Source organism: Macaca thibetana, chromosome 8 (genome assembly GCF_024542745.1).
Source record: "Macaca thibetana thibetana isolate TM-01 chromosome 8, ASM2454274v1, whole genome shotgun sequence".
Lineage (NCBI taxonomy): Eukaryota > Metazoa > Chordata > Mammalia > Primates > Cercopithecidae > Macaca > Macaca thibetana.
This window is the reverse complement of record NC_065585.1, coordinates 65,052,764-65,196,942: the sequence shown is the minus strand read 5'-3', so window position 1 is coordinate 65,196,942 and position 144,179 is coordinate 65,052,764. Positions and strand designations below refer to the sequence as shown.

Here is a 144,179-nt window from a genome sequence, read left to right as displayed (position 1 = left end):
CTAAATGTACAGTAAATTATTGTTGACTGTAGTCACCCTATGGTGCTATCAAATACTAGATCTTATTCATTCTGTCCAACTATATTTTTATATCCATTAGCCATTTCCACCATCCCCACCCCTTTCCACCCTTCCCTGACTCTGGTAACATCCTTCTAACTCTAGTCTCAATGAGTTCAATTGTTTTCATGTTTAGGTCCCACAAATGAGTGAGAATATGCAAAGTTTGTCTTTCTGTGCCTGTTATTTCACTTAACATAATGTCCTCCATTTCCATCCATGTCATTACAAATGACAGGATCTCATTCTTTTTCATGACTGAATAGTGCTCCATTGTGTATATGTACCACATTTTCTTTATCCATTTATCTGTTGATGGACACTTAGGTTGTTTCCTCATCTTGGCTATTGTGAACAGTGCAGCAACAAACGTGGGAGTGCAGAATACCTCAACATAGGGATTTCATTTCCTTTGGATAAATATCCAGGAGTGGAATTGCTGGTTGGGCTCTTTCTGTTTCTAAGCAACTTCTTGCCCACAGGTAATACTTAGCTACTCTCAGAATGAGAAAAGTAAGTGAAATTTTTTTTCTACCCCAGGTCTTCAAGACCCATTTGTCTCAAATCCCTCCATTCTTTGGCTGGGCCAAACCAAAAGGCAGAGAATCATAGGCAGCCTTACCCAGTTCCCCCCAGTTTGAAGCTATGTCAACTCTGCTCAGAAAGGGGCAAATGTTTGTGACTCAAAGAGCTCTTTCCAGAGTAATTTTAGCATTTATTAGTCATTGTGTGCTCTAGAATACACGAGTGTCTCTAAGGACCTCCTGCTTCCTGCAGCCGCTGCTTTAACCTCCACCCCACCTTGGTGAGGTTCATGCTGCTCGGGAAGAATGCTCTCTAACCCAACAATTGACTATATCTCAAGCACAATAAGTTGATCTTTAAAAAAAAAAATAGGGCTGAAAGTCAAACCTTGTACAATAATTCAGACATTTTATAGTGTTGTTCTGATTACATACAATTCCCACAAGAAGGGAAGTACCTTTAAAATAAGGACTATTCAATACTAGTACAGGATTTCCTCTTGTTGTTGATAATTTCCTCCCAACAGAAGACACAACGCAGTCCAAAGCAAATTCAAAGGAGTTATCCAGAGACAACGCGGCATCTACGTTCTGCAGGGAACATTGTTCAATCTAATTGATGTTTTCCTTGCAAAGCAATAGAGTGAGTAGGACTATTTTTATCCAGAACAGAATAGGTTCCCCCTAAACTTTTGATTCCCCCACCCCCAATAGTCAGAATCACAGCTTGTGCCTTTCCAAAGTCAAAGTTTCCATGAAATAAGTCATAAACAATAGGACAACTTAAATGCCAAACTATGTTCTCACTCAGCAGGCAAACCATTACTAGCTATCACGTTTTGAATTGTGGAAATTCTGGAGCAATCATTACATTTTCAATGGATTCTATCTTATCAGCAGGGATGGTACATAGAAAAGAATTCTCAGCTTTCATGAAGTTAAAATAAGTTCCTCTTTGCTAGAACGGTGATGCAATATTCACTAATCAGTATAAGTTACCTGTACAGGCGGATGATTTTCAGTTATATATGACTGAGTTCTCCAAGCGGACAATAAACCTTGACTCTTATATATACAACGGCAGTTAATCAGTAAGCACGTTTTGGCAGAACATTTTTTCAATTTCCTCCTTTCAGTCAGAGAGGCACAATTCAACCTTTACAATTTGGCCTGCTTTTCTGGACATAAACTAAGGTTGCCCTTGGTCCAATTGCTTAAACATACCCAATGAAGAAGGTGGTTTCTACTTCAGAATGAATTGGGCAAAAGCTACGATTATGCAAAATAAAAATGCCTAGAAGGGAGAAAATGTAACAAATTCATAATAGGAAACATCTAAGAGCTCAGCTATCACATGGATTTTTTAGAATTTTAACATGAGAACTCCTTAAAGTGGAAGGATAGCCCAGAGCTTCCACCAGTCAGCATAGGCCACAGCTCAGTTATAGGCATTCAGTAAACGTTTCGAATGAATGGATGTATGATCACATTAGTTTTTATAGTAATATTATATGTTTTCCAGGTCATACCAGCAGTCTGGTGGTGAAAATAAATTGGCAATAAGAGGAACAAAACACTATTTCTTTGGCTTCATTTGCTCCCACTACCATGTAAATAGCAGTTAAGAAGGTGGGCTCAAGATTGAGACATACAGGTTAGAATTCCAGCTCCAGTACTTACTAGGTGTGTGCTAGTTCTAGGCAACTTACTTGCTTTCTCTGGTTTCCTCATTTGTAGACCAGCTACAGTAACAGAACCTACCTCATTGTTCAGGGAAGGTTAAAGGAGATGAGGGATACAGCGAGCTAATCTAATGCCTGCCCCGTGGCAATCATATACTGTTATGAACGATTACATTATGATATGGTATAGATTATTAAACTATCATCATCACGATGTTGTTGTGCCAGTTGTGGTCGTTACTCTCAAGCCTGATTTTTCTGGGTCAGTTTCTTTTAGTGGCCCAGGGATGGCTCACATGTTCCTCTAGCCTCAAGATGATGTTTTTCTTCTCTCCTGCTTAGCAGCTGCTACCGAGCTGCTTGTGTCACCTCAAAGCTCCAGAGACCACAGGGGTGTCTTGTCCTCCCTGAATCCTTTCCAGATCCTCTGTGCTCAGAAGACTCCATTCTCGGGATCTAGGCTATTCCATTCTCCACCCAGCTCTGAGAGTGACCTGTGGAGAAAATACCTTTCCTCTCAGATCACATTAGGTTGTGGTTCAGCCTGGGGTTTGCAGCGCCATACGGTCCTAGTAAAATGCCTTTTAAATTTTCTGGGCCTTCTTTGTTGGAGGCCCTGGCATGCATCCCTGGGGACCGAGCTGGAAGAGAATCGAAACAACAGGCACTGGTTGTATTCTAAACAACGCCTCGTTTTCCAAGGCTGCTTGTCCTTGTTTTTCTCAGTTCCCTCTCCTCTTGAGTGCTTTCCGGAAGGTGCCTGAGTCCTTTCCATAAATCGGCTACTTCCCCTGCCTGCATGCTTGGGCAGAGCCAGCTGGGGTTATCTGACTGAGGTCTCTTGTCCCCACCCGACCCTGCAGCAGAAATGAAGAGCAATTCCTCAAGCCGGAAATTTTGGGTTAACGTATTATTAAAATACTAAGTGATAAAATGCCAAAAAGCTAGCCGAGATCCCTGCACAAGATTTAGAGGGTTTTAGCAGGTGAAAGATCCAAGCCTCCATCCATTACTACCTTTATCCAAGGGGACCTCTCCCCCAAATTCACCCGAGTTCCCCACGTAACAGTTCTTCAAACTTCTCATTCCCCAACTTTTTGTCCCGGGGTACCTTGTCAGATGGGACTTCCAGCCTTGACTACATACTGTGTATATGTCATTATAATTCCTGCACCCTAAGAATGGAAGGGATTTTTCAGTAAAAAAAAAGCTTTTTGTGGAAGTTTGAACAAAGCCCACTCAGGATAGATCCAGGTTTTCTAGGCCTTGAAATTTGGGGGTCCATATAAAATGCAGAAAAATGATTTTTTTCTTGATTTTTTTTTTTTTTTTTTTTTTAAGCCTCGCTCTGTTGCCAGGTTGGAGTGCAGTGGCTCGACCTCAGCTCACTGCAATATCCCCCTCCCGGGTTCAAGTGATTCCTCTGCCTCACCCTGCCAAGTAGCTGGGACTACAGGCACACACCACCACGCCCGGCTAATTTTTTGTATTTTAGTAGAAACAGGGTTTCACCATGTTAGCCAGGATGGTGTCAATCTCCTGACCTCGTGATGCACCTGCCTCAGCCTCCCAAAGTTCTGGGATTAGAGACATGAGCCACCATTTTATTTTAAGTTCCGGGATACATGTACAGGATGTGCAGGTTTGTTACATAGGTAAACATGTGCCATGGTGGTGTGTTTGCTGCACCTATCAACCCATCACCTATGTATTAAGCCCCATATACTTTAGCTGTTTATCCTGATGCTTTTCTCCCCCAAACTGCCAAGAAGAAGTAATTTATTTTTACAAATTGTACAAAAATATATGACCAGTGGGCACATTGCCAGGGCCCTCCCAGGCTTCAGAAGGGGTCTGTGCAAGTGGGGGGCCCTGGAGCCCCACTGTACACCTGCTTCTGATTTTACCTGTGTTCCTGATGGCCACATTCCCCTGATGCATTACATACTTGCAGCAAGCACAGTGTAAATACAAACAGAAATGACTCAGAACTTCAGCTGATTGTTTTAAAGCTGCAGATAGCCTGTAACTAGCGGGGAAATGCACCACTTAAGCTTCATTAACCCTGATGACAGTATGGGAGGCTGACCACAAACACACAAAGGTAAAATGTGTCCTTTAAACTTGATTTAGCCCAATGTTCTTAATTGTCTGGTAGTCTGGGGCTTTTCTTTGTGTTTGTTAGTTTTAAATTTAGTTTCTTTGCTGTTACATATGGTGAGAAACGACCTTTTTTATCTTGTTGCGTTGAGCATTTTTGGAGGTTCCCCCCACCCTGGAGGGGAGGAGTTGAGTATTGTTTTGTTTTGTTTTGTTTTGTTTTGTTCCTAAACTCCACAAATAATAGAAGAAATAATATTGTTTGTATTGGGTGCACCTGCTTCCCTAAACCAGAGTGAGGTGTTTTGTGTGTGTGTGTGTGTGTGTGTGTTTTCTCTCCTCCCCCACTCTCCTTTTATCTTGGCTGCCTGAGCTTTGTTGTTTGGTGGGAATTTAAGTGGCTCCTGCTTTCTTAGGGAACTTCCTATCCCAGGGAATTCAGAAATTCTCCCCAGGGGCCCCCAGAAACGGTATTGTTTTATTGCCTCCACCCCACCCCCTTTCCACATAAACCACATAAACATGCACCCAAAAACACGAGATGTTTTTAAAGGAGTAAAAGAAATGTAATCTTGCAAAGGTTTCCTGGGAATATGTGCATTTATGAGTGTGCATTTGTGATTGGAGGTGCTTTGACACCCATATGTGCATGTTACTTCAGGAGAAATGGAAGTTTGTGTGGTTTTCTGTAAGCATTTTCTTTAGTCTTGAATACAACAAAAGTAAATGCTATAATTTCTTCTCTTGCTCCTTTTGCTTTTCTCCAACTTACAAGACAGCCCCAGGTGATCAGCTCCTTGACCCTCCTTCTTTGACCCACACCCATCTTCCCCCAGAGTGAGGCCCTAGGCCCTGGTTTGGGGTCACTGGACAGAACCCACCATAAAGCCCACCACAGAGACTGCGCTGGGTGCATAATGCAGGGAGAAAGGCGGTCAGCCCGTCCAGCCCCATTTAGTGAGTCTGGGTAGCCAGATTCATGCCCTGCTTCATCTTTGTGACCGCAGCTTGTGGGACAGAGCCTCACACAAAGGACATGCTCAACAAATATTTGTAGCAGGAATGTTGAATGATGTGACTTTGAGCAAGTCACTTTGTGGCTCTGCCTCTGATTTTCTTCCCAATAAATGAAACAGATGATCTCCTGAATTCTTTCTAACACTACCATGATTGCTGTGTCCAAAATGGGTTTTCATTTACCTCTTTATGTCGATTATCAGTAGAAACATGTAACAAGTAGAAATATGTAACAGGCACAGTCGTTCACGCCTGTAATCCCAGCACTTTGGGAGGCGGAGACAGAAGGATCACTTGAGTCCAGGAGTTCAAGACCAGTCTGGACAACAAAGGGAGATCCTGTCTCTAAAAGAAAAAAAAAAGAAGAAGAAGGAAAAGAAGGAGGGAGATGGGGAGGAGGAGGAGAAGGAGATGAGGAGGAGAAGAGGAAGAAGAGAAAAGAAGAAGGAGCAGAAGAAGAAGAAGGAGGAGGAGGAAGAGGGGAATAGTATCTTAAACAAGATGAAATTCCTTCTCATGCAAAGGAAGTCCAAAGGCAGGCTATTTTGGGGGGCTCCAAAGTGTCATCGGGGACATGGGAGGCCACCTTTCAGCAATGCCATCCTCAGGCCATGATAGATGCAATCTACCATGCCAGCCACAGTGTTCTCCTAGATTAGCAGAAAAAGCAAGCCTGGGAAGATAAGCAGGTCCCCTTTGCAGCTGAGCTCAATTAAGTGCTGTCCTAGAAGTCCTACTTAATATGTTGCTTATATCTCATTGACCGGAATTTAGTCACTTGGCCAGACCTACCTGCAGGAAAGTATACATATTCTTTTAACTGGGCATATTGCCCCAAATAAAAGCCACGGTCCTTTTACTAAGGAAGAAAAGGAGAAAAGATATTGGTGTCAAATAGCAATCTTGCCGCACTTGTTCATCATTGTTTGGCATGGTTTGCAATTTGAGGCAACTGTTCTAGCACTTTCCCCTCCTTTGCAATCTTAAATAAAGGTTTCTCAAATCCTGATGGCATTCACACTAGTCCCTGCAAAAATGAGAGAAGAAGAAATACAAAGATAATGCAGTGTATTTAAAATGCTAACCTTACAATTTATGGCTTGAAGAACTGCTCTTTGTAATAATAATATCATTTTCTCTCTCTCTCGTGAAAATTTACTTTTTTGTAAAATTATGTTCATGGCAGGTTGCACTTTATTAATTTCCCTACTTTAAAAAATAAGGCTGTAAACTCTACATCAATAGAGTCACCTGAAAAAAATAAATAAATAAAATTAAATTAAAAACCTAGTCCTTTAATTCAAAAGTCTAGGAGCATCACCTTGGATCATTTCCTTAGTTCTCTTCCCACCTTTCATCTCCTGAGAAAGGAAGGTTGAGGAGGGGAGACTTTAAAATCTTTTGGTAGGCGTGTCTGCGCCCAATCAATAATAACAGAGAAATAGAAAACAGAGGTGTGGTTAATTTAGGAAGAAAATATATCTTCTTAGCTCTTGATATCAAGGGAACAACTTAAAGAGTGGTATCTTCAAGATACCAGAAATGAGGGTCAGATTCCTGAACTCTGCCTGCCTACATTCAAATACTGCCCCAGAATGTATCCGCTGAGGGATCTTGAACAAGTGACTTAATGTCTTTAAGCCTAATGTTTAAAATCTATAAAATGGGACTAATAATAGAATATCTCTTAAAAGATTAGTGGATTAAATTAGAAAATATATATAAAGAGCTTTTCTATATACATATAGAAAATATATATAAAGAGTCATGCTGCCTGACACATAGAATCTAGTAAATAATATCACCAATTATAGGATTTGATTCAGCTAGAATAACTAAAAAGCCAAAATGATTCAATGGCTTAAACACATAAATGTTTCTTTTTCTCTTGTGCAATAAAACGCCAGAGGCAATCAGTCCAGACCAGAGCAGTGCTGGGGACGTCAGATATCCAGATATTTCTCTCTCGGCTCCACCATCCTTAGCTCATTGCCTCATGATCCAGCGTAGTTCTGGAGCTTCAGTCAACACACGCACATGCAAGAAGCAGAAAGGGCATTAAAGCGCCCCTCTGCCTCCAATTTCAAAAACCCTGCACAGCACTTCTGATGACAGCTAACCAGGTAGAATTTTGTTCCATAATCATACCTAAAATGAAGCGGAGGTTTCAAAGACAGGGTGCATTGCTGCCCTGTATAAAATATTGAGATTCTCTCACTTAAAAAGGAGAGAATGAGCATTATAGTAGGCATACAATGATCTTTGCTACAGATGTCATTGTTGTTGATATTGTTATTATTACAGAATATGGGACTCTAGAAAAGGAGAGCAGATCAGAGCCAAAGAGTCTGAAGGTCACCAATGTAGCAGGTGACAATTAAAATTATGTAAGCAATAAGTCCTAGTGATATATTATGCAACATGATGCCTATGGTTAACAAAAATTTTCTAAGAGGGTAGAATTTATGTTAGGTGTTCTTGTCATAAAATAAAGAGGGCAGGAGACAACATTTGGAGGTAACAGCTATGTTTTTGGCAAGGAAGGGAAGAAGAAAGAGAAGAAATGAAAAGAGTACAAAATACTTATCAGTAAATAGATTTCATCGACTTTGGAGGTCTTACAAACCCCAAGTCCTCAGAAAATTAATTTTTCAGTCTAGTGATAAAACAAAGCATACACACTTGAAGTGGTTGATTAGCCAAGTCACACATCCCTGTTTCCAGCTAATTGACTGTATTAGTCTGTTCTCACACTGCTAATGAAGACATACCTGAGACTGGATAATTATAAAGGAAAGATGTTTAATTGACTCACAGTTCCACATGGCTAGAGAGACCTCACAATCATGATGGAAGGCAAGGGGTAGCAAGTTACATCCTACATGGTGGCAGGGAAGAGAGAATTTGTGCAGGGGAGCTCCTCTTTGTAAATCCATCAGATCTCGTGAGACTTACTCACTATCACAAGAACAGCCTGGGAAAGACCCGCCCCATGATTCAATTAGCTCCCACCGGGTCCCTCCCATGACACGTGGGAATTGTGAGAGGTACAATTCAAGATGAGATTTGGGTGGGGACACAGCCAAACCATATCAGTGACCAAGAGAATTATCTGGAACATAAGGGAGACAAGAACACAAAACAGAGAGAAGTTACTGGGCTGGAGGAGACAAGAAACGAGGTAAGGCTTCTAGGCTGGACTTTGCAGAACCCAGGCAGCTGCAAAATTATTAGGCATTGGACTAATCCCATATGACTCTTTCTTTAGCCATTTTACTAGTTAACCAAGCTCTCATTCTAATGGCCTTTCTCTCCAGCAAGTGCTCAGTTGCACACAGCCAGCTTCACCCCTGTGTTTCCTTCACAGCTATGAACCACCCTTCCCTGGGAAGATGTCTAGAAATGCCTAGAGATGGGCAAGAGGGCAGTGTCCCAGCTGACTGAGTCGGTGACCAGATTTCATTGTCTTTGGAAAGGAGTCAAGCTCCAACTCCACAGAAAAATAACAGGGAGGTCAACTCAGAGGAAATAACAGTGAAAATCAGTGAGGACCAGAGTTTATCTCCTACCCATTCCCTTTAATTGCTGGACAGAATCTGCTGCTTTTAATATAAGCTTCCTGGGGAAAGAAGGAAAGGGCCAAAGGCTCTGCTTGGCTGTACTCAGGATCAGCATGAAAGCAAACCTCATTTTCAGCAACCGGCTTCTCCCTGGTCGCACGAACACTTTGTTCGACACTACTCTCCTTTCATTTTCCTAAAGCAGCAGTTGCCAACCTTGGCTGCACATTAAAAAATCACCTGGGAGATTTTTAACAATACTGATGCCACTTCCAGAGCTTTATATTTAATGGGCCTGCTGTGTGAACTGGCCCTCGAGATTATCCAAATTTCCCTAGGTGATTCTAATATGCAGCCAGTTGAGAGCTACTGTCCTGAAGCATTGTTAACAGGACATTTTTGTATATTTAGGGTTACAACGGTATAATTATGACAGAAGGTGAAAAACAACTTCAAAATCAATTTTAAATATTTGTGTCCTTAAAAAAATCCCTCTGGGCATAGTGGCTCACACCTATAATCCCAGCAGTTTGGGAGGCCAAGATGGGACGATCACTTGAGCCCAGGAGTTCAAGACCAGCCTGGGCAACATAATGAGACCTCTGTCGCTAAAACAATTTAAAAATGATAATATAAATAAATAAATAGAAATCCTGTAGTCTGTCCTCTCCTTTGAGAAAGTCTTCCTAAAGAGAGATTAACAGCAGCTGCAGCTTAATTTTGTCCCCATAGGCTGCTCTCCTCCCCTCAAGGTCATTTTCCTCCCCTCTCTGTCCTCCTGCCCCCATCTCTGGCGTTTCTAGTATATAGAATTCTGTCATAATATGGTAAGTGATGCCCCAAAAACTGCAGGAGCAAATTATTGTGAGGTCAATGAAATGACCCACATGAGCCTCTGTAGTTGGCCAGCCAGGAACCTGAAAAGCATTCCATCTGGTGGTAGTTTAACTGTCCAGCTAAAACATCAATAGGAACATTCTGGATGCTCTGGCCTGCTAGGAATTCCAGTACTACAGCAGGGATTCCAGGGTCTCTGGGTCGGTGGTAACCCTTCCTTCCACCAGCTCTGGAGAGAGTGGACAGGAGAGCACAGGGAACCCTCTGCCTCCCAATATCCCACAATGAGGAGCCTCCATTCCCTGACCTTTTGTCCGTGCTCCAGTTCCCTACTCCCCTACTTCCCTACCCACCACTTTACCCCACCCACTTGCAGAAGAGAGTTTTTGGTAAGCCTAAGCAAAACTGAGAGGCAAGCCTGCATACCTTAAACACATTATCCCTATTTAACTTCACAAAAACTCCATGAAGAAGGCTCTGTTCGGATCCTATTTCTCAAAATACTTAAGTTTATTGAGGCTTAAAAAACTTAAGTAACGTGTCCAGTGTTTTAGCTGGTAACCTGGAATTAAACCAAATTTAATCCCAGACACTTCTTCATAATAAAAGGGTTTCAGGCTTATGGCCATCTAGATCAGGGACACTAAAGCTTTTGGATGGCATATTCCATAGGGCAATTTGGAGAAACTATATCTACATTGTAAGAACCATTTGACAAAATGTAATATTCACTCATGATAAAAAAAAAAAAACCTCTCAACAAAAAAGTATAGAAGGAACTTAACATAATATAGACAATATATGAAAAGCCCACATCTAACATCATAATCAATGAGGAAAGACTGATAAATTTTCCACTAGGATGTGGTATAAGGATACCCACTCTTCCCACTTTTGTTTTCTTTTTTTTCATTCACACAAATGTTCATAGCAGCTTTGGTGGTAATAGCCAAAAATTAGAAGCAATGCAAATGTCCATCAATATGTGGCATATTAATACAATGACATTACTCAGCAATAAAAAGGAACAAACTACTTGTATACTCAAGAGGATGAATGAATCTCAAAACCAAAGAAGCTAGATGTTGTGTGTGTGTGTACACATGCATCAGATGATAGTTCTATTTATATGAAATTCTAGAACAGACAAAACTTACACTATCATGACAAAGTGAAAGCTGATGAAGTCAGTGGCTGTCTGGGGCTAAAGGTGGGAAAGTGTTGCTGCGAAAAGTCATGAGGAAACTGCTTGGGGGTGATGCAAATATTCTAGATCTGGACTGTGATAGCAGTTATTTTTCTGGGTGTAGGGATTTGTCAGAACTCATTGATACGTATATTTTAAATGGGTGTAATTTATTGTATGGAAATTATACTCAATAAAATTTATTTGAAAGAAGAAACAATAAATAGATCTTATAAACAATAAGATCAGCCGGCGCAGTGGCTCACGCCTGCAATCCCAGCACTTTGGGAGGCCGAGGCAGGTGGATTGCCTAAGGTCCGGAGTTCGAGACCAGCCTGGCCCAACATGGTGAAACCCCATCTCTACTAAAAATACAAAAATTAGCCAAGCATGATAGCTGGCGCCTGTAATCCCATCTACTCAGGAGGCTGAGGCAGGAGAATTGCTTGAACCTGGGAGGCAGAGGTTGCAGTGAGCCAAGATCATGCCATTGCACTCCAGCCTGGACAACAAGAGCTAAACTCCATCTCAAAATAAATAAATAAATAAATAAGATATATTTTCCATACTGAAGTAAACTAATGTGTTTCTTGTATTTCTTTTAAAAATACTTTTTATCATGTTATTCTACACTAGTCTTGGCTGAGGTTTTTTTTTAAATTAGTATTTTGCATTACATAGCACAGGGCTATGAGAAAAGTAGGATGTTCTCCTGAATGATATTAATTTATTGGCATTAAAGAGATCCTTTTTCTTATGATTCTTTTTATGTGGGGCATTGTTTTTTGTTTTTTGGTTTTAGACAGGGTCTCACTCAATCACGCAGGCTGGAGTGCAGTAGCTCAATCTCCTTCACTTCAGCCTCAGCCCCTTGGCCTCAAGCGATCCTCCCACCTCAGCTTCCCAAGTAGGTGGGACTACAGGTGTGCACCACCACGCCCAGCTAATTTTTGTATTTTTTGTAGAGATGGGGTTTGCTATATTGCCCAGGCTGGTCTCAAACTTCTAGACTCAAGTGATCCTCCCACCTTGGCCTCCCAAAGCGCTGGGATTACAGGCATGAGCAGGAGGATCACTTTAATGCCAGGAGTTCAAGGCTAGCCTGAGCAGCATAGTGAGACCCTAGTCTCTACAAAATAATGACAATAAAAATAAAGCCTGCAACAAAGCTTAAGTCCTCAGACTTTATTGGGAAAGTCAATGCCAGGGTTGCAAACGTGAAGGAAAAATAAATATGTCCTTGAAGGAAAAAAGGTGGCACATTGCCCAGAAGGCCATAGTTTCAGAAGAAAGCGTTACATATTGTTCACAGTCAATAAGGAGGTCTTCCAAGCAGATCATAAGAAACGTTTGCTACTCAACACAGTATGACGTAGATGGAAATGAATGGAATTTATCTGCCGGTTCTTTCCATTTTCCTGACTCTCATTACTCTAAGTGTGTCTGTGGAGCATTAAACTCCCATATTTTGAGTTGTGTTATTAGGTGCTGGGAAAGCCCTGTCTCAATTCCCACGGCACAATACTTTATGAGTCTAGACATGACAAGAAGAACTACAGCCATTGTGAGTCCCATCAAGTCAGGCTTGGGCCCCTGAGCTGCTGAAGTTCCTTTGGTACTTTCACCACTTCTATTCAACATAGTACTAAAAGAATGAACTAGAGCAATGAGGCATGAAAAAGAAATTAAAGACATCCACATTGGAAAGGAAGAAGTAAAATTATCTCTTTGCGGAAGATGCGATCATATATGTAGAAAACCCTGAAGATTCAACCAAAAAACTGTTAGAACTAATAAATTCAGTGAAGTTGCAGGATACAAAATCAACATAAAAAAAATACACAAAATTGTGTTTATATACACAAACAATGAGCTATCCAAAAAGGTAATTAAGAAAGCAATCTTGTTTACAATAGCAACCAAAACAAGTAAAAAGTAAAATGCTTATGAATAAACTTAACTAAAGAAGTAAAAGACCTGCACACTGAAAATTAAAATCAATTGATGAGGAAATTAAAGAAGATACAGATAAATGGAAAGACATTGCATGTTCCCATGGATTAGAAGAATTAATTTTTGGCTAAGCATGGTGGCACACACCTGTAATCCCAGCACTTTGGGAGGCGAAGGCAGGCGAATGGCTCAAGTCCCAGAGTTCAAGACCAACCTGGGCAACATGGTGACTCCCCATCTCTACGAAAAATACAAAAATTAGCCAGGCATGGGGACATGTGTCTGTAGTCCCAGCTACTCAGGAAGCTGAGGTGGGAGGATTGCTTGAGACTAGGAGATCAAGGCTGCAGTGAGTCAAAATTGTGCCACTGCACTCCAGCCTAGGTGACAGTGTGAGACCCTCTCTCCAAACAAAAATGAAAAAATAATATTGTTAAAATGTCCATATTACCCAAAGTGATCTACAGATTCAGTGTAATCTCTATCAAAATCCCAATGGCATTCTTTACAGAAAAAACAATCCTAAAATTCATATGGAACCACCAAAGATTACAAATAGCTAAAACAATCTTGAGCAAGAAGAACAAAGCTAGAGACATCAGATTTCCTGATTTCAAAATATATTACAAAAGTACAGTAGTTAAAACAGGATGGTACTAGCAAAAAAAGAAGACAGAAGAAGAAGAAGCAGGAGGAGCAGGAGGGAGAAGAAGAAGAAGAAGAAGAAGAAGAAGAAGAAGAAGAAGAAGAAGAAGAAGAAGAAGAAGAAGCAGCAGCAGCAGCAGCAGAAGCAGCAGCAGAAGGAGAAGAAAAAGGAGAAGAAGAAGAAAAAAAGAGAAGAAGAAGCATCAGCTGCCAGACATATAAACAAATGGAACATATAGAGTACAGGAATATAGAGTCCAGGAATAAATCCATGCATCTCCAGCCAACTATTCTTCATCATGGCTGCCAAGAACACACAATGGAGAAAGAATAGTCTCTTCAACAAATTATAGTGAGAAAACTGGATATCCACATGCACAAGAATGAAATTGGGCTCTTATTTCACACCATCCACAGAAATAAACTCAAAATGGATCAAAAAGTTATGTGTGAAACCTGAAATTATAAAGTTCTAGAAAAAACATAGGGGAAAAGCTTCTTGACACTGGTGTGGGCAATGATTTAATATGACACCAAAGTGCAGGCAACAAAAGCAAAAATAGTCAAGTTGGATTGAATCAAACTAAAAAACCTTCTGCTCAGCAAAGGAAACAATCAAAACAATGAAGGAGCCACCTACTAAATGGGAGAAAGTATTTGCAAACTATACATCTGACAAGGAGTTAATACTCAAAATACATAAGGAACTCAAGCAACTCTGTAGCAAGAAAACAACCTGGTTTTAAAATGACCAAAGGTCTTGAAAAGACATTTCTCAAAAGAAGACATACAAATGGCTGACAGGTATATGGAAAAAAAGCTCATTATCACCAATCATCAGGGAAATATAAATTAAAACTATAATGTGTTAGCTCCTCACACCTGTTAAGATGGATATTATAAAATATACAAAAAATAACAAATGTTGGTGAGGTTGTGAAGAAAACAGAACCCTTGCACAATGTTGGTAGGGATATAAATTAGTACAGCCATTATGGAGAACAATACAGAGGTTCCTCAAAAAATTAAAAATAAAAACTACCATACCATCCAACAATCTCACTACCAGGTATATATCCAAAGGAAATAAAATCAGAATCTCAAAGAGATGTCTGCAATCCATGTTCACTGCAACATTACTCACAATAGCCAAGATATGGAATCAACCTAAGTGTTCATCAATGGCTGAATGGATTATATAAATATACATATATATATATGAATATTGTTCAGCCTTTTTAAAAAAAGAAGATTTTGTCATTTGCAACACATGAATGAATCTGCAGGACATCATGCTAAGTGAAATACACCAAACACAGACAGACAAACACTGAATGATCTCACTTATATGTGGAATCTAAAATAGTCTAACTTACAGAAACAGAGTAGGATAGTGGTTTTCAGGGATTGAGGAAGTGGGAGAAATGGGGAGATATTGATCAATGGGTACAAAGTTTCAGTTATGCAGGATGAATAAGTTTTGGAGATCTAATGCACAGCATCATGGCTGTAGTTAATAATACTCCATTATATGTTTGAAATTCACTAAGGGCAGATTTTAAGTGTTCTCAGCACACACACACACACACACACGCACAAAGGTAACCATGTGAGGTGACGGACATGTTTATTTGGTTGATAGTGATAATCATTTCACAATGTATACATACATTGAAAACATCAAGTTATATACCTTAAATATATACAGTTTCTGTTTGTCAGTTATACCCTGATAAAGCTAAAAATAAAACAAAATAAAATTGACATTTAAAATATTTTCCAAAGTTTAAATAGTGGCCAAAAATGCAATTTTTAGGGTTTAATGTTGACATCTAATAAAATGTTAAAGGCATCCAGTGAAAACTAAATATCATAATGATTTGATAACAGCCATTATTCTTTTTGAAAGTACAAACACAGGTTCCTCTTGAAATGTTACATCATTTTCTTCTCTTTGAATTCCTACTGCCATTTCATGTTCCTACTAAGTTTTATCCTATTAACACATTTTTATGCTTGAAAATATTTTCTTGATCACAAATTATAGTTCTCTCTGATACAGATTTGTATATAAATTCAATTTTTTAGTTTTTATTTCTTGAGACCATAAAGTTCTAGTGATTGATGGAAGGAAGGAAAGGAAGGAAGGAAAGAAGGAAGGAAGGAAGGAAGGAAGGAAGGAAGGAAGGAAGGAAGGAAGGAAGGAAGGAAGGAAGGAAGGAAGGAAGGTTGGTTCTGGATTGAGTTATTACAACTATTACTATACAATTAATAAAATAATATTTTGATAACTTTATTATTGAGAGTAAAATGTTATTGAGTGTGCATCTCTTCTTATTAAAGTGAATAGGCTCCCTCTCAAGTAGTTCATGTATAAATAAATAAATATTTCCAATAGTCATGTTTAGGTGATCCATAATCAAAATTATTAGTAATGTTCTAGTAGCTGACAGTTTAGGATGATCTTCATTTTGACAAAGGCAAGGAATTGGAAACTACCTAATTTTCAGAAATATTTGTTACATAGTCACTAGTCAGTTTCTTTCTCAATTTCTGGGAAATATGTTAAAAAAATTTTTTTACCAAGTCTTATTAAAGGAACTCTTAGTTATACCGCTTTCTCTTCTACCTAGAAGACCTAAAGAATGAGTGTTGAGATTAACTGAAAAGAATTGCTTCAGTTTACCTACATAGAAGGAGAAAAAATAATTCATTTAGGCATTCATAATTCTTTTTTTTTTCACTTTAATTTTTATTTTAAGTTCTGGGGTACATGTGCAGGATGCACAGGTTTGTTACATAGGTAAACGTGTGCCATGGTGGTTTGCTGCACCTATCAACCCATCACATAGGTAAGACCTGCATGCATTAGCTATTTTTCCTTATGCTCTTCCTCCCGCAATGCCACACCCAACAGACCCCAGTGTGTGTTGTTCCCCTCTGGCATTCGCATTTCTGACTCAGGCTGTCTTTGCTTTGTTCTTACTGACTCTAGAGAAGGATAGAGTCTTGGACATTTTGAAAATACAAGAGATGAAGTTATTAAATGATCATCGCTATCATTCCCACCACCCCCTCTTCGATATTTCTAAATTTAGAACATTTGAATACCTTGTTTTCTAACCCATGTTTCATCCATAACAAGAATATGTGTAAAACGGGCATAAACAGGAAGCCAATGGTGAGATTATAGTTTCTCAATGATCATTAAGGAAGATTTTCCTGAAACCAAGTTTTAGAATTGTCCCTTTGGCATCCTGTAAGTTTCTGAGTCTGCAGATTTGGGATGGGGGAAGGGTATGGCTTCCCACCACTTTTATAATTAAGGGGAAAGGTTGCTTGCAAGCATAGCAGTGGGGAGGCTGAACTGGCAAGTCAAGAACTGCATACATGTGGTAATTCAACATCTGGAGATTGATACCTTTAAAACATCTGTATCCGTGTATACATCACCCTTGGAAAGCCTTAGTTAGAAACTCTAGTGAAGCCCATTCACAACATTCAGGGTGGACCAAACTCTGCTTCAATATCCTGTATCTCAGGGAACTCATCTTCTCGCCAAGAAGTTTGTTTCACTTTCAGGCTACTGTAATCATTGGAAAATATCACAGGAGCCTCTTACCAAGTGAAAAATCAATCAAATGATAAGTTAAATTTGAGTGTTAAATTTTTTTAAAGTGTGGACTTCATATTTGCCATTAAATTCTAGCTTTGCTTCATAACTGTTGGAAGATTTTGGATGAGTGTCATCATCTTGCATAATCTCAGTTTATTCATCTGTAAACAGAAATGATAACACCGACCTTTCAGAGTAACCATTCTTAAAGATTACAGATGATGTGTGAAAAGCCCCCAGCACAATGCGGGGCGTGATGCAAACACTAAATAAAGAATTATTGTCACTTAACTAATTCCTGAGCCTTCTAACTGTCCCATCATGCAGCTCACATTTCTAGTACTGTTCCAGAAAATGGTAAAACGCTTAGTCAAACGCCTCACAGCAATGCAGATACACTATTCTGCAGTATCCTCCGATAGTCCAGCACAGTAAGCCTTCTCCAAAGGAATGGAGTTTGTAAGGCATGGCTTATTCTTTGTGAACTCTTGTTAGCTGCTGGTTTTCATAACTTTTATTTATTATTTATTTGTTTGTTTGTTTTTGAGATAGGGTTTTGCTCTGTCACCCAGGCTGGAGTACAGTGGCGTGGTCATAACTCACTGCAGCCTTGAACCCTTGGGCTCAAGGGATCCTCCTGTTTCGGCCTCCACAGTAACTGGGACTACAGGTGCATGCCACCATATCCAGCTACTAGTTTTTTTGTTTTTTGTTTTTTGTTGTGGGGGTTGGTAGAGACAGGGTCTCACTATGTTGCCCAGGCTAATCTGAAACTCCTGAGCTCAAGCGATCCTGCCACCTTGGCGTCCCAAAGTATTTGGATTACAGGCATAAGCCATCATGCCTGGGCATCACTTTTTTTTTAATACATGCTCCAGGTGACCATGTTTATAGTTCATCTTAAAACTTTGCCCTGTATTAACATTAAACTCATTGGTTAATAGTATAAAAAATTCATTTTCTCTTTCAAAAATTCATTCTTCCATTCATTCCAAATTCATTCCTTTCATGTTTCACTATTCCCCAAAATTATCAACACGGATATGACAATCCTGTGCACAAGCTTCTTCCATTTGCTTGGGTGTCATTTATTGGACTAAACATGCACTTCTCCACTGAGTGAGGAATAAGAAATAGTGGGACTTTTGAGGGTTGTTTTATTTTTACAATAATTGCTTTCAACCATATTCTGACAAATCTCCCTTTGCTTTCTCTTAATCATGCCTTGGACAGACCAAAGAATTTCCTTGTCATTTTCCACAAACAAAAATTCAGTCTATTTAAAAATGTCAATCTCCTTTCTCATTTAAAACTTTCCCCATCCTGTCATCAGCTAAAATGTGGGAGGAGGACTTGGGGGTCGGGGGCAGTGGGAAGGGACATTGTCTACCCTTCAGCTCCTCTTCCTCCTCCTCCAGCACCTTGGAGGGTCTGGGTGGGGATTCAAGTTCCAGGCCAGTTCTGAGTCTAGTATTCCTCCACTCCTTCCCTTCCCAATGTTAACTACACTGGCATTGAGGACGGGAGAAGAGAGAAGAGGGAAGGAAACATCTTCCCACATAAGTTGGGGGAGGCTGCCAGGAACCCGCGTTCTCACTTTGGCTCTGTTTTTCATCTGCTGCGGGAGGCCTCTGCTGATGTGATGCTTTCGAAGTGGGTGATGTGCGTGGTATTTTAGGGGAGATGTTCAGTTTCATCCTAATCCCCTGCATTTCCAAGAACCACACCCTGTGAAGAGAAGGAGGTAGCTGTTTCCCTTCAGCTCTGACAGCAGCTCAAGCTTCAAATCCACTTTCTATAAATCCTGGAGCCTCATGCAGCCACTGCAATCCCTCATAAAACTTTCAACTCACCTACTCCGTGCAGGCAGGGGAGAAGCTAGGCCACTCCTCATCATGACCATGATCTCCTTTCTCATCCCTTTCCCCATCTTCTTATGTGAGCTGGGATGAGGTTCAGCTATGGGGGCTATTGTTGAACATGGAAAGGATAGTTTAGGCTCCTATTAAAAAACCCTGTCAGAAATATTGGGTCCCAAGTGGATTTGGGTTCCTTAGAATGTGAGGTACTTACCGCTTCTGTGCACTCAGCTTATTACCGGACAACAGAAAAAGCTGTACTCAGAATCCTGTTAGAAACCCATGGCTGCTTGATGGCCAGAACCACAGTCAGAATTACAGGCCCCTCCCCATCTCAACCCCACGGGTCTCTGCCCTGTGTGAGGATGTGGGTCTCCACCTGAGAACCTCTGGCCTCTGTTTTCATAAGACCCTCTCTTTACGTAGGGAAACGAATAATTTTCTAGTCGCCCTTCAGCCTCCAACTTACCACAAACTTCATGTTAGTTTCTTTAATTTCTTCACGTTTAGTCTAAACGCTTCATCTGTGTTGCTGTCCTATAAACCCTGAGTGGTATGTACTCTGTTATTGTAATAGAACTTCTGTCTTCTCTCCATTTTTATGAATACAGTTCACTGGGTGCGATGGCTCACGCCTGTAATTCCAGCACTTTGGGAGGCTGAGGCAGGTGGATCACCTGAGGTCAGGAGTTCAAGACTAGCCTGGCCAACATGACAAAACCCTGTCTCTACTAAAAATACAAAAATTAGCTGAGCGTGGTGGCACATGCCTGTAATCCCAGCTACTCAGGAAGCTGGAGCAGGAGAATTGTTTGAATCTGGGAGGCGGAAGTTCCAGTGAGCTGAGATTGTGCCATTGCACTCCAGCCTGGGCAACAGAACAACTGTCTCAAAAAATAAAATTAAATAAATAAAATAAAATAAAATAAATAAAAATACAGTTGCTGTGCTCCCCCACCCCCATCTCAAAGGTTGTACTAAAATGGGGGAAGATCAAAAACACTGAGACACCCTAACTGGAGAGAAGGTGGAAGTGAAGATAAGTTGAAAGCCTGTGTCGTCAGAGAGTGGGGGCTTTTGTAGGGAATATAAGAAAGGTGGTTGGATGCAGTGGCTCACGCCTGTAATTCTAGCACTTTGGGAGGCTGAGGCAGGCGGATTGCCTGAGCTCAGGGGTTCAAGACCACTCTGGGCAACACAGTGAAACCTCGTCTCTACTAAAAATACAAAAATTAGCCAGGCATGGTGGTGGGTGCCTGTGGTCCCAGCTACTCAGAAGGCTGAGGCAGGAGAATTGCTTGAACCCGGGAGGCAGAGAGCGAGACTCCACCTCCAAAAAAAAGAAAAAAAAAAGAAAGGTGACCAATATCCCTACATTCCCACTAGGCACACAGTGGGAATAAATAAGTAAATAAAGAAAGAAAGAAGGAAATAGACTTGAAGAATGATGTTTGAGTTTGCTTTTTTTTAAAGCAGAATTTTGGCTGGGCATGGTGGCTCACACCTGTAATCCCAACACTTTAGGAAGCCAAGGTGGGAGGATCGCTCGAGTCCAGAAGTTTGAGACTAGCCTGGGCAGCGTACCAAAACCCTGTCTCTATCTAAAAATAAAAATAAATAAAATTAAAATAAACAAATAAAAGCAGAATTTTATAATAGCGCAGAGGAAGTACTGAAGTGAAACATAAAATTACCTTCCCTGGGAGTACTGAAGGTGGGGCTGGAGGATAAAGATCTGGGATCTCTTTTGCTCTACTTTTTATATATATATATATATAACAGAGTTTCGCTCAGGCTGGAGTGCAATGGTGCAATCTTGGCTCACCACAACATCCGCCTCCCAGGTTCAAGCAATTCTCCAGTCAGCCTCCCGAGTAGCTGGGATTATAGGCATGTGCTACCACACTTGGCTAATTTTGTTTTTTTGTTTGTTTGCTTTGTTTTGTTGTTTTACTAGAGATGGATTTCTCCATGTTGGTCAGGCTGATCTCAAACTCCCGGCCTCAGCTGATCCACCGCCTCTGCCTCCCAAAAGTGCTGGGATTACAGGCAAGAGCCACCGTGCCCGGCTGCTCTGCTTCTTAATGGAGACTGAGGGGGTGGGTAGGATTCATTCACTCATTCAACAAATACTTACTGAGAGCCTCTAATGTGCTAGACAATTTTAAGTGACAGAACTGTAGAAGTGAACAAACCAGGCAAAAACAGACAATAAACAAATAGTCAATGAAATATTTATTCGGTCAGATCATGCTGGGTACGGTGGAGATAAACAAAAGAAGAAAGGCAGGTGGGAGAGGCGAATGTGGGGATGAGAGAGTGAGAGTGGGATGATTGCTTCAAATAGAGTTGTAAGGAAAGACCTGGTGGGAAGGTGACCTTTGAGCAGAGCCCCAAGTAGAGTAGAGATTACAGATAGGTTAGCAGACCACTGGGGGAAAAGCATTCCAGGCAGAGGGAATGGCCAGTGCAAAGGCCTGGATATGTAAACATGTAGAGCACGTTCCCACAACAGCAGAGAGCAAGTGTGGCTGGAGCAGTGAGGAGGGGTGAGAGGTAGGAAATGAGGTCAAAGAGGATGACCAAAGTCTCAGATATGTCATTCTTTAATTTTATGATTCAGTGCTGCATTTATGGAATATTCCTAAGCACCAGATACAAAACCATGCTTGGGGGAGGTATTTTAAAAAAACAAACAAAACTAAAAGTAGCTACAGAAACTGTTTAGGTATCAACTCTATCAGAGGTAACCGCTAGTCTCTTTGTGGCTAAAATATAACGTTTTCAAGTCTCTTCTGCTACATCAAGCCACAGATAACCTACCAACAATCTATGATTAAGAGTTTTCCAATTTACGCATGGTCTTTTAACTTGACAGTAACAAAAAATATCACCATAGGAGTAAATTCAATGGGAAATGTTACAGCCAAACTATAAAGAAGTATAATGTGGCAGGGGGTAAACGCAAAATCCAGAAACCTGTCTGTGTTCCTCAGACCCATTTCTTAGGGACATTTGTTTACCGTGAATTTTGCTGGGATTTACAGGCTCGGGGGAACAGTTCTGTGGCAAGTGCCTGTCAATACCTACAGACAGCTCAAAAAGAAAGGCCTGGGTTTCTTTTTCCTTGGCTTTCTTCTCGCCTCTCCCCACCCCCACCCCAGAGCAGAACACTGAAGGATCTGAGAGAAAAGCCCTGCAGCTCATCAAGATCAAGGCAGGCATTATATTTCAAGTTGAAGTTCAAAACAGCTTGCTTTTTGCTGAGACGTCTTACTTCCTGAAATCAGATGGCGCCTTTTAGTGCTTCAGTGTGCTGAGTCACAAATGAACTACACACTCGCTCTTTCATTTCAGGCTGCCAGGCTGAGAACTCGTCTTCTTCCTTGGTAAAGGGAACGCAAGGACCCAGTCGAGAACACCTTTGGAAGAGGTTTCTGTGAAGCAGAAACCTTTCTCCTTGCTTTATTTTACCTTGAGGAAATTGCACAACCCAGAAGTAATTTTTTTAAAAACTCTGTACATAATCTTTACATGGTATCACCTACAGCTGCCTGATGACTACAGTGTTGATTTTATTTTAGCTTATGTTTACCCATTTGTTGTAGCGTATTCAAACATGGATGACAAAGATATTAGAAAATTCTAGCCCTCCAGAGAGTCATTCAGTTTAGAGCCCTGGAAGCTGAGAAATAGTTGTTGCCCATGGTTCAGTCTTGCTGGAAGACAGGTTTTGGTGAATTAATGACCCACCAATAAAAATTGGACAATTTCACATAAAAAATTCAAATTTGGAGACGCCCTTGGAAACTTGAGAGATCTGCTAACGCTGGACTAAAATTTCTGCATAAGAACAATTGGCGAGACCCTTCAGCCAGACTTGGAGACAGAATGGGTGCTAGGAACATGTGATGTCCTCCCTGGGTCATCACTCACCTGATACCACTGCATTCCTCCCCGGTAGTGCCTGTCCCTGTCACATGCACCTGGGACCCTCACCCAGTCCAGCCACTTTATTTGACAGATGAGGAAAGTGGGGTTCAGAGAATCATAATGACTTATCCAGTGTCACCCAATTAGATAAAAGTAGGAGCCAAGATTCTGGTCCCCTTTCCAAGATGCTCTCATTCCCTGGGACTCCAGTTGTGAATGAAATTGGGCCACATTTGAAGCAGTATCTCAGATGATATTAGCTCTGAAGTGATTTTAATTATAAATCATCACTAGAAACTAATGAAGGCATCAAAGCTATGATACTGGTATAGATGGGAAGGACTGGGGAAAAGTATAACTAGGAGATAAAACATTTCCTGAGGGATTTCAAATTTAAGTAATCTATATTTAAAATATCATGATTTTTGTGAGTCACAGAGTAGAGCAATGAAAACCTGGATAAAAATCACATCCTAATTTAACTAGACTGAATAAATTGGAAACAATTATTTCTTGGATTTTTAGAGGCTTTTTTACATACAAGAATTCTGCCCATCTATCTACTTCATCATATTAATTCACGGTAATACATTACATGAAAATAAATCAGTAATTATTGAGGCCCTTCAAGATTCTTTATAACCAATTATTTATTTTCCTTATAAGGTAAACTTATGCATTCTCTGAAAAAATTTTGTTTACACTGATAGATGCATTATAAATGTACATATAATACAAAAAATATGCTGGCCCTGATAACCCTGGTGTTATTTTTTCCTTGTTGCATCAATTCCAAATAGAAATGTCAGTTTTCCTAGATTAATTTTTCTATACGCTATTGGTACGTAGTCATACTCCATCCTGCTTCCTAGGAAGCTCACACTCCACCTGCACCATCCTCAGATACTTTTCACCTTGAAAGGGCTTGAAAAGAAACCAGAATATTTCCATGGAAAAGTATGTGATCTGGAAATGATCTGCCAGGCCTCCCGCTAAAAGAAAAAAGTACTAACCAGATATAGCTATCATTGATGAGACAAGTGGAACATGCTACATGTTTTACAGTCCCACAGCTCTTTCAGCATAGCCAGCAAACAAGAGGCTTCACTTCTTACCACATTAGCAGCCATCTAAACCTATGTAACAGTAAGAGATAGTCGAAGTACAATGCTGTTCAGTAATGCTGTAATGTCATTGGAAATTGCGGTTGCTAAAATTAAACTGACACTTGGCAGAAATTAGCATAACACTTTCCATCACAGCCTTATGACAGAAAGAGTGTCTGCGTGGCACAGGCAATGCTGAGAGCAGAGCTGTGCATCACCAGAGGGATCAACGTCTGAGGCCATGCAGAGAAAGCTTTGAAGGGATTGGAAACCCACAATCACAAAAATGCCACAGTCTCCCATCCCTTCACAGGGACACAGAAGTCGATGCTCAAATTCAAAGTCCAAACTTCTCTTTGCCTTTTGACTGTGTTTTTTCACCAGATGGGAGGAGGAGCTCCATGTTTGGGCAAAGAAAAGGAAGGCTTTATTTCATCATCTGCCAGCATGAGTTTTCTCCTTCTCCTCCCCACCGCCCTCAGGATCAAGGCGAACTCCTTAGGAACACTCCTTAATTGGCAGAGGGCTACTTTTAAGGCAATGGGAAGACACTCCCCTCCCCTGGGGCCCTGAATATGTCCTCCATGCTGGCAGTGTTTTGTTCTAACCTAAAGCATATGTCAGCTTCCTCACTACACAGCTCAGGAGTCCAGTGCAACTAAAGAGTTAAATTCCTTGGAAATAAGACCAGTGAAGACTCCTGGAGCTGTGCAGGTGCAGAATGACAGCCTGACACTGCTCATCAGACCACAGATTCCCAAGACCCTGCACAGGGTCTCAGGGATAGCAACATTTGGGTCTTCTTGTTTTGCCATTTAAAAAAATAAATAAAAGAAAGAAATTTCCATCCTCTCGCATAGAAATGAGCACGCAGTAGGTACTCTGAGTAAATATTTGTCAAATAGTCAACACGGTTTTACAATATTTCACCCAGGCTCCTTTCCACCCCTGTAAGTCTCAGTCTGATTTCAGCTTTCCTAATCCACAGATGGCCAGTTTAGGGCCAGATCATCTGACGTAAGAGCAAAAGGGCTATGTCCCCTTGTGGGAGGCAGGGCAAAGCTCTGCATTGTAATGAAGTCACCTTATTCAATGGCACGAATTCACAGTTTAGAAGTCCAAGAATAATGAAACTGGTAAACATACAAACCAATCAGGCAAAATGAAAACCAAGGAAATTTTATCTTTTCTTAGCCAAGAGGGGGAAAGGCCAAGGTATGTAAGACATACACCACAGAATACTTTGTTCTTTCTTTTTTATTTAGTCACGACACATCAGTACAACAGAGGTCAAACCCAGTTCAGTGGAGGTCGTTTAACTACACCTGCTAAAAGAATAAACCTGAAAAATGATATTTTATAGTCCAAATCAAATTAAATAAATCAAAGAGAAGGAGGCAGGAAAGCTCTTTTAAATACCTTGGCAACCACAGTTCCATGCACCAAAAGGAAAACTCACATAAAAATTTCCAGTTAAAAGAAAACATGGCAGTTCCAGGAAAATTAGGTTATGCATTTAACAGGTTCCACTGTACTACTCAATTGACCACTTGCACACCATGATCACTTATCCATGTTAACATTTGTGAATTTGAGATCCGTGTGATTAAAAATTCATTGCATTGCTGGGGCTGGTAAATGCAGGCGTATTCTATTCAATTACCTTCAGTTTCCTTTCCACCAACACTCCAAATGAGACCTAACCTATCAGCGGCTCTCTCCTAACTAAATCAGAACTGCCAGTCCTGGCAGACACCAGCAGCTGGTCAGATGGATTCAGGGCCACGAATAGTTTGTACATTCACCTTTCTGCTATAGGAAGCAGAGAATTTACTAGTCTTCTTTCTTGGATAAAGCTGATCATCTGATTTGTCAACGCTTTGTTCAGAAATATAAAATTCAATATAGTTCCCCTCCCCCCAAAAGAATATTATTTATACAACACCTTAATCTGTCAAAATATTAACAAACAGAATCATGTTAACATTAAGCATAGTGGTTTGGAAAATTAATTCTAAAAACAGACCATAACTATACAAGGAGAAAAACAGACCAAAAATACTAAATGTTAAGATTCCCCAAATTTTGGGGCAAAAACGGAATCATTCTGGTTTACAAAGTAAATTAGGCACAGTACAAACCTATCACAAAGTGTTGGCTTATACTCACTATTTCAATTTAATGTCTTGAACAAAATTTAACAACTAGTTTTTAAAAACTGCTAATACATGACATGATGAAAAAAACATTAAAAAAGAAAAAAGTAAACCAACAAACCTTCAGTCTTTAAAAAAAATTTATCTGAAAGTGTACCTTTTTCCTTTTTACTTTTACTGACGACTTTAAGGTGATGTTGGCAACAGTCCAGCCCAGCTGGGATTTTAAACTTTCCCCTCCCTCATTCTACATCAGTTCTTTAAAAAGCTCCAATCTCCGTCCCCCAAGGTCTATAGGGCTTGCCAAGGTTTGCAGCCTGCGTGGGTGCTGAAGGGCTCAATGCATTGGGAGACAGTAAGTGGAAGGAGCCGAAAGAGAAGGGGAAGGCCGACAGGGAGGCCACTGAGGAGAGCAGAGGCGGCGACAGTTTGGAGGCGGAGGTGACCACAGGGAGCACCGGTCCGAGGCTGCCGCTAGGGGGCGCTCGCAAAGCAGGCGCCTCCGGATGTGCTGAGCCCAGCCTGCCCTGGTGGTGCGGTTCCGTGGGTGAGGCCGTGGTGGCCGCGTTGCCGTGGCCGTTCTGGGGCAGTAACAGCGGGTGAGCGATGTGCGGGTGATGTCCAAAGGCAGTCCCCCAGGGAATGTGTCCGAGGCCCGCGTGGGCGCCGCTCGCGGCTTCCCGCTGGGAGGCGTAGTTGTTGAGATGTGAGACCAGTCGAACTCGAAGCGGGTCAGAGGCATCTAGTCCTTCAATGATGCTCAGATAACGGGCAACTTCTGCCAGGCATTCCCGAAATCCCAAACTCCGATAGTCCATAGCAAGGGCGTGCGCATCAAAGTAGCCTAAGGAAAAGAACAAAAGAAAATTCTCAGGGCTTTGCCCGATTCCCGCATTTCTTCAGTCCCAGAGACAGCCCTTCCTGGCAGATACCTGCATCCCTTAAAACACGACAGTCAAGGGTTCTTCCGAAAGTCTAAATATTTTGGAGTCGACCAAAATCTTTGCATTAATCAACATAAGCAGAATGTGTTTGCTAATGCAAGTTCAAAGCCCAATTAGAAGCTGCAGAGCAGAAATTGGAATTATACCCTACCAGCAGATGAAACTATGCTCATTCCTTTCATGTTTTCCCTCAACAACAACAAAAAATACATCAAGGACAGAGAAACCACAGAGCAGTGAAATTCATTAGACACACAGATGTAAGTTATCATCGTGGAGCTTTTAGGCACTTGGACCTCAGTAAAGCATTTTCCTGCTGGAGACAGACACACAGACCTTGGTCTCCTGTTAGGTTTCCTCTACTTAACCGCAATACATTTCTTTCCTCAAGAGGCATGTGGCAGCGCATTTTTTTTTAAATCCCATATACCAAAATAAGACCACATATTGTTTTTAAATGCTTTTTCTCAAAATAGCAATGGACAAATGTGAGAGCTACCTGATCTGAATCAGGGCTGTCACAACTTCTGAAGACCTCACAAGTAATAGGTATTTTCCAAAAGATGCACTAGTTCAATCTGCAGAGAGTTGGGGTGGTGAATTCACTGGAGAAGATTCTATGTGCATTTGAAAATGTACTGACAGGGAACTGCACACACCACACACTGTTGTCTCCCCACCCCCAAAGAAAAATCAGGCAGCTACTGCACCAATCCTGGCCTTCAGTCGCTGCTCACTCTATGCCAACCACTCAGAGCCCCCACTAGGTCTAGGAGATGTACCTTTCCCTCCTGCCGTATGCAGCATTTTCAGGTGATCCACGGTCATCTGCAGGATCTCGGCTTTTTCTAGCTTAGCAGATCCCTAAAGATGAGAATGGCAAAAAGATTGATTTGGCACAAGTTCCTTTGGGGAACAACTTAAAATATGCAAACATACATACAAAGATATATGCTTTGTAAAGCGTAAAGTATGGACTAAAGAAAAATCAGTTGTCTTCACAAAATACGCTGGCATCTGTACGAATTCATCTAGGCACAAGCAACACAGCTATTTTCCAAGGCGGATGAGATTAATGGAGGGAAGATTCAGAAGGTGCGGACAGCGACGCTGAGAGCTTTACCTACTTGCTCCATTACCTGCTTCTCAAAAGCACTGGGTACCAGCCTTCTCAGCTCAGACAAACTGTTATTGATCCGGTCTCGTCGGCGCTTCTCAATTATCTGCAGAAGGCAAGCAAAACAAAGAAAGGTATTACCATTACGACTGTAAATTTCAAATACAAAAAAAGGTGGTTATTTCCGTTAATTAATAACAAAAATAAAACGAGATTGTAAAGAGACTCACTCCTCTCCGTCTTTTTCTGGCCAAAATCTGGGAAGACGTAGTTGGGGACATGGAACCTAGAGCTGAACTCAAGTTTCTGAAAAGAGAAAAAGCACAAACAAAAACTGAAATCGCCGTTAAACGAGGAGAGGTGACCTGAGAGGTCGCCCCCCACACCCTCCCCGCACTCAGACTTTTTTGCCACTTGGGCTGGAAGGCACCCAGGGGTTCCCTGGCCGCGGGCTGCCGGCAGCCCGCGACGCGCGGAGGTCAGCGCAGAGCACCGGCGCGCCAAGGGTCCCCGCCCGCTGTCACCGCGGCGGGCCTGCACTCGCCTCCCGCTCTGGCTCCGCTCCGCCGCCGCCAGCTCACCCATTCTCGTCCGCACTCTCCTTCTCCACCTCGATGGTCTCGTCCAGCTCGCTGTCCGAGGAGCTGTACTCGGGGTGAGCTCGCTTCATGCTGGCTGCCCGGAGGATCCAGGGGGGGGTCGGCGCGGCAGGCAGGGAGGAGTTAACTACAGCGGCACGTCTCCGCGCTCGGCTGCTCGCGTTCAGCACACACTGATCCCGCTCACGCTTTGCCTCTGGTTAAAACTCAACCATCCTTTCCCACGCTGAGCCCCTTCCCAGGGCCCTGGGGAGGGCGGGGGAGCGGAGAAGGCGGGCGAGGGGGCGGAGAGGCGGGGCGGCAGCTCCAGGGCAACAGCCGCCCCCCAGCCAATCCGGTTTCTTCGCCGCTGACTGGCAGCCGCTCCGGGGAGGGGCGGGAGCGAGGCCGAGGGCGCGAGCGGACCGCGCCCCCGCCCTCCGCGCCCTCCCCTGCCCGGCGGCGGTGCGTCGGCTCCGCGGGGGCTCTGCCCGGCCTGCACTCAGGGGAAGGAGGAGGTGCGGGAGGCCGGGCCGGGACACAAGCCCGCCGGCGGCCGCGGCCCCTCCCCGCCCCGCGCGCCCCGCGCGCCCCGATTGGCCTGGCCGCGCGCCAGGGCCGCGCCTGCAGCGCCTCCGGTGAGCCGCACGCGCCGCGGGCCGTGGGAAAGTGCCGGCGCCGCGGCCGCCAGCCAATCCGGGCGGCCGGCGACGGCGACGGCGGCGGCCGCGCTGGCGGCGGCGGCGGCGCTGGGCGTCCGCATGAATGGAGAAGAATGGGCAGGCGGGGAGCCGGGCCGCGCGAGGGCGCGCCGGCGGGGGCTGGGCGGCTGCGGGCCGGGCCCCCAGTGTGAACCTGTAATCGGAGCCTGGGCGCCGGCCGGCCTCGGAAGCCGCCGCCTAGCGCCACCGTAAATCTCGCCCGCGTGGCCGCCAGTTCCCGGCGGCTGGAGGCGCGCGCTGTTGGCGGGGCTGTGCCGGGTGCACCTGGCCAGGCCGCGCGCCTGCGGCTTCGCGGATCCCGCGGGGAAAGGGGCGCCGGGCGCGTCCACAGTGGCCACCAGTCCAGGGGCGGTCACATGGAGGAGCAAGCTGTGGGCTCAGGGAACGCTCTTTTTGGATTTCTGGGACCGAGGCCGCACATGCAGCCAGACTCGTTTCCGCAGGGGCTTCCCAGCCGCGGGATGGAATGAATACCCCTGTGCATCTCATTTCCGGGGAAGTGGAGCACTTGTTTTCTCGGCTGACTTGGGGGGGAAAAAAAACCAACGGTCCCTGGGGATAATCATTATGCTGGGGTTTTTTGTTGTCTCTGCACACCTCCCCCCCCCCACCCCCCGGCTTTGGCGGCCAGATCCTCTCAGCGGGCGACAGGGTGGCGGTGCTGGCGTTTGCGTCTGAGGCCGGCCTTGCTGAGGGAATGCACGTCTCTGGCCCCAGACACACACCTCTGGCTTCGGTGGCTTGACGTGGCGTGTACTGGCTGCTACGTGAAGTCGCCCCCGAGTCCACCAAGAAGACAGATTTTTTTTAAATACAGTTGTAAATCTCGAAACTGATTTCTGATTCCAGAAACAGAATGGTTGTTTTAAATTTGAAAATCCGGTCTTCTGTCCCTTACAAACGTGCAGAGCAATTCGCATTCGTCTCAGATCCACTCTGGATATTGTAGTCCTGTCTGTGAGGGAAAGCTTAGTACCTACCGGTGAGGATAACAAAAGGCTTTTCTCTTTGCAAAATGCTTCCTGGTTTCTAGACTTCCTTATTGATCTCAATGCCATCTTTCTTTCTTTCTTTTCTTTTTTTTTCTTTCTTCTCTCTCTCTCTCCCCCCCCCCCCCCCCCCCCCCCCCCCCCTCTCTCTCTCTCTCTCTCTCTCTTTCTTTCTCTTTTTCTCTGTTCCTTTTTCTGAGATAGAGTCTCGCTCTGTCTCCCAGGCTGGAGTGCAGTGCTGCGATCTCGGCTCACTGCAAGCGATTCAAGCGATTCTCCTGCCTCAGCCTCCCCAGAAGCTGGGATTACAGACGCGGGCCAGCATGCTCAGCTAATTGTTTTTGGTAATTTTAGTAGAGACGAAGTTTCACCATGTTGGCCAGACTGGTCTCAAACTCCTGACCACAGGTGATCCGCCTGCCTTGGCCTCCGAAAGTACTGGGATTACAGGCGTGAGCCACCGCACCCGGCCTCAATGCCATCTTAACACACCCTGGATGCCAAGCACTCTGAATGGCCGGCCTGGGCCTAATCCATAGTTCCCCTCTGGGTACCCCCACCCCTCCACCCCTCCACACACACTGGAAATACAACCTCCTGGCTCCCACTGAAGCTTATACTACTTCACATCACCTCCAGCCCTCAGCCCTTCCATGCAGCCCCTCTGCTTCCCTGTCTAGGCTGGGCCCTTCCATCAGCCATCCTGGGTTTGTTGTTGCTGGCACCCCAGACCTCTGGCTTCCTGAAACTCCACCACATGCTGCCTGTCAGTTGTCAGTCCAAGGTCAATCCCACCACCCGGCTTTCTCTCTGGAAGTGCAAATTTTAAGGCTCCTTCCTGGCCCTCCCAGTCTTCAGTCCAGGGCATCCATCACTGCTCCCTGCCTCTTCCCTCCCAGAACCTGATGGTTCAGGCATAGGAAACCACCCCACCTGCTCTCCTCTGCCTTCCAGAAGTCCCTCTGACCTTCAATTTATTTCCCCAAAGGGACAGGCCACCCTTCCCCAGAACCAGTGTGTCTACTTCCCCTCTGGCTCTGAATTTTCCCTGCCTCTGGCACCTACAGTGAGTCAGCCTTTCCTGCTTTGGCCCATTTCTGCTGCTGTGGAGAGGCATAGACAAGCTGCAGATGTTGAGTGAGATGAGACCAGGTGGGGTTAGGGATGCTTAACTCTACACTGGCATCCAAATGAAATATTGCTCACATGTTCATGATTACTTTTCTGTCAAAAAGGAGGTTCTCTATGGCCAGGCGCAGTGGCTCACACCTGTAATCCTAACACTTTGAGAGCCCAGGCAGGAGGATTGCTTGAGTCCAGGAGCTCCAGATCAGCCTGGGCAACATAGCAAGACCCCTATTTCTTAAAAAAGAAAATTAAAAATTACCCAGGCATGGCATGCACCTATAGTCCTAACTTCTTAGGGAGCTGAGGTGGGAGTTTTGCGTGAGGCCAGGAGTGCCAGGCCAGACTGGCAAGATCCCCATCTCTAGAAAAAATTTAAAAATTAACCGGGCATGGTGGCCAGTGTCCTAGTTACTCTGGAGGCTGAGGCTTGAGCCCAGGAGGTTGAAGCTACAATGAGCTATGATCATGCCACAGCACTCCAGCCTGGGTAACAAAAGGAGACTGTCTCTAAAAAAATTAAAAATGAGGTTGTCCTGCTTCTTAACTTTGACTCTGATTTTTCAATGCTTCCAATAAATACGTATTCTTCTATGTGCCATGTGCTGTGCTAGGGCCTGAAAATACAAAGGTGACCCAAAAGTCATCCAGCCTGCACTCCTAGAACTCACATCCTAGGGAGAAGACAGAGAATACACAATAAAATAGTTATGGATGCTCCAATGCTTGGAAGCACTCCTTGGTAAGGAAAAACAAGGGGGTGAGGATTCTTTATGAGGTCTGGGAAGGCCTGTTCTGTGTTTGGAAGGGACTTAAGATCAAGAAGAGGTGAACTAGGTGGTTCAGTAATAACCAGGAAGGAAGGGGTGGAGACCCCTCCCATGAGTGGTAGGATCAGAGGAGAGAGTTACACTGAGGGCACCAGGCCCCATTTTCTCCCATCTGCTATGTAGAGGGGATTTACCCCTGGAGGCTTTGAGCAAAGAACGACTTTTAACGTCTTTGCTACCCTGAATGCAAGGTACCTCCTGCAAATTGACCCATTCTGAAGCTTACATGGGACTGCCCAGGCCTGGCCCCTCAAGAAAAGGACCTTTTTACCATTTGAGGGTGGGGAAGTGGGCAAGTGTTGCCTTTTATAATTCATCTGTCCTGAAGAATCACCCTTTTTTATTTCACTCAAAGGCCCATTTTCTTGCCTGGTTTGTAGAGTCTGGGTTCAGTTACTTAACTTACCACTCTGCAGGCTGCTTTTATCTGCATTCCCTTGCCAAAGAGATACTCCAGATGTCCTGGAAGAGAGAGACACTACTCCAGATTTAGGAATTCACTCGCAAGGCCAGGCCCAGGTGGAGGCCTCCCCAGAGGAAAAGTGGTAGAACCTCCAGGAAGAAACAGCTCATCCTCAAACTCCAGCTGCAGCGTTTCTCTGTGAACGAGGCTTAGGGTGGTCAGCTTGTTGGAAGGGGTGCAAGCAGTAGCTGTGTGTGAGACTGCCCTGGAGGAAACGCCATATTGTCAATTATTCATTCATGAGAGCTTTGGCCACTTTGGAGGTCCCTACTTGGATACCCTTCATGAGGCCCTGTCTCTGTCAGTTTGCTGGCGGGTGCAGGTGATCTCAGTTGAACAGGCATGGGCCATGGTGCTCAGGAGGACCAAAGGCTACACCTGCAGCTCTGAGAAAGAAGGGGCTGCCTCTCTCTCTAACCTCTTAGTCTAATTGCTGTATCCATTCTGAGGCAAAGGTCTTTGTCAAAACAGCTTTAGGTAAAGCCAGCCAGTGGCTAGCTGAAACCTTTAGGGCTTGCTTGCTTATGTACTTGCTTGACAAACTTGTATAAAGCCCCTAGTCTGTTCTGGGCACTGAGCCAGGCCTAGAGCAATCAGGCTGAAAAGCCACAATCTCTATCAAGCTGCTCACAAGTTCTTAGCTACATGACATTTAAGCCTCAATAATCTTATCTGTAAAATGGTGATATTGGCTGGGCACAGTGGCTCACGCCTGTAATCCCAGTACTTTGGGAGGCCGAGGTGGTTGAATCACGAGGTCAGGAGTTCAAGACCAGCCTGACCAATATGGTGAAATTTAGTAGATATTTTTATCTACTAAAAATACAAAAATTAGCCGGGCATGGTGGCGCACACCTGTAATCTCAGCTACTCGGGAGGCTGAGGTAGGGGAGTTGCTTGAACCTGGGAGGCGGAGGTTGCAGTGAGCCAAGATCACACCACTGCACTCCAGCCTGGGCAACAGAGCGAGACTCCATCTCACACACACACAAAAAATGGTGATATCAATAATAGTTACTTTCCAGTGTCACAAATTAAATATGACCAATTATATGAAGCACTTTACAACAATACTTGGCCACTAGTTAGCACCCAATAAACAACATCTGTTATTATTGACTTTTAATATACCTGCTCTGCACATGAGCATATAAACTCTGAGCACTAAGTTACTTCTATGTTTTCTTCTGATACTCTTTGTTATACATCTAATGAGGTTGAAAGGCAGTATAAATAATTATGTACCAATTGGATATGTTAAAAGAGTCTCTAGAAAGTAATATCCTTTTAACATCAGGAGAAGGAAACAGTGCTTCTTGTTAAGAGCACTAGATTATTTTGAGTAATATAAGCATCTGCTATTCATTATTAGTGAAAGTTGTGCTTTTTGAATCTAAGAAACATCTCCTGAGCGTGTAGTGCTATAAATACATGTATAAGTGAGGAGTGTACTCATGGTGTTTAGAGGTGGCTCCTTCATGAGAACACAAGGAATTTTGACTAAGTGCCAGTTTTCCTTTGTTCCTGATGCTTGCTGCTTTCTCTAGATGCAGCATCTCAAATACCAGATTGCTTTGTGGCATGTCATGCTATGCAAAACTGCACTTCCACTATTAGCTTTCCTAATTGAGGTCAGATGTGAGGTGCCTTGGTGTTTGCCTTGAAGGAATTGTTTAATTGGAACCCTAACAGGCAGTGGTATGGTACAGTGGAAAAAGGGATTTCAAGTCACCTGCCTGGGTTCAAGTCACTCTTTATTAGCTGTGTGACCTTGAGCTTGTCACCACACCTTTACCCTCTGAACCTCAGTTTCCTCATCTATAAAATAATAGCTCAGCGTTCATTTTACTTTTCAAAAGACAAAATGAGACAAAGCATTTTTTTCAAGTGCCAAACAAATGTTATGCCTTATGCTTTTAAGTTATGGCGATGATGATGATGATAAGAATACGGGATGCTTCTTCCTGAGCCTTGCTGGACCATCAAGCTTGGAACTCCTGGCCTTCTCCCCTGAGCCTTCCTGAGCCTCTTGTGCCCACCAGTAAATTCCTTCACAATGAGCAACTCCATCTTTTAAAAAAAAAATATATATATATATATATATATATATATATTTAAAATACCAACATACATTTCACAGAACATTAATTTCTCAAGATGCTTTGTAAATAAAAGAATCTGTTTCCAAATACATCTGGAAAACTACCTGTAAGATCTCAGTGCACATTACAGCATGAAAAGCTCAGAGACATTCTTAGTAAAGAAGCCTTATTTACATTTGTCTAACCCAGCACTTCCCAAACTCGCCACTTACAGCATCTTTTTTTTTTTTTCATATAATGTGCTAATATTCCATTGAAATGGCATATCAAGGAACACACTTTGGGAAGTTGTCATAGTATAAGGGTGGATGCATTTTGTGTTTGGTTAAAGACGACTGACCCACAAACATTTAATCACAAGTGAAAACCAACTTAATACAAATTATTACTAAGTCAAGTGCTGAAATATAACTTTTGCTGAGTAATTTCTCATCACCCATTCCCCTCCCATCCCCTAACCCTTCTGAGTCTCCTATGTCTATCATTCCACACTCTGTGTCCATGTGTGCACATTATTTAGCTCCCACTTGTAAGTGAGAGCAAGCATCTGACTTTCTATTTCTGAAAGTTCTTTGCTGATTAATCAAAGAGACCAATTACTTAAAAGTAATTTGTAATACCTTTTAAATACTTGTAATAACAAACACCTTCATAGCACTTCATGGCACCATATACCAGGAACGGTTTTAAGAACTTTACATATAACTGATTGAATTCTCACAGCAACCCAGGAAAAGGGAGGTATTATTTTCTCCAGTTTTAGAAAAGGAAACCTACGCAAAAGGAAGTAAGAGATTTGCCCAAAGTTGTATCTGAATCTCTGCCGTTGGTTTGATTCCATGACACCCTCTTTTCCTCAAAGAATAATTTACAGTGTATTCTTTTCTCAGTTAAAATGATACAAACATTAACATACAGCATACTTTTCTCAATTAAACTAATTAAAATAGTAATTTGCAGAATATTTTCATACTCTAAATAATTTAACTAGTTTTTATTTTTACACGTCCAAGACAGCTCTAGATATACATGAGATAAATCTTACGGTGTCACAAAAGCAAGCTGGGGAATATCACTCTCTGGACCTTGTACCAAGTTGCATTTAGTGGAAGTAAAGGCTTATTTCCTAGGTAGTCTGGATGCTGAGATAATACTGCAACAGTTGGGGTATACGACTTCTTTGGATTTGGTTTTCAAGTATTTCATAATTTACTACTTTTTATGTTCTTAGATATTTATTATAAATAAATCCAAAATGATTTTAAATTATTAAAGTTTAAAGTATATGCCTTTGGCACCACTAGAAAAAAAAAAAAAAAAAAGCAACTTCAAAGTAGAGCAGGAAGTTCCATGTGAGCCCCAAACTGGAATTCACAGAACCTACGTCTTTGAAACTAGAGGGCTGTTAATCCACTAAGTGATCTGTTCGCCTGAACTGATACACACTGGAGCTTTGGTTTTAAGTTGAAAAGGTTTTGTTGTTGTTGTTGTTAATATTTTTACCTTTTGATTCAGGAGCACAGGGCAGAAAGGAGGGAGAAAAGAATTGAGGGAACAGATTTTTTTCCCTTTTCTTTAAAGTGTATAAATTTAAGGGGGACAACTGCAATTCTGTTCCATGGCTATATTGTGTGGTGGTGAAGTCTTGACTTTTAGTGTATCCATCACTCAAGTAATGTACATTGTACCCAGTAAGTAGTTTCTCATCACCCATCCCCCTTCCGTTCCCCTACTCTTCTGAGCCTCCTATGTCTATCATTCCACACCCTTTGTCCATGTGTACACATTATTTAGCTCCCATTTATAAGTGAGAACAAGCATCTGACTTTCTGTTTCTGAGTTGTTTCACTTAAAGAGAATGGCCTCCAGTTCCATCCTTATTGCTGCAAAAGACATTATTTCATTTTTTATGGATGAATAGTATTTCACTCTGTATATATACCACATTTTTTAATTCAATCATCCATTGATGGACACTTAGGTTGATTCCATATTTTTGCTATTGTAAATAGTGCTGTGATAAATATATGTGTGCAGGTATCCTTTTGATATAATGATTTCTTTTCCTGAATATATACCTAATAGTGGGATTGCTGGATCAAATGGTCGTTACTTTTTAGTTCTTTGCGCAACCTCCATAGAGTTTTCCATAGTTGTACTAACTTACATTCCCACCAACAGCATATGAGTTCTCTTTTCTTTATATCCTCACCAACATCTGTTATTTTTTGACTTTTTAATAATAGCCATTCTGACTAGTGTAAGATGATATCTCATTGTGGCTTCAATTTGCATTTCTTTGATCATTAGTTATGTTGAGCATTATTTCATATGCCTGTTGTGCATTTGGATGTCTTCTTTGAAAAATGTTTATTCATGTCCCTTGCCTGCTTTTGAATAGTGTTATTTGTTTCTTCTTGTTGTTGTTGTTGAGTTCCATGTAAATTCTGGATATTAGTTCCTTGTTGGACGCATAGTTTGCAAATATTTTATCTTGAGAGGATAGATTTTTGAGTCACATTAGAGAAAAGGCTTAGGACCAAAAGCCAAAGGAGTTATTTATATGGGAGATAATTCTAGTAAAAAATAGCAATAATAATAATGTTACATCAGCGCCCAGGTGACAGTATGCTGCAGAGAACTGGGACAGGTTAATTCTGTGCCACCACCCCATGCCCCCCACACACATGTGCATACACACTGCCAAATGGCACTCTGAGGGTACATGGTGATGACTGGGACTTAGCTACAGAGGCAGTGCACAGGCCGTCAAGTTGAAGATGTCATTGACAAACAGCATTGAACATCAATGAGGCATTACCCAGGCGGGGCTGAAAACTTAGAAAGGGGCCAAAGTCCTATAGTCTGGCAGGAAGGGTTAAGAATCATTGGAATTTAGGCATTAATGTGACCTCATTTGTAGTCAAAGGCTAGTGGGGCCAGGTAACATTCTAGTTACAAGACATGAAAGAAGTGAAACATGTTTAGATATCATTCCTGAATTGTGTTACCCCAAAATTAATGTGTTGAAGCACTAACCCCCAATGTAATAGCATTTGGAGTTGGGGCCTTTGGGAGATAATTAGGTTTAGATGAGGCCATGAGGCTGGGGTCTTTACAGTGGGACTAGTGCCCTTATAAGAAGAGACACCAGAGAGTTAATTCATTCTCTTCCAGTGCCATCTTTCCGTCCCTCTCCCTCTGTCTTCCTTTCCCTCTCTCTCTCCCTCTCTGCCCCATGTGAGGACACAGTGAGAAGGCAGCCATCTGCAAGCTAGAAGGAGAGCCCTCACCAGAACCTGGCCATGCTGGAACCTTCATCTTGGACCTCCAGCCTCCAGACCTATGAGAAAATAAATTTCTATTGTTTCAACCACACAGTCTATAGCATTTTGTTATGGCAGCCTGAGCTAAGACAATTCCTACTTCAAAACTTGTATAAAATCTTAATGTGTCTTTGTAAGTAGGCATTTTTGTTATAGCTAAGTGTTCTGGTTCCCAGCTTTTAGAATGTATTCTATTTTACTTGCCAGTAACTGAAGGAGCAAAATAAAAAATACAAATTTTTGCCACTTAAAAAGCCCTATTTTTAGAGCAATATATATATTTCTATTTTTCAATGACTTTTCTTTTTCAAATCCATTATAGATGATAAGTTAAAGAAATAAGACAAGTTTCTTTCCAAGTAAATGACAAAGAGCTTGGTATTTCTGGTGAGTATCTCCATTTAAGAGAAGCTTGCATTTTCAGTCTGTAATTTTCTTTCCTGTTCTTGTGCCTTTTGAGCTTCTTGTCAAATGACAGTGAAAGGAAGGGGTGGTTTGTCTCTGCTGGAAATTCCCACTGTGAAAAACCGGCCCTACCGACCCTATCACCAATGCCCAATACAAATAAGCCTAGGACCCCTTTAGGCTTTCAACCCATCTACCTCTCAAGCCAGATCCCCAGAGTTCATTGTTCCTGGGGTTTCCTTTCACCAGCCTTGCAACTGTCCCTCTGTGAACAACTTTCCCAAGTGCAACGGGCTGCATGCTCATCCTCCCTCAGAGTACACGCTGAAGACCACAATTCACTTCCTTGAATCTCAGTAGACTGTGTGCTTGAATCACCTTTTCTTTTACCCCCTAAAAACACTATAAAAATACTTCCATAATTTAGCTGTTTGGGTTTTATGTTTGTAACACCGTATTTAGTAATTATAACACATAGTATATAGAATAAAAGTAATGTATGTTTCCACTGAGGAAAGAAAGTAATAGAGACAGAAAGATGAGTTGGTAGAATTTTTCAAATACATGCCATAATCTCTCTCTCTTTTTTTGGGAGCTGGGATGGGGGAGAGGGTTTCCCTCTGTTGCCCAGGCCACACTGCAATAGTGCAATCATAGCTCACTATAACCTCAAACTGCTGGGCTCAAGTGATCCTCCCACCTCAGCCTCCAGAGTAGCTAGGACGACAGGTACATGTCACCATGCCCAGCCAATATTTTTAAATTTTTGTGAAGCAGTGATCTTTCCATGTGGCCCAGGCAGGTCAAACTCTTGGTCTCAAGTGATCCACCAGCCTCAGCCTGTAATTCCAAAATGCTGGAATTACAGGTATGAGCCACCACACCTGGCCTAATTTTTAAAAAGCAAGATATATTCCGTTTTGAAGACAGCTCGATATGTCTTTGCTTATATGTGCCATCACATGTTATTGTCTCAGTCCATGCTCATTAGCACAATAATATTTAAAGTGCCTTTGAAAAGATTTATCAAAACTACTGAACCTTCAAGCATAGTTTTCTGAGAATTCACAGCTCTGAGTTAAAAGTTTTTGTTCTCTGTAAAATATATGTAAAATAATTTTGATACCCAGTTTTAAGAGTTGGTTTAATATTTTTTGGTGTTAAAAAAGCTGAAAATGTTAATAGGTATTCCTTACATTGGTCACTAACCAAAATTTTACTCTGCTATCAGTTCATGTTAAACTTTTTTAGTACTTAATTCAAACCACTTTTGTTTCTTCTAAAATTTTTTGTTTAAAACACAAAGACTTATCTTACTGTCCTGGTACTATTTATTGCCCATTTGCAACACTTTCTGAGCTTGTTTTTATTTTCCTTGACATTTGACTAGAATTGATTTAATTTCACGTGTACACACAAAAACACATGATCTTGCTTTATGGTTGCTAATGTTTTAAACACGGGCAATATATTGGAGACTGTAAATACTCTGCCTTCTTGAATTAGACACTCTTGGGCCCACATGTATACACATATCACAAACCTTAGAGAACACTGAACAAGAGTACATTATAGTATCATCTTCTTCAGCATTTTCTCTCTGATTCTCCATCTTGATCTCCAGGAATAATTTTTATATTGCTTCTTTCATGTGTTTACTCATGGAATCTGGTCTCTGGGGCCCACATTTTTTAGTGCAAGACAGAGAGTAAGAATATGTTCATAGGCTGGGCATGGTGGCTCATGCCTGTAATCCCAGCACTTTGGGAGGCCGAGGCGGGCAGATCACAAGGTCAGGAGTTCGAGACCAGCCTGGCCAATATGGTGAAATCCCGTCTCTACTTAAAAATATATATATATAAAAGTTAGCTGGGCCTGGTGGCGTGTACCTGTAGTCCCAGCTACTCAGGAGGCTGAAGCAGGAGAATCGCTTGAACCCAGGAGGTGGAGGTTGCAGTGAGCCAAGATTGCGCCACTGCACTCCAGCCTGGGTGACAGAGTGAGACTCCATCTTAAAAAAAAGAATATGTTCACAGATGATGACTGAAGAAAGAATTGTGCAGGATTAGACACTTCAGTACAATGGACCAAGAGCACTTTGTTGACATTTTTCCCATTACCTTTATTTATAGCATTCATGGAGTTCAGAGAGAAAGCAGGAGAGGGTTGTGGTAGTCTGTGCCATATACTTGAGGAGAAGGGAGCCTCATAAGAAAACAGGGCAGGAGTGGGATGGCCCGCTGGAAAGTGATTATGAAGCCCATGAGGACAAAGAATGTGAAATGGAATAAGACAATCTAGTTAGGTTTATAAACAGAAGGAAGAGACTTTGAACGTTCATCATACATAGTTGAGGTGATATAAAAAGAATACCCACATAGAGGGAAAAAGTCCTGGAGTTGGGAATCTGCTAGGAATGAACCTGGATTAAGCCTATGGCTTCAGGAATGGAAAGAATAAGGGAAAAGAATTATGAAAACATACTGAGCAATACTTGGCATATTATTGGATGGAGAAAATACTGCCCTGATAGGTAGTGAGTCAAAAATCATTCCCAGTTTTCTTGCTCTAAAACTGGTTCTCAACTTGTAGCAGCCATCAGAATCACCTGGAGGAGGAGACGCTGCTGCTGGTGGTGGCCCAGAGACCACACATTGAGAATCACTGCTCTAGAAAACCATCTGTCTTTGCTGATGGAGAAACCTGGCTCTAATAGAAAGCAACTGAGGAGGAAAGGAGTTACTTGGCTTCAAGGCTATCCATCAAAAGATCATGATGAGTTATACAGTATTCAGCTATGTATCTCTGAATTCAGCCAAGCTCTTTTACATAAGAACTTTGCAATTTCCTAATTAATTCAGGATATATGTTAAATTCCTAAATTGAGCGATATGAATTTTTAGGTGGTTTTGTTGTTGATGGTAATGGGTTGATGTTTAAGACAGTTGCTGCTTATCTTGAGAAACCATGAACTCTCAAAATGTTTCCCAAGGGAAGGGCTCCAGAGAGAAGAAAGGAAGCCATTATTTCCCCTATGTCAAAATGAAATGCTTAGACCTCTGAAACCTAAATAAATGAACAAATAAAAGACAAAAGCATAGATGAGATCAGCCTTCAAATCTACAAAGGCAAAATAATCAAAACTAAGGTGTAAATTACAATGGTGATAAGAGAATTTAAGAATATAGAAAAATTATTTTAACAGAGAAACTGTGTTCCTCCAGGGCCTGTAGTTCAAAATTTTGTAATGCACAATGATCCACCCCCAAAAATTGAATATATATTCAGACCCTAGAACTGCAATATTTAAACCAGTGGTTCTCAACTATTAGTGAGCATTAGAATTACTTGAAGAGTTTAATAATAAACACAGATTTGGGGGTCTCCCTCCCCCTTAGAGTGTGTGAATCAGATCTGGGTGGACTCAGGAATTTGCAGTTCACACAATTCCCAGATGATGCTGATGCTGGATATTTGGGACCATACTTTAGGAATTGCGGTTTTTGCTCTATGATTCACAACTTGGTCACATACTAGAATTATCTGGGGAGCTTGCTTTTTAAACTTCAATTCATAGGCCACACCTCAAAACAATTAAAATTATAATCTCTTGGGGTGTGAACCCAGGCATCAGTAGTTTTTGAAGTTCTCAAGTGTCTCCCATGTGCAGCCAAAGTGGAGAATTTCTACTTATATTAGTAGTTGTCAAATTTCAGCACACATTACCTGAAAGACTATTAAAACATAGATTCCGGGGCCCGTCTCATGGAGTTTCTGATTCTGTAAGTCTGGGTTGGGCCCAAGAATTTGCATTTCAACCAAGTTCCCAGATGATGCAGTCAGTCCTGGGATCATACTTGGAGAACCACTGGTAAGACCAACTTCAACCCTGGCTGTATTTGGAATCTACTGGAGAGCTGGCAAAAAAAAAAAAAAAATACGAAAGTTGGCTCCATTCTCAAAAACAAAAGAAAACCAGATTGGGATATAATTAGTTTGGGTTGGGGTCTGGCATAAATATGTTTTTAAAACTTCCCAGGTGAGTCTAATATGCAGCCGAGACCTGGAATCACTGCAAAACCAAGCAAGGTTTTGCAGTAAATGTATCACCTGTCATGTTTGCTTGTCATCTGAATTTAAAATGACCTATTCTAACCAGAATATATTTCAACTGCTATATGCAGTATCTTTATTGAAAAAATATACTACATTGAAATAAATGTAAGATCACGATGTTCATTTCTGAATTTAAGAAACAGGGCCAGGCACAGTGGCTCACGTCTGTAATCCCAGCTACTCAGGAGGCTGAGGAAGGAGGATCGCTTTAGTCCAAGGATTCAAGGTTATGGTGAGCTATGATTGTACCACTGCACTCCAGCCTGGGCAACAGAGCAAGACCTATCTCAGAAAGGAAAGGAAGGGAAAGGGAAGGAAAGGAAAAGGCTAGGTTAAGCCAGGAGGGGATTCTGCCCACCCCTTCTATTGCTATAAATGCAACATACTGTCTGAATTTTTTTAATGTTACATGGTAACCCACCGCTTTGGTGATCTGCAGCCAATCATGTAAACAGAAACATTATAACTGTTATTATAAAAGCAGTTTCCTTTAAATGAGAAATTACACTTATATCTAAATAAACTTGAAATCTGATCAAACACCCTGGCCCCAAGAAAATAACTCTGGGTTTGGACAACACAACCTAGAGTAACGTTTTACTGCCACTTGATGTTTCTGAATATACAGGGTCATTTTAAATCACATAATATGGAAATAACTTGTCTGCTACGGACAGTAAAAGCTGAGATTTGGGAATGGAGTTGGGGTGTGGATGGGGAGAGCACCAAAAGGAGTAGTCTTTTAACTGGGGCTTATTCGGACAGCTCCATGATACCAGTTAGATACATATTTGTAAATAGTTACTTTCTACTTCAATTTTCACAGAAAATAGTGATACTATTGTGTTTTGGCAGCTGATTTAATAAGTTACCATTCACCACCCTGCTAGAATATACTATGCAAGGTCCATTTCTTGTGCCTCAGAAATTTAGCACTGGAAAAGAGCTTAGAGCTCATTGAATCTCCTAATTTTATAGTTTAGGACTGACTTTACACCCACTAGAGTGGCTATAACCAAAAAGACAAACAATAGCAAATATGGGTGGGAAGCTGGAGAAAAACTAAAACCTCACAGTTGGGAATTTATTGCCAATTTGGAGCAGTTTGGCAGTTTCCTTAGAAGTTAAACATAAATTTACCATCAACTGAGCAATTCTGCTCCTAAGTTATCTATTTACCCAAGAGAAATGAAAACATGTTCACACAAAGACCTGCATGTAAATGTTCATAGCAGCATTCTTCATAGTGGCCAAAAGGTGGAAACAATTCAAATGCCCATCAACTGATGAATGGATAAACAAAATGTGTTTATACCCAGCAATAAAAAGGGAAAACTGAGGATACATGCCACAACCTGGATGAACCTTGAAAACATGCTGAAAGAAACCAGACACAAACGATGACATATATGATTCCATTTATATGAAATGTCTAAAACAGGCAAATCCGAAAATAAATTAGTGGTTGCTTAGAACTAGGGAATGGGAGAGGTTAGCGTTATGGGGTGGATTAATAGCTAAAGGGGACGGGTTTGGGGGATTTGAGGACGAAAATGTTCTAAAATTGGTGATGGTTGCACTATCTGTAAGTATGCTAAAAACCGTTCAATCATACACTTCTAAAAATATTTTTATTTTTATTTATGTATTTATTTATTTTTGAGACGGAGTCTCACTCTGTCACCAGGCTGGAGTGCAGTGGCGCAATCTCAGCTCACTGCAACCTCCACCTCCCGGGTTCAAGCAACTCTCCTGCCTCAGTCTCCCGAATAGCTGGAATTACACATGCGCACCATCACGCCCGGCTAATTTTTGTATTTTAGTAGAGACGGGGTTTCACGATGTTGGTCAGGCTGGTCTCAAACTCCTGACCTCAAGTGATCCGCCTGCCTTGGTCTCCCAAAGTGCTGGGATTGCAGGCGTGGGCCACCACGCCCAGCCGAATCATACACTTTAAATAGGTAAATTGCGTGGCATGTGAATTCTAAATAAAGCTGTTATAAATATATATATATATATATATATATCGGAGTGTAGCGTCCTGGGAACTCAGACGCAAATTTCCATCAGCCTATCTGTGAAATCACCTTGGCCGAGGCGACCGCTAGGCGCATGCGCACGGGGCAGCCACCAGCTAGTTAGGGTGAACCCAGGTTAGACGCACCCAGGCTAGAAGCGCCCGGCTCTTGGCCCTCGCTGTTCTGCCCGCTGTCGCCGCTGTTGGGCGCCCCGCAACAGCCCCCTCTCAGCAGGACGCGGAAAGGGCAGAGTCCATGTCTCTTGCATATACTATAAAGAAAGCGCGTTCCCCGCGGCGCCCCGACAGCCCTTAGGCAGACGTCCCGCAGAGTCCCAAGTCCCCACGGTGGGCCCGCGGGCTCCTGAGCTGTCCAGGCCCCTAAACTATCACAAGGAGGATATTTGATGACCGTCTTTCTTCCCTCGCTCTCTCCCAACAAAGGGTAACTGACCTCTCGCGTGACCTGGCCAGCGCTGAGGTTCCCTAAACATGCTTTCCCCTTATTGTGTGCAGACCCCCACAGGGCGGAGGCGAGCGGCGCGACCCACTGGACGGACGCGGCCCGGAGCCCCGGGCGCCTGGACCTGGCGGGCCCTCCCTGGGCGGGCGGGTGGCGCGTCGCCCGCGGCCGATCCGGGCGGGGGAGGGGGGGCGCTGTAATTGCGGCGCAGCTCGGGTTCCCACGCTCCTATTGTTGGCGACTTTGTTTCCAATTCCCATCACGTGTGCTAATTAGTTAGAGCTGCTGGCTGGCTGGGAGGCGTGTGGCTGGCCTAAAAGCAGAAAGATCACTTCCTGTAGGGAGCCGGACAGGCTGAATACTACTGGGGCTTCTTTCTCTCTCCTCCTCCTCTGCGCCTCCTTCTCGGCCTCCCAGGAGGGTGGGAGAGGGAAGGGAAGGGGAAGAAATGCTGATTGCCGAACAAATGCCACTGAATTGCAATAGCAACCAAAAAGCCAGGGTTAGGGGGTGGGTTGGGGAATGGAAGGGGGAGAGTAAGAGCGGGGAATAGTGGAAGAAACAGGATTAAATGAGAAATTCACATTAGATCTCTAATGCTTTACAAAATGCCGTTCACAATTTTGATCAGTTAATCTCGTCAAGATTGGGTTAATGGAGGAATTTTTTTCATTTCCTCCATTCATGTTCAGTTTTTAAAAATCTGTGTTTACCCTCTGAATAAAGCAAGCACAGGCATCATTGTACACTAGGAAAAGAGAAAAAAAGTGAAGCAAGTCATGATTTTTGAGTCAGTGACTTGCCTCTCGACCTAAGCTGCTGAGTTCTATTCATTTTGGCACTACACTTTTAGAAGGGGTGCAGTGAGGTGTCAGAGACTAACGGAGGATGGTAGAAGTTTGAAAAATATACATGGGCCCATTACAAGAAAATGGTGCTATGTTTTTTGGCTTATTGTTGGGTTGCAAGATTTAGGAATGCTCTGATTCTCCTTATGGAAGTCTCTACTTTGAAAATACCATAATATCCATACTTCCCTATAAACGAGAGGAAAGTGAGCATTTGTAAGAACTCACCTTATATGTGGTAGCAATAAGGGAGGAGATTTTGTCCTTTCTTTTGGAAAGTGGTGGAGGAATGAGGTCAAGAGTAACTCCATTCAACACGCATTTAGCAAGGATGCTTTGAGCATCTCCTGTGTGCTAGGCACTGGGCTAGGGCTAGAGGCAGAGAGATAAAACATCCAGAACCTATCCTTAAGTAGCTTACAAATCTAGTTGAGGAGACAGATATGTATGTAGAGCAACAATTAAGGATGACTCAGAAATGGAGGTCTGTACTTGAGACTATGAGGCCAGAGAAGGGCCACGGACCCAGGCAGGGGAATTTGGGAAAACTTTCTGGAGAAGGGATGATTCATTTATCTGACACTTACATGACAAGTAACAATTGTCCAAGAGAAGAAGGGAGGAAAGGGCATTCCAAACAAAGAAGTAGCAGGGTGTACAAAAGGCCTCCAGGTCAGTGACGGAGTATGAGGCACTCTGCAAGCAGGTGTGCCCAGTGGCAGCACAGGGCTCCAGGGGTAGGCGTGGATGAGCCAGAGAGACAGGAACCATGAAAAGTCTTGTTGAGGAGTTTGGACTTTATCCTAATAGACCTAAAGCAAAGGAGCAAAATAATTAAATTTGTCTTTTAGAAAGATTACTTGGGCAGCAATTTAGAGACGGGATTGAAGGGTCTCAGGCTAGGGCAGGGAGAGGAGATTGGGGACGAACACAATGATCTAGCAATAAGAGATATTATAAGAGACTGAAATGAAGAATGAGGTGAGCCCGATTCAAGAGACACTTCGAAGGTGGAACTGACAGAGCATGGGGACCAACTTCACTTTGGCAGTCAGCAACTGGAAAAAATGCGAGATGATTCCAGGTTTCCAAGTTGTACACCTAGATGCATGATGGTGGCATTCACTGGGATAAGCAACCTGGAGGACAAAGAATAGGCTTGACATGGAGTGAAATGATGAGTTTAGTTTGGGCCATGTTGTGGTAGAAGTGACTGGAAGGTATCCAAATAGGGATATCCAAGAGGCATGTAGATATATGTATATGGAGCTCACATGGGAAGGGGTGGGACCAGAGATGGAATCAGTAGCAATAAGAGACAAGAAGGCGGTATAGTTTGCCTGTCCTTACCAAGCACTTGTGTGACCACTGCTTTGCAAATGCAGTAAGTCCTCACTTAACATAATCAATAGGTTCTTGGAAGCTGTGACTTCAAGTGAAATGCATAAAGAAGCCAATTTTACCATTGGCTAATTGATATAAGCAAGAGTTAAGTTCCTACAGCATGTTTCCGGTTACAAAAACATCAACAAACTTCTAAATAAAGACCCAAAGTACTTGTAATAGTAAACATCGAATAAATGTGAGCTATACATACATCTAAGAAAGATTAATATTATTGGAAATAAGGGAGAAAAAATAAAAAGAAAGATGAACAAAAACTAATAATTATTTACCCAATTATTCCAATTCAGTGTCACAGGCTCCTGGAGCCCATCCAGGTAGGTAGTTCAAGATACCAAAAATACTGGGGAAAAATGAAGACATTAGACACATTTTTTTTTTTTTTCTTTGAGAAGGAGTCTTACTCTGTCACCCAGGCTGGAGTGCAGTGGCTCGATCTCAGCTCGCTGCAACTTCCGCCTCCTGGGCTCAAGCGATTCTCCTGTCTCAGCCTCCTGAGTAGCTGGGATTACAGGCACCCGCCGCCACACCTGGCTAATTTTTTATTTTTAGTAGAGACAGGGTTTCACCATGTTGGCCAGGCTGGTCTCAAACTCCTGACCTCAAGTGATCTGCCCGCCTCAGCCTCCCAAAGTGCTAGGATTACAGGCCTGAGCCACTGCACCCTGCCTAGATATACTTTTAAAACTAAGTGTTCAATACTAGAAAAATAAATAATTAAATATAGTGAAATACCACAAAACTATTACAAATTTTTACCAAAAAAAATGGATAGAAACATGGGAAATACTTATAAAGTTAAATGAAACAAAATTCAGAATACAAAATTGTATCTATACTTTGATTACAACTATGTCAAATATAGTCTATAAATACAATTTTAAAACCTGAAAGAAAATATTCTAAAATATTTATAGCAGATATTTCTGATTCCCCAGTATTATTTATTATATAAGTGATTTATAAATATATGAAAGGCAAAAGAGGGAGAAATAATCTTCCAGTAAACAATTTTAAAGACTTTGAAGTTTCCTCCTCCATTCGAATCTCTGTTTCTTTTTGCTTTTCTTCTGTGGGAAAAAGGAAGCAGGGGATCTTAGCTTCAGGAAGTGATGTCAAACATCTTAGCCAATTCTAAGTGCCAGGAAGACAAATTAAGACCTTCTCTTTAATTGGATGTAATCGGTTAAACAAGGCCACCTGTGGCTGAGATGGAGCCAAGTCCTAAGGAGCCCCAGAGACGGCAGCTTTGGTGTTAAGCAGCCCTAAAGGTCAGCACCACCCTCTGGGATGGGTTTTTGATTCTATATCAAGTTACAGGACTGTGCTAAAAGAAACATTCTAATCAAAACCTGAGCATGAGATTGGGTTTAGAAAGTGTTGATAAAAGGAAGAACGGTATAGAATTTTACCTTAAGGATTTATTTATTTAAAAATAATCAGCAACCTAGCTAGCAAAGAGTGCCTCCTGTGAGGCAGGTATGTTTTTAAGCATTTCACATATAATTAACTTGCTAATAAACCCGTGAAATAGATTCTACTGTTATCACAATCATCTTCACTTTGCAGATGAGGGAACTAAGGTACAGAGCGAGATTAAGCAATTGATTCAATGTCACACAGCTTATACAGGTAAAGCTGAGACTTGAACTCAGACAGTTTGACTCCATCATCTGTGTTCCTAACCACTACACTATGTTGCTTCTCAAGATCTAATATTATTCTTTGCTAGGTAATTGTGAATTCCAAACACATCTTAAATTAAACCTTGCATTTGGAGCAAATGTTTGCAGTGCATTGCGATCTCCTCATGATAGCATAATAATTGCACAGGCAGCATTTGGGAAGTGGGAAGGTCCAGTAAAGACTGAATTAGCAAAGCTGAAATTACCAAATGACAACAAATGTCACAGGCACTTTACACATTCAGTATTTCATCTGAGCTTCCAGCATAAGGTTGAGAAGATTTTGTAAGGAGTAATTGAGCATTCCCTTGGAAGCAGAAAACTGTTCACACATGGCTTTTTCACAGTGTGGCAGGACTGTCTTTGCCACATCTAGGATAGAATCCGGGTTGGCAATGGGAGAAGACTCCTAAAAGAGTGGATAGCCCATATTCTTTTTAGCCAAGAATTATGTCCTCAGAAATTCTCCAAAGGTCCAAGTACCCTTTGAACTCCTGTATGAAGTGACAACAAACATCATAATGCAAGTCTAAAAATAAGCTCATCATCTTCTCCCCAAACCAATTCTTCATTCCAGATTCCTTTACTCAGTAAATGGCACTTCCATTACCTAGTTGTCTAAGCTACCAGACATTGTGATTGCCTCTCCCAATATCCATCCTCCCCCAAGCCATGATTGTGAGTCCACCATGGTAATGTCATCTTCCTTGCTAGTGATTGGTTGAGGTGGGCAGCTCCAAGTCTGTCTAGCCAATGAAGCATGAGGAGAGACTTGCCCCAGACTTCTCAGAAAAAAGAGGCTAATTTCTCCCCCCATTCTATCTGAACAACATCAAAAAATGTCACTGGGGGTGGCCACAAATTGATTTGATGGAAAAACCAGCCTTAGGATGAAGCCAATGCTAGGGATGGCAGAGTAGAGACATGGAATGTTGGGCTGATGAACCCATAAGCCCTGAAGCTGGTCCCAGTGGTAAATCTGTTATTTGAGATAATACATTTTCTTTGTTTTCGCCAGCACAAGAAAGGGTTTCAATTTTTTTTGCAACAGAAAGCACCCTCACTGATATATTTTGCACATTCAAATAATCATCAAGTCCAGTTGTATTAGTTCGTTTTTCACACTGCTATAAAGAATACTACCTGAGACTGGATAATTATAAAGGAAAGAGGTTTAATTGACCTACAGTTCCACAGGCTTAACAGGAAGCACGGCTAGACGGCCTCAGGAAACTTACCATCATGGCAGAAGGCGAAGGGGCACGTTCTCCACCAGGAAGCAGGAGGGAGTGAAGAGCAAGTGTGGGGGAACTGCCCTTTATAAAACCATCAGATCTTGTGAGACTTATTCACTATCACAAGACCAGCATGGGGAAAACCGCCCCCATGATCCAGTCAACTCCCACTAGTTTCCTAGTTTCCTCCCTTGACACGTGGGGATTATGGCGATTACAATTCAAGATGAGATTTGGGTGGGGACACAGAACCAAACCATATTACCAGTCTACTCTCCTTCCTAAGTATTTTGAAACCTATACACCTCTGTCTGTCCTCATTACTAATAATGATCCTGATCAGGCTACCAATGAGGTCTCTCATCTGAATTACTCCAAAGTCTCCTAACTAATTCCAAAATGCCTTCATTCATTTCAGTAGGCCTAAAGACAAAGTAAGAAAAAACATGGGCCAGATGTGGTGGCTCATGCCTGTAATCCCAACACTTTGGGAGGATGAGGCAGGTGGATCACCTGAGGTCAGGAATTCAAGACCAGCCTAGCCAACATGGTGAAATCCCATCTCTACTAAAAATACAAAATGAGCCGGGCATTGGTGGCACATGCCTGTAATCCCAGCTACGTAGGCGGCTGAGGCAGGAGAATCGCTTGAACCTGGGAGGCAGAGGTTGCAGTGAGCCAAGATCACACCATTGTACTCCAGCCTGGGCAACAAGAGTGAAACTTCGTCTAAAAAAAGAGAGAGAGAGAGAAAGAATATGGAAGGATGATGCTATGACAAGCACAAGATTTCCTTATCTAGTCATAGGGCAAAATTTGAGTGACACCATGCCTCAGTTCATCCTAAAAGACACAAACCTCCACTCTTAGCTCCTCTGACCTAATGGATCATCTACTGAGTGGGCTTTTGGAACCACCTCAAGGTGGTCATATCACTTCATTCATATCCTCATCTCTGAGACATCCTTTGCACTGGTTGCTTGCTGCCTTGGCAGTAATCCCAAATGACAGCAACTTCAGTTGAGTCCAAGTTATTCCCATCAGTCTCTGGACCAGCCTTTATGGTGTGGCTTCACTTGGATACACTGGGGCCATCTTTGTAGGAAATGCAGCTATTTCCATCCGTCCTGATTTCAGTTAGACTCTACAAGTACTTGGTGATTGTCTACTCTGCTGTGAATGTGCCAGACCTTAAAAAGGGCAGACAGTGAGTGTATCCTGTTATCTGTACCCCTGTATTTAACGCATAGTTAAATACCCAATATTTAACACATAGTTTTAGTGGTACTCAAAGCTATTTGTTAATGAGAGTTCCTTTGCCCCACATCCTTGCTAGCATTTTTTATTTTTATTTTTATTTTGAGACACAGTCTCACTCTCTTGCCCAGGCTCTAGTGCAGTGGTGCCATCATGGCTCAATGCAACCTCTGCCTCCCGAGTTCAAGCAATTCTCAGCAATTTTTATTTTTTGTCTTTTTGATATTATTTTTTTTAACTGGAGGGAGATGATATCTCATTTTGGTTTTGATTTGCATTTCCATGATCGTTAGTGATGAGCATTTTTTCATATCTGTTGGCCATTTGTATGTCTTCTTGTGATATCGGTTCAGATCATTTGCCCATTTTTAAATCAAATTATTTAGTTTTTTGCTACTGATTTGTTTGAGTTCCTTATATGTTCTGGTTATTAAACTGTGGTTGGGCAGTTTGCAAATATTTTCTCCCTTTTTTTTTTTTTTTTTTCGAGACAGGCCTCACTCTGTCACCCAAGCTGGAGTGCAGTAGTACAATCATAGTTCACTGCAGCCTCAAACTACCAAGTAGCTAAAACCACAGTCATGCACCATCACGCCTGGCTAATTTTTATTTTTGTAAAGATGGGGTCTCATTATGTTGCTTACACTGGTCTTGAACTCCTAGCCTCAATCAATCCTCCCACTTCAGCCTCCAAAAGCACCAGGATTACAGACATAAGCCACCTTGGCCAGCAATCTTTCATTCTTTAGGTTTCATTCTTTAGGTTTCTTAAAGAATAAAGAAAATCTCTTTACTCTTTTGATTGTTTCTTTGTTGCATAGAACCCTGTTAGCTTGATATAAGCCCATTTGTATATTTTTTAATACATTGTTGATGGGAATGTAAATTAGTGCAGCCACAATGGAAAACAGTAGGGAAGTTCCTCAAAAAACTGAAAATACACCTGCCATATGATCCTGCAGTCCCACTGAGATACATATATGTGTGTGTGTCTGTGTGTGTGTATAATATAAATGAAAAATATATATATAATACATATATATATTATATAAAAGAAAGGAGATCAGGTCAAAGAGGTATCTGCACTCCCATGTTTACTGCAGCACTATTCACAGTAGCTAAGATATGGAACCAACTTACGTGTCCATCAATGAATGAATGGATAAAGAAAATGTGTATCTATATACACATTGATATGTATATATACAATAAAATACTATTCAGTCAAAAAAAATAATGGAATTCTATCATTTGCAGTAGCATAAATGAGCATGGAGGACATTATAAAAAGTGAAATAAACCAAGCACAGAAAGACAAATATTGCGTGTTCTCACTCATATGTGGGAGCTAAAAATGTTGATGTTATAGAGGTAGAGAGTAGAATGATAAAGGGGGGGTTGGGGTATACAGAGGTTGTTTATGGGTAAAAACATGCTGTTAGATTGAAAGAATAAGTTCTAGTGTTCCATAGCACAATAGGCTAACTATAGTTAGCAATAATTTACTGTGTATTTCAAAATAGCTAAAAGTGAACATTTGGAATGTTTCCAACACAAATAAATAATAAGTGTTTTAGATGATGGATATCCCAATAACCCTGATTTGAACATTACACATTGTATGCATGTATCAAAATATTACAAGTACCCTTAAAATATGTACAACTACTAGGTATCAATTTAAATAATTGTTAAGTGAGTCAAAGAAAGATATATTGGTGAATATATGTTAGTCAGTACTCCAGCAACACATAATCTATTGAAGAGATAAACATGAATATAGTTTACCACAAGGCTCAATGGTGTATAAAATGCAAAACAAAAACATGTACTGATGCTTATTAAACTCAAGTACCTCTTCTAAGGACTTTATATGTATTCCTCTCTTATCTGCAGTTTTGCCTTCCATGATTTCAGTTACCAGTAGTCAACTGTGGTCTAAAAATATTAATTGAAAAATTTCAGAAATAAACAAAAGTTTGAAATTGCAAACTCTTCTGAGTAGCATGATGAAATCTCATGCTATCCTGCTCCATTGCGTCCAGGATATGAGTCATCCCTTTGTCCAGCTTATCCACATGCTACCCGCCTGTTAGTCACTTCATCAGATCAAAACAACATAGTACAATATGTATAGGGTTCAGTACTATCCAAGGTTTCAGGCATCCACTGGGGGTTTTGGAACATATCAGTCACAGATTAGAGGGGACTACTGTATTAATTTATTAAATCCTCACAGCGACTCTTTAAATACGTACTAGTATTATCTATATTTTTCAGAATAAACTGATGCTCAAAGAGGTTAAGTATGTTGCCCAGGATTGCACAGCTGGTGGTGTGAAGAAGCAGATGAATTTGAAAATGCAGGAGGAAGATATTTATTTAATGAAGGATCTGAGAAAGCATCACATCATGGAAAAATGGGTTTTGAGCTAGACCTTCAGGATGAAGTAGGTATTCAATGTGCTAGGGGGTGGGTGGCATATTAGATTGAGTAAGACATAGAAGTGGATTTTCAGGGAAAAACAAATAGTCACATGTGGCTGTTGTGTATGCCTACACCCTGGGTATAGGGTGGGAATTAAGTGAGTGGATATGATGGAAATTACGACTGGGCAGATGGTCATTAGCTCAGTTGTGGAGGGTCTCTAGTGGCCCACCCAGCTTCCAATCCCTACTATATCCTCATAGATGTTCTGTAATCTTCCATCCCTAATCAGCCTGGGTACTTCTGGTGAAGTTAACCCTATACCCAGGGGCAGAGTAGCTCCTGATTTGCTTAAGCCAATCAACATTTTCCATTCCCCTGGCCACAAGATGGGTTTGAGGTTGGGCCTGCGACCCAGCCCTATCCAATCAAGTGAATGTCCTTGATCCAATCAAGGACTCTTGCCCAGCATTCTGGGACAGAACTCTCTCTCTCTCTCTCTTTCTCTCTCCCTTTGAAAGTGTGGAAATGTGTAGTCTACAAGCTGTGGCCTCCTTGCAAGTACAGGGCCAGCCCCAGCCAGACTCAGTACAGAAAGAAGCTGGCACCTGAGGAAGCATGGCAGGGAGACACGAAGAAACTTAGTCCCTGGTCACGTCATTGAGCCACTGGATTGAACCATCCTATAGCCAGTTCTCCCATCTCTGGACCTTCCTGTCACATGAACCTACAAAGCACCTTTTTTGTTTGTTTGTTTGTTTGTTTGTTTGTTTGTTTGTTTGTTTGAAACAGGGTCTCACTTTGTTGTCCAGGCTGGAGTACAGTGGCATGATCATGGCTCACTGCAAGCTCCACTTACCAGGCTCAAGCGATCCTCCCACCTCAGTCTCCCAGCTAGCTGGAACTACAGGTACATGCCACCTTGCCTGGCTAATTTTTCAATTTTTTTTTAGAGACAGGGTTCTAACTGGTTGCCTAGGCTGATCTCAAACTCCTGAGCTCAAGTGATCTGTGTGCCTCAGCCTCCCGAAGTGCTGGGATTACAGGCATGAGTCACCGTGCCCAGAAAGTAAATTTTCTATTTAAGCAGCGTGAGTCAGGTTTTCTGTTACTTGCAATATAAAGTCTTCAATAGTAGGATGTGTGGGGGTTTTTTGTTTGTTTGTTTTTTGAGACAGAGTCTCACTCTGACACCCAGGCTGGAGTGCAGTGGCACAATCTCAGCTCACTGCAACCTCTGCCTTCCAGCTTCAAGCAATTCTGGCACCTCAGCCTTTCAGGTAGCTGGGATTACAGGTGCGCCTCACCATGCCCAGCTAATTTTTATATTTTTAGTACAGACAGGGTTTTGCCACGTTGGCCAGGCTGGTCTCGAACTCCTGCCCTCAAGTGATCCGCCCGCCTAGGCCTCCCAAAGTGCTGGGATTACAGGTGTGAGCCACTGTGCCTGGCCAGGATGGTGGTTTTAAATCATTGTTCAGGTAAGTGGTTTAAAAAGCTTACTCCCTGGCCACATGGAGGGTAAATTGGTTGGCAAATCCCAAAGCAAGGGGATGGCTGGAAACCACTGCAATATGCCCAGTGAGAGTCAGTGCAGGCAAGAGTTAAAGAGTTAACAGTAGACAGAGAAGATTTGAAAGAAGAAGCATGTGTGCAAAACTTGTTTAAAATGGGTTGTTAAATTTATCTGGGATTGAAAGCTTCATTTGTTCTTCTATTTAATCCCACTGGAATAAAGGATTGTTTGGAAAAAAAAAAAAAAAAACTTCTAAGATTGTGTCAGGTACCTGAAGTCTGTTACTACTCTCATCCCTAAGAGAAAGGAAAAGAGGCCATCTAGGGTGGCTCACGCCTGTAGTCCCAGATACTCGGAGGCTGAGGCAGGAGAATTACTTGAACCTGGGAGGCGGAGGCTGCAGTGAGCCCAGATCACACCATTGCACTCCAGCCTGGGTGACAGAGCTAGACTCCATCCCAAAAAAAAAAGGAAAAGAGAATTACCTCCATTAGTTATTGCTCATTCATTCATTATATCCCATATTCCATACTAAATAGTTCATCTTTCCAGGTATTTCTGTCCTTCACATGTTTACAGCCTGATGTCATATCCCTCAAAGTCATCAAGTAACTCAGTTCCACCTACTTAGCTCCTTTAAATCTTTCTTCATATATCAGATCCTTTCATTCCTCTGCACATAAGAACTTATACTCACATGTATTCCCTCCATTCTATTTCACAGCTCTTTAGTGGCAATGGCCCAGTGTGTACAATCTGTTCCATGTGTCCAGACTCGGCAGGAAATAGGGAGCGGGAGAACAGGCAGTGAAATTCTGTAGGTCAAACAGAAGGCTAGGATGGATGCCATTATTGTATTGTGCTTGAAGTGAGAGGACCAGGTTTGCAGCCTATCTGTGCTCAGCTGCATGACTTGGGACAAGCCACTTGACCTTTTGAACCTTGGTATCTTCAGTTATAAAACACAAATGATTTTTAGCCCATAAGGGGCTCGAGTCTATCTTATATTCTTCCTTCATCCCCTCTCCTTTATTCCCTGAGGAGAATGAGGGCTGGCAAGGATGAATCAAGGGCTTGTTCCTGGGCCAACTGGTGAGTAGTGTGGTCTCATCCTCTAAAGAATTATAATCTCTTTGAATTGCAAATCCCTCATGGCTAGTAACTCTGGATAGGTCCTGGGCTACTCCAGCCTAGGAGCTATTCTGCTCTGATAAAGTAAAATAAGCCAGGCTTGCTGTAGGCTTAGAAAGAATCGCCTTTTCCTCTCCTTTGCTTATCTCATATTTTCTTGAACCAGCCTCTCCTTGGAAAAACTCACGGCAGAAAAACTGAGGGCTGAGAATTAAGTAAAGCTTGGTGGCAGGCAAGTGAAGCTTGGGGCCTACTTACCACATTGCTGCCTCTGCTCTGTCACGAGGAGCCCTACAAGCAGTCCAGCCTGGCTTCCGGGCATGCCGCTGGGTTCAGGGGCAAAAGACTTTGCCGTGGCTTCAGCACATGTCTCTGGGGACAGAGGCAAGGCAGTATGGCACTTCACGCTTTCGGCTTCTCCTAATCTTTTTCCACCTCGATAGAACTAATCCTAATAGCACCCTCTTATAGGATTGTTATGACAATGTAATGAGATCATCTAAGTGAAAACTATTCAAAAATGGAAAGTAACGGTCTTGAATTTTAAATTCTTCCTATTTTAGTTTCTTCATCTGTTTTTTTTTTTTTTTTTTGAGACGGAGTCTCGCTCTGTCGCCCAGGCTGGAGTGCAGTGGCGCGATCTCGGCTCACTGCAAGCTCCGCCTCCCGGGTTCACGCCATTCTCCTGCCTCAGCCTCCCGAGTAGCTGGGACTACAGGCGCCCACAACTGCGCCCGGCTAATTTTTTGTATTTTTAGTAGAGACGGGGTTTCACCGTGGTCTCGATCTCCTGACCTTGTGATCCGCCCGCCTCGGCCTCCCAAAGTGCTGGGATTACAGGCGTGAGCCACCGCGCCCGGCCAAGTTTCTTCATCTGTTAAACGTAGTTTTTAAAAACTGAAAAACAAACATACTCGTGAGTCTTTTGAGGGATTGCAAGAGGAAAAAAAACACAATCCAGGAGGGGCGCGGTGCTCACGCCTGTAATCCCAGGACTTTGGGAAGCCAAGATGAGTGGATCACCTGAGGTCAGGAGTTCAAGACCATCCTGGCCAACATGGTGAAACCCCATCTCTACTAAAAATACAAAAATTAGCCAGGCATGGTGGCATGTGTCTGTAGTCCCAGCTACTCGGGGGCTGAGGCAGGAGAATCACATGAAGCGAGGAGGCAGATGTTGCAGTGAGCCCAGATTGTGCCGTTGCACTCCACCCTGGGAGTCAGAGCAAGACTCTGTTTCAAGAAATAAAAAAAAAAAAAAAGGCAATTTATAGTCATGGAAATTATTTCATTTTAACTTTATTAACAGTTTTGGCACTGAAATCCTCTATAAAGTGAATATATGGTTAGCCCTCTTATAGGTCTTATGCCTATTAATGATCTTGTCAATCTGCAGAAAATGGAGCCACCCATTTACTATAATGTCTCATTGAGAAGATATAGTTGGTTTTACTCTTAACACTGCATCACTGTTTCAGTTTAGATTCCTGGTAATTACATAAGTCCTAGCAGTAAGAAGCCTCTTCTGATTCACAGTGACCCTACCCCATAAGCAAGATCTGTCAGTCTATTCTATAGTTCACATGTATTGTATTGTGCACAATTGCTGACCCTCATGTAGTTCACAAGTAGAAAGCATGGCCCGGCCCTGTAGGAGCTATACTCCAGGCAGCAGGCATTGATCTTATAGATACAAACAGATACATATTTCAGCCCATCTCCTACATATGTTCCAAACATCATGTCCTCCCGTAACATAAAGAACTAGACATATTGGGGCTTTAAACAAGGTCTAATTTCCTGAAAGCACAGCCAGCATGTCAGGGGGAAAAAACAAAAACAAAAAGCTTCAAGAGTGGAAATGCTATTAAAAAAATCTGGGAGTTTTTCTATCTTTAAGGCAGTAGATGAATGGGTGCCTAAAGATAATTATACCAGACTGGAAGTAAAAATCAGCCAAATAACCGTACGACTAAGAGCAGATCTCACCAAAGCCTCAGCATTATCATAATGCAGGTGTTACTGCACCCCATCTTCCTTCCTCAAGGGGTGCCTTTGCTGAGCCCTGGTGCTATGAAAGGGCTGAGTCTTTCTCTCTTCAATCTCTGCGCCTCTAGTTGGAGGATTCCAGGGGATTCCGTGTCGGAGCCCACACCAGAGGCTGGAAAGAAAGAGGTTGGACACGCATTTGCCCCTTGCCCTGGACACCCTGATGCTGGGGAGCTGGCACCATCTGGGAGGAGAATCACAGTGTCAGAGGACAGCAGAGACCTTCTGCATCCTGTCACCTGCCCTCATGCCGCATAAAGAGAAAGCTGCCAGGCACAGGCCTCCCAGGAAGGGATTGATTCCAACATATCTCTGTCATTTATCCCATATCTGCTTTTTAAGTACGCAGACTAAGCCAGACCCTCATGACTAAGTATGTACACTGATGAACAAAAAGACTTCCCAGGTCCTAGAGCAAAGATGAGGATGAATCCTTCCATTTGGGTTTAAGTTTCTCACCAAAAGAGATCCAGGCCTCCTGTTTCCTCACTAGTGGATCTTAAGGGCATCTCTGCCTTGACAACCCTAACACTAATATCTAACACTCAAAACATTCCTTTTTCTCAGCATAATGTTACTGGTAAAATATATTTTTTATATATTAGCCCTGCCCTTCTTACACGGGGGTGCAGTGGGCTTGCTCCGGCTAGTTTGAGGCCACTAGCCTTAAACACTTTGTGTTCACTCTCTGAATAACCCAAGGAAATGGCCACTACAAATTCTTTGGATTCAGCTTCTGCCTGACAGAGGGAGGTAAGAGTAGTGGTCGGGGTGCGGGAGTTTCACTTTCTCAATGCCCGAACCTCAGTTAGCACTTTAGAGGACAGAGGGAAGATTCTGAAATTTTCTGTGTAGGAATTCAAAATGATTACTTGACTAAATTTGCATTTCTGAGACAAGCATTTGTAATCACCCCTAAATAAATTATAAATTTCATTCTGTCACAGAGTCTGAATCAATGAGATTTTGACGGATTTCTATTTTGTGGGTGGAGACGGGGAAGATGCCTTGAGGCTGAGGGACTTGCAGGAGGTGACTCTGCTCACGCAGACTCTTGACCTTTCACCAAGGATGGCTTGGGCGTGCCGGGTTAACAGGCTCCTAAACCTGCCTGGAGCAGTACGAAAACAACATTCTCTGCACAGGCTGAAGCTCTGAAATGTTCCAGCAACCCACATTACAGAATGCAACTTCAATTCCAATTAACCATATCACTAAATCATTCAAAAGTCACCTGGGGCAGGGTATTGCAAATTGACAGCCACTGCCCACTCAGTTTAACAGGCAATGACCAGTGTTTTCTAAAAATAAGAAAAAGAGTATAATAGAAAACATTAGAGTACTTTGCACATTATGAAGTATTGTTTTATGAAATACTTAGTTCAGGCAGGTAAGTAGGTGATGCATCATTACTGTGGGCTGGATCATAATACGCAATGCATTTTTACTATGCTCTTGGTCGAGTAGACAAACAATGGCTAAAGTGTGCTCTCATCATTTAGTCCTCCCGTTCTTTCTTTCTTTTTTATTTTTTTTCAATGGGTCTTTACAGCAAAAACTGGAAAGCCTGCTAGACAAATTCTGCAAGAGTTGTTAACACTTTTTTTTTTAACTCTTCTTTTTCAGTGCTGCCAAATAAACAGTGTGCTTCCTTATCATTCCCTTGCATTCATATTCCCCAGAGATACCAAATAGCCTCTGCATACCCATCAGGGTTTTACCTGCCTTGAAGGAGTGATTGCAAGACATATATTACTTTTTAGGATGGGAACAGCATGGGTAAAATGAGAGTCACTCATGAAAATTCCACGCATTTTGCAGAACTTAACAAACTGATCACACACACCTTTTCTTTTTCTGGTCAAGGTCATAAGTTGTTTTCAGGATTTGGTCTGAGATTCATCAGAGTCCCATGCATCGTGACACCTTCTATTGCTAGGCTTCTAAAACCCTGTGTATTTGCACAGGTCCTCTGTGGACAGTGAGCTGGACTGACCTCACAACCCTCCAGAATGTTCAGTGGCTGAGAATGACCCACTCCCAGCAAATTTCTGCAGCCAAGGGGTTAATCCTCCCTGAGCTGAAGCCTGACATGGTGTGAACCACAACCTCCCCCTCACAGCTGTTTTAGCATTTCATGTGCCTGACAAGAAGCATTTATGTCTGACCTAAACCTCACCTGTTGCAACGTGACTCCATTCATTCATTCTGTCACCAGAGTGACGGTCACCAGATATTTGTGGAGCCCCTGCAATGGGCCTGTCATTGCACGAGGTGCTGCAGAGCTCACAGTTCCGCCACAGAGACAACACACTCATAAATCACAATGCCAGGCCACATGTGCGGCAAAGGCCATGAGGCTCTAGGTGTGCAGAGAGGGGACAAAGAGGGTTGGCCTTAGAAGGTCTGGTGTGGCTCACAGAAAGGCTGGTTATGACTTGCAGTCATGTAAGTGCAGATGAAGAATAGTTGATATCTTCCTCCTATGATTAATTCTCCCCAAACTTCTCTTTTGACTCTTGATGAAACATTCTCAATGAATTTTTCTTTTTGTATCCAACTGTTAGTCCTTCCAGCAATTTTATCGTCAAAGTCTGTTAATTTTCTATCTCTTCTTGCTGTCGGGTGAATGTTGTGTCGTTTGTTAAAATCCTAAACCCCAAGTACAATGGTATGAGGAGGTGGGGCCTTTAAGAGGTGATCAGGTCATGAAGGTGGAGCCCTCACAAGTTCATTTAGTGCCATTATAAAAAGACCCCCAAGAGACCCTCGCCTCTTCTCCCATGTGAGGATACAGAAAAAAAGACAGTGTCGATGAACCAGGAAGGAGGGCCCTCACCAGACACTGAATCTGCCAGCACTTTGATCTTGAACTTCCCAGCCTCAGAACTGGGAAAAATAAATTTCTATTGTTTATGAGTTATCCAGGTTATGGTGTTTTGTTATAGCAGCCCAAATGGACCAGGACTCTCCCTGTATAATGTAAGTTCTATGAAAGTAAGGACTTTGTCTATTTTGTTCCTTGCTCTACCTTCAGCATCTAGTACAGTGCCTGGCAATAAATATTTGTTCAACAAATGTATGAGCCCACTTTCTATGGGCTTCATTAGGCTGAGATGGGGATGGGGGCTAATGTTTAACATGGGTTCCTATTACAAATAATGAAACCAACATCTCAAGCTCTCCTTCCTACCCATTGTTGTAGGATCTCCATCCCCTCCAGGTCTCTCCTGCTTGTTTCTGAGCATTCCTGGAGATGTTTTCAGTGTGCACAGGAACAAGTGCTGAAGATGTGGCTACCACACTGGAAATCTCAACAAGCTGAGGAGGTTCTGTGTTCTCTAAAGCCCTCTGTGCATCACATGGCTGTAAGCCATGAAGAAAGGGAAAGAACACCTCCTTCTCGCCTTGTATCACCTCTTCTCACACAGGCACCAAAGCACTATGACGCTGTGCTTTGTAGTTGGAGGTTTTGTATCGAAAATGCTTCCCATATTTACTTACAGGTCTTATTTCCTCTGGATCCAGACATGAGTACAGGAAGAGCTCATCTGAGGACAAGGAGCAGTATTCAGACTCTATCCTTCCTCCCTGCTGGTCATCAAGACATTCAGATTAGCTGAACTTAATAGGCCAGCTCTTCCTTAGGGTGAGGGACTCCCATGAGGCTATTCAGCGCCCTCTGCAAAGGAGTCTACTCTCTTAGCCCACTAACCATTACCAGGCTGTCTAGATTCCAGCAGTGACCATGTTCAACCTTGAGCTTGAGAGCCACTACAAAATCCTTTCTTATAAATAGAGCTTTGGATTGGCATAGAAATTTGGCATGTACCTGACCAAGCCTGTGTATGTATCACTGGTATTTTATGTCATATTCTAGAGCTTGCACGTGTCCAGGAAGTCTAGTGAATTCGACCATGAATCCAGACATGGCCAGTGGCTACATCCTGTGGGAAGACACTGTGCTTCTCTCTGACCCATGAACACTCTGCTAGTCAAGCTCTCTGTCACAAAGACAACTTGAAGAGACAGTGTGGACCTCAGAGAAGATACCATCATCACTCTTACCAATACAACTGTAGTGAATAGGACCCCTATTATTCCTTAGATCAAAAGGACAGCTCATTCAACAGTGTCTTCATGGCACGCCAGCAATTTGCATAGGATGTTCATAATCGCACTTTGATTATCTAGTGCTTTGTGGATGTGTTGTGTATTATAGAAATCCATTTGCAACATGAAGGCAAATTTTCTCTTCTGTTTGTTCGTTTGTTTATCTGAAAATCAACAAATGGTTATAGAATGCCTACTATGTGCCAGGGACTTCTGGTCACAGCCTCAAACAAAAGAGATTTTTCTGTATTCTATTCTTCTGTACCTTACCATAAGTAAGAGCATTACACAGGTAAGAAAACAGTTAAATAATAAGATAATTTCACAGAATCATAACTTTGGGCCTGGTGTGGTGGCTAATGCTTGTAATCCCAGCACTTTGGGAGACCAAAATGGGAGGATCACTTGAGCCCAGGAGTTCAAGACAAGCCCTAGCAACATAGTGAGACCACTCCCCCCAGCCCCGAAAAAAATGGAAAAATTAGCCAAGAATGGTGGTGCACACCTGTAGTCACACTTACTCTGGAGGCTGAGGTGGGAGGATTGCTTGAGCCTGGGAGGTAAAGGTTATGAGCCCAGGAGGTGAAGATGAAGGTTATTGCTTGAGCCCTGGTGGTGAAGCTAAGATGGTGCCACTGCACTCCAGTCTGGGCAACAGAGCAAGACCCTGTCTCAAAAAAAATAAAATAAAATAAAAGCTAAATTTTATGAAAAAATTATACAAAATAAATTCTATGAAGAGAATTATGCAGAGCAGTCTGACACAAAAGGTGGCTGGGATTTGCTGGCCTATGTCATTCACAACCCCTTGTCCCTTGCAGTTTCTAGAGTACATGCCAGAAGGTGAAATGCTTGTTTCCCCATCCTCCCTTACTGCTAAGGGAGTAGCAACCTGACACAAATCCATGGCTCCAAACAAAATACCCTGAGGAACACTTTCCTGCCCAATAAAATGCAGAGCCAGAGCCACATAAGAAAAGACTTTGATCCTTTAAACTCTCCCTTCTCCTTGTTTGAAACAAAGACATAATGCCCAGAGGCACAGCAGCTATCTTGCAATCATGGAGTGATCATCACATGGAAGAATGTCATGATGTTAATGACTACCGCAGAGTAGGAAGCAAGAAGGAGCCTGCATCCCTGCTGTCACCATTGAGCCCTGCAGAGCCTTCACCTAACTACCCTGGACATCTTCATCTGTGTGAGACAAATAAAGCTCCATCCATTTAGGCCTTTGTTAAGTTTGTTCTTATTTGGAGCCAAACACTTTACTAACTACTAGAGAGACGTACAGCTGTGGGTCAGAAGCCAATTTAGGCCAGGCATGGTGCCTCACGCCTGTAATCCCAGCACTTTGGGGGTCCGAGGTGGGCAGATCATGAAGTCAGGAGTTCGAGACCAGCCTGGCCAACATAGTGAAACCCCACCTCTACTAAAAATACAAAAATTAGCTGGGCATGGTGACACACGCCTGTAATCCCAGCTACTCAGGAGGCTGAGGCAGAAGAATAGCTTGAACCTGGGAGGCGGAAGTTGCAGTGAGCCGAGACCACGCCATTGCACTCCAGCCTGGGTGACAGAGCGAGCCTCTATCTCAAGAAAAAAAAGCTAAAGCTAGTTTAACCATGTGGTTATGGAAGTCTTCTCTGAGGAGATGACATTTGAGTTGAGACCTAAATGATAAAAAGGAGCCAGCCATGTAAAGATCTGGGGAAAAGAATTCCAGGCAGAAAGAATAGCAAGTGCAAAGGCCCTTAGACAGAACTAGGTCAGCCATGTTTAAGGAACAGAGAAGATGTGCCTGAAGCACCATGAATGAGGGGGATTTCAACCATGGTGGAGGCCCCAGAGGGTGGGGGCTAGACCTTGGGTAACCCTCTACGCCTACCCAAAACTCCGAATTTTATTTTAATACCAAGGAGCAGATTTGAGATAGATGGATTTGAGATATGTTTTGGCAGTAAACCCTTCAACAGGACTCATTGATGGAGCAAATGTAGAATAAGGGAAATACAGGTGACTCCTAGATCTTTGTTCTGAACAGCTATGTGGAAGATGGAGCCATTGCATGAGTGGGGAAGAATGTAGGAGGTCCGGGTTGGGAAAAGGGAGGGAATGCTGAACCAATTGTATTTTATGTGACATTTGAGATGCCCATTACAATTGCAAGTGGCAGTGTCGTATAGGAAGCTGGATACATGAATCTGAAGCTCCAGGGAGAAATGAGGGCTAGAGACAAACATTTGGAACTATCCACATACTGATGCCATTTAAGTCATGGGTCTGGATGTGATTTCCCGGCCGGAGAATACAGAGAAAGAAGTTGAGGCCAGGTGCAGTGGCTCACGCCTCTAATCCCAGCACTTTGGGAGGCTGAGTGGGGAGGACTGCTTGAAGCCAGGAGCTGGAGACCAGCCTGGGCAACACAGTGAGATGCTATCTCTACAAAAAAATAAAAATAATTAGCTGGGTGTGGTGGTGCATACTGTGGTCCCAGCTACTCCAGAAAGTGAGACCGGAGGAGAGCTTGAGCCCAGGAGTTCAAGGCTGCAATGAGCCATGATCATACCACTACCTTTCAGCCCAGGAGACAGAGCAAGAACCTGTCTCAAAAAAAAAAAAAAAAAGTTGAGGCCTGTGATACTTCAACATTTAGACTTAGAATGGAGGTGACAGAACCAGCAAAGGGGACAAAGAAGGAGCATCCAGAGAAGTGAAACAAAATCAGGGAGCTTTGAGAAGAAGCTTTAACAAAGAGGGAGTGATTGGCTCTGTTGAATGATGCTACAAGGTTCAAAAAAAATGAAACAGGAAAGAGCTGTTGGATTGAACTTGTTGGGTGTGTTTGGTCATCTTGCTAAGAGCAGTTTCAGAGGAGAGGAGAAGCAGAAGTCTCATTTTTGTGGGATCAAGACCAAATGGGAGATGAGGAAAGGAAGTGCAGACATCTCTTCGGTACAGAGTAATTTCGCTGTGAAGGGAAGCAAGAAAAATGGGACAGCAGCTGCGGGGTGTTTGGGCTAATAGAGGATTTGGGAAGAGTTTTTAGTTAGAGGACAGATCCCACAGCACTTGTCTGCACAGTAATATCAGTTGTGCAGAGTGAAGCGGAGGGTTTGGTATGTATTGAGCTCCTACTGCATATTAGACACTTTACAAATTCCCATTAATTCCTCTCAACAAGCCTGAGAGGTGGGAATTTTTATCCTCTTTATAGAAATGAAGGAGGCAATATAATATATTGGTTAGTACTTCAGGTTTGAGTACAACAAAGTCAGAGCTCACCGCTTGTTAATTGTGTGAGCTTGACCAGTTACTTAACTCTCTTTGCCTCACTTTCTTCATCTGAAAACTGGGAATAAAAACAGTACTTACCTCACATGATTGTTGTGAGGATTAAATAAAATAATCCATCTAAAACAGGTAGCGCAAGGCCTCACCTATAGTAATTGCTCAATAAATATTAGTTCTTTTTAGAGATGAGGAAAGAGAACCTCAGAGATTATGTCCATTTATTTAACAAGTATGTTGAGCTTCTACTTTTCGCTAAGTACTGTGTGAGGCCAGAGAGTACAGCAATGAAAAAATAAATATCCTTGTCTTCATAGAACTTAGAATCCATAATAATCATGGTCATGGTAATAACAATAAGAGTAAAACCAACAACACTAACATGTACTGACTATGTGCCAGAACACAAAGGTTTAATCGTTTTGAGCAACAAAAGCAGAATCTGTGTTGCTCCATTTTGTCTTTTTATTATGTCATCCTTCCCAGCGGTATCATTTTGCAAGCAGAAGGAAACCCAAGTCTAACGAAATAATCCTCTTGTATGAGGATGTGTGATTGAAAGGAAAACATTAGAGTTGATGAATAACCTCTCTTGCTTTCTCCACTATTTCTCCAAGATCGTATGGGAAACAGATTTTAGGGATTAGTTTTCTCTACTTCCTGACTTGTTTCCCCTTCCCTGGTTTCTTCCCAGGTTGTTTAATTAATTAAGGACACAAACGTGGCTGGCACCATGTTACATACTGTGTGCTATCAAAAATAAGTGTTGTGGGCTGAACTGTGACACCACCCCCAGCAAATTCATCTGCTAAAGCCCTAACCTCCTAGTACCTCAGAATGTGACTATATTTGGGAAAAAAGAGGTCTGTTTGTTTTTTGTTTTTTGTTTTTTGTTTTCTGATTCAGAGTCTTGCTCTGTTGCCCAAGCTGGAGTACAGCAGCGCAATCTTGGCTTATTACAAGCTTCGCCTCCCGGGTTCAAGTGATTCTCCTGCCTCACCCTCCTGAGTAGCTGGGACTACAGGCATGTGCCACCATGCCCAGATAATTTTTGTATTTTCAGTAGAGGTGAGGTTTCACCATGCTGGCCAGGCTGTTCTTGAACTCCTAACCTTGTGATCTGCCCAGGTCAGCCTCCCAAAGTGCTGGGATTACAGGCATAAGCGACCGAGCCTGGCCAAAAAGAGTCTTTAAAAAGATAGTTAAGTAAGGCCAGGCGTATGGCTCACCCTTGCATTCCCAGCACTTTGGGAGGCTGATGCGGCAGATCACCTGAGGTCAGGAGTTCGAGACCACCCTGGCCAACATGGGGAAACCCTGTCTCTACTAAAAATACAAAAATTAGCTGGGCATGGTGGCGGGTGCCTGTAATCTCAGCTACTTGGGAGGCTGAGGCAGGAGAATCACTTGAACTCGGGAGGCGGAGGTTGCAGTGAGCCGAGATCAGACCACAGCACTCCACTCTGGGTGACAGTGCCAGACTCTGTCTCAAAAAAAAAAAAGATAGTTTAGTGAAAACGAGGTCATACGGGTGTGCCCTGATCTGTTCTGACTGCGTGCTTATAAGAAGAGGAGATTGGGACACACACAAACACAAAGGGAAGACGATGTGAAGACATAGGGAGAAGATGGCCATCTGTAGCCAAGGAGAGAGGCCGCGGGAGAAAACAGCCCTGACAACACCTTAATCTCAGATTTGTAGCCTCCAGAACTGTGAAAAATTGATTTTTGCCACCCAGCCTGTGATCCTTTGTGATGACCACTCTAGCACACTACTATACAAGTAAAACAGACCCTTGGCCTGCGAGATGTCACAGGGATGTGAAGGACATGGGACACGCTCATGGCTAACTGCCTAGCAAGACAGGGCAAATACAGCACCATGTGAGAAGCACTAAGGTTAAATTCCTGGAGTACCAGGGATAAAGAGACCAGTCACGTCCATGGAGGTGGACAGTCAGGAGAGATCTGAGAAAGAAGCCGATTGTAAACTGGGATGAGAATGACTCACTGGGACCTACTGGGTATCAGATGTGAGATAAGGGCATTCCAGAGAGATGGAATGAATCCTTTTTTCTTTTTGTCCATTATTAGTTCACTCTCTTTGCACCTCCTCTTATGTATTAACCTTACCAGAATCTAATCAAATTATCATTCTGTTATTATTTCGTTATTAAGGAGCAAAAGCATCATTATCCCTATTTTTCAGATGAGGAGGCTGGGGCACAGAGAGGCAGGTAACTTGTCCAAGGCTGTACATCTAGCAAGATGGACAGCAGGGTGCACGCCTGGGTGGTTCTCCCGCATTGATCCTGTAACTGAGACCAAGTGTGGTCAAGCAGCAGGTGGACATAGATTGAGGCAGTGTGGAGCAAGCGGTGCACAAGAAGCAAGTGCAGCTCCTTTTTCAAGACACACAGGTGGAACTGAAAGGACAGAAGTAGGACAGCAGCCTGCGAAGAAAGGGAAAGCAAAGGAAGTTGTTTTTATCTTTGAACGAGGGGAGATTAGAAATTGTAAGTGAAGGTCGGGTGCGGTGACTCACGCCTGTAATACCAGCACTTCAGGAGTCCAAGGCGGGTGGATCATGAGGTCAGAAGTTCAAGACCAGCCTGGCCAAGATGGTGAAATCCAGTCCCTACTAAAAATACAAAAATTAGCCATGGTGGCTAATTTTAGGGTGTGGTGGCGGGCACCTGTAATCCCAGCTACTCGGGAGGCTCAGGCAGGGAATTGCTTGAACCTGGGAGGCAGAGGTTGCAGTGAGCCAAGATTGCGCCACTGCACTCTGGCGTGGGTGACAGAGCGAAACTCCATAAGAAGAAAGGAAGGAAGGGAGGAAGGAAGGAAGGAAGGAAGGAAGGAAGGAAGGAAGGAAGGAAGGAAGGAAGGAAGGAAAAAGAGAAAGAAAGAAAGAAAGGAAGAAAGAAAGAAAGAAAGAAAGAAAGAAAGAAAGAAAGAAAGAAAGAAAGAAAGAAAGAAAGAAAGAAAGAAAGAAAGAAAGAAAGAAAGAAAGAAAGAAAGAAAAAGAAAGAAAGAAATTATAAGTAGGTCAAAGGGAGGAAGGAGGAAAATAGTGAAGATAGTAAAGAAGATAGTTGGCAAAGAAAGGTCATGAAGGAGAGCAGAGGCCTAGGATTTAGTGCCTGCTCAGGGCAGGGAGAGTTTGGGGTGGTGAGGTCAGCGTTGGAAAAATGCGGGATGCCTTGGGATGTGAAAGTGTAGGAGGGCTAAAGGGAAGAGATTAGGAGATGCAGGTGCCGCAGGACTGAAGGTCGCTGGCCCTGTTTTCTTCTTTATTTGTTTTGTTTTACTTTTTTTCTTTTTCCTTCCTTCTTTTTTTCTTTATGTTTCTTTCTGTGACATGCAATGCAAGTGGAGGTGGTGGAGTAGGAGATCTGATGGTAGGTGTGAAGTTTGGGGATTTGGAGAGATAGGACAAGAAAATGACAGCAGAAGAGTCACCACCTTCACGCAGCACAATTCTGTCCAGGAAAGCTCCACAGCAGAGGTGGGGGGTAGAGAAGGCAGCCAGTCATGGGAATCATTGGGGGCTGGGTGTGGGGCAAAGTCAAGGAGAGCAGAGAACCAAGAGTAAGGAGAGATGTTGAAGGAACTGAGCGGGAGAACCAGGCTAGGGACGTGAATAGAATAAGAAAGTGAAGGCTTAGGAGAAACAGGGAGGGTTTCTAGGACTGAGAAGGATCTCATTCCAATAGCCATTGTCAGTTCCTTAATAGAGCTTTCCTTTATATCTTTTTGTATAGATTTTTTAAAATATTTATATGTTTTTTATAGATGTGGTCATGCTCTGTTGCCCAGGCTGGAGTGCAGTGGCTATTCACAGGTGAGATCATAAATCACTGTAACCTGGGCTCCTGGGTTTGAGTGATCCTCCTGCTTCAGCCTCCTGAGTAGGTAGAACTAGAGGCACATGGCACTGTGCCTGGCTAATTTTTTTTTTTTTTTGAGACAGGATCTCACTCTGTTGCCCAGGCTCTCATTTTAAATATTTATTTATTTTTATTTGAGACAGAGTCTCCTTCTGTCACCCAGGCTGAAGCACAGTGGAAAGACCACTGTTCATCACAGCCTTGACCTCCCAGGCTCAATTAATCCTCCCACTTCAGCCTCCCAAGTAGCTGAGATGACAGGCACACACCCAGGTAACTTTTGTATTTTTCGTAGAGATAGAGTTTTGCTGTGTTACCCAGGCTGTTCTCAAACTCCTGGGCTCAAGCAATCCACGCTCCTCGGTCCCTCAATGTGCTGGGATTATAGGCATGAACCACCACACCTGGCCTCAGATACTTTAAATGAAGACTTCTAAGCAAATGAAGCATGAGCAGAATTTTGTTCTGTGGCAACGTTCATGATCAGCCTATGAGAAGACATCATGAACAAGGCATGACTAGGTGGGAATGTACCTTTTTACCCAAACATCAGAAATTACGTGGCCAATATGTAAGTTCTTCTTGGGAGGCCACATTTATTTCTTGGAGTCTTCTTGGGAGGCCACATCTCTTCCAGGGATGCAGCTGTTATCCCAAATATTTTTTTATCTTCTCTTGGCACTTTCCTTCACATCTCCTCAGTTGTGCCATATCATCTTTCCTTTCTTTTCTTTTCCGTTTCTTTTCTTTTCTTTCCTTCTTTTTTTTTTTTTTTTTTTTTTTTGACAGAGTCTCACTCTGTCACCCAGGATGGAGTGCAGTGGCATGATCTCAGCTCACTACAACCTCCACCTCTCAGGCTCAGGTGATCTTCCCACCTCAGCCTCCCTAATAACTGGTACTACAGACCCATGCCACCATACCCTGCTAACATTTGAATTTTTACCAGAGGATAGGTTTTTGCCATGTTGGCCAGGCTGGTCTCAAACTTCTGGCCTCAAGTGATCCACCCACCTCGGCCTCTTAAAGTGCTGGGGTTACAGGCGTGAGCTGCCACACCCAGCCAGCCTACCATTATTCTTTCTGTGTGGATTTGAAGTTGATGGATTTGATTTTTGGAAAAAAAACAAAAACCAGTAAGCATTATTTGATTCGGCTGAAGTTTTTCCTTTAACAGAAAGCAATGGGGAAATGATTCCCTATTTAATAAATGGTGCTGGGAGAACTGGCTAGCCATATGCAGAAAATTGAAACTGGACCCCTTCCTTCCTACACCTTACACAAAAATTAACTCAAGATGGATTAAAGACTTAAATGTAAAACCCAAAACTATAAAAACCCTAAAGGAAAATCTAGGCAATACCATTCAGGACATAGGCATGGGCTAAGGTTTCATGACGAAATTGCCAAAAGCAATTGCAACAAAAGCAAAAATTGACAAATGGGATCTAATTAAACTAAAGAACTTCTGCACAGCAAAAGAAAGTATCATCAGAGCAAACAGGCAACCTACAGAGTGGGAGAAAATGTTTGCAATCTATCCATCTGACAAAAGATCTAGTATCCAGAACCTACAAGGAACTTAAACAAATTTACAAGAAAAAAAAAATTAAAAAGTGGGCAAAGGACATGAACAGACACTTCTCAAAAGAAGACATTCATGTGACCAAGAAACATATGGAAAAAAAAGCTCAACATCCCTGATCATTAGAGAAATGCAAATCAAAACCACAATGAGATGCCATCTCACGCCAGTCAGAATGGCAATTATTAAAAAGTCAAGAAACACTGCTGGGTGCGGTGGCTCATGTCTAAAATTCCAGCACTTTGGTAGACCGAGGTGAGTGGATCACTTGAGGCCAGAAGTTCGAGACCAGCCTGGCCAATGTGGCAAAATCCTGTCTCTACCAAAAATATAAAAATTAGCCAGCCATGGTGGTGCACGCCTGTAATCCCAGCTACTCAGGAGGATGAGGCAGGAGAGTTGCTTGAACCTGGGAGGCAGAGGTTGCAGTGAGCCAAGATCGTGCCACTGCACTCCAGGCTGGGCGACACAGCAAGACTGTCTCAAAACAAAACAAAACAGAAAAACCTCAAGAAGTCAAGAAACAAGAGATGCTGGTGAGGTTGCAGAGAAATAGGAATGCTTTTACACTGTTGGTGAGAATGTAAATTAATTCAGTCATTGTGGAAGACCATATGGTGATTCCTCAAAGATCTAGAACCAGAAATATCATTTGACCCAGAAATGCCATTACTGGGTACAGACCCAAAGGAATATAAATCATTCTATTACAAAGATACATGCACACATATGTTCATTTGCAGCACTATTCACAATAGCAAAAACATGGAATCAGCCCAAATGCCCATCAGTGATAAGGTGAATAAAGAAAGCGTGGTACATATACACCATGGAATACTATGCAGCCATAAAAAGGAACAAGATCACGTCCTTTGAAGAGACATGGATGAAGCTAGACACCATAATCCTCAGCAAACTAACACAGGAACAGTAAACCAAACACCACATGTTCTCACTTATAAGTGGGAGCTGAACAATGACAACACATGGACACAAGGAGGGGAACAACACACACTGAGGCCTGTTGGGGAGTAGGGTAGGGGAAGGGAAAGCATTAGGTAAAATAGTTAATGCATGCTGGGCTTAATACCTAGGTGATGGGTTGATAACTGCAGCAAACCACTGTGGCACTTGTTTACCTATGTAACAAACCTTCGCATCCTGCACATGTACCCTGGAACTTAAAGTAAAAAAAGTTTAGAAAGCATCGTTTGATAAATGAAGTAGTTGACCAAACTGAGTAATGTATTTTTGGCCAAGAATAAAATGACAAGGCTGGGTGCAGTGGCTCACACCTTTAATCCTAGCATTTTGGGAGGCCAAGGCGGGAGGATCACTTGATGCCAGGAGTTCAAGACCAGGCTAGCTAACCTGGTGAAACCCCATCTCTACTGAAAATACAAAAATTATCTAGGCATGGTGGTGGGTGCCTGTGATCACAGCTGCTCAGGAGGCTGAGGCAGGAGAATTGCTATAGCCTGAGAGGTGGAGGTTGCGGTAAGCAGAGATCAGGACACTGCACTCCAGCCTGGGTGACAGAGTGAGACTCTCTCTCTCTCTCTCTCGCGCTCAAAAAAAAAAAAAAAAAAAAAGGAAACCTAATCCCAATTTTATAAATTTTCTTCACAGAAAAATACACATGGCCAAATAAAACAAAATTAAAACATCATCTTTGATATTGAGTTAGAGGAAAAATCAAATTTTCTTAATTGTATTCAATTTATTTTCACTCAAGATGTTATTTTTACTAGGATGCTTAATGTGTAAGGGAGGTAATAAATGTCAGTAGGTAATAAATCTGAGATAAATTTACCAAAAAAAAGTTTATCTTCTAAAAAGAAGCTGCTCCTTAGCATAGTCTAGAGAGGGTCCCAGTGAAGGAGTCAGCAATCCTAACAAATCCAGTAGTCTGGCCTCACCCTGTCATTAAGCCACCATGGGTTTCCAGGCAGGTGCCACAATCAATGCAGCCCCTGAAAGTTCCCGCCCAGCTCTCAACACATGTAATAGTTTCTTACTCTCTCTTACCTGTGCTGCAAAATTCCCTTTCTAAGCACTTCAGTGAGCATCTTTAGTCCCTGTATTAGTTCATTTTCATACTGCCAGGAAGAAACATCCAAGACTGGGTAATTTATAAAGAAAAAGAGATTTAATGGACTCACAGTTCCACATGGCTGGGGAGGTCTCACAATCATAGCTGAAGGTGAAGGAGGAGCAAAGGCACTTCTTATATGGTGGCAGGCAAGAAAGCATGTGCAGGAGAACTGCTCTTTATAAAACCATCAGCTCTCATGAGACTTATTCACTGTCTCAAGAACAGCATGGGAAAAACCGCCCCCCTGATTCAATTACCTCCCACTGGGTCCCTCCCATGACATGTGGTGATTATGGCAACTATGATTCAAGATGAGATTTGTGTGGGGACACAGCCAAACCATATCGGTCCCTAATTTCATTATGGAACTGAAATACGTCATTTATTTCGACGTAAAGAAATACCTTAAAAGTTATTTACTTTAGTTATCCTTCACCCATTAAATCATGAGAAAAGATAATAAATGATAAATGTGGTTCACTGTTATAAAATAAATTATCTTCCTAGCTAGTTTGTTTTATTTGCTCAATTCAAAATTTGAACAGTATAATCAGTATATATTTTTGGTATTTATATGAAATTAGTACTTCATAAATATGAATCATGCTATTAACTGGGTATACTGTGATGTTCTCTAATCACTGTCATTTGCATACTACACAATTCTTATCTTCAATAGTCAAAGGATTGAAGAAAATTTTGGAGAGTGTACTGCACATACCATATTACAGCTTGATCTTTAAACACGTGTAAGAAAAGCTGTCTACAGGAAAACATTTCCACCTCCATCAAGCTAACAAATTCCAGGAGAAACTCATTTTAAAAACCCCATAGTGTAGAAAGAAGATTATGAGATTGCTTTACTTCAAACAGAATGAAGACGTTTAAAAAAAGTTTTCAAATTTGGGCATCTTTCACCCCTCACCCCCACATTCATCTGGATTACTTCTTTTTTCTATGAAAATAGGGGGAAAAATAAGTTTTTATTTAAATATGCAAAAGCAAAAGATAATGTAATAAGGGTTATAACTGCTATTTATAAAACATTTGAGATAATAAATGATGTGGATCTCTTAGGAAAGCAATGAAATAGTGCATCATTTTGCTATGTCTCTTTGGTCAGTGTTTTTAACACTTGGGTTTTAAGGGGGTTGGCTCTGACAGTGGCCGTTCAATGTGTAAAGCTCCTTAACACCAGTCCCATAACAGACCACACTTCCTGGAAGAGGTAAAGCTATTTAAGAATGTGTGTCTTGCAGAGGGATTCATGGAATCTGTCTTCTGAAATGATATCCAGCTTTAACCATGGTAGTTTCTTCTGGAGGCATAAAACCGTGATTTTCTTCTTTCTCAGTAATTCATGCTAAACCAAGAAGTCATTTGGGAGTAGAAAAAGTCAAGAGTGTTTATGGTTTTGTTCAGATGAGGAATCAACCATCAGGAAAATGAAGAGAATTTACAGCAAACTGATTTTTAATACTTTTCTGGTGGACTTCCCTTGTACAGTCTGATTTCCCACTATTTTCCCCAAGTAAATGCTTGTGCTCTGGGCATGCTGATCTGTCCACAGCAGTTCTCAAAGTGTGAGTTTCCAGACCAGGTGCACCAGCATCCCTAGGGAGCTTGCCAGAATGCAACTCATCACACCTCATACCAGACCTGCTAAATCAGAAAGTCTGCTGTGGAGCTCAGCGACATGTATGTTATTAACACGTTCTCTGAATGAGTCTGATGCACACTGAAGCTGGAGAACCACTAGTCTGCGGCATGTGGCCTGTCTTGTTCTCAGTTCATTCATTTTCTCCTTTCTTTTAATGACTTTCCTTCAGCCCTAAGCATCTAACTAAACATCATCCCCCTCAAATCTGGTCTCGCTATTTCACCAAACTTCGACAACTCTTTACTTGAAATCATGTTTATTTATCACCTACATACCACAATTAAATGTTACCTAGGTCTGCAGTGATTTAAGATCATACATGTCTTACATTGTTCTCTAAGTTATTTCTATCCTGTGTTTGTTTCATCACTTCAACTCAAATGAAGGCCTCTTGAAGGCAGGACCTATGTCTTATAGATAGCCCCCAACTTACAATGGTTCAACTTAACATTTTCCAACTTTACAATGGTATGAAAGGAATATACATTCAGTAGAAAGCAGTGTGATTCTCTTTCTCAATGCTGGGCAGTGAGCCACAGCTGCCAGGCAGCTACAGGATCATGAGGGTAAACAACTGATATTCTACAGTGCACTGTGTTGCCAGATGATTTTGCCCAACTATGGGCTAATGGAAGTGTTCTGAGCATGTTTAAGGTAGGCTTGGCTAAGCTATAATGTTCACTAGGGTAGGTATATTAAATGCATTCTTTTTGTTTTTGTTTTTTGGTTTTTGGTTTTTGGTTTTTTTTGAGACGGAGTCTTGCTGTGTCGTCCAGGCTGGAGTCAGTGGTGCGATCTCGGCTCACTGCAACCTCCACCTCCCGGGTTCAAGTGATTCTCCTGCCTCAGCCTCCTGAGTAGCTGGGATTACAGGCATGCACCACCACACCCAGCTAATTTTTGTATTTTTAGCAGAGATGGGGTTTCACCGTATTGGCCAGGCTGGTCTTGAACTCCTGACCTCAGGTGATCTGTCCCCCTAGGCCTCCCAAAGTGTTGGGATTACAGGCGTGAACTACCGTGCCCGGCACGTAAATGCATTTTCATCTCACAATATTTTCATCTTACAATGGACTTATCAGGACATAACTTCTTTGTAAATTGAGAGGCATCTATACATTATTTTACTTCCCATAGCGTGTATCAGTGCTTAAGCTACATAAGTACTAAGAAAATGCCCACATTTTTGTTGCTTTTGTTCCCCCTCCTAAATGCTTCTTTCTTCTTTCCACCAACTTCCATGTATCCAAATTCCACCTATTTTTCAAGTTTCAACTCAAATGGCAATTTCTCTGATCTGGCTTATTCTCTATAAAGAAATATTTTTCTTGCTTGGAAAAACCATAGAATGTAATGGTATCTTTTTGTTTTTCTGCTTCATACTACAGTCATTTGTACATGTATTATCTCTCTCATCACTGAAAATGGAAATAATTGTTCTAACCCACTGCTTTTTTTTTAAAGGAAGAAAATAATTTTAGCATGCCTCAGGGTATGGGCGTATAATTAGTTTATTTTCCCTAATATTTATACCTCTGATTTTTTGTAATTCGTCTATTTACACAGGAAGTAACTCTCACGTTTCAGAGAGATAGTCTTTTTCCTAGGTACACTGAGGGTCTTGAACAGGATCTGTGTGCTGGAGACAATTGTTCCAATTTGTGTGGTCTAATGAGTGGTCTCAGAAGATTAGACACGAAGTAACGGGAATCTGCAGGAAATCGAGCCACAAGGAAACCAGGGCAACTTTAAGTCACATTGGTAAAAAGGAAAAGAGCCTCACCTCAGGGTAAGGACCAGTAGCAGAAGGCTTAATTGTTACCATGTCGCGGTGTGAACCCACTGGTGCTGCTGCCTGGGCTAATGGGAACCTGATGTAGCCAGCTTCCCGAAACACACCAGTCCCGACTTCAAACACTGCAGCCCAGTCTTTAGGAGGGAGCAGACTGGATTCACAGTCATAGGTTTATTTCTTCTCCAACAAAGGAGATACCTCCCCGCCTCCACCCCATCAGCTACAACGGGCCGCACCAGGACCCAAGCAGGACTCTGAAACCACCCCTCCTGTTTTGCCCACTTAATACTTAATTCTAACCTCCCACTCCGTATTCTGCATAAAAGTCTTCTGGACTTAGCAACCTCCAAGAGCCCCTGGCTTTCTGAGCTTGCAGACTCAGGAGTGAGAGAAAACTCACAGGTCATTTGCCAGCATATCCCACTTGGCCATCTGGGAATGCATCCCAGGTCTACATATGTGTGTCATGAAAGCAGGTATTGAGAATTCATCTTGGATGAGCATGGACAATGCCAGGACGGAGGGTCCATGGGTGAGCCAAAACCTTCCAGGTCTGGCTCTCCTGTTCCTACCTGCATCTTTCACTTCTGTTTTACCACCAGCTCTTGACAAGAAAATGTCAAAGTAGCAGGCAATGAAACCCTCAGCTTATGTGCCTGGTAAAGGGTTTCCAGTCCCTGGTATTTGAGGTCAGCTCAAGGCCTGGGGCAGGCCAGCATCGCCCCAGGGCTCCTCTCTGAAAAGAAGGGGTGTTCTGGAACTTAGAGCTTCCTGAGCTCTTATTCCTACTCCAACCCCCGGAGACAGCCTCGGTGTTTTTCCTCTGCTGAGATTTCTCAAGTTCCCTTTTTTACATCCCTTATCGACATGTAAACTCCACACTAGGGTGAAAAGGTAGGTGTTTAAGATAGACGGCAACAGCTGGGATCAACTGCCTCTTAAAAGGCTGTCTTGATGAAATGCATCTCTTTATATTTGGGGCATTTGTAAGCAGAATGGGAATGAAACTTGAGAAGATTATGTGATAAGCAGACCATATCCTGTCAAGAGCGGGAGTGTTTCTCTAATAACACAAAGATGAGCTTCTAGATAGCCCACCAGATAGCCAGCCGTCTTCCGCCCAGCGTCTCCCATCATAAATCTTCATTCTTACTCAGGTTTTCTGTAGATTTTTGAGGATAGAGCTCATTTCCCTGGGGAGACGGGCCTAAGGAAAGATCTGGAATTCCTCCAGTTAAAAAAAAAAAAAAAACACCATTCTGCTTAATCAACATTTACTCCATCAGAATCAATATCCTGCAGAGGGTGGTTTACATTTTTCTCAAGTCTGTTTGCAGGTGGCTGGGCAAAGATACAGTTCCTGACCTGGATTTTCTGAAAAGGAAAAGAAAATATTCCTCAGAATAGAAAAAAAAAAAAAAAAGCCAACTGAACTCCACTTTTTACAAATAAGCTTCCTTTTGTGAGATATTCTGCCTAGGTTTGCACTCCTAACAAATTTCAGTAAGCTGATATAGTTCAAGAACATCTTTTCTCCCGGAGTTCCCTGTTATTTTTCAGTAGCAGGGCTCAATCATTTACCAAGCATCTGTTAAGTTATTGGTCCTCTTGGAATCTTCATTTCTTTATCCCTGATAATAGTTCCCAACCTGTAGTTTCTAAATGAAATAGTATGTATAAAATTACCTAGCCCGCGTTGGACACTCAAGAATAAGTTTCTCACCTCTTTCTTGATTTATCCATTGAATGGATAAGAGGAGAATGGGTTTTGGAAGTTGAACTAGGTTCAAGTTCTTGCTCCTTTACTTTTCACAGGCTGCCTCTAAGGCAAAACCCTTAGCCTAGTATGTTCCCTGAACTCCAGTCTCCTCATCTGTAAAAGTAGGATAATGATAGTTTTCTTCATTTCAGAGAGGGCTAAAGAGAACCAAATGAGCGAATATAAACTTTGTAGGAGGCATTTGAAACCATAAAGCACATAAAACTTGTTAGTTATAATCATTAATACTCTTCGCAATGGAATAAAATGCATCAAATACTATTATACATAACCACAAATATACTTAAGAAATCAAATACTATCATACTTAACCACAAATATGCTTAAGAAGTTAAAAATCAATTGTTTCTTAATTCATAGAAACCAATTATGATGCATCTTGTTCTAGTTTTGCTAGATTCTTTAAGATTTTGACTCTTTTGAAGGAAGGCTTTTGTAGAGGGGCTGCACCAACTGAAATGCTCAAAGCACGTACTCTTTGAGCTACAAGGAAGAAACCCAGAAAATAAAGGTCTCTTGAAGTCAAATATATGGATACTCAAATAATTTAAGAAAGTCCGAGTAGACTTATTGTGTTCATGATGCTCATCTTTCCGTTTGAGCTCCCCGTGCTTCCTGAGCAGGATCACGCGCCCTGGGACCCAGTGTAGGTGGAACAGCTGGGGATCCTCCCAGTCTCCTGATGTCATAGCTTATCAGTGTTGACGGACAGAGCACACAAGGCCTTTCCTGCCTTGCTGACCAAACAGAAGACACACTTCTCGGTTTCCACCGTGCTCTTTTCTTCTTGCAAAGGAAAGAACAACTTTGTTTATGACACTGAAATATATAGGAAGCAATGGATGCATTAATGTCACTGGGGAAATTCCATCCCTGAATGTCAGTGTGACCTAATTGCATTACCTACCTAGTTCTTACGAACTCCAAATTCCAAGGCAGGCAACTGTTGATCATCTGCAGAAGAAATACCATCGATCTTAGGAAAATCATAAACACTCAGGACCCTCCTTTTTGTTTATTTTAACTGGAAGAGTAGGAAGTTGGAACCATCTGTGAATTAGAGAATGTACATATTAGATAAAGCAACTACACATGCTACAAATGGAACACACGCGCACACACACACACACGCACACACACCCCACAATCCATTGGTTGTAAATTTGAAAGAAATAAGTTAATCTTATGTAAATTTTGGTTTGGGGTTGACCATTCCACAGATTTCCAAATATATATATGTGACAAGGTTTTAGTGGAATCTCATTTTTGCTAATTTACATCTCAAAAGCAAAGGTAAGCATAACCCTGAAGAAGTCTGAATTCACTTCCATATAATTAATAGATAAAAATCAATAAATTCATTTGTTGTTTCTTCCATAAATATTCTGTGAGTGCTGGGCGGTAGTGGCACATGTCTGTAATCCCAATTATTCAGGAGGCTGAGGCAGGAGAATCGTTTGAGCCTGGGAGGCAGAGGTTGGGGTGAGCAGAGATGGCACCACTGTGCTCCAGTCTGGAAAACAGAGTGAGAATATGTCTCTTAAAAAAAAAAAAAAAAAAAAAAAAAAAAGACTTTAAAGGCTCAGCTCAAGCTCCCTTCCTTTAGGAAAATCTTGCCCCTGACTGCCAACAGTCAGGTGTCCCTCCACTCTGTTCTTCCAAAAGCTGTGCACAGCTCTAACCCTTGATTGCACACTGGACTCTAACGGCTTACTTGTGTGTTTCCTCTCACCAGAGGGGCTCCATCAATGTTTGTTGAATGAATGGATGAATGCATCAGTGGAAGGAAGGAGTCAATCTGTCTGGGTTGAACCGGGACTTCTCCACTTCCTAGCTGTGTGCTCTTGGGCAAAATACTTGATCTCCCTGTGAATCTGAAAAACAGTAGTAATATTTATACACACCTCATAAGGCTGTTGCCATGATTAACTAAGTCAAAACACATAAATCCATTAGAACAGTGCCTGGAAAATAGCAGGTGTTCAATAAATGTTAGCAATTGTTATTCTTATCTGACCTTATCTCTCATCATGGCTCTACACACAGTCTAGAGCCCAAGCAGGGTTACTTCCCTTCTTGGCCTCTGCCACAATTTCCCCTGCCTACTTCTCCTCTCCACCCCCACGCCCATGCTTTCACACATGGTATGAGAACCTGGACAGCCTTACCATTTCTTTTCTTCCTAGCAAACTTTTCTTGTATTCTTAAAGGCTCAGCTCAGGTGCAGTGAGTCACGACTATAATCCCAGCACTTTAGGAAGCAGCGGTGGGTGGATCATTTGAGGTCAGGAGTTCAAGACCAGGCTGGCCAACATGGTGAACCCTGTCTCTACTAAAAACACGAAAATTAGCTGGGCGGTAGTGGCACATGCCTGTAATCCCAATTATTCAGGAGGCTGAGGCAGGAGAATCGCTTGAGCCTGGGAGTCAGAGGTTGGGGTGAGCAAAGATAGCACCACTGTACTCCAATCTGGGCAACAGAGTGAGAATCTGTCTCAAAAAAAAAAAAAAAAAAAAAACAAAAAACAGTTTAAAGGCTCAGCTCAAGCTCCCTTCCTCTAGGAAAATCTTGCCCCTGACTGCCAACAGTCAGGGGTCCCTCCACTCTGCTCTTCCAAAAGCTGTGCACCGCTCTAACCCTCGATTGCACACTGGACTCTAAGGGTTTATTTGTGTGTTTCCTCTCACCAGAGGGGCTCCATCAATGTTTGTTGAATGAATGGATGAATGCGTCAGTGGAAGAAAGGAAAGAAGGGAGGGAGTGTCCCTGGAACAATCTAATTGGGATACTGAATTTTAATGTGTGGAGCAGGCAGTGAAGAACTCTGAGCCCAGTGATTATTTCCGCTTCCTAAGACTACTGCTCTCTGCTATTGGCCTGACATAAGGGCAGACAGAGATTCATTTAGAAACATAAATAAGCAGATAACTTATTTATGACTTTACAACCCATGAGCTCTGACCACACCAGAGGCCTGCAAGCACCCTTAAGATAGCATCTGCAGGCCAGGCGCAGAGGCTCACATCTGTAATCCCAACACTTAGGGAGGCTGAGGCTGCAGTGAGCTATGACTGTGCCACTACACTCCAGTCTAGGCAGTAAAGCAAGACCCTGTCTCGGAAAAAAAAAAAAAAAAAAAAAATGCATATGTACCAAACCTCTGTCTTTAAGCATGTGAATACCTGCATTTCTCAAGAGGGATGTTTATCCATTGTTTTAAGAAAGTTAAGTCTAGAAAGTTCGTAGCTTCCCTTAGTAGTATTTGCTTCAGGATACTACTCAGCAGAAATGACCTTTCTTAAGCTGCAAATCAAGTCCATGATTACTGTCTTCAAAATTGGTTCATTCTTTCAATCTCTGGTTCACCAAAAGCATTACATTTGATGAACTATTTGCATTTCCAACCAAAAAAAAAAAAGAATGTTAACTTCCCAATACCAAACACCCCAGACACATTAACATTTACCAAACACACATGCACTGAGGGGTTGGGGGTAGGAGGGGGAATGTTATGTTTGGATATCATTTGGATCACAGTGCTGAAAAAAAAGTCACAGACGGACTCATTCACTGAGATCTCTGAAAGGGGTAGGTGTAATATTCATCAGGCAAAACTTTGAACTAGTAAGAGCTTTTAATTTCCCCAATCTGAATAGAAACAAGCATTAGAAAAACAAAGTATAGTTTTTCAAGTTTCAAAAACCATATCTCCATATCCTTGTCTTATTTTCGCTCTCATCTTTCTTAAGTCTTCTGCATAAGACCTACTTTGGGTGTATATTGAGCAATCCCCCTATCTCCATGTCTGGTTGCCAGGGTGAGCCACTTTCATTTTAAGAAATAAGGCTTTCTGATGGCTGTCCTCAAAATAGGTTCACATTTTTACACACTAATTCATTCAGTAATCATTTATCGGCCTAAGACAAATATTCTATGAACAAAGGGGATAAAATAGGGAGCAAAATCTGCCCTCTGCCCTGGGAAAGTTTTGACTAGTTTATGAGACTACTTGAGGGGGAAGATTTGCATGTGTGTACCTAACTTTTTTTGTTTGTTTATTTGTTTTGAGACGGAGTCTCACTCTGTCACCCAGGTTGGAGTGCGGTGGCACAATCTTGGCTCACTGCAAGCTCCGCCTCATGGATTCACGCCATTCTCCTGCCTCAGCCTCCTGAGTAGCTGGAACTACAGGCACCTGCCACCATGCCCAGCTAATTTTTTTTATATTTTTAGTAGAGACGGGGTTTCTCTGTGTTAGCCAGGATGGTCTCGATCTCCTGACCTCGTGATCTGCCTGCCTCGGCCTCCCAAAGTTTTGGGGTTACAGGCGTGAGCCACTGTGCCTGGCCATGTAAACCTAACTTTAACTGACAAGTATATTTTGAAAATATTCCACCAGAATTGATTATTTTATAAAATTTAATTTTTTACAAAATGACATAGTCATATCCCCTGACATACTATCTGGATACTATAGGCACTTGGTAAAACTTCATTTCTTTTTTTTTTTCTACCTTTGAAAATCAAATTGTGTTTAAGATGCATTTACGGTCTTGATATTTCTGGTAAAGCATCAAATCCCACTGCACGGAGGAGCTGACTAATGGAGAATTTAAGAGCATAGTCTTTGGAGGTAGACCGATCTGGCTTTCAATGCTGGTTCTCTCTGGCACTTAGTAGAAAAGTAATCCTCAGGAAGGAGCTAAAGCTCTCTAAACCTTAAGTTCCTCATCTGAAGAATGGGATAGATAGTACACATTTCATTGTGTTGTCAGAATTGCTTGAGATAAAGTATGTAAATGAGTCCTGCATCAGTGGTAGCTACTTTTTTCTTTTCTTTTCTTTTCTTTTCTTTTCTTTTTTTTTTTTTTTTTGAGACAAGGTCTCACTCTGTCATCTAGGCTGGAGTGTAGTGGCATGATCACAGCTCACCGCAGCTTCAGCCTCCTCAGGCTCAAGTGATCCTCCCACCTTAGCCTCCTGAGTAGCTGGGACTACAGGTGCACACCACCATGCCCAGCTAATTTTTGTTTTGTTTTGTTTTTGTAGAGATAGGGTTTTACCATGTTGCCCAGGCTGATCTTGAACTCCTGGCCTCAAGCAATCAGCCACCTCAGTCTCCCATGGTGCTGGGATTATAGGCGTGAGCCACCGTGCCCAGCCAGTAGCTGCTATTTAATTATTATTATTTTTTTGAGACGGAGTCTCAATCTGTCACCCAGGCTGGAGTGCAGTGGCGTGATCTCGGCTCACTGCAAGCTCCGCCTCCCGGGCTCACACCATTCTCCTGCCTCAGCCTCCCAAGTAGCTGGGAGTACAGGCACCTGCCACCTCACCCGGCTAATTTTTTTTTTGTATTTTTAGTAGAGACGGGGTTTCACCATGTTAGCCAGGATGGTCTCGATCTCCTGACCTTGTGATCCGCCCACTTCAGTCTCCCAAAGTGCTGGGATTATAGGCGTAAACCACAGTGTCTTTACATAGCTACACCAGTAGCTACTATGTAACATAAATAATCACCACACCCAACTTCCCAATTCATCTGCTTTGGGAAATCAACTTATCAACACTGGATTTTCTTTTCTTTTCTTTTCCTTTTTTTTTTTTTTTTTTTTTTTTTTTTTTTTTTTTTTTTTTTTGAGATAGAGTTTCCACTCTTGTTGCCCAGGCTAGAGTGCAATGGCACAATCTTGGTTCACCGCAACCTCTGTCTCCCAGGTTCAAGCAATTCTCATGCCTCAGCCTCCCAAGTAGCTGGAATTACAGGTGTGTGCCACCATACCCAGCAAATGTTGTGTTTTTAGTAGATACAGGGTTTCACCATGTTGACCAGGCTGGTCTTGAACTCCTGACCTTGTGATCCACCTGCCTTGGCCTCCCAAAGTGCTGGGATTACAGGCGTGAGCCACCGTGCCTGGCCTAATTTTTGTATTTTTTTGTGGAGACAGGATTTTGCCATGTCGCCCAGGCTGGTCTTAAACTCCTGAGCTCAAGCAATCTGCCTGCTTTGCCCTCCTAAAGTGCTGGGATTACAGGCATGAGCCACTGCCCTGGCCTAACACTGGATTTATTTAAGGCAAAACATGCCCATAATTTGCATCCAAACATCAACTCCAGAAAGGGAAACTATGGGATTCTGGCATCTTTGTTATTGTTTAAGATGTATTATGAAAACCACCTTTCCCCCAAGAACCTTCCCTACCCTGGCAGAAAGGGGTTTGTACTCCCAGGCCAGTGTACACTCTTCCCATGTGATGGATGCAAATCTTGTTCTATATCTACCCACCTTTCTTATCCAAGAGGTTTATCAAGCCTGAACCCTGTAAACTCTTTTTTTTTTTTTTTTTTTGAGACGGAGTCTGGCTCTGTCGTCCAGGCTGGAGTGCAGTGGCCAGATCTCAGCTCACTGCAAGCTCCGCCTCCCGGGTTTACGCCATCCTCCTGCCTCAGCCACCCGAGTAGCTGGGACTACAGGCGCCTGCCACCTCGCCCGGCTAGTTTTTTGTATTTTTTAGTAGAGACGAGGTTTCACCGTGTTAGCCAGGATGGTCTCGATCTCCTGACCTCGTGATCCGCCCATCTCGGCCTCCCAAAGTGCTGGGATTACAGGCTTGAGCCACCGCGCCCGGCCAAACCCTGTAAACTCTTTAAGGTTCTCATTTATGCTCCTTCTTTTCGTTAATACATCCTCTCAGAGCACCACTTTGGGACTACGAATTCTGGGACAGAGGTATTAACAGAATAGATCCATCCAAGGGAGAGCCATACTCTAGCTGCAGTGTAACCATGTCAAGCAGTGACCCTGTGGGCACACCCTGCCTGCTCATGTGTGTCCTCTCCTAGTTACTGTTTACGTTGAGTTACATGAGTCAAGCAGCCAGGCTCCACGTGGCAAAGTATACAGTAGACAGCACATTGTACTTTGCAGAGCCTGTGATTGAGGGAAACCAATGCTCCCTCTTAAAATTACCTTTGCAAAATATTTAATATAAAACAGTAGTTCTTAAGTCTGGAAGAGTCTTGGCATCTTGAAAATCAGCAGATCTGTTTAACAGAATACATAGGGCTCTCTTCCTGGGGCTGGAGGAAATATACACAATTTTTACATATAAATTTTTCATCCCATTTCATTTCAGATGACTCAGACTCTGCAGTTTTTCTTTCTTTCTTTTTTTTTTTTTTTTTTTTTTTTTTTTGAGATCGAATTTCACTCTTGTTGCCCAGGCTGGAGTGCGGTGGTGCAATCTCGGCTCACTGCAACCTCCACCTCCCAGGTTCAAGTGATTCTCTTGCCTCAGCCTTCCTGAGTAGCTGGGATTACAGGCATGTGCCACCACGCCCGGGTAATTTTGTATTTTTAGTGGAGATGGGGTTTCTCCATGTTGGTCAGGCTGATCTCGAACTCCTAACCTCAGATGATACACCCACCTTGTCCTCCCAAAGTGCTGGGATTACAGGCATGAGCCACCGCGCCCGGCCCTTCCTGCAGTTTTTCCACACACTCTTTTGGATATCCATCTAATCTAAGAGAATCTAAACCAGCACCTAAATTCTCATCCAGATTCTAATGGTCTCTTTTTTTCAGTCATGAGAAATCCAATGAAGTGGTGAGCTCCTAAGAATTCAAACATTGAGTCAGATCCCACAGTGTGGACTCTGTCTCTGCCCTGGGTGTTTCTGTCTGTTATCGGGGGATGATCGTTCCTCCTACTGGGAACATCCTGGCAGGTTTCCTCGGGCCCAGGCATTGTACAAAACTCCAGAAGCTGCTCAGTCCGACAAAAGCAGCGCTATGCAGAAAGCCCCCGGGATGGTGACAACATGGGACCTTCAGTGGGCAGTTGTTTGAGGTCATTTTCTCCTCAGTAGCAGCAGGCTCAGAATGGATGTGCGATGCCAACCAGGAGATTAGGGAGCACCGAGCAGCCTCAGGGGTTGGTTTCTGCCTGGTTCAGGAGAAGCTGCTGTAGGAATTTTTGCCGCCAGCCTCTTGTTGAGTGACAGGAAGAGAAAAAAGGATCATTTGAAGGCTCCCTGATTCAAATGGCGTATACAGAATGCCAGGCCCTGGCTGCCCTGGAGAAAGTCACTCTGGTGCCAGCTTAGGGAACAAATGTGTTCCCACTGTCTCCTGGAAAGGCTTTCCCCACCCCTGCTGAGGGGGTGGATTTCAAAGCAGCTGACTTCTTGCCCTTTTTAATAGGACTGCAAGTGTTCCCATTTTAATTCTAAATCTTTCTCCCAATTTTCCACTCCTCTAAGGCCTCCCCAAGAAAAGCTGGTATTCTGGGTCACTGAAATGGCGTCAGGTTATTAAGCAGAGAAAGGGGATTAGAGGAACAGTTCCGAGCAGCAGCAGCGAACACAGTTATGGTATTGAGAGCTTGCATTGCATGTTAATAAAATGCTATAAAACATCAAACCCTAAAGGTAGCAGTGAAAGCCACGTAAATCCCTTCCGAAGTTTGCCTTCTGCAGCTGTGGATCTAAAAGTTCCCTGCCTTTCCTGTACTTTGATAATCACGCTTTTCCTCCTTTAGAGACACACGCAGCCTCGCTCCCAAACCACAGTGTGTTTTAAATGCTGACCACCCCATCTTTCCCTGGCACCATGGAGCCTTTCAGTCTAAAACCCCAGAGTCTGCAAAGTCTGGCCAGTATGCTGGGGAGAGGTAGTAGAGTAATTAAGTTAGCTGTTAGCTGCTGTGAGTGGACTTCGGTATTTCATCGCAGCTGCCTGCCTCTGTCTCCCCAGCCGCCCTCCCACATCTTCCTATGAGACCGGCTGTGTGTGTGAAGGAGGTGCTGTTTCCCACAGCTCTGATCTAATTCAGCTGAAATTCAATCTCCGTGTGACCAACCTCAGCCAGCGCTCTCCCACCCGCCGCCGGCCTCCCCTCTGTAGGCTGTGTGTGCTGCCCATTTACACCATCAATCCCACAGCCTCCCCTCCACCAGTCCCTGGGTATAGACTTACGGTGTCAGCGGGCCAGCCTTGGGGGCTCGCCTGCTGCCCGGACGCTCACCCCTCATCCCCAGTGCTCCAAGGGGAGACACTCTATACCTGCCATTCGGAGGCCTGAATGGGGCCTGTGAGTTATCGCAGGAGAAAGGGCAGTGGAGCCAGCTGAGGCTGAGAACCCAAAACAGATGTCAAAGACATCAGGCCACGTTTTCCATGGATCTTCAGTGCCCAGAAAGATTTATGACCTCTTTTAACCCCCTTTTAACATGGGTTGAACTGGGCTTGTTTTATAGCGGGGAAACAAGTCTGGCAGTCATTCAGAAAGTCACCAGAGCGACAGGGTCTGCCCTGGGTCTGTGGACCCTTGCTTCCTTTCTTTGTCATCCCTCTCTTAAGCTCCATCCCTTAGCCTCTGTGTTTGGTGGGGACATTTCATCACAGACTCATTACAGCTCTCCATCCCCTGACAGCCCAAAGCTGCTTGTGGCTTTGACCCTAAATGGTATTCAGTTTGGGTTTGCATCTTCATACTGAACAAGGAAATAATAAGTATCTTTTAGAAGAGCAGAGATTGCAGAAGGCCAGCACTGGCCAGTGATGCAGGGCCCTGGCTTTTTTTTTTTTTTTTTTTTTGGTCTAATTGTTACCTAATCATGTTATCCTGGATCAGGCGCACTCTCTTTTGACCAAGAAAGCTTTGAACTTTGCTTTGCACTTCCTGCAAGAGGAGGATTTCTACCTCGGGGCAGGGAGGCACAGGAAGGCAGAGGTTTGTGGGTGCCTTTTACAAGCCCTATGAAGCAAAAGGGAAGGGGTTTACAAAGGTGTCATAATTAGAAATGATGTGTCAGGGCAGGCAAGCACCACTCGAATGTGACCCTGCTGGTCTCCTCCCAGGCTGCCGCAGGAACACGGGAAATTCAGCATGGCTTCAGCACGGGCACTCAAGCCATTTTCCACTGCAAAGCATCCCAGTCTTCCAACCTTCCATTCGTTTTACTGCACATGGGTAAGTGACAGGCAGGGTCACACCTTCATACTTTTTTTTTTTTTTAAGAGAATTATAATTTGCATGAAGAGATTCCTTTTTGCTAACAACCCATCCACTCGCTTATCTTGATCTACAGATAAAGACAGGCTAGTGGAGCTGGAAAGTGTTTCCCGCACCTCCCTCAGACTCCCAGACACTCAATTTGCATTCAGTCTCAGAGAGAGTTTAGAGCCTGCTGTGTCTCCTTTTTTGGACAGTGGGTAGTTATGACCAGAATTAAAAGGAGAAAAGTCTCCAGCACTTAAAAAAATCAACTAACTTTTTTTATGAACTTCTGCTAACAGTTAGGCTGTGTCACGGAGGGAGGTGTCCTGGGAAGGAGGCTCACCCCTCCCTAGGGAAGAGGAAGCTTCCCGCAGCCAACCTCAGAAATAATCTTCTCCCTAAGTCCTAAGAAAACTGCCCCAAATGTTAACACATCAATCTTAAGGAAACAAGCCTGGCTTTTACCAACTTAATTTCATATAATTATTTCAGAGTTTAAGTCTTTACAAGAAAGAGGGAGTGGAGGGAAAGGATCAGAAAATTGAAGGGGATGAACAGAAGAGGAATGAGATTCCTTTGTTTTGAAGATTCCCATTTCTCTCCTGGCGTGCAGGGCATCTTCGTCTGTGCTTTCGTCTCTCAGGAGCAAATGCACAGCACACTCGACAGCATGTGGAGAGGCCTGGAAGGCACTGATTTCGGCTCAAGTCCATTTTTAAGGGACACTTTAATAAAGCTTCCTTTTGTGTGTTGGATCTTAGAACACCGAATGTACAGTGAAATGAGGTCAGAAGACCTGCATGCCAGTCCTGACTCCTGACCACTAAGGTATAATGTAGTTGGCACAAGTCATTAAGCTTCAGGGAGTTTGTTACATCTCTAAAATGGAGGTCATGAGACCTCCCCTGTCCACCTCTGGGGGGTTATATATAGAAAATAGGAAAACACTTTGAAAAGTTAAAAATGCTGCTATACAATCAAAAGTTATTATTCTTACAATAATAAAGTTTATTAAGAGCATTCTGTAAGTACATTTTTAAATTTAATTTTTTTAAACATAGAAACAAGTTCTCACTATGTTGCCCAAGCTGGTCTCAACCTCCTGAGCTCAAGCGATCCTCCTGCCTTGACCTCCCAAAGAGCTGGGATTACAGGCATGATCCATGATGCCCAGTCTGTAAGCAGTTTATTACCAGTATTCACATAAGAGTCAGCAGCATAGGATTTGTTAAAGAAAAAGCTGGGACACCGTCTAGTCCAATCAGTTTTAAGCACATCCATTTAAAATGTAAATGACAAAGCCCCATCCTCCAGAAATATTGATTCCATAGGTATAGGTAAGCCCAGAAATCTGGATTTTAGATCACCACCTTGGGATATTCAGAGATGGAATCCAACAACCTGACTTTGAGAAACGTTGTTTTGCAAAACGAGGACATTTCTCATTCTCCTACTCCCTGGCCATATCCTTCCTCCCACTGGGGCTGGGTGTGAGAATAGAGCACATTACTTTCATATCTCTTCATTAATATTTCAGAATCTACCACATGAAGGACTGGAAAAAAACAAAGCAGAATGGGAGATTATGTCGATGGGTTTGGTTTCCCTCTAATGATGAGAAAAAAATGCATGTCTGCTCTGAGCAGATGATAAATTGATCCAGAAAATGTTGCACAAGTGTTCTTTGCTAAGCTTCAGGGTCAAAGTCAACAATATAAAAGAAAATATACCTCCATTTAGTTGAAAAGGACTTACATTCAAGGCATTGCACAACAGGGCTGGTGTGGGTTACACTCTGTCAAATGGCCCTGTTCATTTATTCAGCTTTCCACAGAACTTTGCCAAGGAGGACAATGAGGGAGAGAGAGAGATTTAGCTGTTGTGGTTGCAGTTTGTTTTTGCACCTGGTGGGTTTTTGTTTTTTTTTTTTTTTAATGTCAGCATTTAATGACAATAGTTTGAGAATACCATAACATTTTTAAAGATAATGAAATCATTTGTATGTGAAGTTGGGATAATGAAATGACGGGTCTCTCATAAAAGGAATCTCCTTTTAGTAACCATGGCCTATACTTGCATTAAGTGAAAAAAAAAAAATGAACTGAGGAAGAACTTTCTAGAAAAATAGATAGCTCCTAGAAATCTGGGAGCTTTTCATCATTATTAAACTCATCTGTCTTGCAACTTTCTTTTCCTAAAATGAGCAAAAAATTTAACAAAAGCAGTCTCTGGAAAACCAAAACAGAGAACTCATAACATATTCCATTTACTCATAGGAAACTCTCAGGCACCTCCTCACACCTCTTTATACACAGTTCTGATGCACATCTGCATGGACACGTGTGTAAGTGTGTGTCTATGTTGGTCTTCTATGCTCACAGTAAACATTGAACATTAGAAAATTAGGGTAGAAGAATTTCTGAAAATAGGTACATTGATAACCAGAGTGATAGGTCAATGGATTGATGAAAAGCAGAGAGACGAGAGTCTATTTAAAGTTTTCAAAATAACTTCAGAATCAGAAAATTTTGGACCCTTTATATGCTCCAAAAGACCCCCAAGGCCCTATTGCATTGCAGCAGAGTAACAAAATCTTGTTCACTGTCATGATCCCAAGGCATCAAGAAAAAAATTAAATTTTGCCCTATTTTCTCTGTTTAAGAAGGTACTAAATAATGTATTTTGGAAAGATTTTCATCAAAATGTTTAAAATTAAAAGGTGCCCATGCTGAAAGAGACAAATCCTTATGTTTTGAGAATTCTCATTTACTCAAAAATCTTTTTTCCCAAAGTTTCTGAATAAGCAAAGTTTGTCTAAGGAGTAAAGATTGAGAGAGAAGAGGAGGGGGAGGCGGAAGGGGAGGAACAGCTGTTTTGAGTTAAGAAGCATGTTAATGACAGCACAGGAGTCAGAAAGATGCTCGGGTTCGCCTGCTGGTCTAAGAGGCAATTTATTAAACTGTCTAATAAAAACAATTGTTCTAGGCCCGTGATAATGGACATGAGGAGAAAGATTCAGAAGACAGCATTGACGAATGAAGTATCTGTGGCATAAAACCATCCTCCCCCGCGCCCTCAGTCCAAGGCTGTTATCAGAAGTAGGTGACACTGCACAGGCACAGGGTGACAAGGGGCATGCTGAAAATGGCCCAGTCTAACTCACTCACATTTTGGCTTCACAGGGAGTGTTTTCTGAGAGGGTCGATCACCTGAACTGCAGATGGGCCAGGGCAGGAACAAGAGGGGAGAAAAGGGGATGCTTTCAACGAAAAGATTAATGATAAACACGAAATAACGTGATGACTGTGAAGGTTTCAGGCACCGGAGACACTAAGAAAAAAGAAAACAGAAAGTCATTTTATCTTTACAGTGGTTCCTATAAAGGGGTCAGCAGGTCGTGGTAGAAACTATCAGTTAATTATCTCTAGGTCAGCAGCATGCCTCTAGTCGGAGAGCCCAGCCCCCTTGCATGGAGACCGTGAGCTCATTGATGCCGAAAGGCCAGGGGTGGCGGAAGGAATCTTCCCACTCACCTTCCTGAGCAAGGGACAGAAGCTGCACCAAGCCCCTCATCCTGCTTGCCTCTCACTCCTGCACCTACATCACATGGACACTGAAAACGTTCCCCAAACCTGCCACTGACTAGGGAACTCTGTCTGAATAGAAATAGAACTGAGACTAAAGTGTCCCTATTTTAGAAATGGAGAGATACACTAGGAACACAATCAGAATCAAAAACTGCTATCTCCAGAGCCTAACCCTGACCTTGACTTCAGCCCTCACCTTCTCCCCGGCCACTTGACAAGACGTAGTCACATTTAGGACATTGAAAACATGTAAACCCTTCAAAAATTTTTTAAAATTCTATGTTATGTCATCTAATTGGTGCTGTAGATAAGACATATAAATACACATGCATTATTATGTTTTTTTAAAAAGGCAGAAATCCTAGATATCAACAACTCCCTATAAATAAATGACTCCTAAATCCAGCTCTTTCCTCAGCCCTGGACTTGGATTTCCAACTGCCTGCTGGAAATATCCACCTGGCTATCCCATAACTTGTAAACGATTTGTTTGTGAACAAATTTACTTTCTTGCAGATGCAGGTCTGTTGTCACCTTTTCTGTTTGGCAAGTTATTGAGATGAAGTAAGACTAACAGGATGAATAGTCACAAACACATCTGTCCCATCTCACAACAGAGGTAAAGACGTGTATTGACTGGTTCTTAAGGACATGTAAAAGATTTAGAAGCTGATTCAAGAATGTGTGCGTCATGGTCTTACATATCAGCAATTCTGAATCATGAGTAGTTGAGGTAAATTGTATTAAGTCAGCAGAAGCACAGAACAGGCATTAACAATAGTTTTTATCACTGTTATGATCACTTAGGTATACAACCCCAGGAGTTTCCTTTGAGAGAAGTACACTCTGAGAAAAGTTTGGCATTGGGTGCCCATATCCCCATTGCTGGCCCTTTGCTCCAAGCGTAGAAACCTGCCCACTCAGATCCCATCCCCAAAATGGTCCTACCCATATTGTCTTTTCTCATAGACTCACAGAAAGTTGAACCTAAAAAAAGACATTAGAGATCTTCTAGTTCGCCCCTTTATGTTCAGATGAGGTCATGGAGATGGAAAGAAGGGCTATCCCCATCAGTCACAGAAATCCAGTGGTAGAGCTGTAACTAGAACCAAGATCATCTGTGGTGTTCCTCTTTCTTTTCTGCTTTCACAACTATAATGAAGAAAAATTAATACCTTTCCCAGAGATATTTACATTTTAACAGGGTTCAAAGAATCAAGCTAACCCAGCGATAAGAGCAGAGCATTAGGGATCAACTGCAAAACAGAGCAGGTGTTTATAGACTAGCTACCTATGAGACTGAGTATTCTGAAATACATTCCTTTCAACATCACAGAGGTCTGACGTGTTTACAAAGCTTCCTTGTCTCTGAAACTCCTTTCAATATTAATGCCTTCATAACTGGAAAGGAAAACACCTGAAGTGATTACATTGTATTACTTACTGTACAGTGTGCATGTCATAACCAGATTCGTCATGTAATGTAGGGCTTCCTTTTATATGTGCAGTAATCTGCAGTATTTCCCTTGAAGAAAATTGAGGCTAATAAGAAATTCTCATTCCTTTTCTAGTTGTTCTTGGTATTTTGTTACCAATCTAGTGATGGCTCAACTATAAGTTTGAGCAGGAGGAAGGACTAAAGGTGTGGAGCAAGGTCATGGACATGGGCTTGGGTCCAAGAGATGTCTGTGTTTACTCTCTTTGATGATTGTCAAGTCATTTCCCCTGGGTATCTTAATTCAATTGCAAGAGAACCAACATGTCTAGTCCCAGGCATTGCTTCTGTAACACTATCTCACTTCCTTATCACTTCCCCATCCTTCCCTCTTTCAAGACTGGAAATAGCTTTGTCATTTCCATTTACCTTCACCTCTATCTTCCCCACTTCCTTCCCATTTATCTTAGCAAGATAAACACAAAAGAAAATATATTCAGAAGACATACTTGACCTAGCATGTCATAGGTGTGCAATAAGCATGTTGAGATTAATCCCATAATTGGTATCCCTTCCTCGGTGCCTATGGATAGATGCCCTGGAGAAACTGCCTTAGTATTCATGAAAAATACACACATAAGTTGTACATGATACAGATTGAAATATTACTTAAATGCCAACAAGGTGAAGATTATGATACTAAATAAGATTTTTGACATTTTTCATTGAGTTTTCCAGGGCTTCTTACAAGGAAGCTACAGGAATTTTTCCACAAAGGATCCATCCACCACTATGAAATCCAAGTCCTGTTCCATGTCCTCAAAAATCTTGAGCTGTTTTGCAGTCTATTCCATCATACATTTATGTTTGTTTTAATATAAAATTTCCCCAAAACGTCTTGTAAAATGGATGCTTCAAGAAGACGCACCATGTTTATCCTATGACTTTCAAAAGCCCCTCTAATACCACTGCATACTCCAGCTTGAGAAATCAAACTTAACCATCAAAGGAACCATGAAAAGAGCCATGCTCTTTGAAGGCCTCTGACAAGTGTTTCTGCTGAATAAATATGCTCAACTTTTTTTTTTCTTTCTTTTTTTTTCTTTCTTTTTTTTTTTTTTTTCCCGAGACAGGGTCTCTCTCTGTCACCCAGGCTGGAGTGCAGTGGTTTGACCTCGGCTCACTGCAACCTCCGCCTCCCAGGTTCAAGCGATTCTCCTGTCTCAGCCTCCCAAGTAGCTGGGATTACAGGCACCTGCCACCATGCTCGGCTAATTTTTGTATTTTCAGTAGAGAAGTAGTTTTGCCATGTTGGCCAGGCTGATCTTGAACTCTTGACCTCAGGTGATCCACCCGCCTAGGCCTCCCAAAGTGCTGGCATTACAGGTGTGAGCCACTGCACCCAGCCAGTATACTGAACTTCTGAGGTGCTCTCCAGTCCATGTGTCATTGTTAAAATCTATTTTTGTCCACAGCTCTGTTAAAGGGATAGACCAGACCTTGTTAATTCTATGTGCCAGCAATTTCCCAGGGTTGGACCCGACCCAGGCTGATCAAATCAGACACTCCTGAGAATTTAGAATTGGAACCCAGGGGTTACCTGGTTTGGGGCCCCAGAGCTGAGAGGTCACACAGAGCCAGGGCTGGAGCAGTCTTTTTATGTCTAGAACTTTCTGAAGCAGAACAAGTCAGTCCAGAGAGAAAAAGAGAACTAAGCAAAATTGCTTTAAAAAGAAAGGAAGCAATAATAAATAAGTTAATAATATATTTTTCTAGCAAAGGATGGGAAGATTGGGAATAAATTTTTTAAAAATCTAGTCAAAATGGGATGAAATTAGAAATAACAAAAGAGTATATTAAAAACTACCAAATTTATAACTTAAATAGTAATGCTTATAGATAATTCACAGATCAAAGAAAAAATCATAAGATAAATTATGTATTTTGAAGTAGATGAAAATGAAAACAGCATAACAAAATGTATGAGATGCAGCCGAAATAGTGCTGTGAAGGAAATTTATAGCATTAAGTGCTTACATTAGAAAAATAGAAAAAGGGCCAGGCGCGGTGGCTCACACCTGTAATCCCAGCACTTTGGGAGGCCGAGACGGGCGAATCACGAGGTCAGGAGATCGAGACCATCCTGGCTAACACGGTGAAACCCTGTCTTACTAAAAATACAAAAAAAAATTAGCTGGGCGTCGTGGCGGGCGCCTGTAGTCCCAGCTACTGGGGAGTTGGGAGGCTGAGGCAGGAGAATGGTGTGAACCCAGGAGGCGAAGCTTGCGGTGAACCAAGATCGCGCTACTGCTCTCCAGCCTGGGCAACAGAGCGAGACTCCATCTCTAAAAAAAAAAAAAAAGAAAAAAAGAAAAAGTCTCAGAAACTATCTAAACCTTTACCTTAAGATATTTGAAAAAGAAGAACAAATAAACCCAACTCATGCAGAGGACATTATAATAAAGGTAATGGCAGAAATCAATGAAGTCAAAAACACAAAAGCAATAGAGAAAATAAAATCAAAAGCTAGGCCAGGTATGGTTGCTCACACCTGTACTCCCAGCACTTTGGGAGGCCAAGGCAGGTGGATCACCTGAGGTCAGGAGTTCGAGACCAGCCTGGCCAACGTGGTGAAACCCCATTGCTACTTAAAAAAAAAATAATTAGCTGGGCATGGTGGTACGCACCTGTAATCCCAGCCTCTCAGGAGGTTGAGGCACGCGAATTGCTTGAACCCAGGAGGCAGAGGTCACAGTGAGTCAAGACAACACCACTGCACTCCAACCTGGGCAACAGAGTGAGACTTTGTCTCAAAAAAAAAAAAAAAAAAAAAAAAAAAAAACTAAATCAAAAGCTAGTTCTCTGAAATGATCAATTAAATTGAGAAACCTTTCATGAAACTAAACAGGGAAAAGAAAAGAGATGACAAAAATTACCAATTTCAAGAATGAAAGTATGAGCAGACTCTGCAGACATTAAAAGGTAATCATGGAATATTATGAAAAATATTATGCATATAAATTTCACAGCTTCAGTGAAATAGATAAAGTCCTTGAAATACACAAACTATCACAGTTCACTGAAGAAGAAATAGTTAATGTAAAAAGTTCTATATCTGTTAAAGAAATGGAATTAATATTTAAAAATTTTCCCCAAAATAAAACCCCAGGTCCAGATGGTTGCACTAGTAACTCTACCAAATATCTAAGAAAAAAATTATAACCATTGTATACAAACAATGAACTTTTTAGAAAATAAAAAAGGAGATGATGTTTAGAACTATTTTATGAGTTCAGAATTACCCTGACACTGAAATAAGACAGATATTACACATAGAAAATGTTACAGATTAATATTCTCATGAGCATAGACACAAATATCTGTAACAAAATATTAGCAAATGGAATCCAGCAATGTATAAAGAGGATAATGCATCATGACCAAATGTGATTTTTCTTAGGAATGCAAGGTTGTTTTGACATTTGAAAAATCAGTCAATATAATTTACTATATTAACAAATCAAAAAAGAAAAATGACAATCATCCCTTGACAAAATTCCATACTTATTTCTGATTAAAAAAAGAAAATCACAAGAAACTATGAATAGAAAGGACCTTCCTCAACCTGATGAAAGATGTCTACAAAAAAATCGAAAGCTAACAATATATTTAATGGTGAAAGACTAAATGTGTTTCTCTGAAGGTTTAGAACAGTGGAAGGATGTCTTTTCTCCCCACTTCTAGTCAATATTGTACTGTAGGTTTTAGCCAACAAAATAAGACAAAAAAAAAAAAAGGCATGCAGACTGTAAAGGAAGAAGTAAAACTGTTGTTATTTGCACATGACATGATTGTGTTGTCTAGATTCCCAAGGACGCTACAAAAATATTATAAAATAAATAATAAAAGAACTGATAAGTGAGTATAGTAAGATAATATATTAAAAATCAATTGCATATTTTTATATACTAGCAAACAAATTGGCATAATCCTTGAAATAATAAATTGATAAGGCTGGGCACAGGGGCTCATGCCTGTAGTCCCAACACCTTAGGAGGCCAAGGCAGGAGGATCACTTGAGAATATGAGACCAGCCCAGGCAACATAATGAGACTCCCTCTGGATGGATAGATGATAGATAGATAGATAGATAGATAGATAGATAGATAGATAGATAGATAGAGCTGGACTTCATTTAAATTAAAAGCCTCTTCTCTGAGAAAGGCACTGTCAAGAAAATGAGAAGACAAGTCACAGACAAGGAGAAAATATTTACAAAACACTAATAAAACACTGTTATCTAAAACATATAAAGAACTCTTAAAATTCAATGATTTTAAAAACCTGATTTAAAATGGACAAAATACCTGGACACCTCACCAAAGAAGATATAAACAGGTGGCAAATAAGCATATGAAAAAATGCTCAACATCCTATATCATTATGAAATTACAAATTAAAACAACAACAAGATACCACTACACATTTATTAGAATGGCCAAAATCCAAAACATTGACGACATCAAATGCTGGTGAGGATGTGGAGCAACAGGAACTCTCACTCACTGTTGGTAGGAATACAAGATGGTACAGCCAATTGAAAAGATTGTTTGGCAGTTTCTCACAAAACTTACAAACTCTTACCATATTATTTTGGCAATTGTGCTCCCAAATGAGTTGAAAACCTATGTCTAAGCCAAAACTTACATAAGAATGTTTATAACAGATTTATTTATAATTGCCCAAACTTGAAAGTAACCAAGATGTTCTTCAGTAGGTAAGTGGGTGGACTGTGGTATATTCTGACCATGAAATATTATGAAATGCTAAAAAGAAATGAGCTATTAAACCATGAAAATATATGGAGGAAACTTAAATGCATGTTACCAAGTGAAAGCCAGTCAGAAAATGCTACAAGTTGCATGATTATGACTATAAGATATTCTGGAAAAAGCAAAACTATGGAGACAGTAAAACAATCAGCGGTTGCCAGGAATTAAGGAGGAGGGAGGGATGAATAGGCAGGACACAGAGGATCTTTAGGGAAGTGAAACTATTTTGTGTAATTCTACAGTGGCAAATACATATCATTATACATGCATCAAAACCCACAGAATGTACAACAAGAGTGAATCCTGATAAACTATGGATTTTGTGTGGTGGTAATGTGTCACTGTAAGCTCATGGATTTTATCATTACCATTCTGGTGTGGGAATTTGAAAGTAGTGTAGCTGTGTGTATGTGGGAGCAGGGGATACATAAGAAATCTCTATACCTTCTGGTCAATTTTGCTGTGAATGTAAAACTGTGCTAAAACATAACGTCTATTTAAAAATCACAAAGTGAAAATGTTTTCTTACCATTTATAGTAGTGTAAAAAATAAAATATTTAGGGATAAATACAATAAGTACAATATTTGTATTCTGAAAACTATAAAACATACCCAAGAGAATGTAAAGGCCTGGTACCATGGCTCTTGGCTGTAAGTCCAGCACTTTGGGAGGCTGAGGCAGGTGGATCACCTGAAGTCAGGAGTTCGAGACCAGCCTGACCAACATGATGAAACCCTGTCTCTACTAAAAATACAAAATTTAGCTGGGTATGGTGGCACACACCTATACTCCCAGCTACTCGTGAGGCTGAGGCAGGATAATAGCTTGAACCCAGGAGGCAGAGGTTGCAGTGAGCTGAGATTGTGCCACTACACTCCAGCCTGGGTGACAGAGTGAGACTCCATCTCAAAAAAAAAAAAAAAAGAGAAAGTAGAGAGCTAAATTAATCAAGGTATATCCCCTTTCTGAACTGAGTGATCAGTATTATTAAAGCATCAATTGTCCCCTAATGATCTACAGGTTCAGATTAGTTATTCCAGTTAAAATCTTGGCAGGCTTTTGGTAAAAATTGACAAATAGATTCTAAAATTTATATGGAAATGGAAAAGTCCTACGATGGCCAAAACTACATTTAAAAAGAAGAGCAAAGTTAGGGGATTTAAACTACTTGATTTCAAGACTTACCATAAATCTACAGTAATCAAGACAGTATGGTGCTGGTGTAAGGACAGACATATAGATGCTTAGAATAGACAGAAAACCCAGAAACAGACTTACATATGTATGGGCAATTAATTATTGACAAAGCATAAGAATAATTCAATGGGAATAAAAGTAGACTTTTCAACAAATGGTGCAAAAACAACTGTATATACATATGGGAAAGAATGAACATCAATTCAAAACTCCTGCTATACACAAAAGATTAACTAGAAATCATTCGTAATCAGATCAAAATATAAAGTCTAAAACTATAAAATGTCTAGGAGAAAACCTTAATAACCTTGGGATAAGCAAAGATTTCTGAGGACACAAAAAGCACCATAAAAAAAGATACAATTTTCTTCACTAAGATTCAAAATGTTTGCTCTTCAAAAGACACCAACAAGAAAATGAATTGACAGGCCAAAGACCAGAAGGAAATATTTGCAATGCATGTATCTAACACAGGACTGCTATTCAGAACATATAAACACAACTTAATAATAAACAGGCAAAAAAAATGGGCAAAAGATTTGTACAGATACTTCACAAAAGAAAATAAACAAATGACCAATGAGTACATAAAAAGATGCTCAATATTCTTAGTCATCAGACAATGGAGATTAAAACCACAATGAGAAACCACCACACACCTATTGGAATCACTAAAAATTTAAAAGTTTTATACAACCAAGTGTTAGTGAGGATATAGAGCAACTAGAACAGTCATACATCACTATTGGGAATGTAAAATAGTATAACCACTTGGAAGGTTGGCCATTTCTTGCAGTTAAACATACAGCTACTGTGCAACCTAGCAATTATACTCCTAGATATTTTCCATCCACAGTGAAATATATGTTACACAAATTATTTTATCCAAATGTTCATTTGTTAATAATAGCTAAAAACTGGAGACAAGCCAAACATCTACCTTCAGAATAATAAACAAGCTGTGCTATATTCATGCAATGGACTACTATTCATCAATGAGAAGAATGATCTACAGATACATATAGGAACATTGTTGTCTCAAAAGCATCATATTAAGTGAACAAATTCACACAAAAACATTATATATGTTATATGTATATAATTCTAGAAAAGGCGAAACTACTTCATTGTTATAGAAAGCAGTTCAAGGGTTGCTTGGGGCAGGGGTTGGCAGGTAGGGGCACACAGCAGTCTTGTAAGGTGATGAAAGTGCTGTGTGTATTAATTATGATGGTAGTTAAACTGATGTATACAAAACATATCAAGCTAAGCACGTGGAATAAGTACATTTTATTGGATACAAATTATAACTCAGTAAGTTTTTTTATAAAATTAATTTGCTAGAGCTAAAATAGAAAGTATTTATGGACAAAAATGGCTTGGAATAAGACTATACAAGGTAGCAGGAGTCAGACCATGAGGGATTTTCATCCCACAGGCATTGTATATTTTGTTTAAAATATGTTTTTAAAAATATATATTCTGAAAAATGACTTGAGCCGAGACAATTTGGTAATGAGTAGGGAATCTTTTTCTGATCATGACCTGGAATAGGAAGAACATTCTACGTCATGACCCAGTGCCCAAATACACACACGTGTAACAGTACTAACCCTTTCCTACATGCAATGAATATGTATATAAATAGTCATAGGAATAGAAATATTTTCTGTTCTATTCTTTTTTAAATGCCGGTGTCAATACTTTAAATTAATTTCATGACCCATTAATCGGTTGTGGCCTTCAGCTTGTAAAACACTATGTTAAAAACCTACCTGGCATGACTAAATTTTAGTTAAGCAATTCAATATTAATTTCTAGATAAGATCAAGCTTCAAAACAGAGGGGTTCTAGAAGGAAGAGACTGGGGGAAAAATGAGAGTTAAGAGGATTTGGACATAAACATTGCTATAGACCAAAATTCATGTGTTGAAACCTAATCACCAATGTGATGATATTTGGAGCTGGGATTCTGGGGAGATGATGAGTTCATGAGGGTGGAGCCCTCATAGATAGAATTAGTGGCCTTGTAAAAGACTCCAGGGAGAGCCTTCATTCTTTTGCCATGTGAGGGCACAGTGAGAAGATGCCATCTATGAACCAGAAACAGGGCTCTCACCAGACACTGAATCTGCCAGCACCTTGATCTTGAATTTTCTAACCTAACGAACTGTGAGAAATAAATTTCTGTTACTTACAAGCCACCCAGGCTATGGTAATTTCTTATAGTAGCTCAAATGCACTAAGACAAAACTCGTAGGGATGGTCCTGTTTTCTTGCTTCTAGCTGTATAGAGGAAGATGACTCAGAATCAATAGGCCTTGAGAGTCAGACAGTCCTGGGTTCACATTTGGTTATGGCAATGACTGTGTGATTTTAGGCAAGTAATTTGACCTCCTGAGTCTCCGTTTTCTTGTTTGTAAAGTGGGGTTAGCAATAGTAAATATTTATCTCAGAGGATTGTGTGAGGATCAAGTAAGATGAAAGGTAGACACTCAGGGCCAAGATGGCTGGCTAGAACCAGCTACAGAGAGGCTCTCATGGAGAGGCTTTCATGGAGAGGAACAAAAGGGGTGAGTAAATATAGCACCTTCAGTGGAAACATCCAGGTACTTGGATTGGGATTAATCAGGGAAACAGCTCAACCCATGTAGAACTGAGAAAAGCAGGGCAGGGCAATGGCTCATCTGGGAGTGACACAGAGCCAAAGGAACATCCCATTGCCTAGGGAAGTAGTAAGTAAATGTGCGACCCCTATAAACCATGCTTCTCCCACAGATCTTTGCATCCCTCAGGTCAGGAGGTCCCCTCATGAGCCCATTCCACCAGGGCCTTAGGTGTGACACACAGAACTACATGGAGCAGCTGCTCAGGCATGCACAGAGACCCAGGAGCTTTACATACCCTGGTTCTGGGCTCCCCAGCAAAGGCAATTGCAGCTCAGGCAAGGTGGGAGGTTGGACCTCCATACCCACAACTAGGAAGGCGGCTGAATCCAAGGGCCAAGCAGTGATGGTCTGTGGGCTCCACTTCCATGATGCCTCACAGGATAAGACCCACTGGCTTGGAATTTTAGCCAGCCACTGGCAACAGTGTTGTGCCTAGTTGGGACAGGACAGAGTTCCCCGGGGGAGGGGCAGGTCACCCATCTTTGCTGTTTGAGTGATTCAGCCATTCCAGCCTGTGGGTTTGGAGATTCCAAACCAAACCAACTGGGGACAGAAGGGATCCCCCAGCACAGCACAGCACAGCTGCTCTACCAAAATGTGGCCAGACTGCTTCTTTCAGCAGGTCTCCAATCTGTCCCCACTTACTGGGTGGAACCACCTCCCAACTGGCGCCTCCAGCCACCCCTGCCCCTGTTCTCCAGCCCAACAGATATTTGATTTCTTCCTGGGATGGAGTTCCCAGAGAAAGGAGTGAGCTGCCATCTTTGCTGTTTGGGTAACTTAGACATTCTAGCCTGTAGCCTTTGGAGAGCCCAAACCAACCGGAGACAGAAGTGGTACCCCAGCATAGCACAGCTGCTCTATGAAAGCATGGCTAGTTCTGCTTCTTTAAGCAAGTCCCCAGTCCCATTCTTCCTGAATGGGTGAGACCTCCCAACCAGGGTCTCCAGCCACCTCCTACAGGTGTGTTCAGGCTGGCAACAGGTCCGTACCCCCTGGGATGGAGCTCCCAGAGAAAGGGGAAGGCTGCCGTCTTTGCTATTTTGCAGCCTTCACTGGTGATACCTCCAGGTGCTGGAAAATCTGAGGTGACTGGGGACTAGAGTGAACACCCAGCAAACCGCACCATCCCTATAGAAAAGTGGCTAGACTGTTAAAAGAAAAAAAGCCCCATCTGAAGGTCAACAACCTCAAAGATTTAAGGTAGATAAACCCACAAAGGCGAAAAAGAATCAGTGCAAGAATGCTAAAAACTCAAAAAGCCAGAATGCCCTGTCTCCTCCAAATGACTGCATCACCTCTCCAGCAAGGGTTCAGAACAGGGCTGAGGCTGAGATGGCTGAAATGACAAAAATAGAATTCAGAATATGGATAAAAATGAACTTTACTGAGCGAAACGAGCATGCTGTAACCCAATTTAAAAACCATGATAAAACAGCAGGAGCTGACAGACAAAATAGCCATTATAGAGAAGAATGTAACTCACCTGATAGGGCTGAAAAACACCTTACAATAATTTCATAATGCAATTGCAAGTATTAATAGAAAAACAGACCAAGTAGAGGAAAGAATCCCAGAGCCTGAAAACTGTCTTTCTGAAATAAGACAGGCAGACAAGAATAGAGAAAAAAGAATGAAAAAGAATGAACAAAACTTCCAAGAAATATGGGACTATGTAAAAAGACCAAATCTATAACTGATTGGTGTACCTGAAAGAGATGAGGAGAATGGAACCCATCTGGAAAACATATTCCAGGATATTATCCATGAGGATTCCCCAACCTAGCTACACAGGCCAACATTGAAATTCAGGAAATCCAGAGAACCCCAGTAAGATACTCCATGAGGAGACTATCCCTGAGGCACATAATCATCAGAATCCTCAAGGTCAAAATGAAAGAAAAAATGTTAAGGGCAGCCAGAGAGAAAGGTTTGGTCACCTACAAAGGGAAGTCCATCAGACTAACAGTGGACCTCTCAGTGGAAACCCTACAAGCTAGAGGAGATTGAGGGCCAATATTCAACATTCTTAAAGAAAAGAAATTCCAACCCAGAATTTCATAACCACCAAAACCAAGCTTCATGAGCAAAGGAGAAATAAGATCCTTTTTATACAAGCAAGTGCTGAGGGAATTCTTTATCATCAGACCTGCCTTACAAGAGCTCCTGCAGGAAGCACTAAATATGGAAAGGAAAAACTGTTACCAGTCACTACAAAAACACACTGAAGTACATAGACCAGTGACACTGTAAAGCAACCACATAAACAAGTCTGCAAAATAACCAGCTAGCATCATGATGACAGTATCAAATCCACACATAACAATACTAACCTTAAATGTGAATGGGCTAAATGCCTTCAATTAAAAGACACAGAAAGGCAAGCTGGATAAAGAACCAAGAACCATCGGTATGCTGTCTTCAAGAAACCCATCTCACATGCAATGATACACATAGGTTCAAAATAAAAGGATGGAAGAAAATTTACCAAGCAAATGGAAAACAGAAAAAAGCAGGAGTTGCAATCCTAGTTGACAAAAACAGACTTTAATAGAAAAAAGCAGGGGTTGCAAACCTGGTATGACAAAACAGACATTAAACCAACAAAGATCAAAAAAAGACAAAGAAGGGCATCATATATAATGGTGTAAAGGGTTCAATTCAACAAAAAAGAGCTAACTATCCTAAACATATATGCACCCAACACAAGAGGACACAGATTAACAAAACAAGTTCTTGTAAACCTTCAAAGAGACACTCCCACACAATAATAATGGGAGACTTTAACTCCCCACTGATAATATTAGACAGATCACTGAGACAGAAAATTAACAAAGAAATTCAAGACCTGAACTCAGCTCTGGATCAAATGGACCTGATAGATATCTACACAATTCTCCACCTAAAACAACAGAATTCACATTCTTCTCTTCACTATATGACACTTACTCTAAAATCAATTACATAATCGGAATTAAAATACTCCTCACAAATGCAAAAGAACTGAAATAATAATAGTATCTTGGACCACAGCACAATCAAATTAGAACTCAAGATTAAGAAATTTACTCAAAACCATACAGTTACATGGAAACTGAATAAGCTACTCCTGATTGACTGATATGGTTTGGCTGTGTCACCACCCAAATCTCATCTTGAATTGTAGTTCCCATAATCCCTGCATGTCATGGGAGGGACCCAGTGGGAGGTAATTGAATTATGGGGCGGTTACCCCCATGCTGCTGTTCTTGTGATAATGAGTGAGTTCATCATGAGATCTGATAGTTTTATAAGAGGCTTTTCTGCCTTTTTCTTGGCACTTCTCCTTGCTGCCACCATATGAAGAGGGATGTGTTTGCTTCCCCTTCCACCAAGATTATAAGTTTCCTGAGTCCTCCCTGGCTATACTGAACTGAGTCAATTAAACCTCTTTTCTTTATAAATTACCCAATCTTGGATATTTCCATATAGCAATGTGAGAACAGACTAAGAAGATGACATTTTCTTTTTTGAGACAAAGTCTTGCTCGGTTGCTCAGGCTAGAGTGCAGCAGCATGATCTCAGCTCACTGCAACCTTCGCCTCCTGGGTTAAAGTGATTCTTGTGCCTCAGCTTCCCAAGTAGCTGGGACTACAGGTGCATGCCACCATGCCCAGCTAATTTTTATATTTTTAGTAAAGATGGGGTTTCACCATGTTGACCAGGCTGGTCTTGAACTCCTGACCTCAAATGATCCACTTGCCTCAGCCTCCCCAAAGTGCTGGGATTACAGGCACGAGCCACTGCACCCAGCCTACATGATTACTTTTGAGTAAATAATGAAATTAAGGCAGAAATCAATAAGTTATTTGAAAGTAACGACAGCAAAGATACAACATACCAGAATATCTCCAGGACACAGCTAAGGCAGTGTTAAGAGGGAAATTTATAACACTAAATGTCCACATCAAAAAGTTAGAAAGATCTCAAATTAACAACGTAACATCACAACTAAAAGAACTAGAGAACCAACAACAAACAAATCCCAAAGCTAGCAGAAGACAAGAAATAACTAAAATTAGAGCTGAACTTAAGGAGACAGAGACATACTACACACACACACAAACACACACACACACATCATTAAAAAGATCAACGAATCCAGGAGCTGATTTTTGAAAAAAATAAAATAAAATAGACCACTAGCTAGAATAATAAAAAAAGAAAAGAGAGAAGATTCAAATAAAAGCAATCAGAAATAAGGGGGATATTACCACTGACCCCACAGAAATACAGACAACCATCAGAGGATATTAGGAATGCCTCTATGCATGTAAACCAGAAAATCTAGAAGAATATGGATAAATTCCTAGGCATATACACCCTCCCAAGACTGAACCAGGAAGAAATTTAATCTCTGAGCAGACCAATAACAACTTCTGAAATTGAAGCAGTAATAAATAGCTCACCAACCAATAAAAGTCCAGGACCAGATGGATTCACAGCTGAATTGTACCAGATATGCAAAGAAGAGCTGGTACCATTCCTACTGAAACTATTCCAAAAAATTGAGGAGGAGGGACACCTCCCTAACTCATTCCATGAGGCCAGCATCATCCTGATACCAAAAAACTGGCAGAGATACACCACCACCAAAAACTTCGGGCCAACAACCTTGATGAACATCAATGCAAAAATCCTCAGCAAAACACTGGCAAACCAAATCCAGCAGCGCATCAAAAAGTTTATCCTCCACTATCAAGGAGGCTTCGCCCCTGGGATGCAAAGTTGGTTTGAAATACTTAAGTCAGTAAATGTGATTCATCACAGAAACAGAACTACAGACAAAAACCACATGATTATCTCAATAGATGAAGAAAAGGTTTTCAATAAAATTCAACATCCCTTCATGTTAAAAACTCTCAATAAACTAGGATTGAAAGAACATACCTCAAAATAATAAGAGCCATATATGACAAACCCACAGCCAATATCATACTGAATGGGCAAAAGCTGGAAGAATTCCCCTTGAAAACTGACATAAGACAAGGATGCCCTCTGTCATCACTTCTATTCAACATATTATTGGAAGTTCTGGCTAGGGCAATCAAGCAAGAGAAAGAAATAAAGGGCATTCAAATAGGAAGAGAGGAAGTCAAACTATCCCTGTTTGCAGATGACATGATACTATATCTAGAAAACCTCCTCATTTCAGCCTCAAAGCTTTCTAAGCTAATAAGCAACTTCAGCAAAGTGTCAGGATACAAAATCAATGTGCAAAAATCACTGTGTTTCTATACACCAACAGTCAAGCCAAGAGCCAAATCACAAACAAATTCTCATTCACAATTGGCACAAAAATAATGAAATACCTAGGAATGCAGGTATTTTACAATACCTGTATTGTAAGGGTGGTGAAAGATCTCTACAAGGAGAACTACAAACCACTGCTCAAAGATATCAGAGATGACACAAACAAATGGAAAAACATTCCATGCTCATGGATAGGAGGAATCAATATTGTTAAAGTGGCCATACTGCCCAAAGCAATTTATAGATTCAATGCTATTCCCGTTAAACTACCACTGACATTCTTCACAGCATTAGAGAAAACTATTTTAAAATGTATATGGAACCAAAAAGAGCCCAAATAGCCAAGGCAATCCTAACCAAAAAGAACAAAATTGGCAGCATCATGCTACCTGACTTCAAACTATACTATAGGGCTACAGTAACCAAAACAGCATGGTACTAGTACAAGAGCAGACACATAGACCAATGAAACAGAATACAGAACCCAGAAATAAGACCACACACCTACAACTATCTGATCTTCAACAAACCTGACAAAAACAATCCTTGTTGAAAGGATTCCCTATTCAATAAATGGAGCTGAGATAACTGGATAGCCATATGTAGAAAATTGAAACTGGACCCCTTCCTTATACCATATACAAAAATTAATTCAAGATGGATTAAAGACTTAAATGTAAAACCCAAAACTATAAAAACCCTGGAAGACAATCTAGTCAATACCATTCAGGACATAGGCATGGGCTAAATATTTCATGATGAAGATGCCAAAAGCAATGGCAACAAAAGCAAAAATTGACAAATGGGATCTAATTAAACTAAAGAGCTTCTGCACAGCCAAAGAAACTATCAACAGAGTGAAGAGACAACCTATAGAATGGGAGAAAATTTTTGCAATCTATTCATCTGACAGACTCTACAAGGAACTTAAATCCAGTTATATACTCTACAAGGAACTCATATCCAGACTCTACAAGGAACTTAAATTTAGAAGAAAAAAAAAAAAACAACCCCATTAAAAAAATGGGCAAAGGACATGAACAGACGCTTCTGAAAAGAAGACATTCATGTGGCCAACAAACATTTGAGAAAGAGCTCAACATCATTGATTATTAGAGAAATGCAAATCAAAACCACAATGATGTCTCATATCAGTCAGAATGGCTATTGTTAAAAAGTCAAAAAATAACAGATGCTGGAGAGGTTGTAGAGAAAAAGGAATTTGTATACACTGTTGGTGGGAGTGTAAATTAGTTCAACCATTCTGGAAGACAGTTTGTTGATTTCTCAAAGACCTAAAGACAGAAATATCATTCAACCCATCAATCCTGTTACTGGGTATAACCCAAAGGAATATAAATCATTCTATTGTAAAAACACACATATGCGTGTGTTCATTGCAGCACAATTAACAACAGCAAAGACATGGAATCAACCCTAATGCCCATCAATAATAGACTGGATAAAGAAAATGTGGTACATATACACCATGGAATACTATGTAGACATAAAAAAGGAGATCCTGTCCTTTGCAGGGACATGGATGGAGCTGGAGGCTGCTAGCCTTAGCAAACTAATGCAGGAACAGAAAAACAAATATGGTATGTTCTCATGTATAAGTGGGAGCTAAATGATGAGAACCACATGGACACATAAAGGAGAACAACATACACTGGGGCCTACCAGAGAGTGGAGGGTGGGAGGAGGGAGAGGATCAGGAAAAACAACTAAAGGATGCTAGGCTTAATACCAGGGTGATGAAATAATCTGTACAACAAACCCCCATGACACACGTTTACCTGTGTTACAAACCTGCACATTCTGCACATGTACCCATGAACTTAAAAGTTTTTTTTAAAAATAGGTAAAAACCAAACGCAAAGTAGTTTTTCTTTCCAATTTTTCATATCATAAAGCAGAAAGCCCTTTCTCCTTTATAAAACAGAAAAGTACTCATAGTCAGTAAAGAATGTTCACAGCAAATCTGAAATGCCCACAAGGCACAAGAGTCCCTTTTATTTCCAGGAGGTTTTGTATTAGTAAAGGCTGGAAAAAGCCATAAATCCAGCTCTTTGTTGACCAAGGACCCTGGAACATTGTATCTCTGAATCCAGAGACAGAGAACTCATGTGTCCTAAAATGCACTGATTCTCAGAAAAGATGGAGCCAGGAAGGATTGTTTCTTCTGCATCTGAGATGAAATTAGAGCTAGAACAGGCAAGGTTAAGTAATGGTTGAATTTCATGCAGATATCAAATTGTATCTTTTTGTTTACACCTGATTCTAAATTGAGCTACTTTCTTATAAATGTCTATAATTTGCAATTAGTAATTATCCAATTGTAATTGCTGATCTCTGTGAGCTACGAACAAGTGCCCTGGAAGGCCTGCCCTTCTTATCTTCATCACTTCCCCATTCAGTTCTCCCCACTGCACTCTTGCTTCCCCTACCACCCATTCCACTGACACCGCCCTCACTGCAGCCACTGCAGTTAGTCCAGTGGCTCTAAAAGGGTGGTCTGTGCACCCAAAACGGGATGGGGATGAGAGGCGAGAGCCAGATCCTTTCAGGGTCTGCCAACAGAAAAGGTGTCTTAGAGGAACTCAACACTGTGCATGCCAAAGAAAAAATTTTGAATGACTTTAAACCTTTTAGATTAATATCTTCTAAGACTTTTAAAAAATCACATCTGAGAAATAGAAGCAAAATGATATAAAATAACAACAAAAAGAAACATCCAAATAGCAAAAATTTGCCTTTTGAAATTAAATAAATATGACGTTATTTAGCCATTCCACAATGCATACATACATCAAAATCATCATGTTGTATGCCATAAATATATATGATTTTTATTTCCCAAGTTAAAAAATAAAAAACTTTGAATTCAAAAGTTTAAAACATGTGAAATTAAAAATTGTGTAGAAAGTTTAGATGTTAAAGCTATAGAAATCTCCCAGAATAATACAAAACTAAAAAGAGATGGAAAAGGCAGGGAGTGGGGAGAGAAGACAATTAAGGATCAACCCAGGAGGTGCAATATGTGAAAATTTAAGTTCTAGAATGAAAGAACTTCAGAGGAAAAGAAAGAAAATAATCAAAGAAAGAGTTCAACAAAATTTATCTGAGTTTCTGGTTGAGAAAGGCCTCTAAGTGCCAGCACAATGAATGAAACTAAATCCACATGAAAACATATCACAGTTAAATTTTAGACGGAGGACAAAGATTTTACAAATGGCAATGGAGAGAAACAGTTCTTGTAATAATGATTGCTGATCAGAATGACTTCAAACTTCTCAATAGCAACAGGGCAAGCAACCCAAAACGATAAATGGAGTGCTGACCTCCAAATTCCAAAAAAAATTATTGCTCACCTAGAACTGCATACCTTCTCAAAGTAACAAGAAAATATTAAATACAATGAAGGTTTCCTTTAAAAAAAAAGGACCTCATGATCTGCCCGCCTTGGTCTCCCGAAGTGCTGGGATTACAGGCGTGAGACACCGCGCCTGGCCCAATATTCAATTCTTAAAACTGAAGGAAGAATCAAAACGTAGCTCTGTGATCATGTTAGAGTCATGGAGGCAAACAGAAAAAGTCAACTGAGAGAGGAGAGTGACTCCATTTGGGGAAGGGGAAAAGAGGGAAGGGAGATTGGAGACTTTTTCTCAGCAGACTTTGTTGAACTAGTTGACTTTTAAACTACAAGTATGTATAAAGCTTTGAAAAAAATAAAAGCTTACAATGTGTACTTTCAAAACCAAATGTCCAAGTCTTTCAATCCTCCATTACAAGTTAATTTCATAATGCCCTATTTTCTGCAGGGACACAAACTCCAGCCATTCCCCCTGAGTCATTTTATGGCCTTTCATAATCTTTGTTTGGTTCCAGGGTTGCTCCTAGTAAAAGACAGCACATTGTAAAATGAAGATAAGGACAAGGACAAAGTATAGTCCAAAATTTTTTTCCTTACTATATTTGAAATGTCCAAATTGACTTAAAATAGAAATTATAGAAAAACAGGTAGGAATAAATCTAAATCTGCCAGTAGTCATAATAAATTTGAACAGGTTACTAATTTTACAAAGCAAAGGCAGAGATTCTCAGCTCAAGTTCAAACCAAACCAAACAGGCTGGGCATGGTGGCTCATGCCCGTAATCCCAGCAGTTTCGGAGGCTGAGGTGGGCAGATCACCTGATGTAAGGAGTTCAAGACCAGCCTGTCCAACATGGTGAAACCCCATCTCCATAAAAATACAAAAATTAGCCGGGCATGATGGCAGGTGCCTGTAATCCCAGCTACTCAGGAGGCTGAGGCAGGAGAAGTGCTTGAACCCTGGAAGCGGAGGTTGAAGTGAGCTAAGGAAAAAAAACAAAAAAAAACCACCAAACCAAACAATCAAACAACTGTAATAGCATCACACCAAACACACACACACACACACACAAAAAAAACACACACACACACACACACACACGACATTCATACTAAAGGTTCCTCTGTTGGGGTTACCGTTATTCCACCTCCATCTGCGTCGCCCTGGGGCCCACTCTGGAGCAACTTCTTCTCCTCCCTCAAGCTCAATGTTGGGATAGCCTCCTCTGGAAGTTGCTCTGAGCTGCCTGGCTGAGTTAGTTGCCCTCCTCTGTGTTCCCATAACCCTCTGTTTTTATGTCCATATCCACACCAACTGCTTTGACCACAGTCCCCTCTTCTAGGGGTCTGTCCAAGAATTCCCTTCAGGGGAGTCACCCTGTGTGCCTCTCACACATAACCTGCAATGTGGGATGCCCAGCCCCGTGGCCACAGCAGACAGGACCATGCATGCATCAGAAGCCAAGGAGATTTGATCTATTGGTAGCCTCTAAGTGGTCAGGAATAAAAACTTTGCCTAAAAGAGATGAGCTGATTATATATGAGACTATAGATACTATAGATGCTCTCATTTGGAGCATCAGATTGGATACTTGGTATTAGGGGGGAAAGCTGAAAGATGTAAGAGAGAAGACAGTATTCAGATCTCCCAAGGCAGTCAGGGGAAGCCACAAGTGAGCAGCCAGGATGAGTAAGTCAGAGCCATGCCATAGAGAAGATACTCTGGTAGAGTGAGATTAGGAAGCGGAAGTGGGAAAAGCAGAGAGGAGCTGAGTCACAACAACCAGTGTGGCTGAGTGAAGCGTAGTTATTAAAACTGCCCAGTCCAGGCGCTCACGCCTGTAATCTCAACACTTTGGGAGGCTGAGGCGGGCAGATCACCTGAGGCCAAGAGTTCAAGACCAGCCTGGTCAACATGGGGAAACCCTGTCTCCACTAAAAATACAAAAATTAGCCACATGTGGTGGTGCACGGCTGTAATCCCAGCTACTCAGGAGACTGAGGCAGGATAATCAATTCAATCTGGGAGGTTGAGGTTGCAGTGAGCCGAGATCTTGTCACTGCACTCCAGGCTGCTAGACAGAGCAAGACTATGTCTCAAAAAAATAAAATAAAATAAAACTGCCTGGGACCCTACACCTCTTTTTCACTTTGACATGGCATTTCAACTTCCCCAGAGACCTGTCAAGAAAACTGATCCTGGTTCCATGTGATTCCTGTTGCCCTCATATGAGCCATTTGAGTGGCATTCTGCTCCCTGCTACTCAGGAAAACCTAAAGACACCACCTCTCCTATCATTTAACAGTCTGCATTTCATTCCCTGCTTGTGCCTCCCCTTCTAGACAGAGAGCTCCCGGAGGGCACTTTTTTCTGTTATCATTCTGTATGCCTAGTACTAGGCACAGTGCCGGCATCATAGAGGCGGGTTTTACTTGCTATTTGAGTGAGTAAAAGGATGCATGGTTAGTCAAAAGTCTTACAAGCCCATGTCCATGTTGTGGGTCTCACAGAGAAACTTTCCAAAGAGCACAAATTGACTTCTGTTAATTCTTCAGGACCAAATGCTAACAGATAAAGGAAAAACACTTCCTGGTGTTTGTGGCCCCCAAATTACCAGCTAAATATGCAGAAGGTTTAGGAAGCTGATATCTGTGCAGAGATCTAAATCTCTCGGCTCAGCTGTGCACCTCTGCACATAATTAAGGGTTAAAGAAGTGGTGTGTGGGTTTTTATAGAAATCAAAAGTACATGCAATTCTTCTGAAATCTTGCTGATTACTCTTAGTGCATTGTGTTTTAATTTTGATCTCTGGAAAATATCAGGAACAAGGAAAGAACTTCCCACCCCCACCCCACCAACCCCTGGCTCCATAGGAAAAACAGTATTGAAATAATACAAACATCTTGGATTGACCCTCTTTTAAAAGTAAGAAACTCGCCTCACCCTCCCAACAGGCCCAATGTCTGCACACTTTGTCCGCCAAAGAGTGGGATTTGGCAGCACTCCTTGTAAACTTCAACCACAGGAGGCCTCTGATTGAATTGAAATTGTTTCCTCGGGTCAGATTTTGTTGGTGGTACACCCCCTCAGGATGTGAATTCATCATGTTTGCTGTGGGGTGAGACTACAGCGGCGGTTGGGGCATGTGAGGGTGAATGTGTGTGTGTGTGCACAAGCACACTTAAACGCCTGTGTGTACACACGTGTACATACATTCATTTATTCCCTAGCGTCCCTAATCAGGACAGGGATGCAACCCAAAAGAATCCTGGAAGGTTATATTCATTCTTGTTCATCCTTGATTTTTTTTTTTTGGTCTTATTATTTTCCTTTTTTTGAGGCAAGTATGTATAACACATTCTGCTTCAGGAAATTGGATGCTTACATTTACATTTAGTGGAAATATGGATTTTTTAATTTTTTTAATTTTGATTTTAAGTTCAAGAGTACACAGGCAGGTTTGTTACCTAGGAAAACTTGTGTCATGGGGATTTGATGCACAGATTATTTCATTGCCCAGGTATTAAGCCTAGTATCCATTCGTTATTTTTCCTGATCCTCTCTCTCCTCTTACCCTCCACCCTCTGACAGGCCCCAGTGTGTGTGGTTCCCCTCTATGTGTCCATGTCTTCTCATCATTTAGCTCCCATTTATAAGTGAGAACATGAAGTATTTGGTTTTCTGTTCCTGTGTTGGTTTACTATCATCCTCAATTTTTTTTATTATTATACTTTAAGTTCTAGGGTACGTGTGTACAATGTGCAGGTTTGCTACATATGCATACATGTGCCATGTTGGTTTACTATCATCCTCAATTTTTTTTATTATTATACTTTCAGTTCTAGGGTACATGTATACAATGTGCAGGTTTGCTACATATGTATACATGTGCCATGTTGGTGTGCTGCACCCATTAACTCGTCATTTACATTAGGTATATCTCCTAATGCTGCCCCTCCCCCCTTCCATCCTCAATATTTTTTTAAGTGATTAGAATTTAATCAGCAAAAGCAAGGCAAGAAGATTGGAAATGGTGAAATGCAAAAGGCAAAACTGGCAGCAGTTTTCCACAAGTCATTAACCTGACCTCCTTTGACAGCACACACATATTTTAAAACCTTTGAGGGGCCAGAGCTATTCAGAGGGGCCAGGGCCATGTCCTCTGGGTTTATGGAGAGAGGAGGAGTGGGGAAGGGGAGCAGATTAGGGTTGTGATGAAATTCCACCATGGCCAGGTACTGTGTAATCCCACGCTCATGCCTGTAATCTCAATGCTTTGGGAGGCTGAGGTGAGGAAGATCACTTGAGGCCAGGAGTTCAAGACCAGCCTGAGTAACACAGTGAGAGCCCTATCTCTACAAAAAGTTATTCATTAAAAAATTAGCTGTGTGTGGTGGCACACGCATGTAGTCCTAGCTACACTGGAGGCTGAGTCAGGAGGATCACTTGAGCCTGTAGGAGTCAGTGGCTATAGTGAGCTATGATTGTGTCACTGCATTCCAGCCTGGGCGACAGAGCGAGATCCTGTCTCTAAAAATGAAAATACCAGATCTGGACCAGTATCTCTGCTTGCTCTTCTTCAAGGGCTACCTTACCCTTCAGTTTCCTCCTGAGAAAACTGAAGCCCCATGAGGAGGTAGGAGGTGAAGGCGAGTGGCAGGGGTTGAGGGGAGCGTTTCTTCTTTCTGGTCACTAGATCTAGGACTTGAACTTCTACATTGAAAAACATGCCCGCCTAGGTGAATCCTCATGACGTTCCCAACCCGGACTTCTCACAAGTGTTGCCCAGGGTTAGAGCAGCATACCAGAAAGTAATCGAAGCCGTAGGATAAAATGTGGTATATCTTCCAGTGCATCAGTTTTAGTCAGTGGTGCGTAATTTACAGCATTAGTTTTGTATTAAAACAAACATACATATATTATGAAATATAAGGCATATATGAATTTCTTAAAATAAAACGCAAAACTGGCCAGGCACAGAGGTTCATGCCTGTAATCCCAGCACTTTGGGAGGCTAAGGCAGGCAGATCACAAGGTCAAGAGATTGAGACCATCCTGGCCAACATGGTGAAACCCCGTCTCTATTAAAAATACAAAAATTAGCCAGGCGTAGTGGCACACGCCTGTAGTCCCAGCTGCTCGGGAGACTGAGGCAGGAGAATTGCTTGAACCCGGGAGGCAGAGGTTGCAGTGAGCCACGATTGCGCCATTGCACTCCAGCCTGGTGACAGAGCAAGACTCCATCTCAAAAAATACAGAACTATAAATGAATCTCCTGCCTGCAGGGGAATGCTTTAAATCACATACACGACAACCCTGGAAGGCACAATCTCTGTCTTCCCTGCCACTGGAAAACTGGTGGAAAGATTTGAAAAGCACTACCACATCCCACCCAGGACCATGGAGCATGTTTTCCTCTTCCTATTTATAGAATTTTGTGGGCAAAAAAAACCATGAGAGAACATCTTAACACCTGCTGTCATTTTACACACAAGAAAACAGAAGCCTGAGCAGTGGAGGGCTTGCTCACCTTGCCAATCCACGTAGATGTGTGTGATCCAGGCTTAGAGGATTTAAGTTTCTGAGAAAACAGTTGCAGGGATAGAGGGACCACAGACACTCACACCGCTCCTCAGACATGCAGAGAAAATGTGTTTATTGTTTCCACTGTATTTGATTTGATTTGGCCCCAGTGGCTAGGAAGTGAGAAAACGATAACTAAATCTCTGTCTTAGCTTTAATTCAGTGCAATACACTTAACCAGTTCGTTAGGTTAGCCTCTCCCTTCTTCCTTCTCCTCTGTCCTGCCCAGAAGGGTGGCTTGTGTACTGAGCGGCCCCCTGACCTGGTGGAGGCAGGGTGACTGGGCCTCGGGACTGGCCGGCTGTTCTCCGGACCAGCTGCACAGTGGCTGTTCCAAGGTCCGCCGGGGAATCATTGGCTTGAGTGGTTCCTGAGTATTCAGCTGGTGTCCGTTGCTAATATCCTGCAGCTGATGAACTTGCAGTCTATTCTTTCGCAGCCAGTCAGGGCGTAGGGACTCTTCCCTGCTGAATCCGCCTCCCCTTGGCTTTTGTTGGCCACTGACTCCCCCAGGTTTCTGCCCCATTCTCCACCTGGCTTCCCAGTCTCACACGGTCATTGCTCTAAGACCCCCTCACCCTCCCACAGCAGGCCCCTTGGGGACTCACTGACTCACCCGGGGCAGCTCCAGGTGCACCCTGGACCCTCTCTCCATCTAACCACACTGCCCCACTGACTAAACTATGCTTAATGGTGGTACTGGGCCCCAGCAAAGTGAATTGTTTCCAAGTCCCAGATGAGAGGCAGGGAAAGAGACCCCAGGCCTTGGTGATTCCCAACTTTATCTAACTTATCTATCCCTTTCAGACTGAAACATACAGAGGGGAGAAAGGAACACCCATCTTCACTCTTCTTCCTATCCCCTTTCTCCCTCTTTCCTTCTCCTCCCCAAATCCACTGGTTCAAAGAGGCAACCTTTCTCTGAATTTAACACTTCAGTCTTTTGGACAGGAGTTTAAATTATGGGGCAGTCTTTATAATCTGATGGGACAAGCTCACTCTCGAGGGACTAATGAAGAGCCAAAAGAACCTACAACAATCTCCCTTTCTTCTTGGTTTTAAAGCCTGTTTTTTGTTTGTTTGAGATGTACTCTCACTCTGTCAACCAGGCTGGAGTGCAGTGGCTTGATTTTGGCTCACTTGCCTCCTGGGTTCAAGTGATTCTCGTGCCTCAGACTCCCGAGTAGCTGGGATTACAGGTGCCTGCCACCACACCCAGCTAATTTATTTTGTATTTTTAATAGAAACAGAGTTTCGCCATGTTGGCCAGGCTGGTCTCGAACTCCTGACCTCAGGTGCTCCGCCCGCCTTGGCCTCCCAAAGTGCTGGATTAAAGGCATGAGCCACTGCGCCCAGCGAAGCTCGTTGTTAAGGGCTCACCCTATCTGCCTTCTCACTTGGCTTCTTAGGGGTGGGAAACTATCAGGTGGTGGGAGATGCAGAGAAGGGAATTCAAAAGCATTAACTGAATGTTCATAAAATATATTCCTGCGGCCGGGCGCAGTGGCTCAAGCCTGTAATCCCAGCACTTTGGGAGGCCAAGGTGGGTGGATCACGAGGTCAGGAGATCTAGACCATCCTGGATAATGCAATGTAAACTCCATCTCTACTAAAAATACAAAAACAAAATTAGCCGGGTGTGATGGTGGGCACCTGTAGTCCCAGTTACTCAGGAGGCTGAGGCAGGAGAATGGTGTGAACGCAGGAGGCAGAGCTTGCAGTGAGCCGAGATCGCGCCACTGCACTCCAGCCTGGGCAACAGAGCGAGACTCCGTCTCAAAAAAAAAAAAAGATACTCCTGCTGCATAGGTATGTTTATTATAGAGTTGAATGACCAAAGTATAAATGACCTCTGTAAATATATAATCCAAAAAGTTTGCTTCGAAATGCTTCCCAATAATCAAAATTGTCCAGTGTTTTCGATAACAACTTTTTCTTGCCTCTCTCTGTGCAGCACCACGTCATCTTAATAGAAGACTGGAGTATTCGATAACTTCTCCTTCCTCCTTAATGGAAGAACAGTCCTGGAAGAAAGTGGCAGCTCTTGATCTCAGAAAGAAAGGGGATGGAGATGTCCCCCAATATTACTCCATCATTTGAAATTTACAGAAAGTTGTCCTATGAGTAACTCGACAGACCTGACCCATCCTAAACAGTGCCCCAGTGGGTGGCAGGACCTCTGATGGAGCAGATGAGTGTCTGGGAACCTTAGAATGTAATAAATGGTCTAATAGGTTTGTTAGGACACTACAATGGCACAGAAGAGCAGTCCTGAGCCCCGCTGCATATCTCTATTTTTTTTCAAAATAAGGAAAATAATATTTTGCAGCCAACAAAATCATGCAACAAAGCTGGCAAATGTTCTAAAAACAGAAATTGGATTAGTGAATCACATCACAGAACTGCTATTCCACAATAATTTGGTTTTGATTTTTGTCATTGTTGTTTGTTTTTTTTTTTTGAGACAGGGCCTCTCTCTGTCTCCCGGGCTGGAGTGCAGTGGAAATGATCGCAGCTCACTGCAACCTCAAACTCCTGACCTCAAGGGATTCTCCCACCTCAGCCTCCTGAGCAGCTAGGACTACAAGCATGCACAACTACACTCAGCTAATTTTTAAAATTTTTAGTAGAGATGAGGTCTCACTGTGTTGCTCAGGCTAGTCTTGAACTCCTGGCCTCAAGCGGTTCTCATACCTTGGCCTCCCAAAGTGCGAGTGTGGGATTACATGTGTGGGCCACCACGCTGGGCTAAAGCAGAATAACTTAATAGGGACTTTTTTAAAGCAAGGACACTAATGACATCATTTTAAATGTCAGTCACCAGGAATTCAAGATTCCATAGAGTTTAACCAGGACATTGCACAACAGAACTTTGGTCACAAACACCTCATTCCAGGATTTAGAATAATTTAACATTGTCACAGGTGTGGTTTGAAAGAAGTCACCTGTAAGCCCTCCCCTCCTCTGCACAGAACAGGTGGGAGCATTCTTGATTCCTAATTCCACCCTCTATGCCCCCCAACCTCCGGCCTTCCTCCAGGGCAAAGAGCGGGGAATCACGTTTTACAAGGGAGAGCTAAGGGAACTCTCCATGATCATTTCTCTTAGATTACAGGAGGTATGGCCAAGTGAATCTCAAACTTGCATTTCTCATCCCGGTTGTTAGGTTTCCAAGAGACCTTTTAGGTCTAGCATCTGAAACTTGTCACTCAAGGGATATGAACCTGTTTTATTGCAACAGCCCACTTTTTTTTTTTTTTTAACATTCCAGACCCATGCTTATTTATCCACTTTTATTTAATTTTGAACTGAGTAATTGTAATCAAAGACTGTTCCAATTATACAGTTAAACTTTCTCTTAGATCCATAACATTTTATGTACAAAACAGAGAAAGAAAAAAAATTCAACCTGAATGTTAGTTTCCTAAAAGAGAACAACATATGATAAAAGGAAAATCAATTAAGAGGTTATTAAGAAAAGATTTTCTTGTATAACTGTTTTAATTTGTTATAATGTGGCATTAGTTTTTATATCATTCTTTCAGTGTACTTTTCTGGTCTTACTTTAATGTCTATTGTATGGAAAGTTAAACTGTTAAATGCATCTTTCAAAGACTAAAGTTTCTCTGAAATGTTTATATTATTGTAATGGATTTTGGTACTTTAATATGAACTCTCTGCTCTTGAATAGTCAGTGGTATTACTAAAACACTGTGGGGTTTTAGTTTGCCTGCATTCAAATGGTTATTCTTGCACAAAATTTCAGATAAAGACATAAATGATAGTGGAAAATTGAAAGCAAAACATCTTCATGTAGATTTTATTATTATCGCTAAGCAGAAAACCTAGAGGGGCGGGATTTTTTTTTTTTTTTTTTCTTGACAAGGCCTTTCTCTGTCACTCAGGCTGGAGTGCATTGTCAGCAGACTCAACTTCCTGCTTAAGGGAGGGCTCAAACACTCCTCCCACCTCAGCCTCCTGAGTAGCTGGGACTACAGGTGTGCATCGCCATGTCCGGCAATTTTTGTATTTTTTGTAGAGATGGGGTTTCGCCTTGTTGCCCAGGCTGATCTTGAACTCCTGAGCTTAAGCAGTCATCCTGCCTCAGCCTCCCAAAATGCTGGGATTACAGGTATGAGCCACCATGCCTGGCCAGGGATTTTTTAAGTGCAATCCTATGTGAATCCTCTGACTAAAGTTCAAAATGTCTCAAAACTTTGAGTTTAGGACTGTTTAAGCGCAATTCTAAATGAATCCTCTGACTAAAGTTCAAAATGTCTCAAAACTTTGGAAGTGACCATAAAACTCAGGTGGCACCAGCACAGGTTCCATCATGAATTACATGGGATGACTACAACTGAACCAAAATGATACAAAGCACGACTCTCATCATGACAAAAAAAAATGTACATAAGGGCCGAGCGCGGTGGCTCACGCCTGTAATTCCAGCACTTTGGGAGGCGGAGGCAGGTGGGTCATGAGGTCAAAAGATCGAGACCATCCTGGACAACACAGTGAAACTCCATCTCCATTAAAAACACAAAAATTAGCAGGGCGTGGTGGCAGGCGCCTGTAGTCCCAGCTACTCGGGAGGCTGAGGCAGGAGAATCACTTGAACCTGGGAGGTGGAGGTTGCAGTGAGCCAAGATTGCACCACTACACTCCAGCCTGGTGACAGAGCGAGACTCCCTCTCAAAAAAAAAAAAAGAAAAGAAAAAGAAAAATTGCACAAATAATTTATTTCCAAATATTGCTGTTAAACTGTAATAACCCCATCCTATCTTCCTTTTCTCTTTCCTCTTGGACCGAGGGCCATAAACAAATGGGAACTGGGTTTTTCTGTATGTGTACTTTCATGTGGGCAGCAAGATGTTGGGATAAAGCAGTAGTCAGTGCAGGCACAAAACTCAAAGAGAACCAGGACAAGCAGAGGTAGCAGAAGCCCCTCTCTGCCAAATCCTGTCAATAATGTATGGGCTGTCAGTGGTTTATCACTAGCAAGCCCCTCTCTCTCCTTGGGTAGGCTCCTTTCCCAGTGGACAGTCAGGCCAGCTGTCTAGGCAGCAGGAATAGCACTCCTTTCCCAAGCCCAGACCTGTGGGAAAATCTTCACTGGCCAGTAATTGATTCCACCCTGCCAGCTCCATTACTCTAAGCTACAGTCACACTGGCAGCAAGCTGCAGAAGGGAGCCTGCTGAGGGCTGAGGGCTGAGGGGTGGGAGCAAAGGCCCTCGAAGGCCGGGGGTGGCAGCGGGGAAGGCTGCAATTAACACTAATCTGAAAATTGGCCTCTGACAGCAAAGCCCAGCACCTGACAGCTAATTACTTGTGTCAGACTGATGTGCACTTCATATGGAAAGGTTATTTATCAGAGACCAGGGTTTTCTCTCCCCTCCCCTCTTTTTTTTCTGTTTGTCTTGCTGAAAACAGTGGGGAATTGTTCCTCGTTGCTTAGATCCTGGAAACCCTGAAAGTTCTCATACTTCACTCAACTGAAAGGCTTCTAAAGAACCCTCTATCTAAGGCCTGATGCATGAGGGCTGTGCTGCTCACCTGTGCTGGAGACCAGAGAAAAACGTACGCATCCAAGACAGCAGGCCTCATTTCCTTTTGCAAATGAACCAAAGTGATGGAGACACATGCAATTCACATCATCAGTGTAGAAACAAGAAAAAATTCCAGAGGGGTCAGACCAATTTCATTTATCTAATTTTCAAAAAACCAGTTCATAGTGGGGAAGATAAATAAATGGCTTACGTTGCAAACAAAATTGAAACTCTGTTGTCTTTAATCATTTTAATATATTTTCTCTAATCCTCATATAGCTATACTGTCTATGTGACACACACAGTTATATTGTCTTTATGTTGTTGATTTCATCTGTCTTACCAAAAATTAAAGTGGTTATCAATGAGGGAGATGAATTTACATGAGACTTTCTCCTTCTACCTTATACTTTCAGTTGACAAAATTTTTTGAGCACCAAATATTTTATGCCAGGCAGTCTTCCAGGTCCTGAGCACACAAAATAAACCTAGTCTTGCTCTTTGGAGGTTTCAGGTTTGGAGAGGAACACAGACAAGTAAGGAAATGACAATGTAGCATGATACACTTTAGATAAAGGGTGACATACACAATTCGGAAGCACCTAAAACTGGACCTAACCTAAATTTGTGTGGCACAGAGAGGCGCCCCTGGGCTGAGCTCTGAAGAATAAACAGGAGTTAGGCAGGCAGAGGAGGGTGTGTGTGTCAATGAAGGATAAAGATAAAGGAAATGTCATGTACACAAAACCTGACATGAGAGAGAATTCAGCAGGCTTGAAGCCTAGAGCAGACATGACCCAGATGAGGCTGATAATTAAGGCACATGGTTAATTTGTCCCAAGGTTTTCCAAGCAGAAATTATAAGGCCTGTAGTTTAATGAACTTTTCACTATTTGTTCTTAATATCCTTTCATCCAAACTGACCCCCAGCTCAAGTACCTAAGTATTGGACAAGACCGTGCCAGAGAAAACATAGTGCAATTGAGAAGCAACAAGGTTTATTGGTTATTAGAGCAAATATCAGAAGCCCTGGGAGGTTGGACAGCTACAGGTTTGTTTGGTTTTCTTTGCTGTTGTTGTTGTTGTTGTTTTGTCCATCAAGCATCCATCTTTCCAACGGGATTCTCTCTCCCCTACCCCATGTGAGTCTGGGTTTTTGTAAGAATTGATTTATTTAGGCTGGGTGCGGTGGGTCACACCTGTAATTCCAGCAGTTTGGGAGGCTGAGGCAGGCAGATCATGAGGTCAGGAGATCGAGACCATCCTGGATAACACAGTGAAATCCCATCTCTACTAAAAATGCAGAAAAATTAGCTGGGCATGGTGGCGGGCGCCTGTAGTCCCAGCTACTCGGGAGGCTGAGGCAGGAGAATGATGTGAACCCGGGAGGCGGAGCTTGCAGTGAGCCGAGATCGTGCCACTGCACTCCAGCCTGGGCAATAGAGTGAGACTCCTTCTCAAAAAAAAAAAAAAAAAAAAGAATTGATTTATTTACCCAACAAAGGTTTTGAGTGTGTCCTCTGTGCCAGGTAATAGGAGGCACAAAGAATACCAAAATGAACTAGGCAGGCAAGGGCCCTGTCCTCCAAGAGCTACTACATACTAAGGAGAGGACAAACATAAAACAGTTACATAACAACTACATTGGTGGCACTTTTGGTAAGTGCTAAAAAAGTAAGAAATACATAATTGAAAATAATGATCTGCATGAAACTGTTATGAAAATTCTGTATCATAACTAAAAAGAAAAGATATTGTCATCAAGATAATCATAATATAAAGTAATGAGGAAAAGACAGAGGAAAGAAAGGCACAGCAGTCAAGTTCTTGCCATGTGTCTGGTGCTGGGATAATGCCCATGTGTTCTGTGTCACTGGTTTCTCGTAACAAACTCATGAGGGTGTTCTTACTTCCCCGACTTTGCAAAGCAAGTTACTGAGATTCTAAAGAGCTAAATAACTTGCTCAAGGCCAGCCAACTGGTAAAGGATGAAATGGCAAGGCTGAGCCAAGCTTGGCAGCTTCCCTCCATCCCTCCCAAGTGAGAATGCAATCCCCTCAGCACCCCAGTGGACTTCATTCTTCAGGACTGGGGAACTAGTTCACTCCCAGGCAAGGGACCATATCTAGCACCAAAGCAAAACTGACTGGTATGTTCTATGGCTCTTGCAGGCTGCCTTTACTAATTTAGTAAAATTTATCAACTTATATCATCTTGGGACAAATATTTATCCTTTCCTGGGTACCATTTTTCACAGGACCCAGTAGACATTAGGACACAAATGTAATTTCTATCCCAGTCTTCATACTGCATCTACCACCCAGGAAGTCAGGCCCTTTAAGAAGTGTGGTATTAAATCTAGAACAACTCATCAAACTGACAGTTTTGAAAGACAGAGAAGTTGCTAACAAAGCAGAAGGGCAGGTTATTTGGTGTTTCTGAAAACAGGAAATCGGAGGAATAGACCAAAAAGAAAAATGAGTTTGCAAACAGGTGTCCTATCATATAAGTGTTGCAGGCATACTGCACACTTGTTGGTTTCAGATGGGCCCCGAATGGCAGAATTATTACTGTACAGTCAGTATGCCTGGTTATTATTTAGGAAGCATTATGGTTTCAATAGTCATGACCAAGTCTCTGAGTACCAGCAGGAAATAACTCTACTTGAAATAAGTGATGATCAGAGAGAAGCGGTAGTCTAGCTCACACAAAACACCTGATGAAAGAAAGCCACCTCACACTCTGTGTGATGCCCAACGGTCCCCAGTACTGAAGTTTTCTCGTGGCGCCAAGCCCATAGCTCCAACTCAAGTGACCCCTGAGCTGGTGCTCTTGTCAAGACCATGTCAGCAGCAGCTTCTGGAAACCTCAGACACTGTGATCTCTGTCCATAACAGATCATTATGTTTGGGCTTTCTAATCACCCACTTGGAGGACAGAAAGAGAACACTAACCAGAGTGACCAGGCTGAGGCCTGTACTTGGCCCTCTGTACCCGCTTGGAGGCCACCTCCCCACAAAGGGTTTTTTTAGGAACTTCAATGGAAACAGATAGTCTCTTGGCCCCAAGTGAGATCTCCAGTCCATAGCTCCTGCTGTCTGTTTAGCATGAAACCCAAACGTGTGACATATTCACATCCTCTTGTGTTTTCTAAATGCTTCTGTGGTCATCATTGAAAATGCTTAAGCCTTATCAAAGTCCTATTTTTCCTTCATCTGTCTGTCATTAAATATATCTTTATTTTTAGCTAAGTAAAAGAAAACAAAAGACCTCTAGTGCCAAGAATGAATATGATTTTTTAAGCTTTGACTTGGTTTTTGAAATGATTTCCTATCGATTTGTTTATAAAGGGCAAAATGGTATGATTTCTGATTAAAGGACAGTCCATACCATCTGTTTTATAAACAAAGGATTCCTGTTTTCATCTTCTCAGAAGTGCTTAGTTTTTTCATAATAAATAGTGCCTAACACCATCTTCCTTCTAAGCATGGAGTTTCTTGCAAGCCAGCCCATGGAATGGCCAAGAGCATGGAATGCCAATATGCCCACCTGGCTCCCACCACCAATTTCCATTCCCCTCTGCTTACCACATATCACAAAACCATATGTTTGCCCAGGACCCCAAAATATTTCTGCATGAGGGGTTCCCCATACAGCCCTCTGGATTGCTGGAAATCAGCCATCACTCTCAAAGCTTCCGAAGTCCCTGGCCACCATCAGAGTGCACCTCTGAGCCGAGTGACACCTGCTCTCTGCCTGTCTGGATGGGTAGAACCCTGCTGTGAGATCATTGGCATGGTGGAAGACCCCCAGAAAACTCCCTTCACCAAATGCTAGGCAGGTGGGCACCATGGCCACAGCTCCAGGGGCCCACTTGGAGCACTACATTCAAAATCATTGTCATCCAAAAAAAACAAAAAGAGTATTTTTGGCAGCCCGAAACATAAACTCTCATCAAGCTTAATAGAGAATTATTATAAAGACAGGTTTTCTTTCAATTCTCATTTGGCCATATTCTGATCTCTTTGGGGCCTATTTGGCACCCATTGACAACATGAAAATTGTTTCACCTGGAATTGCCTTTCTTAAGCTAAATTCATTGCACCAAGAAGCTAAGTACAGATCAACATTTTCTTAAGCATGAAGATGGTTTTAAAACAGTAACTATTGCTTTGGCTTATATGGTACTTATTCTAACAAAGAGAAATGCACATCTTTCATAATCACTATCTGGCACTAACTGGTATGCAAATTCCCCCTCCCACCCCTGGAGTACACGGAGTTGCATGCTGCACAGCTGTGAGTCATCAGACATTAATGTAGACTTAATTTGAACTGGTGCTGGAGGTAGTGGGCACAACTCAAATTAGACATGTGGTGGGCGTTTAACCACAATATTACCAATTCCCATTCTGACATCTGACAGCCCTTAATAATTAACTGCATGTAAATGGTCAAGCCTTCCCTCCCTGTTGGACCAGTCTCCAGCTATACCAGTCTCTGCATTGTAATTGCTAGTTGGGGCTGTCAATTGCACTTGAGACAAATCATAGGCAAGAGATCAGACAGCTTCAGGAGCCCTGCGTTCTCTGATCTATCTGCCTTTTAATTGCACTGGAAAGCCTTCCCAGCAGCTCCCATATGCTGCCTCTTTAGAAAGATATAATATTCTCTCTGGATAAGAGGGAAATTTGTTGTGCTTTGAGGCTTAATTGGAGGTTTTTGTGATGGGACTTGCTGGGTTCTCTAGAACATACCAGGCAGGCATGTTGCCCCAGACTCTCACCTTACTCCTCCACCTCTGAATTCTCATTTTTATCTAACTTCTCCTCCTTCTCCTTCGAAACTGTCTTATTCAGATTTGAGCCCCAGAATCACAGGGCTTCTTTTGAGTCTTCCATTGAACAATGATTGGAGTGCTCTGTAAATCCAAGGAAAATATCACACGGCAGAGGTGATCAAACCCAGAACTATAAGCCCACTATCTCTTGAAAAAATGATACCACATTCAAACTTGGAAGCCCCTGAGTAAAACATTGTACTATTTCTGCTCAGCCAAGCTAAGGTCTTAAAGCTGAGTTTGTCCTTCTTGGACAACACAAAGATTCAATTAATTATGCAGGAATGTATGATTGTTCACAAAAAGATCATTATACCTATTAGTAAAGGAAATCTCGATTAGTGATGGGTGCAGCCCACGTACTGTAACCCGTATTCCACATAGGAACTAACGACACAATGATACTTACAATCGACATTTATGTAATGTGTATAGAAACAGAAGTGGCTTTTACTTTTGTATTATGGTTTAAAAACAAGCACTTACTAAACAAACAAGTAACATAAAACTGATTATAGAATTTGTAAAACAAGTAAAAACATGAAGTTTTCAGTGTTGTGAAGTTCTTTGATATGCCATTTAAGAATAGTTGATATGGCAATTATGAAGTTTGTTCTCTTTTTAGTAAAAGAGATCCTATAAAAATGCGTTCTAAATAGTATTTTATTACTCTAGTTGAATGCTCTTCAAAACATTAAATTTGAACTTGTTTTATAAGAATCTAAAATTCAGGCTGGATATGTCAACTTAGGCTGCAGCAGAAGCTTTCACGGTGGAGCAGGAGGATATCTCACTCCAGCTGCTAGGAAACAGAGAAACAAGCCTGATATTATGTGTTAAATAGTAAGTAAGTAAACAATTAACGTGCCTGTCAGGCTCTGTCTGTGTTCTTAATCCTGTATTCACCCCACAGGCTGAGAAGGCACACTCAGAGAATCAGCCCAGCTACAACCTAATGGAATAAAAATGAGCTAAGCGAGAACAGGAGCAAGAAACAGATGCATTAAAGAGAGAGAGAAAAAAGAAAGCAGCGTTCTCTAAAATTCATGTATATTTGTACATAGAATACACAAAGCAAACAGATGTGAGGGCCCTTGGAATTTAATATATGGCTGTGTCCTGGTCATTTCTCTGTCACAGAAAAAAAATAAGCCCTTTCAAAGCCCTGGTCTGAAGGAAGAGCTAACATCAAACAGCCTCAGAATAACCAGGAGATTAAAGCCTGACGCTATTCAACTTCCTGCCTTGTAACTAACTAATCTCCTTAGAGATGGAAGACGACGAGGAGCCGCCATTGTATCAGAAAAGCTTTCCAGATCAGAGGCAGCAGCAGCGTGGTATATTGAAAGGAGCACAGGACCAGGAGTAAGAGGACTTGTACTGTTGTCTCTCCTAGGTCAGTCCCCAGAATCCTGTGCAGCCCACACATATCCCCTCTCTAGAGGTTAACTCGATGGCCATCCCCCCACACTGCTCCCCTGCTCAGCACACCTGAGAGTAGCCTTTGCCACAGTGAGCGCAGAAGAAAGGCTCTCTGGCAGAGGAAGAACTCAGCACCATTTCAAAGGCTCCTTGCAGCCAGCTCCTCCTGACCACTCATGAGGCCAAGAGCACCTCTAACATTTGCGTGACTCTCGACTGTTCCCTAGACTCTATCTTTAACTACTAGTTTCTAAGCACTCCCCGGTCCTGCCAGCTCCCGGGTCTGGCTCTCCTATTGTTCCATTCCCAGCCTAGCCTTGGCAGTCCCTGGTCCTGGCCTCAGATATCTGCCATAATTCAAGGGCCTGGCATGGCAACAGTACTTTAACTAGAAACCTAAAAGTATTTTGGAAAAATGACTGAGCAAATATGAGAGGGTAAAGCCACTTCCACAAACCAGTAATTTGGTGAAACTTAGGAGAAACTTTGCAGAAAGTTTTAATACCACTCCTGCCCACCCCCCCCCTCCAAAAAAGTCAGATCTGTTTATCAGTCAGTCTTACATTCATAATCAGCTTGTGAAACTGGGGATATTATTAATATTTAAACTAAAAAATGAAGTATCTGCAAATATTCACCTTGCAGTACCCTCAAATACTCAGTACATCACAAAAAGTGAACTACAATATTATAATGTACTCAAAACCACCCAAAAGGTACTGATCTATGCAGTGAAAAAATACTGATGAGTTGTAAAAGCAAATATATCATCAAAACCTAGGGACTAATATTCTAAGGTAATGTACTATTGAAACAGAACCATAAGAATAATTATATTCTGCTATATATGTATGTATATATATATACACACACACACACACTTTTTTCTTTTTCTTTTTTTTTGGAGACAGAGTCTGGCTGTGTCATCGAGGCTGAAATGCAGTGGCATGATCTTATGATCTTGGCTCACTGCAAACTCTGCCTGCTGGGCTCAAGCCACCCTCCCATCTCAGCCTCCAAGTAGCTGGGACTGCAGACATGTGCCACCACACCCAGCTAATTTTTGGTGTGTTTTTGTAGAGATGGAGTTTTGGCATGTTGCTCAAGCTGGTTTCAAACTCCTGAGCTCAAGCAATCCACTCGCCTCAGCCTCCCAAAGTGTTGGGATTACAGGTGTGAGCCACCGTGCCCAGCCCTATATATTTTACAGTTAAAATATCCTGACCTGTCTGTCTCCTCTCCATCCCCCAACTGAATTCTATGCAAAGTCATAATCTTTTTTTTTTTTTTTAGACAGAGTCTCTGTTGCCTAGGCTGGAGTGCAGTGGTACGATCTCGGCTCACTGCAACTGCCGCCTCCTGGATTAAAACAATTCTCCTGCCTCATAGCTGGGTTTACAGGCATCTGCCACCATGTCTGGCTAATTTTTTGTATTTTTAGTAGCAACAGGGTTTCACCATGTTGGCCAGGCTGGTCTTGAACTCCTGACCTCAGGTGATCCACCTTTGTTGGCCTCCCAAAGTGCTGGGATTACAGGCATGAGCCACCACGCCTGGCCTTCATAATCTTCTTTCTGTTTGTTGTTTCTCAAAAAACAGGCAATCACTTGAACAATAATACGAAGATTGCAAATATTCACCAAGCAGAATTTAGCACAAGGAATTTAGCACAATGGATGCCTGTTGAGTGATAAATAGATGAATAAACGAATGAATGAATGAATGAATGAGCAGACGAATGAAAATTCAACTCCTGTGATTGCTGCTGAAAAAAATTCAGAACCAGAATCTGATCTATTTTTTTTTTTTAACATCTGGTAGTTCAGAAGACCTGCCTCAGTGTAAGGTGGCATTTAAATAATAGTCCAGAGCTATTTTCAAAGTGAACAGAAACATATGATTCAGGTTCATTTTAAAAGTCAGACTGGTTTGACCAGGTTGGCTCTTTTCTTCCCGTGCACTTGACTCCTGCGCTCTTGGCGCTGGAAGTGATTAAGAGGTGTGAACCATCCCACTGGAGCTGCTGTTTGTTCACAGTGATGACCCTGGAGCCCGCCAGGCTGTTTCTCTAGGCAACCAAACTTACAAAGAACTCAAGGAGGCAAACTCTTGATTACATTGTAATGTTTTCAGAAGCAACATAAGGCTTCTCTTGAAAATGTCTTTGTGCTCTATTTTTTCTTTTTTATTAAAACTTAAAAGTCAGTGGCTCCAAGAAGAAACAATGGAGAGCCTACCTCCCACCTTACTAGAGTCATTTATGGACCCAAGAAAGAAAGGCAGGGAGGCGGCATTCTGAGCATGTATTCATTTTATTAGACGCCCTGAACCAAGGAAGAGCCAGATCCGTGAGAATAGTGGGCCACATAGTGCCCACTTTTCCCCAGTTCCCCCAATTCCTCAGTTTCCTGCTTTGTTTATGCCTTCTATGTCATGAACGATTAGATTTCACCTCTAATACTTTCTTCCCACAGCATCAAATGTGTCTTGTTTTGTTTTCACTTTTTTTTCCTTCAGATTCAACGGTTTCTATCAATATACTGATAAAAACCACAACACAAACACTAGCTGTATAAGTAAATATACAGTTAAGATTTTACCTTAAAACAGTATACCATCTAAATTGTCCAAGGAGCACATTTTGGCTTCAAGTAGATTAACATTACCACATTGTCCCCATAGCAGAGGGAGGGGTAGAAACTCTTAGCCCATTAGAGCTGGTTTGGAATTGCACCTCTAGGACTGACTGACTGTGTGATCTTAGGTGTTATTTAATTACTGTGTGCCTTTGTTTCTTCATCAATAAAATAAAGATAATACCTATGTGAAAGGGCTAATAAGTATTAAATGAGTAATGTAAAGGAGGAGCAGAGAGCAATACTGGTACATGACAGGCATTTAATTAATACTACTAACACACTACTGTCAGTCAACTACAGACTTTGAAAAATATCAAGTCCTAAGCAAATATAAGACACTATTAATGACTATATGCTTGGGTTGGGGAGCAAGCAGTGTAAAGAGTTGCCATTCTGAATTTTGAAACATACACACAATAATAACATCGAGCTATGCAAATAGATCAATGAAACACAATAGTCCAGCAATAATCCAAAAAGAAAAGTATTTTCAAGAAATATTTGTTGGAACAGATGAAAATCAGTATGAGGAAACATAAATTGTGATCCCTCTTTTATTCCGTATACAAAAATTAATTCAAGATGGATCATACACCTAAATATACATTCAAGAACTGTGAAGCATCCAGAAGAAAACATAGAATATCTTTACAACCTTGAGGTAGACAAAAGTTTTATAGACTAGATACAAAAAACACTAACCAAAAAAAAAAAAAAAATGCCAGACTGCAGTAAAATTAAAAATTGAATGGCCGGGCGCAGTGGCTTATGGCCAGATATGGTGGCTCATCCCTATAATACCAGCACTTTGGGAGGCCAAGGTGGGAGGATGGCTTGAGGCCAGGAATTCCAGACCAGCCTTGGCAACATAGCAAAACCCCATCTCTGCAAAACATTTAAAAATTAGCAGAGTGTGATGGTGCACATCTGTAGCCCCAGCTACTCAGGAGGCTGAGGTGGGAGGATTACTTGAGCCCAGGAGTTCGAGACTGCAGAGAGCAATGATGGCTCCACTGTATTCCAGCCTGGGTGACAGAGGGAGATGCCATCTCAAAAAATATACATATATGTATATAAATGTAAAAAATTTGTTCATTAAAAAGCACTATTAAGAAAATGAACAGACAAACCACAGAGTAGGAAAGGTAATTGCATACATAAACCCAATTTTAAAATTATATCTAGAATATATAATGAGCACAGTGGCTCACACCTCTAATCCCAGCTTTTTGGGAGGCCAAGGCAGGAAGATTGCTTAAGGGCAGGAGTTCAACACCAACCTGGGCAACATAACGAGACCCTGTCTCATTTTAAAAAACAAAACCAACAACAAAAAAATCCAGAATATATAATAAAGTCCTACACATTACCAATAAGAAGGCAAACAATAAAAAATGGACAAAAGACTTGAATAGACACTTCACAAAATAAGAAATATTATTGACCAGCCGGGCACGGTGGCTCACATCTGTAATCCCAGCACTTTGGGAGGCCAAGGAGGGCGGATCACAAGGTCAGGAGATGGAGACCATCCTGGCTAACACGGTGAAACCCCGTCTCTACTGAAAGCATAAAAAAAAAATTAGCCGGGCGTGGTGGCGGGCACCTGTAGTCCCAGCTACTTGGGAGGCTGAGGCAGGAGAATGGTGTGAACCCTGGAGGTGGAACTTGCAGTGAGCTGAGATCATGCCTCTGCACTCCAGCCTAGGACCCAGAGCGAGACTCCATCTCAAAAACAAAAAAAAAAAAAAGAAGGAAATATGATTGACCAAGAAAGCAGATGTAAAAGTGCACAGCAATATTCTCAGGGAGTTGCAAATTAAAACCTCCGTGATACACCATTTCACACCCCCTAGAATGGCTAAACCATAAAAGACTGACAACACTACCTGTGGTCAAAGATGCAGAATACTTGAATCTCTCATACATTCTAGTAGGAATGCAAAATGTTACAACCACTTTGGAGAACTGTTTGGAATTTTCTTATGTTGGTAGACTTACACTGATACTATGAACTAGCAATTTCACGCTTAGATGTTGAAATGAAAATATATGCCCCACTCCAGAGAACCTTATTTATAGTAGACAAATATTAATCAATCAAAATGTCTATCACCAAGAGATAAACAGAAGAATGGATAAATTGTGATACATTCATATGATGGAATATTACTCACAAAAGAGCAAATTACTGATACACATACCAATGTGGCTGAATCTCAAAAACATCATGTTAAGGGGAAGACTACATACCATCCAATTTCATCTATATGAAATCCAAGAACAGGCAAAACCAGTCTACAGCGATAGAATTCAGAAAGCCAGTTGTTTTGTTGGGGATAGGAAATGTGGAAGGCTAAAAAGGAGCACAAGGGAACCTTCTGGAATAATGGAAATGTTCTATATCTTGTTTCAGATCGTGGTCACATTAATGTATACAATTGTCAAAAATTGAGTGACTGAGTGCAATATAGTTGTCATCAAATTGAGTGGCCGGGTACAGTGGCTCATGCCAATAATCCCAGCACTTTGGGAGGTCGAAGGCTGGTCAGGAGTTCGAGACCTACCTGGCCAACAAGGGGAAACCCCCACCTCTACTAAAAATACAAAAATTAGCCAGTCATGGTGGCATGCACCTGTAATCCCAGCTACTTGGGAGGCTGAAGCAAGCGAATCACCGGAACCCGGGAGGGAGGCAGAGGTTGCAGTGTGCCAAGATCGTGCCACTGCACTCTGGGCCTGGGCAGCAGAGCAAGACTCTGTCTCAAAAAAAAAAAAAAAAAAAAAAAAAAAAAAAAACATCAAATTGAGCACGAAAGATCTGTAAGTGGTAATATATGTTAATTATGCCTTAATAGAACATATGCACACACAAGACCAGGTGACTCCATCTCTGCCCTCAAAAAGTTTACAATAGAGTTGAGGATAATAGATATTGCCCCATTAAGATTATTAGGGAAACTAAATTATAAGGTATTTGTGGAGTCTCATTCGTTCAAACAGCATGTGGCATGACACACAACAAAATGTCTCCCATGAAGCCTGTAAACTTCATAATTGGGATGAGGCTTTTAATGCATAAAGGACCTCTTTTGGCCTGCCTTCCTACCACTTCCAGTGGAGCTAGCAGGCGGCTGTGAAAGGGGCTGTTCTCCTCTAGCAAAAGAGCCCTGGGTTACTAAGTTCTTCCTCCTTGCCTCTTTCACCTTCACTGTTTATTGTTTTGTCTTGTGTATCTGCTGCTGCCAGCCCAAGGCAGGCCCCTGTCCTCTCTGCACTGTGCCCCCAGGGATTAGGCCTCACTCATCACTCCGTAATGTTTTCATTACTGATCCTAGAGCCGCCACAATATGACTCATAAAAGAGCAACCCTCCCCAACACTCACATTCTTGATCCTGAAGCCAGAAAGCAAAAATCCAAATTATTTTTTTCCTCTCTGTTTTATTTTTATGTTCGCTTTCAGTGTCTGTATCCTAGAGCCATCATGCTTTTTAATTTGTGATGTTCCAATTGATAGTGACATTGGCCGAAACTTAAAAATCAGTCAACAGAAACCATTCCTGGCTCCCTGGGACAATGGATGGAGGGAAGTGTCCTGACACAGTTCAGAAAAACTCAGTGGGGTGCATGGAGGGAGAAGCCAAGAACAAGTCCTTTATGTGGGGCATTGTTTCCATTTCTAAACCATTCTATCGTGTGTCCTCTTTTCACTCACAAATGGAATATTGTTCCCTTTCTTTCTGCCAGCGGACCCAAAGAGGAGTAGAGAGGGGAGTTTAAGGAGTAGAGCAGGAAAAGAGTATACAAAATGGCTCAGTTTTTTTGTTTTTTGTTTTTAGTTAAACTCATAGAAACTAGAGAGGGAAAAAGTCCCATTCAGTTACATTGTTCCTCCCTCATTTAGAACAGATTAAGTAGCATGGAGCAGGTGGAGATAGCCTGCAAGGGACGAACTAACACTTACAGTTCCGCCTACCCTTTTGCTTCTGTGCTTCCTATTCAGTAAAAACACAGTACACGTGATTAAAGGTAGAAAATAACCTAATTGACAATCCTCTGGAAACATCACTCAGTGTTTGCACAGGTGCTATTGCCATTTCACCCCTAATTCCTTAAAATCAGTGGGGCCTTCCCACTTGGAGATGAAATTTCCTTCTTGCTTTCCATATTGCAGTCTTTTAGAGAAGGAATCCTTCCAGCTTTTTAGCCATCTGACTTCCAAAACATCCACATCCTACTCATGTTTCAGCATCTAGATCAAGTATCACCTCGTTCACGAATCCCCTGAGCACCTCTCTTTTCCACACCCCTTGGAAGTTCTCTTGCTTCCCTTTCTCACTGTACCTGTGCTCTTCTCTCTTATAGCACTCAGCATTTTTCACTTTGTCAGTCTCCTTTTCTTCCTGCAATTCTTAGCTGAAGAGTTCAGCTGACTTTCTAGAGAAATAATTGTCATCTCCTCTAGCAGACTGCCTGGAGGAGCAGTGTGATTTCATCACACTTTATGTGAATTTCCATAAAGCAATGATTTCCTGTACTGTAGACACTCATTAGCTCCCCTGTCTCTGGGCTCCAGGAAGGCAGAAATGATGTCTCTACCTGTTTGATTACCCAGCATGTACCCTTACATATCATATACAACACATACTACATACACATGTTCATTGAATTTAGCTATGTTGAGGTCACTGTGAATCTTCTTTGTATTGTTATTATTAGTTATGGAAGTGGAGAAGTAAGAAACAATTCTGCAATGAGTACACAAATGAGAAAGTATAAAGAAAGTAGCAGTGGACAACTCATTTGAGCAACTTGATTATTAAAAAAGAAATAGAGGCCAGGTGCAATAGCTCACACCTGTAATCCCAGCACTTTGTGAGACTAAGGTAGATGGATCCCTTGAGCCCAGGAGTCTGAGACCAGCCTGGGCAACATGGCAAAACCCTGTCTCTACTAAAAATAAAAAAATAAAAAAATAAAATGAGCCAGGTGTGGTGGCATGCGCCCGTGGTCCCAGCTACTGAGGAGGCTGAAGTGGGAGGATCGCTTGACCCTGGAGGCAGAGGTAGAGGTTGCAGTAAGCCGAGATGGCACTCCGGCCTGGGTGACAGAGCCAGACCTTGTCTCAAAAAAAAAAAAAAAAGAGTTTGAGACCAACCTGGGCAACATAGCAAGACCTCATCTCTACAAAAAATAAAAATAAAACAGCTAGGCATGGTGGGATATGCCTCTAGTCCCATCTACTAGGGATGTTGAGGCAGGAGGATCGCTTGAGCCTGGAAGATGGAGGCTGCAGTATGCCGTGATGGTGCCACTGCACAACAACCTGGGCAACAGAGAGAGAGATCCTGTCTCAAAAAAATAAAAAATAAAAAAATACACAGACTATTGGTGGCCCAGTGAAAGATGTCTTTCTCCCCATTTAACCAAGTCTGGGTGCTACCACGTGCCAAGTGACTTGCCTTTGATGCTGTTGACAGATCAGTACATCCCCTCACTGTAAGCATATATTAGAAGTGACAGATATTAAGCAAATGCCAATTATTTAATAAACTTGATAAATACTACAAATAAAAAGTTTCAATGCTAAGAGAGCATATGAGACCTAGCCAGAGGGATCAGAGAAATTCTCTCTGAAGAATTAAAGGATATTAAGGAATTACCTAGGCTAGGTGGTGGCAGGAGCCTTCCAAGTAGAGAGAAGTATATGCTGAAGGCCCTGAAGCAGTAGAAAATGGGGCATTTGAGAAACTGGGAGGATGGCAGAGTAGGTGGCACAGCACAAAAAGGGGAATAACACAACAGGGTGAGGATAGAGAGGTGGGTAGACCTGACCTCAGGGAGCACTTTGTAAGTCATGTTAAGGAGTTTGGAAATGCAATTGGTTTTTTTAATTTTTTTTTTTTTTTTTTTTTTTTTTGAGACGGGGTCTCACTATGTTGCTCAGGCTGGTCTCAAACTCCTGAGCTCAAGCAAGCTGCATGCCTTGGGCCCCCAAAGTGCTAAGATTACAGGTGTGAGCCACTGCACCTGGCCAGCCACTGATGGTTTTAAACAGATTAGATTTGCACTTCAAAAAGACACTCTGCTTGTAGAGTGGAGAGTGGATTGTTGGGTGGAAAGGGGTGGGGTGCAGTCGTCAAGATCAGATGCTGGAAGACTAGTTAGAATATTGCAGAAATTGAGAATGAAGGTGAATGTGGCTTGGTGTAGCATTGGAGATGGAGAGAAGATGGATTTGGAGAGCTTTAGGGAGAAGGACAGACAGGACCAGATCATGGACATGATATGGGAATGGAGGGAGAAGCAGAGTCACCAAAGGGCTACTGAGTGGACAGGATGCTGTTGACTAAAACAGAAACAGAAGAGAACCTCCTTCTCCAGCCAGGAAGTGCATAAGGGCCAGCATGAAAATCTCCCGTCAGTTGAGCCCTCACCACACAGTGAGAACACAGCCCTCTCAGGCAGCAACACTCTCAGTAGCATGGTCCGTGGTAATGAAAAGATCAGGCGGTTTTGGCTCATACACGTGTACTCGTGTGCTATCTGACAGGGTTTTAGTATTTCCTTCCGTCTTTCCCTAGCTGATATCTCACTCAGACAACAGGAACAAACAGAACTTTGTGATTTTATTTCTTTCTTTCTTTATTTTGAGCTTCCAACAATCCTTTTTATATAATCTTCAACAATAACTGGCCTTTGAGTGTCTGGGCACAGGCTGTACGCTGTGCTGGGAGACACTGATCTTCTGTGGTGAGACAGAAAGATAAGCCTATAGATGAAGCATTAGGCAGCTATCACAGCGATGGCAGTGCATTTGCCCTTCTGCTTCTCTGTTCCCCATTGCAAGTGCCCAACCTCGGGATTTGCCTGGGCTGTCTTAATCCCACTTCACCTACTGTAGCTTTTTATTCTTGGTGATGGGCTTACACCTAACACAGCATAGAAGAGACACACCACTGACTTCTGTTTTCTTTACGAGGACAAGGCAGGGATTCAAAATTCAAAAGAAGCAGCAGTTCGGATTCTAGTTCTAAGGAGGACGTTTTCCTGCTGCATGAAGTCAGATGGTAGACACTTCGCCAGCCCCACCTAAGAAATCGGCACATCCCTCAACCCCATGCTTAAGGCTGCAGGAAGTTCGTACAGGGTCCTCTGGGTGCCCCAAACCAACACTTGGCCATAGAATTCCTAGGGCAGATTGTAGAGAGGAATCTAATGACCTGTTTTCTAGTCTTAGTTCGGGCACTAATTGGTCAAGTGATTTTGTACAAGTGACTCACCTCATCTTTCCAAAAATGAGATGGAATGGAGTAGAATGTCTCATCTCATAGTTCAGTTTAGCCTTCAGTATCTTGGCAGAGTCAAAATTACATCCAGATTAATAAGCTGCTGTTGAGGGTCTTGTTTTTTGAGTCATCTTTTGCTTTCCAACTGAATTTCCTAGACAGATAATTTATTGCTATTTTCATCATGCAGAGTTTACGAAGGGTGAGATGAAAAGGTAGGAAAGGCATAATACCCAGGTGATAAAATAATCTATACAACAAATCCCCATGACACATATTTACCCCTATGTAACAAACCAGCACAGCATGCACAAGTTCCCCTGACCTTAAAATAAAAAGTTTTTTTTTTTTTAGTGTTTAAAAAGGCAGGAATGTGGTTGGGCGCAGTGTCTCACACGTGTAATCCTAGCACTTCGGGAGGCTGAGGCGGGTGGACTGCTTGAGGTCAGGAGTTCGAGACCAGCCTGGCCAATATGGTGAAACCCCATCTCTACCAATAATACAAAAATTAGCCGGGCGTGGTGGCACACGCCTATAGTCCCAACTACTCAGGAGGCTGAGGCAGAAGAATCGCTTGAACCTGGGAGGCAGAGGTTGCAGTGAGCCGAGATCACACCACTGCACTCCAGCCTGGTGACACAGCGAGACTCTGTCTCAAAAACAAATAAAAGGCAGGAATGTTTGCTTATAGTTTATTCCATCTCTCTTAATAAGGTCAGGGCTCATGGGGCTGTCTTGTTTACCACAGTACAGTGTCTGTCACATAGTAGGCACTCAGTAAGTACTTGTTGAATGGACAAGTGAATGTTCAGAACAGATTGTCCTATATGGAGAATAGGAGGCTCTCCTCCAATAAGGGCAAGGTGAGGGCTTAATGAAAACTGAAATTTCAGCAAGGAGAGGAAAATTCTTTATTTTCATGGAGAACCTACATTCCTGGACCACAAAGAAACAATTCTAGTTGCAGAACAGGAAGCACTGTCTTGGTATAGAGCTACATGAGCCTCAAACGGCAGCCTAAAGCAAACAATGTGTTGCAATTATGTGAAACCTTCATGAACATCAGTTTTTCTGGTTAAAATAGTACTAATATTGTTTTCATACTAAAGCAAAAATGTATATGTTATGAAGAAGAATGCAAAGTTAGCATGGCTTTGAAAAGTAAGAAGTGAGTCAGGGCGCGGTGGCTCATGCTCATAATCCCAGCATTTTGGGAGGCTGAGGAGGGTGGATCACTTGAGATCAGGAGTTTGAGACCAGCCTGGCCAACATGGCGAAACCCCGTTCCTACTAAAAACACACACACAAAAATTAGCCGGGCATGGTGGTACATGCCTGTAATCCCAGCTACTTGGTAAGCTGAGGCACGAGAATCGCTTGAACCCAGGAGGCGGGAGTTGCAGTAAGCCGGGATCATGCCACTGCACTCCAGCCTGAGTGAGACTGTCTCAAAAAAAAAAAAAAAAGTGAGACTTACAGATTTTGTGGAATAGCACAGTGGCGACAACAGTGCGCCACTAGAGAGGCCAGGCGTCTACTCTCATGAATACGGGATCTGACTTTGGAAAAGTTACTTTACCTGTGGCCTCAGTTTCCTTACTTGTGAGAAGGGGATCCGACTAAGTGGTCTCTAATACCTCTTCCAATCTTAGAAGACTCTGATGCTCATTCCCCAGGAAATGACAAAAACCATTCTTATCGAGTTGTAGCTTCTGACATATTTTGTCATTGCTCTGACCTCCTCTGGCCTTAGCAGTGACGTTTACTAACTACAGAGGAAGGTAGGAAATCTCTAACAGCAGATCCTGTAAGATACTGCATTTTCCATTCCCACTCCCCCTGCCCTCTTCCCTCTCTCTCTCTCTTTCTCTGTGATATTATATACAACACATTAAAAAATTATATTATAAAAATGTATTTTATACAGAAATAAATGCTTCCAATGAACCCAGCTAACTCTGGCTATCAGTTTGCCTGAAACCCCTTTTCTCCCATCATGCGCATAGTTCTGGGAATATCTGTCTGCCCTCCTTGCCTCTCCTTCCACACTGTTCACTCACCATTTGATTGCTTTCTCTCTGTCTTGCACTCTTACCACTCTGCAGAAGGTCTTCACTTCCTTTTGCTAAATGCAAACAGTACAATCCTGTGACTTCTGGTGCATTCCTCATTCTCCAACTTCTCCCAGCAATCCTCTCTATAGAGCATATACGAATTAGGCATGGCATATGTTTTTGTGGAATTGAATTTCTGAATGTGTTATTTTATACTTAGTGTTACTGTTACTGAAAAGTAACCCTACTCCGCTTACTAGAAAGCTTTCTCTTCAGAAGAGATAACCCCCTTTAGCCGAATTGCACTTAGGATAAAGCAAAAATAGCTGAAATAAAGCAAACTACTTCCTCCCCTACCAAAGAAAAACCCTCTAAGGATGATAAACTTCCACAAATTCAGCTAATAGCTTCTTTGTGTCTCAGTATCTGTCTCCCCCTGACCAATCCTAACCACACTTCAAGGCCTATCTCAAGTATCTTTTTTTTTTTTTTAATGAGATAGGGTCTTGTTTTGTTGTCCAGGCTGGAGTGCAGTGGCGCAATTGTGGCTCACTGCAGCCTCAACTTCCCGGGCTCAAGCAGTTCTCCTATGTCACCCTCCCTAGTAGCTGGGACATTTCTTTCCTCTTTCTTTCTTGCTTTCTTGCTTTCTCTTCTCTCTCTCTTTCTTTCTCCTTCCTTCCATCCTTCCCTCCCTCCCTCTCTCTCTCTCTCCTTCCTTCCTTCCTTCTTTCTTTCTTTCTTTATTTTCTTTTCTTTCTCTCTCTCTCTCTCTCTCTCTCTCTCTCTCTCTCTCTCTCTTTCTTTCTATTTTAGAGATGGGGGTCTCACTATGGTGCTCAGGCTGATCTCAAACTCTGGGCTCAAGCAATCCACCTGCCTCAGCTTCCCAAAGTGCTGGTATTACCGGTGTGAACTGCACACCTGTAATTGAATTTCTTTTTGTTTTTTTTTTTTTTTTTGAGACAGAGTTTCACTCTTGTTGCCCAGGCTGGAGTGCAATGGCATGATCTGGGCTCACTGCAACCTCCACCTCCCAGATTCAAGTGATTCTCCTACCTCAGCCTCCCAAGTAGCCAGGATTACAGGTGTGCACCAGCACACCCGGCTAAATTTTTTGTATTTTTTGTAGAGACGGTGTTTCTCTGTGTTGGTTGGGCAGGTCTCAAACTCCCAACCTCAGGTGATCTGCCTGCCTCAGCCCCACAAAGTGCTGGGATTACAGGCGTGAGCCACTGCGCCTGGTCTCTATAATTGGAATTCTTGACCACTGCTATTGAAAATATTGTCTCCATGCACTCTGAGAGCTAAATGTTCTTATGACTCTTTTTTTGTGCATATCTCTCATAGAGTATTACAGATATTTACAATCCTACTGAAAAATAAACTCCTTGAAGGGCAATCTCCTTACATTCTTTTCTATATGCACCAAAGCACCTAGTAGATGTCTATTAAATATTTTTCTGAGTGGCTGATGACCATGGTTTCCATAAGATGTTTTAGTGTCAGACTCTGGCAAAATGTAATCATTATTTTTCTAGAGGACTCTCTACTATCATAACAAATTTAGTCTCATAGGTCTTTTTGAGTAACCTGTTTGACTTTGAAGAAGGCCATTAAGAACAATTACAGATCTGTCATGAAGGGTTGGTATAGTCCCCAACTATCAGAATGTATTTGTCCTAAAATATTCATCCATTCCACAAATATTTGTTAGGCATCACTATGTACCAAGCACTATTCTAAACCCTGGAGATACTGCAGTGAATTTTAAAAAGTAGTGGGGGGAAAAAAAACCTGCCCTCATGGAACTTACATTCCAGGGGTGAGGTGGATATAGAAAATAAGCAAAGAAAACAAGAATATGATATAATATAATAGGTCATAAATGCTATGGAGATAACTAAAACAGGCAAGGGAATGGGGATTATGAGAAAGGGTTGCAACTTTTCAGTGGTCTCAGCAGGACCCCTTGAGAAAGTGGCATTTGAGGAAATGAAGGAGCCAGGCTAAGTGGAAGGGGGTGGGATCATTCCAGGCAGCAGACCTAGTGAAGGCAAAGGCCCCGAGGGCAGTGGGCTAAGGGGATTTCAGGAAAAATGAGGCCAGTATGGCTGGAAGGAGAGATTGCTGGAGAAAATAATAGGAGAGGTTTAGGAGCTAAGGGGGTGGTATAAAGGGCAGATTGGGCAAAGCCTTTTCGGCCATTCTAGGGACTTTGGTGTTCATCCTGAGCGAGATGGAGCATTTTGATCCAATGAATGACACAATTTGGCTTTGGTTTTTAAATGATCACTCTGGCTTCTGTTTTGAGAATGTCTATCAGGGAACAGAGTTACAAACAAGGAGACTGCTTCACAAGCTACTGCAGTAATTCAGGTTAGAGATGATGAGGGGTTGGGCTAAGGTGATGGAAGTAGAGATGGTAAGAAAGAGTTGGATGCTGGATCCATGTTAAAGGTAGATCCAAAGGATTTACGGAGATATTAGAAATGGGGTATACATGAAAGAGAGGGGCCAAGGATGATTTCCAAAATGTTTGGCCTAAGCAACTGGCCAGAGTTGGGACAGAAGGCTGTGGAAAGTGGGAGGTGAAGGGGATCAGAAGTTTATTTTAGGAGATACTAAGTTTTGCAACGCTGTCTGGACATTCTAATGGAGTAGATGTTAAGTAAAGGGGTGTGTGTGTGTGTGTGTGTGTCTTGAATTCTGGAAAAGTTCAGGCTACAAATCCAAATCACTTAAAGAGTGAGTGTAGATAAGAGAAGATAATATGTGTGAAGGACTGGTTCCCAGGTACTCCAACTTTAAGATGCAGGGAAAATGAGCAGTGAAAACATGCTTGCATGTTTTGAATCATTTTCTACATTATATTCTCCAAAGGTAACATTCAGAAGCTCCGCTAGGGCCCCTCTTGTGGGTTCCTTCTGTACTAAGCCAACAGCTTCTATAACTGGCTGTGCAATCGCTACATTTTTCTAGGAAGTCACCTCAGAACTGGCTACTAAAATTGTCTGTTGGGCTTATGGGCCTTATATTGGAATCACACCTTCTCTCTTTTGCTTTTGGTAAAAAAAAATTTGAGAGGAATGGAGAGGGGGCATTACTTGATCTCTTCAGTAATATTTCCCAGAGCCAGGCAGTTCTGGCATGCCCAACTGCAAGATGCATACTTGAACACCAAGATATGTACTTATCTTATCCTGGCAATTAAG

At 42.2% G+C, this 144,179-nt stretch overlaps 1 protein-coding gene, 1 long non-coding RNA gene and 1 other non-coding gene across 5 annotated transcripts; all 3 read right to left on the bottom strand.

Annotated features, from left to right (window-relative positions):
• Positions 1-25,317: 25,317 nt before the first annotated feature.
• HEY1 (hes related family bHLH transcription factor with YRPW motif 1) lies at positions 25,318-29,180 on the bottom strand. Of its 3 annotated transcripts, none has more exons than XM_050802235.1 (5): positions 28,877-29,180; positions 28,526-28,601; positions 28,306-28,401; positions 27,961-28,042; positions 25,318-27,078 (listed from the first exon to the last, which is right to left on the bottom strand). In XM_050802235.1, exons 1-5 carry the CDS (start codon positions 28,963-28,965, stop codon positions 26,495-26,497), a joined length of 927 nt encoding a protein of 308 aa, XP_050658192.1. In that variant the 5' UTR covers positions 28,966-29,180; the 3' UTR covers positions 25,318-26,494. The 3 variants fall into 3 exon arrangements, with proteins under 3 accessions (XP_050658192.1, XP_050658193.1, XP_050658194.1); XM_050802236.1 differs by having other exon boundaries at positions 28,318-28,401; positions 28,877-29,179; XM_050802237.1 differs by lacking the exons at positions 27,961-28,042; positions 28,306-28,401; positions 28,526-28,601; positions 28,877-29,180 and adding an exon at positions 27,515-27,661.
• Positions 29,181-60,522: 31,342 nt separating this feature from the next.
• On the bottom strand, positions 60,523-60,586 carry LOC126961902 (U7 small nuclear RNA). Its single transcript, XR_007728484.1, has one exon. It is a non-coding gene; the product is annotated as a U7 small nuclear RNA (small nuclear RNA).
• Positions 60,587-78,719: 18,133 nt separating this feature from the next.
• Positions 78,720-129,168, bottom strand: LOC126961674 (uncharacterized). The gene is made up of 4 exons (XR_007728385.1): positions 129,051-129,168; positions 80,929-81,070; positions 80,104-80,246; positions 78,720-78,790 (listed from the first exon to the last, which is right to left on the bottom strand). It is a non-coding gene; the product is annotated as an uncharacterized LOC126961674 (long non-coding RNA).
• Between the last annotated feature and the right edge of the window lie 15,011 nt (positions 129,169-144,179).

Excerpts from the sequence above, each read along its gene's own strand:
- HEY1 (XM_050802235.1), bottom strand. The coding sequence starts at position 28,965 with ATGAAGCGAGCTCACCCCGAGTACAGCTCCTCGGACAGCGAGCTGGAC. Across the intron at positions 28,602-28,876 it reads GAGAGTGCGGACGAGAATGG|AAACTTGAGTTCAGCTCTAG; the intron begins GTGAGCTGGCGG and ends TTCTCTTTTCAG. Across the intron at positions 28,043-28,305 it reads AGAAGCAGGTAATGGAGCAA|GGATCTGCTAAGCTAGAAAA; the intron begins GTAGGTAAAGCT and ends TCTCATCTTTAG.